This window comes from Equus przewalskii, chromosome 2, assembly GCF_037783145.1.
Source record: "Equus przewalskii isolate Varuska chromosome 2, EquPr2, whole genome shotgun sequence".
Taxonomy (NCBI): domain Eukaryota; kingdom Metazoa; phylum Chordata; class Mammalia; order Perissodactyla; family Equidae; genus Equus; species Equus przewalskii.
The window spans coordinates 39,631,450-39,752,794 of record NC_091832.1 but is presented as its reverse complement, the minus strand read 5'-3'; the positions used below and the strand labels follow the sequence as shown (position 1 = coordinate 39,752,794).

The 121,345-nt window shown below is 53.4% G+C and overlaps 3 protein-coding genes, 1 long non-coding RNA gene and 1 other non-coding gene across 16 annotated transcripts; 4 read left to right on the top strand and 1 right to left on the bottom strand.

Annotated features, from left to right (window-relative positions):
* The first annotated feature begins 16,292 nt into the window (after positions 1 to 16,292).
* LOC139080868 (uncharacterized) lies at positions 16,293 to 27,503 on the top strand. Its single transcript, XR_011535694.1, has 3 exons — positions 16,293 to 16,654; positions 16,795 to 16,965; positions 27,207 to 27,503. It is a non-coding gene; the product is annotated as an uncharacterized lncRNA (long non-coding RNA).
* A 13,086-nt stretch (positions 27,504 to 40,589) lies between these two features.
* LOC139082105 (U5 spliceosomal RNA) lies at positions 40,590 to 40,706 on the top strand. The gene has a single exon (XR_011537835.1). It is a non-coding gene; the product is annotated as a U5 spliceosomal RNA (small nuclear RNA).
* Positions 40,707 to 45,866: 5,160 nt separating this feature from the next.
* On the bottom strand, positions 45,867 to 52,164 carry KIAA2013 (KIAA2013 ortholog). Its single transcript, XM_008522039.2, has 3 exons — positions 50,960 to 52,164; positions 47,920 to 48,773; positions 45,867 to 46,536 (listed from the first exon to the last, which is right to left on the bottom strand). The coding sequence occupies exons 1-3, from the start codon at positions 51,990 to 51,992 to the stop codon at positions 46,519 to 46,521; spliced, it is 1,905 nt and encodes a 634-aa protein (XP_008520261.2). The 5' UTR covers positions 51,993 to 52,164; the 3' UTR covers positions 45,867 to 46,518.
* A 4,925-nt stretch (positions 52,165 to 57,089) lies between these two features.
* Positions 57,090 to 83,702, top strand: PLOD1 (procollagen-lysine,2-oxoglutarate 5-dioxygenase 1). 4 transcript variants are annotated; one of them, XM_070603353.1, is made up of 20 exons: positions 57,205 to 57,475; positions 58,970 to 59,017; positions 64,468 to 64,559; positions 65,402 to 65,535; positions 66,271 to 66,434; positions 67,454 to 67,566; positions 68,917 to 68,980; positions 70,394 to 70,491; positions 71,350 to 71,451; positions 72,015 to 72,146; positions 73,681 to 73,802; positions 75,075 to 75,179; positions 75,613 to 75,738; positions 76,046 to 76,187; positions 77,031 to 77,144; positions 77,824 to 77,889; positions 78,514 to 78,618; positions 80,093 to 80,239; positions 81,029 to 81,154; positions 82,811 to 83,702. In XM_070603353.1, the coding sequence occupies exons 1-20, from the start codon at positions 57,400 to 57,402 to the stop codon at positions 82,964 to 82,966; spliced, it is 2,232 nt and encodes a 743-aa protein (XP_070459454.1). In that variant the 5' UTR covers positions 57,205 to 57,399; the 3' UTR covers positions 82,967 to 83,702. The 4 variants fall into 4 exon arrangements, 2 of the variants coding, with proteins under 2 accessions (XP_070459458.1, XP_070459454.1); XR_011535692.1 differs by having other exon boundaries at positions 57,298 to 57,475; positions 80,872 to 81,154; XR_011535693.1 differs by lacking the exon at positions 58,970 to 59,017 and having other exon boundaries at positions 57,090 to 57,475; positions 80,872 to 81,154.
* Positions 83,703 to 86,607: 2,905 nt separating this feature from the next.
* On the top strand, positions 86,608 to 115,182 carry MFN2 (mitofusin 2). Of its 9 annotated transcripts, none has more exons than XM_070603313.1 (20): positions 86,608 to 86,741; positions 87,726 to 88,068; positions 89,288 to 89,427; positions 93,868 to 94,046; positions 97,739 to 97,874; positions 100,692 to 100,854; positions 101,483 to 101,607; positions 102,319 to 102,427; positions 102,990 to 103,097; positions 104,429 to 104,582; positions 104,818 to 104,885; positions 105,023 to 105,144; positions 106,554 to 106,680; positions 107,081 to 107,185; positions 107,458 to 107,560; positions 107,957 to 108,177; positions 108,819 to 108,974; positions 110,396 to 110,592; positions 111,455 to 111,589; positions 113,069 to 115,182. In XM_070603313.1, the coding sequence occupies exons 4-20, from the start codon at positions 93,872 to 93,874 to the stop codon at positions 113,136 to 113,138; spliced, it is 2,274 nt and encodes a 757-aa protein (XP_070459414.1). In that variant the 5' UTR covers positions 86,608 to 86,741; positions 87,726 to 88,068; positions 89,288 to 89,427; positions 93,868 to 93,871; the 3' UTR covers positions 113,139 to 115,182. The 9 variants fall into 9 exon arrangements, with proteins under 9 accessions (XP_070459414.1, XP_070459404.1, XP_070459431.1 ...); XM_070603330.1 differs by lacking the exon at positions 86,608 to 86,741 and adding an exon at positions 87,441 to 87,488 and having other exon boundaries at positions 89,292 to 89,427; XM_070603319.1 differs by lacking the exon at positions 86,608 to 86,741 and adding an exon at positions 87,456 to 87,488.
* The last annotated feature ends 6,163 nt before the right edge of the window (positions 115,183 to 121,345 follow it).

Sequence of the window (121,345 nt, the reverse complement as noted above, 5' to 3'; positions counted from 1 at the left end):
TCCAATGTCACCTGATTAAAAGCCTGGGTGTGACAAGGAACTTCTGGAATGCCGACCCCGCTTCCATCCCTTAAAGGGTAGAACTGATTTGGCAGGAATTTTGAGAGGCAAGGCCTAGGGATGAAGTCATCCAGGAATGCCTTCTATCGAATCTCCTCCAGGTGCCAACACCTTCTCTCCCCCACCAAGCCAACGCAGACGGAAGAAGCAAGGATGACTGGGAGATGGTTATCCATCTGGTGGGACACAACAGATGTGAAGAGTACTCTCCCCTTATCTGATCATCCAGGATCTAATTCCCATTAGCAGACGGTCTGGACCTCCCATCTGTGATTACAAATGAAGCTCCAAAAAAAAAAAATGGCCCTGGGGAGAGACACAGCAGATTAAATAAAGTGTCCACGACCAATGTCACCACTCCTTCCAGATAACGTGCTAACAAGCAGCAGGATGAGGGAGCAGGGTTGTCCAGGAAGGGAGATAAGTTTATCACATAAATGGAAAAGGGGAAGCAAGGGGCAGAAGCTGTGACCTCTAAGCCAATGTTAACTTAAAAAAATAGCATCTGCCAGATATGGAGTGAGAAAGTGTTCTCATCCCTCATTTTTCAGATGAGGAAACTGAGCTTAGTCTGCTCTCTTAAGGTCACACAACTGACAAGTCTGGATTCCAACCCAGGCAGTCTGTTTTCAAACCTGAAACTTCTGATCATTGCCAGAGTGATTGCCAGGTGTTTCTACTAAAAGAACTTTAGATTAATCATCTCTGAAGTTACAGGGAGCTGTGCTGTGAGGGATGTGCAAGTCTGGTGGCTGTGTGTGCAAGAGGAAGGGTGTCAAGTATGGCTGGAATGAGCATTTTGCAGATGCAGATCGGGGAGGGGTAAGGGCTGTGTAAAGATGCCAGTCCTGGGAAGATTCTCGAAGCTGGGGCAGTGTGTGTGTGAGTGTGCGCATGTGCATGAAGGAGATTGTGATCTCACTGGGGAAAGAGGTAAGTGCTAAGCCCTCTGACAGAGCCTCCACCTGCCCCCAGCAGGGGGAATTGTGGGAGTAGACTTTAGGGAAGATGCAAGACTGAATACCTCCTCCAGGGCCTTCTGTCCAGGGAAGGACAATATATCATCAATCAGCTCCTGTGCCAGATTATTCCCACAAACATTTACTGAGTGCCTACTGTCTGCCATGCACTTTCCACTTCTATTAAATGGAGCTAATCATACCGTCTATGCCACAGCATTACCACCCAAGGATTAAATGAGATGATATATGTAGTCGGCTGAATAATAGCCCCTCAAAGATGTCCGTATCCTAGTCCCCAGGACCTACGAGTATGATACTTTACATGGTAAAAAGGGCTTTGCAGGTGTGATTAAGTTAAGGATCTGGAAGTGGGGACATTAGCCTGGCTTACCCAGGAGGACCTCATGTAGCCACAAGGGTCCTTATAAGAGAGAGGCAGGAGGGTCAAGGATAGAGAGAGAAACGGAAGGACGGAAACAGGGGTCAGAGAGGAGAGAAGATGCGACCCTGCTGGCATCGTCTAAGAGGAAGGAAGAGGCCACGAGCCAAGGACTGTCATTGGTCTCTAGAAGCTGGAAAAGGCAAAGAAGTGGCTTCTTCCCTAGAGACTCTGGAAGGAGCACAGGCCTCCTGCCAGCACCTTGATTTTAGCCCAATGGAACATACTTCTGCCTTCTCATCTCCAGAATTGTAGGAAAATTAATTTGTGTTATTTGAAGCCACTAAGTTTGTGACAATTTGTTTCAGTAGCAATACGAAACTAAAACAGTGTATGTAAAATGCGGGGCACAGTGCCTGGCTCTTAGTCAGTCCTCACGAAGGGTGGTGGTGGTCGCAGTCCTGGTTTTCTCTATGTCAAGCCCTAGGTGCTGGGTGCTGGGTGCTGGCTACAGAGAAAGAAAGAAGACTCTTAATTCATTCAACAAACCTTCGTTGAAGGCCTGGGGTCTCAGTGGGCTGGAGTCCAGATTGTGGAATCAGACTGCCTGGATTCGACCCCACCTCCACATTTACCACTTATGTGGCCTCGGGCGGTTACTTCCTCTCTCTTCACGTGGTTTCGGGTCTAGCTCACAGGGTTGCTGTGAGGATGAAACGGGACTGTGCAGGTAAAACTAAGCTTTCTGCTAGGAGGTGGGAAGACACAATGGACACGATGAATCCTGCCCTTGAGGAGCGTACAGTGCAGGAGAAAGATAGACGCGATTGCAGGCCCCCCAGGATGACGTGATCACCAACATGGTAGTGAGTTCTGGGTGCTCTGTTATTTATGACTGAGTGGCTTAAACAACAAGGATTTATTTCTCACAGTTCTGCAGATTTGGTGTCTGGGGAGGGCCCACTTCCTGGTTTATAAGTGGCCATCTTCTCACTGTGTCCTCACATGGTAGAAGGGACAAGGGAGCTCTCTGGGTCTCTTTTATGAGGGCACTAATCCCATTCATGGGGGCTCTGCCTTCATGACTTAATCACCTCCCAAAGGCCCACCTCCAAAAACCATCACATTGCAGGAATGGGTTTCAACATAGGGATCTTGACGGGACACAAGCATTCGGTCTATAGCCCCTGGGCTCTTGGCAGAAGGAAGAAAATGCAGGAAAGGAAAAGTTGGGGGCAGTTGGGTCCAGTCAGGAAGCACGGCTCGGCCACAGATGTGCCGAGCTCCCCCATCCTGCTCTAATCTCCAGTCCAGTCCTGGGCAGCCATGGGGCAGCATGAGAGCACTGGGCACGTGGGGAAAGGGGAAGGAGGAAGCAGAGAGCACTGTGCAGGCAGTCAGCAGGTGGTGGGTGCACTGACTCCCTGTGTGGCTTTGTGCAAGTCATATTTCTGCTCTGGAACTCCGTTTCTCCTCGTGTAGAATGAAGAAATCAGACCAGGATTTCTCCTAGGCTCGAACGCCCTGCTGTAGTCAGCCGCCCCTAGTTCATGGTTAGGTCTGCTTGCCAGCTGCCAGCCCCTCATAGTGCCTCATCTTCTGTGACCCTTAGGCCTCCTCCAAAAGGCAGACACCATCTGCAGAGGGGCCATCAGACCCTTCACAGCTGTGGCAGGCATCGCATGCACGTGCACGCATGTGTGTGTGTGTCAGGGGTGCTTTGGAAACCAGCCTGAGTGTGTCGATATTCTCTGCTTTTGAAGTGAATCTCTAGACTGACGTTAACAAAGGGAGGTCGGAGCTTGGCAGCCTGGAAGGAAATCGCTATTAGCTCTTCCCACCCCATGTCCAGCCTCCCCAGCAATATCTGGAGCATCTGAGTGTGGCGGAGGGGCTGCCCCTGTGTTGTGGGGTAATAGTCTCCTCTGTCTGTCTGTCTGCCTGTCTGCCTGTCTGTCTGTCTGTCTGTCTCTCGATCTCTCTCCCTCTCTCTCACCCTCCCTCCCATTGCCGTAACTTCATAAGGAAAAGGAGCTCTGAGAGCAGTGCCGCATGAGATGTTCTCTTCCTGGAAGAATGGTCAGCCTTCATAAGGCTACAGACACTTTATAGAACACTCTCTCTTTTCCTTCTGAGGTACATTGGTGGCCTTGAGGGGACACAATTGATCTGATCTTACCATGGTCCTTATTAATATGTATAAGCCAAATGAACTAACGGGCTGACGTTTAAAAAAGGAACTCTGAAAGGGTCACCTTATCTTTCCCACACCCCCGGAAAGGACTGGACTCATATTGTCCCCGTAGCTGATGTCCCGGTGACATCACTGGGGCCCCTGGATCCAGCAGTGCCTGAAGTCAATCTACTTTGGATTTTTCACTTATGTGAGCCAATAAATCTGCCCCCCCCCTTTTTCGCTTTGACCAATTTAAGTTAGATTTCTGTCACTTCCATGCCAAAGATTCCTAACTGACACAGTTCCCAGAAGAACCTGCATGCCTTTTTCTTAGAAACGTTTCTTGAGGCCAAGACATCTCAGCCCTTGGTAACAGTCCAAGGTCTAGAGCCTTTGCAGACAAAAGAACTGAATGCTGTCTAATTTCACTCTCTCCTCTTGCAATGAGAGTTAATCCCCCGTGGTCAGACGGGAAGCAGAAAACGTGCCTGATAACTTTCCAAAAAGCTGTTGGAGCCGGAGAGAGAATTAGAAGCAGGATTTTCTTCAAATCCAAACAGCAGGCATGGATCAGGAGGTGGGAGAGATGCAGGAGGAAGGAGGAGAGACACCCCAGAATCCACACCCTGCAGGGCTCTCTCCTGGGACGGTAGGGAGAGATGGAGGAATTAGAAGGTCCAAAGCCAGCCTTCAAGATGCTTATCATCTAATTAGGCAGCCAGCCCTGCCCCGTCGCCAGGCTGAAGGGGGCTCCTTAAGAAGCAGGGCTAAGGACACGCAGGTCAGGCCCCACAGCCAGTCAGGCATTTGTGTAGCCTGTGACTGCCATACCAGAGACACCATGAGAAAGTGGTCCCTCCGCCCCTGGAGGAGGTTCCTTCCCGAGGTCCTCCTGGTCCAGGAATCTCACCTCCTTCCTGCCGGAGAAGAGGCCAAGGCACATCTCAGCTCAGAGCCCAGAGCCTGGAAATGGGGGTGACAATCGTTCTCTGATGCTGCCAGTGCAGGAGGGAGATGGAGTCTGAGCCCAGCGTCCCATGGTGGGTAGGGGCCAGACCTCAGGGGAAGCCGCTCTTAATCTCCATGGGTCGGGGGGCACCGGCTTGACCCATCATAAGTCTGGTTTAGATGGTTCGGGGCCACCAGCTAAAGGTCTGGTTTGCGCTCCAGTGGAAACAGAACTACGTAGGGGAGCCCTAGGAGAGATGCTCCATGGCCCACACTGGGTGATTCGGCGAAAGCAGCTGACCTCGCAGGGAGGAGCTAACCTGGAAGGCTTGCCCCCCACCGCCTCCTCAGCTGGGAGAGTCTGTTCCCATGGGCTGGGATGCCCTAATTAAACATCTCCTCCTACCCGGATTGGCCCAGAGACAGAGAGAATTAACGAGCATGCACCTGGAGCCAGGCCCTGTGCTCAGGGATCTTCTAGGAGAGCATTTCACGAGGGCACATCTATGATGAGTAAGCTGGGGCTGAGAAACTAAAAGAATCAATCCTTGCTTGTCTGAAATTCAAATTTAACTGGATGTCCTATATTTTTATGTGCTAAATCTGGGCCCCCAGATGCGGAGGGGAAGGTAAGGATTGCCCGCGCTTCTCCCTCATAGAGGGGTCTTTTGTCCGAAGGTACCTGGAGGCAGGATCCAGGGCGAGGGGCATTTCCCAACTTGCATTAGCATCCTCCTTCCACGTTGCTGGGCTCAGGTTCTCACCGCCCGCCTTTGCTGCGCCAGACCCCGCTGCCTGCCTTCAAGGGCGCTGACACTGCGCGTCTGACCACCTTGGGCCGCCCCGGGCGGCGACAGCCCGACACTTGGCCGAGAGAGAGGGGCGTACCAGCAGCGAGGCGGCACAGACCTCCTGCCCAGCAGCCAGTTACTGAACGGATGCAGCTGCAGCCGCGCAGGCCCGCTCCCTCCCCGACTTGGGGTCGTCATCGCTCCGCAGGCCCCCCGCACCCACGTCTGCTCCCCCCAACACCATCCCTCCTCCGGTGTCAGGGAAAAGAGCACAGCCTGCCTCCGTCACTGAGCTCCCTGCTCCGTGAAAGCTGCATCCGCTCCCGAGGCTCAGTCTCCCCGCCCAAGCCCAAGGGATGGGTGAGATTTCCAGCACCAACCCTCCCTGAAAGTTGCCAGCTACCAGCTGTGCCTCCTCAGGCAAGTTACCGAACCTCTCTGTGCCGCTGTTCCCCCGTAAGTAAAATGGGAACAATACGGTCTTTTGTGAGGATTACAGGAATTAACCCTCGTCCAGCGCTTGGGACAGCGCCTGACAGGGACTGAGCTCTCAGAAATCTTGGCGGCTTAGAGCCTTCTTAGACTCAGGGACTTGGAACCTCCATCCTATCCTTGTGGGAGGGTCTGTGGAATCTTTCTCTGGAGATCTGTCGCTTTAGGACTTGACTCTTCACCACCAGACACTTGTTAAACGAACTGTGTGCAGAGTGTGGCTGGCCCTTGTCCCTGGGTGGCCCCTTTGGCATGCCGGCGTCCTCTGAAAGTCTTGTAGTCAAGCAGCTTAATTTCTGCTTCGCGCTTGGTGGCCTTTCTCTTCCGGCGTCAGGTCCGGGCAGAGTTTGCTCTTCCGCAGACTCTCAGCTCACGGGCGATGGAGCACTGCCCTGGGCAGTCACCTTCTTGGCTGGGAATCGGTTCCACTCCCACTGGGCAGAGGAAACATCAGCGGGTGAGAGCTGAATAAAGAGGGGTGGGTGGGATGAAGTCTAGGCGCCTGCCTCCCTTAACCCCACCCCAGGTTTTTAGGGATGGATGGAAGAGCCCTGAGAGGCACATAGGGTGCGAATTTCACCCGGGGTTGACTTTGCTGTTTTAGCAGCAGAATATTTACGTCACAACACTAACCCACAGCCCCACGGGTAAGAAGGATAAGCACAGGGCTGCTCTGCTTGGACCAGCCTCGGACCCCCTGGGTTTCCCTTCCTTCTCCCTGTCTCCCCAGGGCGTTTCAGCCCTCATCCTGGAAAACACGGCCTCTGGTCCTCTGCCTTTTTACAGATTGGAAAACAGAGGCCTGAGGAGATAAGGGTCCCTGTCCAGGGCCACACAGGAAGTCAGTGTTTCAATTGATTCAACTGTGAGTTGGGTATAAGGTGGGTATCTGGGTATAGGGTCGTTGTAGGGTCTGGGTGGACGAGAGCATACAAAGGACATCACACAGGGTGACACCCACACCCCTAGTGACTGAAGGCTTTCTAGGGGCCAGACGCTTTTTACTTTTAACTACTGTAGAATCATACTACACGTGGTCTTTTGTGTCTGGCTTCTTTCACTCAGCATAATGTTTTCAAGGTTCATCTGTGTTGTAGTGTGGATCAGCACTTTATCCTTTTCATGGCTAAGTAATATTCCATTGTGTGCATATGCTATATTTGTTTACGGAAAAGTCCCAAGAATAATTCAGAGAACTCCCATATACCCGTCACTCAGATAAAACCATTTTTGGCATATTTGTTTTCTCTTGGCTTAGTCAGAATATGACACATAAAGCACAGGCAACTGAAGAAAAAAATAGATGAGTTAGACTTCATCAAAATTAAAACTTTTGTGCATCAAATGACACTATGAAGAAAATGAAAATGCAACTCATATTTGAAAATACTTGCAAATCATATATCTGTTGTGTCCAGAATATTTAAAGAACTCTTACAGTTGAACAATAAAAACACAAATAGCCCAACTTTAAAAATGGGCACAGGATTTGAACAGACATTTCTCCAGAGAAGATATACAATTGGCCAATAAGCATGAAAAGATGCTCGACGTCATTAGTCATTAGGGACATGCAAATCAAAACCACAATGAGATACCACTCTATACGCTAAGATGGCTATAATTTTAAAAAAAAGGAAAATAAGTGTTGGAGAGGATGTGGAGAAATTGGGGTCCTCTGACACTGCTAACGAGAATAGGAATTGGTGGGGCTGCTGAGGAAAGCACTTTGGCAGTTCCTCAAAACATTTAGCACAGAATTACCATGTGACTCAGTGAGCCCACTCCTAAGTATATATCCAGGAAAGATGAAAATATGGGTCCATGCAAAAACTTGTCCACAAATGCTCATAGCAGCATTATTTATTATAGCTAAAAAGTGGACACAACTCACATGTGCATCAGCTGATGAACGAATAAACAAAATATGGCATATGCACACAATGGAATAGTACTTAGCCATGAAAAGGATAAAGTGCTGATCCACGCTACAACACAGATGAACCTTGAAAACATTATGCTGAGTGAAAGAAGCCAGACACAAAAGACCACGTGTTGTATGATTCTATTTATGCGAAACGTTCAGAATAGGCAAAGCCAAGGAGACAGAAGGCCGATTAGTGGTTGCCAGAGGCTGGAGGGAAAGGAGGAACGGGGAATGGCTGCTCATAGGTACAGAGCTGCTTTTGGGGGTGATAAAAATGCTCTGGAATCAGTCATGATGGTTGCACAACCCTGTGAATATACTAAAAGTATGGTTAAAACACGGGAGATGAATTATGTCAATAAAAAAATTGGACAACATTCCTTAATTTTCTATGTTCTGCAACAATGGAGGGTGGGAATACCTTGGCTTTACAGCTGTGGGAGGATTTCCCCATGAAACTATCTGAGACTGGATTTTTGTTTGTTTCCTTTTGGGTTTTTTTTTTTTGCAGGCATAGTTTGTGGAAAACTTTTTCTGCCTCTTCTACAGAAATAGGTCTATTTAAATTTTCATTTTATCTCAGTTGCAGTTAATTTTGGAAAGCTGTATTTCCCTAAGAATTCATCTGTTTGGTCTAGGTTTTCACATTAAGGTGCATAGAGGTCTACAAAGTAGTCTTTTGATATTTTAAACTTCCTCTCCTTCCACAGGTGTAATTCTTCCATCTGTACCCCCGCCTTTGTTCTAGATGCTTAGCAGCCTCCCTGGCCTCTACCCTACGTGCTGGTAGCATCCCCTCGCCCAAATTGCGACAACCAAAAAAGCCTCCAGATATTGCCAGATACCCCCTGGGGGCAAAAATGCACCTGACTGAGAACCACTGTTTTAAATATTGTACTCAGGATAGATGCCCGCGAGTGAGCTTGACCAAATTAAAGGCTTTGAGCGTGTCCGCGGACCTCCATGCTGATGAGCAGCCGGCCCTCCGGCAGGACTGTGGCAGTTCAGTCTTTGTCATGAGGGTTAGGCGAATGGAGTCAGGGATGCTCATGGAAGTTGTGGGGATGCCTGTGAAAAAGTGGATCTTACACACAGCACAGTGAGTGCCTTCCACGGTGGCTTGCACGCCTCCTGGGGCGCCATCCACGCTGCAGTCGCTGGGAAGGGCTGTGCAGAGCACGTCTCCAGGCAGACAGTGTTCGTTCAGACTATGCTGTGAACACAGCTGCCTCTATGTCAGTGGGGGTCCCTGCGAAGAATAAGCGCATGGTGGCTGAGATCCTGCAGACACTCTGGGAATGGAGTAGGGGAGGCAGGGAAGGAGCAGAGAACAGAGAGAGGGCGCAGGAGCGGGGAGCCAGCCAGGCCTAGAGGGCCACACTCATGAATGGCTTGGAGTGGGGGGCACACGTGGGGACGAGCTCATGAATGGCCGTCCCAGAATGTTCACATGAGGGATATTAATAGAGCTGTTAGAGGACAGTCTGTGCTTGGCGAGGGTCAGCACAGAAGCTGGGCTGAGTGCTTGCGAAGCAAGCCCTGTGACAGGCCCACCACAGGAAGTGGGGATGGCCTGGCAAGGCTCCGAAGGCCACTGGCCAGCTCTTCTCCCCTGACGTTACTGCCCAGTGAAGGTGGCCATCCCCCGCGGGCTCAGAGGTCGAGCTGCATCCTCCTGGACATGGGGGACCTGGGGCCGTTCTCCCTCATTTAAAAGGCTGTGTGGGACAATGTGAGGAACTGGGACAGTAGCGGGGGTGTGACAGGAAAATCAGAAAGGGGCATTGTCCCAAGTGTACTGGTGTCCCCTCAAATCCACATCCACCCAGAACACCACAATGTGACCTTAGTTGGAAGTATTGTCTTTGCAGATGTAATTAGTTGAGATGAAGTCATACTGGAGTAGAGTGGGCCCTAAATCCAATGGGACTGGAGTCCTTATAGGGAGAGCAAAGACGCAGGTACAGACAGACACACGGGAGGAAAGGCACATAAAAACGGAGGCAGAGGTTGGAGCGATGTGTCAACAAGCCGAGGAACTCCAAGGATTGCTGGCAGCCACCGGAAGCTGGAAGAGGCAAGAAAGGATCCTCCCCCCGGAGCCTTCAGACGGAGCACGGCCCTGCCAGCACCTTGATCTCAGACTCCCAGCCGCCACCCCCAGTGTGGTGCTTCATTACGGCAGCCGCAGGAAAGAACACAGGCATCCTGTGTTTGCGAAGCGTCTTTGGCCTGGGCCTCTCACGTCCTAAGGTCTATGCCTCAGGTCTCTGGGGAACTGAGACCTTAATGGGGCAACACTGTGCAGCAAGGCAGAGATTGGGGTCCTGGAGTCAGCTCGCCTGGGTTCAGATGTCAGTCCCCCTCTTACTAGCTGTGGCAGATGAATCTCCAAGGACGGCCACAAGATCTCCCACCCAATACTCTTCCTACAACGGGGCTTTGACTCTCCTCCCATCAAAAAGTGGGTCCACATTCCCTCCTCTTGAATCTGGACGGGTTTGTGACTATGGCAGAAGTAACACTCTGTGGGTTCTCAGGCTAAGTCATAAAGGCCGAAGAAGTTTGTGCTCCTCACCAGAACACTTGTGTCAGAGCACTGGGCCGCCGCGGAAGGAGGCCGACAGCCCTGAGGCCGCCATGCTGCGAGGAAGCCCAAACTAGCCACCTGGAGAAGCCCTGAGGCCACAGGAAGGGAGAGAAATGTCTGGCCAGCCCCCTGCAGCGGCACAGAAGACCCTGAGCCAGAAACCCCACAGACCGTCCCAAGCTTCCTGCCCACGGAAATCACGAGACAGAATAAAGTGATCACTGTTGTTGTTTTCAGCCGCTAAGTTTTGGGCTGATTTGTTGCACAGCAGCTGATCACTGAATGCCAGCTGTGTACCTTGGGCAAGCTACTGTGGCCTCTCAATGCCTCACCTGTAATAACCGCACCCACCAGGGGGAGAAAGACTAGATGAAATGATATATGTAAGGCATTTATCACAGGGCCTGGCGCAAGTAAGCGCTCCATCCAAATTAGCAATCATGCCCATTATTACGCTATATAACTATACAAGAGATAGTTAGTGTGCATAACTCCCACCAAGAAATCAGTTGCACCCATTTTGGGGGCCAGGAAAACTGATCCACCAGCCCCAGTCACGCCTTCAGAGATTGCAGCCCCTGTGGACACCCTGACAGTGATCGCCTGCGAAACGACACGCTGCCCCAGGATCACGCAGCTGAACCCCTCCCAGGCTCCTGATCCACAGGGGCAGAGCTGGGAGAGATGCAGTCAACACGAGCCTGAAGATGTGGGGACGGACTCTCCCCAGAGCCACCCGAGGGAGCGTGGCCTCCGACCTGTCAGCCCAGTCATGCTGATTTTGGACCTCTGGCCTCCAGAAGTGGGGGAGTTCTGTTGTTGAAGGCAGTAAGTTTGTGGTAATTTGTTCCAGTAGTTGAGGGACACTAACAGCGAGGGGAGGAGGAAACCCACAGAAACAGGTCCGGGAGGAATTTCGCTCCTGGTGTGTTCCCTTTCTCACCCACCCCCTCCCTTCTCCCGCTAATGCACACCCCAGCACTCCCCACCCCCTTTAAAATAATTTAACCTGTTGCGGTAAACAGGCATCAACTTTGAAACTAAACACATTTTTAAATCTTTGAAGGAAAGAAGAGCGGGAAAAAAGCAAGCCCACGCTCATCTCCGTCTCTCTCTCCTCTCCCCGCCAGCCTCTCCTCTTCCCAGCAACACGCCTCCGCCGGCGGTGGGCACCCGCAGGCCCTGGGCCCAGCTCTGCTGTCAGCACCCAGGCCAGCGGGATGGTTGCAAACTCTGTCACTCTCACGGCTGATAAAGCCCCACGACCTGCTCGTCTGGAGCCTGGGCCTCTGGTCCTGATAAGTTGGGCCTGTCAGCACCGTGTCCACACCTGCTCCTGGCCTGGCCTCCCCGAGCCCACCCCTGCTCTGGGCTTCCGGCTGCCTGTTTTCAGCCAAGCCCTGGCCACCGTGCCTAGGCCAGGCCACAGTCACCTTGAGATGACCCCAGGGAGCCAGGCCTGCAGCCTCAGGATTGGGGAGGGCAGTTCATTCAGGACTTGGGGTAGGTCCACCGTGACAGAGACTGCTGTTCAGGCCCCTATTTCCAGATTCATCCATGGAGGCAGCATCCTAGCCCTTCCTACAGCAGCCAGCTAGACCAGGGGTGTGATCTTGACCCCTGGGAGACATTTGGCAACGCCCAACACATTACTGGTTGTCACAACTAGGGAGCAGGGGGAGGCCAGGAACCGCCAAATATCCTACACTGCACAGGGCAGCCCCCCAACAAAGAAGCATCTGGCCCCAAATGGCAACAGGGCTGAGGCTGAGAAACCTCGAGCTGGACAACACAGGAGCAAGCCTGAAGGTGAGGCCTCCAAACGCACCACCCGCAGATGAAAAGCCAAGTCTAAGCACTCCTGGGGGCCTGGGCGTGGACCAGAGGCCACCCTCAGCTCCACATGGCTCGGGAAAGGCCAGACCATGCCAGCATCTCCCCAGGCCAGCTCCCCAGGGGCCCAGCCAGGCCCTTCCCTTCCCTCAGGGATCAAATGCAGGTACTTCTTGATGCTGCAGCCCCTTGGCCAAGGTCATCCCAGGAATGACACGGAAATAAGAGCTACTGTCTTCCCCGTGCCAACCATGAGCCAGGCACCATGCCAAGTGTTGTTGTTCCTCTCGGTGTTTGCATACACACCTCGGGGAGGAGGGGATTGTCACCAAGCCCATTTTACAGCCAAGAAAACTGGGGCTCAGCGCTGTTAACTGACTTACCCAAGGTCACCATTATGGTCGTGTGGAAGCCCCAGACCCCAGGACCTCAGAATTACCTTATTTGGAAATAGGGTCTTCACAGAGCTAATCAAATTTAAATGAGGTCATTAGGGTGGGTCCTAATCCAAGATGATTGTCATCCTTATAAAAATGGGAAATTGGGACACAGAGACATGCACACATATGAACATAAAGCCAGTAGTGAGGGTGATGCTTGTACAAACCAAGGAGCCCCAAAGACAGCCAGTAGACAGCCAGCAGCTGGGGGAGACGCAGCAGGTGCTCCCTCACATCCTCAGAAGAAACCGACCCTGCTGACACCTTGATCTTGGACTTCCCGTCTCCAGACTGGGAGACGGGGAGTCCTGCTGTTCGAGCCCCCCAGTCTGTGGTCCTGTAAGAGCCCAGCAAGCTCACACAGCCGCCCAGCCCCTGGGGTGGGCTCCAGGTGGAGCTCAGCCCTTCCCGCTCCAGGCAGCCTCTGCCCACACTTCTGTCATTCCTTCTGGGGCAGGAGTCCTAACACTCAACAGGTCGCTTCAAGTAAGGACTCAGCTTCCAGAAGCTTCATTTGTTGCTGCTCATAAGACCTAAAATAATGCTGCTAAATAACACACTTAATCCGTATAGGCAAGCACCATCCCAGGCTGTGCAGTGCAGTGCTTTTACCGTAACGAATAATTTGGCTGAGCCACACAGATAGTTAGTGAGTCATTAGGAGTAGAACCTGGACCCTGGAGGTCCGAATGACAGACTTGGGTTCAAAGCCCGTTTCTACCACCCACCAGTTGTGTGACTTTAGGCGAATCACTCAGGATCTTCCAGCCTCGGGTTCCCCGGGCTGTAAAATGGGTGGAACACGAGTGTCTACCTCACAGGTTCTCAGGAAGTTAAGTGACATGATGCCTATAAACTGCTCAGCACAATTCTTGGCACACTCTATCCCCTCAATAACTAGCTGTTATGATTATTACTCTTATTATGACTCCATCTTCTGGTCCCAGGAAGATTGATGGGGGGGCGGCTAACGACGATCGTTGACTTTCATCTCTGGGGGCCCCCTGTGCTGTTTTCCAGCCCTGCCATGTTTCTCAGATCTGGAGCTAAGAAGACCTGGGAGATTCAGGAGAGGGGTGCCGGGGCCCGCCCCCCACGCTTTATTCACACGGTTCCCGGAGGAAGTCACATGGGTGATCACACGCCGAGCATGAAGTGCTGTCAGCAGCTCCGCCACGTTCCGGGAATTCTTCAACCCCGTGCCGGCCCAAGGGGAGTGTGCGCGTGTGCAAGCGTGATGAGAGCCTGAGCTGCCATCACACAGGACGTCTTTGCCCAGTGCAGAATAACCGAGGTCCCGCACGAGGCACTGAGGTCCTCCCATCCCAATCCCTGCAGGCACCGCCAGCCGAGCCTGGGGCCACTTCCACCAACACACCAGCATCTGTTCCCGGTAGGAGAGCTGGAGAACCTCTCAGGGAAGGGAGAGCGGCCCAGGACGGGCGCCCCTAAGAGCTCCTCCGGGCCCTCCTGCTTCTGAGAGACAGGCTGGGTCTTCCCCAACTCCCTGGGGCTCAGCAAGCGTCAGTAACACCAACCACGAGCCTGACACTCTGCTGGGCAGAGGGGACCCCAAAATGTCCCTGCCCTCAAGGAATTTGTCGTGAAGAAGGAGGGAAAAACCAATGCATTTTTTTTGTTGTATTTTGCTTTGCTATGTTATTCATTACAAAGGCCAGATCTCACAAAGTTTTCTCCCAAAACCCAGAAATCAGTGATCAAAAAGTAACAGAAGAGAAAGCCTTGAGCCACATCATAAAAACGTGCACGTGCAGGCTAGGGGGAGGGGGTGGCAGGTGACCAGCCTTTGGTTTTCTTTAATTTTATTTTTTGAGAAAGAGTAACACATGCTCACGGTAATGAAAAGGAAATTGAACTTCTGGAAAGGGCGTGCCCATGCGGACCACATCCCTCAGGCTGCTCCCCTCCCAACATGCACCCATCCACTTCTGACATCTCCTTCCACGGACACCTCATCCACACACAAGTGCATCCATGTCTGTGCCTGATAATGCGTCCAGTATTTTGCGTCTCTCTCCTTTTTCACTTGAATTACCAAGCTATTCAAGTACTAAATCAAATTACCTTGGTGACAATTCTATATGAACACATATAGACCAAATAGCGTAATCATGTAACATAAAGTCTGAGCATGAAATGAGGGTGATGGTAAAAACCAGGCAGCGGACATAAGCCAGGACTCCCGAGACACACGTATCTTAGAAAGAGCCGGGAGCGACCCAGCTAAAGCCAAGTTGAATATAGCTCAACAACTGAACCACATTTTCTGAGTGTTTCTCGTGTCTCCTAAGTGTGCGACAGGAGGCCTGGGGATAGGAGACGCCTTGGGCCTGGCTCTGAGCCCCCACAGGCTCTGAGCCATCAGTCCTCACATCCCAGCGACTCCCAGGGAGACAGTCTGGGGTTCGGAGGGAACCAAGCTCACCAGGCTTTGGGGAAGACACACACATCATTTCCCTCAGGGCTTCCCTCTACTTGTTTCGAGAATTCCGGCAGCCTCCTAGTCTTTCAAAGTCTCCAGGAATCCCAGCTACAGAGAAAGCACAGGAATGGGAGCCCACTAGGGCTGGCCAGTAAGCGACGAGTCCCCTTGTGGGTCAGCACTGTGGACAAGGGCCCCAGGCCCTTTCTAGCTGCGCCCTCCACGTCCCCGTCCTGCCTCCTGTAGTGGTCTAATCCTTGTTTGCCCAGGCAGCCCATTTACAGAGGGGCACAGCCACCAGCCCGGATTTCTAGACCCCATTGCCCAAGCATGACCAGGGCAGTGCCCTGTTGGGTTACACCTCAGGTCACTCAACACGTGTTTTTGAGTACCTACTATGTGCCAAACCCTGGAGGTAGAATGGCGAGTGGCCAGCGGCAGTGTACACAAAGCTCCCATCCTAATGGGGACCACACATACAGGTGACGAGTGGTAGCAAAGGGTCCTACGGACACAGGGAGAAGGAGAATTGGCCTGAGGTTGGCCTGGGCAGGCCATTCTGAGGAAGTGACGTTGACGCTGAGTGAGTGGGGCTCAGCTGAGCAAGGAGGAGAGGGCAGCAGGTGGGCAGGCCTTGGCCAAAGAAATTGGCATGTTGGAGAACAGTGTGTGGCTGGAGCATGGGCAGAGAGGCAGTCAGGCTGGACCTTGGGGGGACTTCTGGGCTGGGACAGCTGGCCCCTCACTGGCTCACACTCGCAGCCCGGCCCCGGGAGCTCCAGGATCCAAGATGGCCACTGCTTCTGAGCATCCCCCTCCTTTTGGGCGCACACCCCGGAATGAGGCAGAAAGCACAGGAGACAAAGGGACAGTCAAAAAAGGCCAAATGCAGCGGGAAGGTCAGGCGGCACCGGGAATGGGCAGCTCCGGCCCTCGCCTTCCCGCTTGCCTGGCGCAGGCAGGAAGGGCTGGAACCAGCTCCAGAATTTCATGGGCGGGGCCGGTGGGGAGAGGGGCCCATGACCACCAGCCACTGGGCAGTCCCATTGGTCCTGCAGGCTGACCTCACTGCCCAGGCCCGCGGGAGCCCGTCCTGGGGCCACATTCCACGCTGAAGAGCCCCTCTCCAGGCCTTGGTTGGCGCCAATGTCTTTTTAGGAACGAAAGGTCTAATTTTAGTGTCCCGGCCTTCGACACCTTCTCAAAATAGCTCCCTGTTTTCCCTCTTGTCCCTGCCCCTTCCTTGGAGAAGGTGAACCCCCTGCGTCCCCATGATCCGAACTGGTGAGCACAGGCCCACATCCTTGTATGGGTTTCGGTGGAGGGACCCGTGTCCCTGCCGCGTGTTCCGTGTGACCAGACCCAGAGGACTCAGCTCGGGAGAGGGCAGCGCATGGCCCACCAGGCCGGGGTCCCATAGCAACAGCAGCCGCCGGAGCTCATCCTGCCTCCCCCATGTCGTCTGCCAGCTCAGGGCGGCACATACGCCTGTGACTCTCATCCAGGTCCCCACCCCACTGGACATCCGGCCCACCTAAGCCCAGCCTCTACTATAGGAATCCTGGGTCGGCTGACACCGTGCCCCAGGGCAGCCGCTGTGTTCCATTTTGCAGGTTCTGTCTCATTGTGGTATTGATAATAACAATTGCTAGGCTTCTCTGAGCATTGACCATGGTGCCAGGAGCTTCTCGCGCACAACTTCATTTACTCCTCGCAGGCATCCTCTGAGATGAGAACTTTATTGTTCCCCCAGGTTGTGGAGTCACCAAGGGGTGGAACTGGGATGTGAACTCAGGAAATTTGACCCGCAGCCTCTGCTTCGCTGTCCGCATGGGGTTGCCCACGATCCTCATGCAGCCCTCTCTCCACGGCCTCTGTCCAGTCCCTTCTTTGGAGTACTCCATTTCAGATTCTTCTAGACCTCGTAAGTACGCAGGCCAGAGGGGTTGTCCCACTTGCCTGAGGTTACACAGAACCCTAGTGTTGGATGAAGACACCCAGCTCCAAAGTCCTAGGATGTAGGTGGCATTCCTGGAAGGAGGGTGTGGCTCCCGTGAGAAGTGATGTGTCTGAGACAGTCGTGTGTTGTCCTACACCCAGACAAAGAAGGTGATCCCAGGAAACAGCCGGGCATGTACATCCCGGCCTGGAAAGGCTTGGCCAGCAGCCCTTTCCCTCACCGGCCCTGTGCTCAGCGGCAGAAAACCTTTCTAAAGGGGCCACCAGCAGGCCCAGTGATCGGTGGCTGGGAAGCAGATTCAGGAGGCACCCAGGGACACTGCCCATCGGGACTCATAGTCCTGCTGGGAGATGGACATGTCACAAAGGGGAAAAGGTAGAGCGGGCCCTCCCGGGCCTCCTCCTGCTGTAATCAGAGCCCAAACCCCACATCCAGGGGCTCCCCAGAGGGATTGTGCGTGGCGGGAGCTCCCTCCTGGGGCCCTGGGGCCTGGCTCCTGTGATGGTCTCCTGGCCTACAACCCGGGAGTCGGATCACGCTGCCCACGCTCGTCGGTGCCAGGGTTGGGGGAGGGAAGGTACAGACAGGGTGGATGGGACCTGGCAGTGCACTCAGTCAGACGGCCCGGGAAGAGCATCGGGGTCTCGGGCAGCTCCTCCAAGGCCCCAAACTGTCTAGGTTCATCCGAGCCTTTGGCTGTCAGGACAGGAAAATGCAATTTATCATCGGAGTGGATAAAGAGCCACTCTTCTGAAAGGAGCCGGAGACCGGCCACCTTCCTGGTCGCTGCCACCGCCAGAGTCGGTGCTTGGTGGCAGGAGGGTGGGCACAGGCGCCAGGCTAGAGGGAGCAGCGGAAGAAGAGGGGGACTTTTCCACGGCCGGAAGGGGTGCCAAGCCTTGAAATGACCAGAGGGACTGAAGCTAACACTGCACTTCCCATGTGGGTGACACAGGGGCTGCAAACTCAACCCCTCAGAGGCGCCAGGTAAGTAGTGCAAGGGGCGAAGCAACCAGGTGACAAACAGCATCTGACCTTGGGCCCAGGTATGGGGACGTCGCAGGGCATGCGGAGGGCTGTGGGGACCTGGGGACCTTGTCTGAAGGGAGCAGCTCAGCGGGTCTGAGTGCCGTCTGGGGGCAACGTACCGGTATTGTCAGATGCACAAGTCAATTCGAAATCTTCTGCAGAAGTCTGATTTTTTATTCTTGGTCAAAATTTTTAAAATATTTCTTTTACTGTTAAAAATTTTTAGCAAAACGCGTCTGCAGGAGGTACCCAGCTGTGGAGAGGGCTAGGGGACAGCATCTGCTGTGAGATGATGCTTTTCTTTTTTACAAAGCACGTTGTCTTGTAGAATTGTCACCCTGACCCTGTGAGCAGACTAGGCAGGTCTGCTGTGTTCATCCTACAGATTAGGAAAACTGAGGCCCAGATGCGTGGAGTACTTTGCAAGTGTCACACAGCAGAGGCAGAGAAGGGACTTCAACTCAGGTCCCTCTGATTCCGAAGGGGTGCTCCTTCCGCTCAGCCACGGCGAGGCTGTGTGGTGAGGGAAGGGGTGGGGCTGCCTGCAGGAATGGGAGCCACTGTCTGCAGTTTTGCACCGGGAGAGCCAACCCCACCCTGGTACCCGAACTCCCAGCTCCCTGCTCTCAGCACCCTGAGAAAAGCTAAGGGTGGAGATAAGGTTGCTGAGGTGCTGATGGGGCATGTGACGTGAAGATTTTTGCAGCTCCCGAGACAGCCCCCACCCTCCGCAGGCCTGGCTGGTGGAATGCCAAAAAGAAAGGTCAGGTGATGGCCAGGGCGTCGCTGATGGACAGATTCCAGTGTCAATCTCAGGAGCCCCAGGCTGAGACCTGCCCTACCTCCAAGGCCCCCTCCCCAGCCGAGGGCTTCCTGTGTCTCACCTGTCGGGCTCCTCACCCTCCAGAAGGTCCTCGAATCACTGGGGCTTGCCTGCCCCTCGGGAGTCCACAGCCCTGAGATCGGAGATCCCCGGCGGGGGAAGGGCAGCCGAGATGCCTCCAGGACAGGAGCGAACTGGGCTGCCGAGGACCCTCCCTTTGAGACTATCCAGCATTCCTCGTGCCCTAAAGGAGACCCAAGGGAAGCCACTTAGGACCAAAGACACCCCTCCGCCACCAGTTCAACCCACCAATGCAGGAGGCTCCAGCCTCTGAACGCCCAGGACACACACACACCTTGGAAGCACCTGCTTAGTGCCTCCCCTGACTTAACTCTGGGGCCTGCTGCCCACCCCTCCCCTGGCTTAATGGCTGCTTCTGGGGTGCGGGTCCTGTCTCGGGTCCAGTCGCTTTCCCCGCTGGAGGCTCCGGCCAGCCCGGGATGTTCTGCCAGCCCTGCTCAGAAACTGATGCCCCAACCACCCACCTGTTTGCCGGTTGGGCCGTCTAGACCCGGCCTTTCCAACGGAACTAAACTGAAGCCCCCTCCCACCACCAGGACTGGGTTTTGTTGTTTGTTTAAAATCTCAGATCTTTTATATGTTTTAACTTATGAATATTATGATGTCTGCCTTGCCAGCCTTTTTCTAGAAAACCAATTATTTCTGAAGTCAAGTGGAACTTTCCCTGCAGCCCTGTTGTGAAAGATGCAGGAGACACTGGAAAATCGGGCAATGTCCCCGAGTGCCCCGCGGGGCGGACACCAGTGTGGCTGTTACTGGGCTGGAGGAAGGAGTTTCTGGGTCTTTCCTTGCCCCGTCCCCTCAGTTCTGTCTTACCAGGAGCCCAATTCTGTTCTTACTCAGGGAATGGTACAGAGGGCGTCAGAAATACAGGCCCACGCTGGGCTCTGGCTGCTGACAGGCCGCCCACACCAGGCCTGGGGAGGGGGAGGGAACCAACACTTGCGGGCCACCTATTACGACTTGGTGCTTTTACATGCTGACTCATTGAACCCTGACGCTAACCTGGGCATTAGGCATCATTACCCCATTTTACTGGTGAGCCAACAGGCTCAGAGAGATGAAGCAACTTGCCCAAGGTCACATAGCCCTCAATAGGCAGAGCTGGGATTTGAACTGAGGTCTGTGTCACTGTAAGATCTATGCCCTTTTCAGTGCACCAGGCACGACTCTCAGGGAAGACAGAGTAAGGTTGGCTCTGATCACTATGCAGCTGATCCCAGACAGGAGGGGGACAGGCGCTCCTTCACAGTCTAGGAGTGCCAACACAGGGACCAGGATCTCCTGCAAGAGTTCCCTTGCCTCGCCTGCTGGCCTCAGGCTGAGCCGCTGCTCTGTATTCTCAGTCTGGCCAGCGAGGAGAGAGCCGGCAGTGTCACCCAGGTGAAGAGAGAGCCTTCACTGCCACCTGCTGGACACACAGCAGGAGCATTTCCAGTGGACCCTGCATCCCCAAAGTCATCCCCGGCCACAGGAAAGGGTGGGGGTGAGACAACGGAGGGCAGGGGCACAGGCCAGGCTGCCTCTCAGGAGGTTAGCTCCTAAACTTGACCCTACAAAAGGCGTGGGTATTCTTCCTGCCAGAACCTTAGAAAGTTGCAGCTGGAAGGCTCAAAGCAGGACGGATGGATGGATGGATGGATGGATAGATGGACGGATGGATGACAGGATGGATGGGTGGATGGATGGATGGATGGATGGGTGGATGGATGGATGGATGGATGGATGGATGACAGGATGGATGACAGGATGGATGGATGGATGGATGGATGGATGGATGGATGACAGGATGGATGGGTGGATGGATGGATGGATGGATGGATGACAGGATGAATGGACAAATGGATGAAGGCGTGTCTGCTGCCAAGAGCCAGGCTGGGAGGAAGGCTGGCTAATTGCTGTAGCGTGGAACAAGGCAATTTTCTGCACAATGCCCCGGCTGTTTGAGTTCAGAGAGAACGATCAGAGAGGCCAGCTGCGGCCTCATGTCATCTCTATTTCTGATCAGCCCAAAATTTTCACAACAATCATGACCATCAGGAGCCTGTGGCCGCTGCCACTATACACCTCCCCTATGTTCCCTCTCCCAGCCTAACGACCCACCCGCCTGCGCTGAGGAGGAACCCTGGAGAAGTGGGCAGCTCAGCTGGAGGGAGGAAAAGAGGAGCAGATCTGGTGCTGTGCCCCACAGCTAACATCTATTGAGTGTGTCCTTTCTGCCAAATCTTATGCCCAGGACACTACACTCAGGCTCTCGTTGAGTCTGACTGATCAGTGAGGGTGGGAGGGAGGCCTCCACTCAGAGGGGAACATCAGCGTCCACAGCCCTCAGTCCAGATAGCGGTCCCCAGGACCCAGTCCTGCTGACCACCTTCTGCTGAGTAGGCCACAAAGGGAGAAGCATCATGGAGTAGTTAAGCCGGCAGCCCTGGGGCCAGACTGCCTGTCCTGGACATCACCCATCAGCAGTGTGATCTTGAGCAAGTTACTTAACCTCTCTGAGCCCCACTTTCTGCATCTGTGATATAGAGATCGTGATAGCACCTACCCAGTGCGCCTGGTCTTCCAGCTGGCACAGCGCCAATTCTGACTGGCAACAGTGCCATATGGTTGTTACATTGTGTTCTTTTATTATAAAAAATGTCAAACATCATAAAAGTTGAGAAAACAGTATAAGAACCCCCATAAATCCGTCATCATCATTTTGCCATATTTGTTTCACCCAATCTTTTTCTTTCATTAAAGCGTTACACACACAGAAAATGTTCTTATTGATAGAAACAGGCACAAAGCGTACAGCTTGATGGATTTTTACAGTGAACCAGACAGATCAAGGTACAGAACATTCTCAGCCCCCCAAAACCTCCCTCATACCCCCCACGTTCCCACCAAGGGTAACCACCGTTCTGACTTCTATCATCGGTGATAAGTTTTGCCTGTTCGGGCAATTTATAAGATGGAGTCACTCAGTACGTACTCTTTTGTACCCTTCTTGTTCTTGAGATCAAGTTTGTAAGATTCATCCACATAGTCGTGTGTGTACGTGTGTGTGTGTGTGCTGTGGTTCTGCCTTCCTCGTTGCTGTTTATATGTATGAATGAGCCACAATTCGTCCACTGTAATGTTGGTGGACGTTTGGGTTGTTATCTGTTATAATTCTGCCGTGGAAATTCTTGTCCATGTGTTTTGGTACATATATACACATACTTATTTTTCTGGTTATGCACCTAGGAGTGGAATTGCTGGATCATAGGGTGTGTGCGTGTTCAGCTTCAGTAGATGCTTCCACAGAGGGTTTCAAAGAGGTTGCATCAATTGACACTCTCACCTGCCGCGTATGAGAGTTCCAGTCGCTCCACATTCTCACCAACACCTGGCATTGTCATTTTTAAATATTTTATCCACTCTGGTGGGTGCATAATGGTATCTCATTGTGGTCTTAGTTTGCACATCCCTGACGACTAATAATACTGACCACTTTTCATATGCTTATCAGCCATTCGCATCTCCTCTTTTGTGAAATGCCTTTCAAGTTTTGCCCAGTTTTCTAGTAGATTGCCATTTTCTTATTGATTGGTAGTTCTTTATACATTCTGGATAGAAATCCTTTGTCCCATATATGTATTGCAAATATCTTTTCCCACTTGGCGACTTACATTTTAACTTTCTTAATGGTGTCTTAGCAGATCTTAATTTTAATGTAACCCCATTCATTAGTCTTTCCCTTTATGGAAAAGTGTTTTTAGACTCCTATTTAAGAAATCCCTCAAGATCAGAAATACTCTCTTGGTTTATCTTTTAGAAGAGGTGTTGCTTAATCTTTCACATTTGGGTCTATGATCTACTCGGAATTGGTCTGCATATATGGTGTAAGGTGTCAAGGTTCTTTTTCTCCATTTGGATATCCAGTTGAGACAGCACCATCTACTTAAAAATGCTGTAGTTGACTAACACGTGTGGTTGTTGTTCACCAGGTGACTATAAATGCATGCCTCTACTTCTGGACTTTCTACTTTTTTCCATTTGTCTATTTATCTATCCTTGCACCCAAACCACACTGTTTTAATTACTGTAGGTTGTGGTGAGCTTTAACATAAACAGCTTTACTTTAGCCAATGCCACACATCTTCACCAACATTTGCAGAACTCAACCTTTTTAATTTTAGCTCTTCTAGAGAGTGGTCTTTTGTTGTGGTTTTAGTTTCCATTTTCCTGCTGAGAAATTATGTTAAGCACTTTTTATGTGCTTATTGGGCATTCATATATCTTCTTTTGGGAAGTGTCCATTCAGGTTTTTGCCCATTTTTTCTTGGGTTCTCTTTTTATTAATGGATTTGTAGGATTTGCTTGTATATTCTGCGTACAAGTCCTTTTGCCAGATGTGTATATTGTGAATATTATCTCCCAGTCTGTAGCTTGTTTTTCATTTTTTTGCTTTCATTTACGTTGACTTAATGAGCAGTTTTTACTGTTGCTGGAATGCAAATTATCAATTTTCTATTATATGTAATGCTTTTTGCTGTTCTCTGTAATTAAATTTTGTCTCCTGCAAGCTTACAAAGATACTCTCTTATGTTTTCTTTTAGAAGCTTTATGATTATAGCTTTTATGTTTAGGTTTATGATCCATTTTTATCCCTGCTTTGGGGTTAATTTGCTCTTCTTTTTCTAGCTTCTTAAGGTAGAAACTCAGAATATTTATTTTTAAATCTTTCATTTAAAACTGCAGACTTCCTTCTAAGGACTACTTTAGCTGAATCTTACAATTTTTGATGCATTCGTTTTTTATTATCATTGAGTTTAAAATAGCTCCTAATTTCTCTTTTGATTTCTCCTTTGGACCATGGATTATTTAGAAGAGTGTTGTTTAATTATCAAGCATATAGGGCTTTTCTAGACGACTCATTTTTTTTTATTTCTAATTCAACTCTTTTCTGGTCAAACAACATATTCTGTAAGATTTTTGTGTTTTCCCTTTAGTCTGTCCGTTTTTGCTTCATTGCATTTTGAAAGTCCATTATTAGGCGAATAATCACGTAGGATTGGTATGTCTTTCCAATGAAATCTCCCTTTCATCATTATGAAATGTCCTTATTTACCCCTGGTAACATTCCTTGTCTTAAAGCCTATATGGTTTGATATTAACATAACCACACAAATTTTATAATGATTGCTAGGATGTGGTATATGATTTTCTATTCTTACTGCCAACCTATTTGTGTCTTTATATTAAAATGTGTGGCTTGTAGCAGCACATGGTTGAGTCTTGTTGTTTTGACCCTACTGGATAACCTCTGGCCTTTAATTAGAAGATTTCGTTCATTTACATTTAGTGTAATTATTGATACGGTTGGGTGTGTCTATCATCTTCCTATTTTCTATTTATTCTTCTTCCTCTTTGTTACTCCTTTCCTGACTTCTTTTAGGCTAACTGAATAACTTTATATTCCATTTTGTTGCCTTTATTCATTTTTTAGCTATGCCTTTTTATACTGCTCTAGAGATTATAATATACACTGTTAAGTTTCCAGACCTAGGATTAATATTTTACCACTTCAGGTAAAAGGTAAATACATTAAGACAGCATAATTCCATTTAACCTCCTTCTTGGTGCTATGAATGTTATATATTTCACTTCCACCTAGGTTACAAACTCCCAAATACGAAATAATTATTTGTGCTTTAAACAGTTACCTGTTAAAAACATTAAGAAAATAAAAGTTAGTTTTACTTTTAGCCATGCATTTACCCTTTCTGGTGCCTTCCATGCCCTCATGGACATCAGTTTCCCCCTTTGCATCATTTCCTTTCAAATTAAAGTACTTCCTTCAGCATATCTGGTCATGCAGTTCTGCTGAAGACAGATTTTCTCAACTCTTCTTTCTGTCTGAAATAGTCTTTATTTCACTCTCATATTTGAAGGCTATCTTAGCTGAATACAGAATTCTGCATTAACAGTTTTTTCCCCCAGCACCTTAAAGGCGGTCATTCCACTGTCTTCTAGCCTCTGTTGTTTCTGATGAGAAGACTGTCAGTCTATATTCAAAGTTCCCCACTTGCCTCCAAAATGGCTTCTTATCACTCGTTAGTTCAAATCAAGATCCAAAAAGGATCCTCACATTGCGTTTGGTAATTATGGTTGTTTAGTCCCTTTTAATCTGAACAGCTCTTGCTCCCTGACACCTTGTGTGTGCGTCTATGCACATGTGTGTGTGATTGATTTTTGAAGGACTGGGTCAGTTGTCCTAAGGAATGTCCCTCATCCTAAATTTGTCTGATTTTTTCCCTCATGGTAGGTACTTCTCCCTCTAAACTTAACTTGTGCCAATATCCTCTAAACTTCCTGTAAACTAGACACTGATCTGCAAGACTGATTAGATTCCAGTTTGTCGATTTTGTATTTTATATTGTTTGACATGAAATGTAGTGAACGACAGCTCTCCATCTACCTCATAGGGTTGTCAGGGGAGCAAAGGATCACAAAGCATTCCTCAGCACCTGGCTTACAGCAAGGACACCTAAACGCTAGCTAGTGTCATTATCATCACCCAGTTATGCCAGAGATGACAAATTGGCAGTCCGATCTTGTTTTTCAGTTTTAAATTAATTCTCAACACTTAAAAATCTGGAAATTTTATATAAGATTCTAGATCCCTGGCTTCTCTGGCAGCCCTGGGTCCCTCTTTCTGCATGGTCTCAACCAGCTGCAGGGAGCTGCCAATGATTCCCGCAGGGGGATCCACTCGCTCCAGTTCAGTCTTTGTCCTCTCAGGTCACATGGGTTTGTACCTCCTGCTCTAGGCTCACTTTGTGTCTTGTCTGAAGAGCAGGGACTTTTCTGAGGTCCTCTTCCTGTAGCTTCAGATCTTTAGAGAGGCTGTGACTGCCACTGCTGAGAGGAGTCCATATCAACTCAACCAGTATTCTCTGAGTCCTTTACCCAATCAACTAAGGCAACAAAGGCCATTCTCAACAACCATTCTGTCACATCCCAGGGCTCTCCAAAGGGTTCCATGGTTACTATCAAGGACCAGGTGAACCAACACCTGGGAAGAAATTTTGACCCCATCAGTGAAGAATTTAGTCTCTGTGGTGAGAAATGGACAAAGCTACTGGTTGGCCAACGGTGGGGAAGTAGGAAGGACTTGCCATGGTTCACACAATTCATACTTGTCTATAAGGCAAAACCAAGACGCCAGTGTACACTCATTTCCCTACCAACATTGTTTCTCAAGAGGAAGGGCCACATATCAAAACTCAAACATTTGTGGACGAAAAAGTCCATCCCCAGAGTAGGCAAGAGGTACTACTTGGGCAATAACTCAAGCCTGATAATATTAATTAGTATTGAAGAAAAGTCATAGTGAATTAGTGTCAAGCTTAGCTGACTTGATCCAACAGGTCATGAGATTTGAAAGAGGAGATATTTTAAAATATGAGGACATTATCTCTATTTCTGAGAAAATAAACCGCTAACAGACAGTAGACTCATACGTTGGAAAAACATTTTTTGAGCACTTATTGTGAGCTCTATTAGAACAGGCACTGTTCTAGGCGCTTGGGACGTATCAGCAAACAAACCAACCTAAAATCCCTGCCTTGGCATAGCTCACACTCTAGGGAGTAAAATCTAGGAGCTGTCCCATTACGGAAATTAACTCTGTGCAGACGCTCAACGCTGATCCTGATGTTCTGAAAATACTGCATTGGAATTAACCACAAGAATCATATTAAATCCCATTGTTTATGGAATTCCACACCAGGCAGACACAATAACGGACTCTAGTGACTCAGGGGGGCTCAGGACACACCGAATCCCTTAGTCACACAGGGGAGACACATTACCCTAAGATTAAACAGGAGATGTTGCCACAGAGACACAGGGAACTCCAGGAGCTCATTCCAGGCAGACCACATCCGGTCCAGGAAGGAGGTGGGCATGAAAGTCAGAGACGCGCTGGGATAGAGTCGTATGTAGGCTGCTTGTAACTCTCACTTGGCACAAGGGGATGAGCAAGCGAACTCACACGGACACATTTGTGCCTGAGGTCAGGATTCCTGCGGGACACGCAAATAAGGCAATCACAGAATCGACCTGAAGCGGACAGGTACCTAGAGACTCTCCATCTCTCACAGCCGTAGCCACCACGTTTTTCTTGTCCACCATCCATTTTAACAAGTATGCTTCACTTTTCCTTCCAGGAGACCTCCCCCCCCCCACTCCTGTCTCTACGGTTTGGGTGATGCTAACCACTCTGACACCTTCTTTCCAGGAAGGAAACACCTTCTTTCCAGGCCAGGCCACAGAGATGGAACTTTTGCTGAGACGCCTGGGCAAGAGACAGCCTCTGTCCACTGGGATGAAATGGGATCAAAGGCTCTCAGGAAGCCATTTTCCTCCCTCATGGAGTAAGCCACATGCACAGGAAGCCCTCACAATGGAAGCGTATCCAGGGGACGGAGAGATGCAGAATCCTAATGACAGCACTTGAACCCCTGGATCCAGCTATACCTGAACCCATGTAACACTTCTCATTAACATGAGCCAATAAATCCCCCATTATGCTTAAGCCCAGCTTGAACTGGGTTTCCACTACTATTTGGTAGAACCATGGTACCTATAAATGGTGCCCACCTTCTCCTCCCCACTTTCTTCTCCAAGCCCAGGGTCAGAGTATGTCTTGTAGTGACATTGGCACCCTCTCCACTCTAATGTCCAAAGGAGCTTCCCTTCCTCCCACTCTCTGCCCCTTTCTTGGTGGCAGTTGCTTCCAGCCCCTCTCCCTCCTGATCCCCCTGCCTCCTCTCCTTACCCGCTGACCAGGGGCTGGGTGGGCCTGAGGGGCTTGAATCTGGGCTTGGGCTGGCCTCCAGTGACATGAGGCTGTCATCCTGGACGCCATAATGGTTGTTCCCAAGGAGCCAGTACGTTTTCATCTTCCCTATGCCCTGAGAGGGGGGACCAAGGCCACACTGACCGACTCATTGACTGCCCATTCCGTCAGCTTCTGGGAGGAGAAGCATCGGACTGCTTCCTGGGGGCAAGACCACGTCTCCCACCCCCTGGGCTACCTCATGGATCAGAACAGGGCAGACGCTCAGGAAACATTCATGGAACCAATGAATGACCCACAGCGGCCTCTCAGAGGTCCTCACCAAGCACAGGAAGGGATGGCATGGATGATCCAGGGCCACAAATGATCCCAGAGTCTTCTAGATTCGTCTGGGTAACCTGTTACTATGTGTGCAGCCAACTGTCCATCCCAACTGTTCTTGTCTTGTGTTATTAATCCAACCTAGTTTTCTGGGCTGCCCTGACTGGGTTTTGTAGGCACATAGGCTGAGCCAACCAGGGTGATGACAAGAGAAGGAATCATGGCTGAGAAAGAGAAATGCAGCCCCCGACCTTCGGGAGCTGACTGGGCACTCACAGCTGGGCCCTGGTGCTCTCCTGTTGAACATAATGTCACGGAACATCAGTGTCAGACAAGGCCACTCTGTGACCACGTGGCTCAACACCAAAAAGATCCCCCGTAATCATGTCTGAACACAGACAAAGCAGGAATATTGTCCAAGCCGCAAATACAAACATCCCCTCTCCCAGCTCATGAGTGACTGCTATTTCTTCACCAGTTATAGCTTTGGCCTCGCTTCGGTCTCCCTCCCTACAGAGAAAACGTGTTGAGATACGGAATCATTGAATCGTCCCTGCTCTCTGACAGCACCCAACCCAGAGCAAAGCCCCACTTCCTTAGACTTTCCCCCAAATCACCCAAGTTAAGCCTGAGTCCTCTAAGTCTTTTCTACACTCTCCTACTGAAACGCCCCTGTCCCCATGGGGTGCTTTCTCATCCTCTGCAGCGAGGAGGAAACCCAGCCTGTTCAACCCGGCTGTGCCCCTGGTGGTGCCGGCTGGAGGGCGTTGATAGAAATGGAGGTTCCACTGGGATCCCACGACGTACTCCGCAGGTTACAGAGGACTGTGGAACAGCAGAGCGAGGCGACAGCTTGACAACTCCCTTCTGAAAAAGAATTAGCTCCAACCCCTGGGGTAAGAAAACCAAGGAAGAAGTCAAAGTATGAGGGTGTACCCTTCAAATGACCCCCAAATGCTTCTAGAACCTTCCAGCAGAATTCTCTATCAAAGATGAGGACCCCACAGTCAACGTAGGTCTTGCTTTTTGCCCACAGCAAACCCTCACCTTGACCTTGATTTCCCCTTGAAATGCAATCTCACAGGCACCGTCTTTCGTGCAGGTGTGGCTTGTGGTTGAGCTGATGCTCCACGCCAAACACGGTTCATGAAAAAGACCACCTCAGCTGCAGTGCCAAGGAAGGCTTCCTGGAGGAGGAGGCATTGAGCTGAGCTTCAGGGGAAGGGTGGAATTTAAATATGAGAGAGGCACAGGAGGGGCATTATGAGAGGGGAGAGCAGAGGGAGCAGGCAGGACCTGGAGCAGGCTGGTTTGGGGAAGGGCACACGGTGCCACACATTCGCAGCTAAGAGGCCGGATGGAGGAGAAGGCTGGGGTTTGCCGGGTGCGCATGTGGAAGCCCCCGGGGGCAAAAGGGGTCTCAGGAGAGATTTTTCTGGCAGTAGCGGCAGCGCAGATCAGAATAGGCAGAGCAGGTGAGAAGGCGGATGGAGACTGCCTGCTTGTGTTTAAGTTCTGTCTCCCCGGAGAGGAAGACAGGGCCACGCGGCTTAGGGCGGGGGGGAGCGCTGGGGGGCAAGCGAGTGGTGGGTGGGAGTGGGCAGGTCAAGCCAGAGAACGACCCCGGGAGCCGTGGGCACCCGGGCCGTGGACTGAGGGTCTGCTCTGCGTGAGACTCTGCTGGGAGCTTTGGACGACTTTTCTCGTCTAATCTCAACATCAGACCTGTGGATCGGGCATTTTTATCCCAGAAGAGCAGACTGCGGCTCAGAGGAGAAATAAACTTCCCGGGGGTCCATAGCACGTGACTTAAAGTGGTTCTTCCACCGCTGAAATCTAAGGACCGCAGGAGCAGCCGGAGGCGGGGAGGAGCGAGGCGCGGCGGCTGCGGGGCAGGTGCGGGGCAGGTGCGGACCCGCGGGAAGGAGGCAGGGCCGCGCGGCCCGAGCCGGGATGTGAGGCGGGCCGGCTGGGGTCCGAGCGAAGGGCCCCAGACCTCCGAGCACCTCGGGGAGTGTTGGCACCAATGTCTCTTACACTGTCAGGAAAGCCGCCTGCCAGCGTTCCACACCTTGCGCCCCAGGCCCTCGCCCTCCGCCCCACGGGTGTGGATGCCCGCCGTCAGCTCCAGCCTCTCGCGTGGCCTGTGGGACACGGCGGCCACCAGGTCCAGGTCCTGGTCCAGGTCCTGGTGATCTTGTCAGCATGTCTTTCCCGGGTTTGCTCAGGCACCCCGCTCACCGACGTGTACGCATCCCCGATGGTCTCCACCTGCGAGAGGACAGGGCAGGCAGGAGGTCCTGCTGAGGCTTTGGTCCCCAGCCCAGCCCGGGCCCCAGGCCCCGCCTTCAGCCCAGCCTCCGAACCGAGCTTCAGCCCCACCCAGTCCCCTAGCCCGGCCCCTGACCCGCGCTCAGGCTCAGGCCCCGCCCTCAGGCCCACAGGTTGTTGAGCGTCTGCACCAGCTGCAGCGGTGTGCAGGCGGCCCACGACGTCAGAGAAGATGGTCACGGGGGCGGGGGGTGGGGGGGGGGACGGGAGACAGGAGGCTGTACACGACCTCACAGGCCCGACCCCCTTCACAAATGGGGAGCCTGAGGCCCAACGAGGAGCAGGAAAGTTTGCCCTAGGCCGCCCTGCAAATTATAGGCAGGCCTGGGACTGGAAACTGTGGGTCCAGACTCCCATTCCAGTGCTCCACTGGATTGGGCTGCGGCTGGAGAGCCCAAGAGGAGCGACTTTGTCCATCGTGCCCCCCAGGGACTTAGGGACAGAAGAAGCAGAAGTGAAACCTTTTAGATTATTTTTAAGTTTTATGTGAATGTGGAGGAGTTTCAGCTTTGATTCACCTGTGCCATTCTCTACAGCAGGGATTCATGGGAAAGTCAGGATCCCACACGGGAGCCAGCAGGGGTTATGGGCCCGGGAATCTATCCACGGTGGTGGCTCTGGCCAGGTTATATATTTTCATCTGCAAACCCCAAATGATAGCATTTATCACATTGAGATGTGACAATATAGGGAAAGGATATGTGTAAAGCCCTTGGCGCATGGGAGGGGCTCAGTAAATGGGAATCATTAGATTGTGAATGAGGCAGTATAGTGTTATGGTTAGGGGCATGGACTCTGGAGACAGACTCCTGGGTTCAAAACCAGGCTCTGCCACTTACCAGCTGTGGGCCGTCAGTGCTCTGTGCCTCAGTGTCCTCATTTGTAAAGTGAGGATGGTAGTGATAATGCCAAACTCCTAGGGTTGTTTAAAGGAGTTAAGACAACTTGACAGCTAACATTGATGTGGTAATTCCAGTATTAGCTCTTTTTTTTTTTTTTTTGAGGAAGATTAGTCCTGAGCTAACATCTGCTGTCAATCCTCCTCTTTTTGCTGAGGAAGGCTGGCCCTGAGCTAATATCCATGCCCATCTTCCTCCACTTTATATGTGGGACGCCTACCACAGCATGGCTTTTGCCAAGCGGTGCCATGTCTGCACCCGGGATCCGGGCCGGCGAACCCGGGACCACCGAGAAGCAGATCGTGCAAACTTAACCGCTGCGCCACTGGGCCAGCCCCCCCGGTATTAGATCTTATTCCCTCTTGAAGCATCTTCTGAGAAACGCAGAGGAATTCTCTTATTCATCGCTAAACCAAATATAAATAGGAAAGTAAATCTACTGTAGTCAGATGTGCCCTCGCCAGCAAAGGCGACATGATTTAAATTCCCCGAGGTTTTTGTTTTGCCCACTCTGACCAGTGGATGATGGAGAGTTAACCGGGTTAGTAGGTGGGAGTTGGAGGGGGGGCGGGGAATGGGGACGCAGAGGAGGTGAAGGAAACCGCCTTCTCCGGGATGCCCAGTCGGCTAAGCTCAAGTAGGAGAAGCGCAGCGGGGCGCCCGACCGAGCGCGAGAGCGGAGGAAGGAGCGCGCCCGCCAGCCCGGGGCGCCCACACCCGGCTGCGCAACGTTCAGGCCAGAGACTTGAGTTACGCCGGCGATTTAGGGGCCGCCTGGGGCGAGGGCTGCATCTAACTACCTGCAGCTGGCCTGTGGGAGGGCGGACTGAGGGGGTGTCCTGGTCCAGGTTCCGGCTCGGAGCGCTGTGGGGCGAAGGAAGCTCGGGAGAGCGTGGAAGCTGGTCGGGGATGCGCTTGGAAAGGGGACGTCTCTGGAGAGGACCGGGCGTTTGGTGGCTCAGGGACTCTGTCCTCTCACCTGCTCTGGCCTCGGCTTCCCCTTATGGTGCCCCTGCTGTCCCCTCGGCTCTTCCCTTCTTTCCCCGCCCCTCCCCTGCGGGCAGTGGAGCCCCTCGCTTCTGTCTAGGCTGGGCCAAGCGTGGTGGGGGAACCAGGTCCTCTCCTGCCCCGACTCCAGACCTAAAACCCTTCCCGGCTGTCGGCTGTCGGCTGGCCCGGGAAGCATGAGGATGTGCCTTGATCCGAGGGTGGCCCCTGTCCGAGGTGCTGGACGCGGCACCCACGACTGGACCGGCCAAGGTCTCAGCTCTGGGCTCCCTGAGGCCCTCCCCCACCCCGACACCATCTCCCCAGGAAGGCCCCCATGTAGGATTTGTTTCAAGGGCTCAGACCAGCACTGAGCTCACAGCTCTTCTCTCAGTTCGTCCTTGGCTGATCAAACCTGCTTTCTGTTCCCTAAAATTGTTGCTATTGCTTTCTGGGTTCCTCTCTGAGCAGACAACACGGGCTGGCCCACTGATCGTTATTCACACCTTTGACTTATGCTCTACGCTGCCCCCCAACTCTGCCCCTCACTGTCTTTGGGGAGACATAAGTTTTTTCAACCTCAAGCAGCCTTCTTTTTCTGATTATAGAAATAATTCTTGTTTATCATTGAGAATAAATTGTTTATCACCGTTAATATTTCAATATTTACTCTCAAGCCTTTTATATGCACATACATCTTTTTTCCTACCTAATCAGAATATCTTTATACTTTTATATCTTTCTTTTTTACTTAATTAATTGTAAACGTATTCATATGTCATTATACAGTCTTTGGAGGAAAAAGAATTTTTTTTATTGCTTTTTCTCCCCAAATCCCCCCAGTACATAGTTGTATATTTTAGTTGTGGGTCCTTGTAGTTGTGGCATGTGGGACAGCCTGATGAGCAGTGCCATGTCCGCGCCCAGGATCCTAACTGGCGAAACCCTGGGCCACTGAAGCGGAGCGCATGAACTTAATCACTTGGCCACGGGGCCAGCCCCTGGAGAAAAATATTTTAATGGCTTCAAAATATTCCATTTCATTGAGTTACCACAATTTAGTTAGTTGTCTATTGCTAGATGTTCATATAGTTTCCAATTTTTACTTTCCTTATAAAAAGTTCACTTTTTGCACACAAATATTTTTCTACGTATCTATTTCCTTAGAATATACTCCCAAATGTGAAATTGTTGACTGGAAGTATATGAACTTTTAAAATACTCTTTTAAGGCTCTAGTCATTTGTAGATTGTACTCATTTTTATTTCTACCTGCAGTATCTGAGTTCCTGTTTCCCTAGACCATGGCCATCTCTGAGTATTATAATTTTTTAAGGGGTATTTGTTGATTTAAAGGATGAGATGTGGCATTTCAGAGTTGCTTATATGTGGATTCCTCTAAATACTGGTAAGGCAAAACGTGTTTGCACATGTTTATCAAACAAGCATATTTCTTCTGGAAATCATTCTTCTCTATGGTCAATTATTTTCTATTGCAGCTTTAGTTTTTATCTTATTAATTTGTAAGTGCTTTTTATAGAGTACAGTATTAACCCCTTGGTATATTTATTGCAAGTTTGTTTCTAGTTTGATTTTCACATTTTTGCTTTATTATTTTTAACATACAGAATTTAAAAATGTCACACAACCAGAGGCACTCACAGCTAGGACATACAGCTATGTACTGGGGGGCTTTGGGGAGAAGAATAAAAATAAAAATTTAAAAATATCAAATATGGGGGCTGGCCCCGTGGCTGAGTGGTTAACTTCGCGCGCTCCGCTGCAGGCGGCCCAGTGTTTCGTTGGCTCGAGTCCTGGACGCGGACATGGCGCTGCTCATCGGGCCACACCGGGGCAGCGTCCCACGTGCCACAACTAGAGGGACCCACAGCGAAGAATACACAACTGTGAACCGGGGGGCTTTGGGGAGAAAGAGGAAAAAATAAAATCTTTAAAAATATATATATATCAAATATGTTTATACATCCTTTTGGCTTAGAATGTTCTCTCAAGATCAGATATTTGTCTGTATTTTCTTATATGTTCGTGTGCATTTACATAGGCATGGAATTTACGTATTTAACTCCTGAATCTTTTGGGGGTTTTTATTTTGTGTTTGGTTCAGGGAAAACTAGAACTTAATGTTTGTCAAAACTGTTAAATAGTTGCCCCAGTTTGTTCACTGAGCAAACCGTCCATTCCCCACAGACTTTTGATGCCATATTTATTTTTAAAATCAAATTCTTATATATACCAGGGTCTGTTTTGGGTCTCTTTTTCTGAGGATTGTCATCTGTGATTTTTGTGCCAGTAGTGTGCTTTCCCAATAGCCCATTTTCTCAACCAGTTGTTGGCTGTGTGAGCTTGAGTGAGGTACTTCACATCTCTGTTCAAGTGCTTTTTCTGCAACTATTGATATGATGAAGTGATTTTCTTCTTTAGCTGTTGATGTGATGATGTATTGTTGATGTGATGGATTACATTAATTAATTTTTTAATATTGAACCATCCTTGCATACCTGGGATAAATCCCACTTGGTTGTGGTGTATAATTCTTTTTATATGTTAATGGATTCAATTTGCTAACATTTTCTTGAGGATTTTTGCATCTATGTTCATGAGAGATATTTGTCTGTAGTTTTCTTTTCTTGTAATGTCTTTGTCTGCTTTTAGTATTAGGATAATTCTAACCTCATAGAGTGAGTTAGGAAGAATTCTCTCTGCTTCTATCCTCTGAAGCAATCTCTGAAGGAGATTGTAGAGAATAAGTATAATTTGTTCCTTAAATGTTTGGTAGAAGTCACCAGTGAACTCATCTGGGCTTTGTGCTCTCTGTTTTGGAAGGTTATTAATTATTGATTGAATTTGTTTAATAGATATAGGCCTGTTCACATTGTGTATTTCTTCTTGTGTGAGTTTGGCAGATTGTGTCTTTCAACGAATAGATCCCCTTAATCTAGATTATTAAATTTGTGACCATACAGTTATTCATAATATTCCTTTATTATCCTTTTAATGTTAAGAACTACAGTGATGTCAAAATCCAACATTTGTTCATTATAAAAACTCTCAGGAGTTTTTATAATATAAAACTAGGAATATAATATAAAACTAGGAATGGAGGGGAACTTCCTCAACTTGATAAAGAACAGCAATTAAAAAAACAATAGCTAACATCACATTTAACGGTAAGACACAAAGCTTTCCCACTAAGATCAGGACCAAGGCAAGGATGTCCCCTCTCACCACTGCTTTTTAACATTGTGCTGCAAGTCTTGGCTAGTGCGATAAGACAATAAAAGGAAATAAAAGGTATATAGATTGTGAAGGAAGAAATAAAACTTTGCTCACAGATGACATGATTATCTATGTAGAAAACCCAAAAGAATTGACAAAAACAAACAAAGAAACAAAAAAACCTGGAACTGAAAAGCCTTTATAACAAGGTTGCAAGATACAAGGTTAATATGCAAAAGTCAATTGCTTTCCTATATACCAGCAATGAAAAAGTGGAATCTGAAATTAAAAACACATTACCATCAAGAGAATGAGGAGACAAGCCACAGACTGGGAGAAAACATTTGCAAAAGAGACATCTGATAAAGGACAAAGAAGTCTTAAAACACATGAGTAAGAAGACAGACAGCTCCACTGGCAACAAAAGCAAAAGTAGACAAGGAGAGCTGTATGGAACTAAAAAGTTTCTGCACAGCAAAGGAAACAGTCAATGGGGAAAAGGCAACTTACAAATGGGAGAAAATATTTGCAAACCATCTATCTGATAAGGGATCAGTATCCAAAATGTATAAGGAACTCTTAAGACTCAGTGGCAAAAAAAAAAGAGAAAAAGATCCAAAAATGGGCAAAGGACTTGAATAGACATTTCTCCAAAGACATACCAATGGCCAACAGGTACATGAAAGGGTGCTCAGCATCACTAATCATCAAGGAAATGCACATCAAAACCACAATGAGACGTCACTTCATACCTGTTAGGATGGCTATTATCAAAAAGACAAAAGATAAATGTTGGTGAGGAAAAATTGGAACCTTTGTACTCTGTTGATGGAAATGTAAAATGGTGCCACCACTGTGGAAAACGGGATGGAGGTTCCTTAAAAAATTAAAAAGCAGGACTCCCATATGATCCAGCAATCCCACTTCTGGATACTTAACCCCAAGAGTTGAAATCAAGAGACATGTGCCCTACCATGTTCATTGCAGCATTATTCACAATAGCCAAGATGTGGAAACAACACAAATGCCCATTGATGGATGAATAGATAAAGAAAATGTGGTATATCCATACAATGGGATATTAGTCAGTCTTAAAAAAGAAGGAAATCCTGGGGCTGGCCCCGTGGCCGAGTGGTTGTGTTCACGTGCTCCGCTGCAGGCAGCCCAGTGTTTCGTTGGTTCGAATCCTGGGCGCGGACACGGCACTACTCGTCAAGCCACGCTGGGGCGGCATCCCACATGCCACAACTAGAAGGACCCACAACGAAGAATATACAACTATGTACTGGGGGGCTTTGGGGAGAAAAAGGAAAAAAAATAAAAATCTTTAAAAAAAAAAAAGAAGGAAATCCTGCTAAATGTGACAACATGGCTGAACCTTGAGGACATTATGCTAAGGGAAATAAGTCAGTTACAGAAAAACGAATATTACATGAATCCTCTTATGTGAAGTATCTAATGTAGCCAAATTCATGGAAGCAGAGAGTAGAAGGGTGGTTTCCAGGGACTGGGGCAAGGGGGAAATTGAGAGCTGTTCAATGGGCATAAAATTTCAATTATGTGAGATGAACGAGTTCTGGAGACCTGCTGTACAACATTGTGCCTGTGGTTAACGATATTTTATTGTATACTTAAAAATTTTTTTTTTTTGAGGAAGATTAGCCCTGAGCTAACTACTGCCAGTCCTCCTCTTTTTGCTGAGGACGACTGGCCCTGAGCTAACATCCGTGCTCATCTTCCTCTACTTTATATGTGGGACGCCTACGACAGCATGGCGTGCCAAGCGGTGCCATGTCTGCACCCGGGATCCAAACCGGCGAACCCCAGGCTACTGAAGCAGAACGTGCGCACTTAACTGCTGCGCCACCAGGCCGGCCCCAATATATATCTTTTTGAGTCTGGCTTTTTTCACTTAGTATGATGTTTCCAAGATTCGTCCATGTTGTAGCATGTGTCAGAATCTCATTCCTTTTTTTTTTTTAAAGATCTTTCTCACCACCACCAACAACAAAAAAGATTGGCACCTGAGCTAACATCTGTTGCCAATTTTCTTCCTTTTTTCTTCTTCTTCTCCCCAAAGCCCCCCGGTACATAGCTGTGTATTTTTAGTTGTGGGTCCTTCTAGTTGTGGTATGTGGGATGCTGCCTCAGCATGGCCTGACGAGCAGTGCCACGTCCGTGCCCAGGATCCGAACCAGCAAAACCCTGGGCTGCCACAGCAGAGAGCAAGGACTTAACCATTCAGCCACGGGGCCGGTCCCAGAATCTCATTCCTTTTTAGGGCTGGATAATATTCCATTATACAGCTATACCACGTTGTGTTTCTCCATTGACTACCAATGGACATTTGGGTTGTTTCCACCTTTCAGGTCTTGCGAATAATGTCGCTGTGAACAATGTCACTGTGAACATTCAAGTACAGGTGTCTGTTGGAGTCCCTGTTCCCAGATCTCTGGGGCATACACTTAGGGGAGTAGCTGCTGGGTCATAAGATAATTCTGTGTTTAACTGTTTGAGGAGGCAACAAACGGTTTCAGACAGCGGCTCCGCCATTGACAGTCCCACCAACAGGGTGCAAGGTTCCAATTTCTCCGCATCCTTGCCAATACTTGCCATTTTTCTTTTTATTTTTATCATGATTATGATTATTCAGCCATCCTAGTAGGTGTGAAGTGGCCTAAGTTTGTTTTTAATAAAGCAATTTCTGACAGATTTTTTTCCAAAACAGAAATACAAAGTAAAGTTTTTTCCTTTGTTGTGGTTGATCATTACACTCCATAAGAGGAAAGGGTGATCGGGTCTGGGGTTCCCTTTCCGTCCCCTCCCTCCTTCACATGGGGAGATAAGAAGCCCACCTGTCGGTCCAGGGGGATGAGCCAGCGGGTGGGGAGGGAGATGGTGCCGCTGGGGGCCATGTGGGAGAGGCAGAGTCTCTGTGGGGTGGGGCACAAAACCCAGGTCGAGGGTCAGCCTTCCACCGGAGGAGGGCAGAAGCAGGGGCAGATGCCGGCAGGCTGGTAGATTTGGGGCGGGAAGGGCTTCTGCTCTCTCAGTGAAGTCCCTTGGGAGGGCCTGGCCTGAGAGCGAGTCAGGGAGCAGGAGCATCGAGGTAAGGGGAGAAAGTTTAAAAGGGACATCTTGGGAGTGGGAAATGGAGCCAATCAGAGAAATGCGAGAAAATGTTGAGGCCCTCCTCCGAGGTTTGCTCAATCCTCCCATTTTTCCAGCAGTTCAGCAGCTGGGGCAAAGGGCGGGGTCTTCCGAGCTGAGGAAGATGACGGGAAATCGAGGGAGAAGAAGGCGCAGCCGAGAGCGACAGCATGCGGGATGGCGCTCCACCAACCAGCATCACTGGAGTTGACGACCACGTGCAGCCCCCTCCCCCCCTCTCCCGCTTCATGGAGTTGGGGCCCTTCCTCTACCCGAAGTCAGCCGGCCCCACCCCATTTCCCATCCTACCCCTAGCTCTTGCGTGTTCCCCCCCTCCTGCATCTTCATGCTCTCCCCTGCACTGCTTCCCCCAGCGATGGTCAAACCCCTTTGACACTTTCCTCGTATCAAAGAAAGACAAGGCCTCCTATAACTTCACACGCCGCCCGGCTGGTATGTCTTGAGCCTCCCCTCGGCACCCCCACTCCTTCCCTCATCAACGCCCAGCAGTGGGGCTTCATCACCCCCGCTCCCTGGAAACCCCTCTGGCCAAGGTCAGCGACTTCCCTGCCAGGACAGCCACTGGCCTCTGCGGTCCCCGGCGTACGTGACCTCTCGTGGATGGTTAGCACCCTCCCTTCTCCTGCCCTTGATTTCAGCGTGGCCCCACTCCTGGTTTTCCTCCAGCCTCTCCGTCATCTTCCTAGGCTCCTTCACCTGCTTCTCTGGCTGCACCGCCCCCTGTATGCCCCCATCCCCTAAATATCTACCTAGCCTTTTTCTCTCCTCACTTCCCACCCTGTCCCAGGCCTTGCCCGCGCCCTGTGCCTCCTGGCCATCGTGTAGCTCTGCTGGCTTAAATGCTCAGCTTCCTAATTCACCTCCCCAAACCTTCTTGTCTCCTATAGTCGCCACATTTTCACCAGAATGGAGGTCCAACAGTGGTTCTTGGCCTAGCCTGCTTCAGAATCACCTGGAGGACTCGTTAAAACCCAGCTGCTGCCCCGCCCCCCGGCGTCCCCCGCAGGGTTTCAGCTCCAGTAGGTCTGGAGTGGGACCCAAGAATCTGCACCCCTAACTGGTACTCGGGTGATGCCAATCTACCAATCTGATCACCTTATTCTTTTAAACTCTTCAGTACCTCCTCAGCACCCTCGAGGGATGTCCAAGCTCTTGGCCGGACATTGAAGGCCATCTGACCGCTTACCCTGTCAGCCCTGTGCCTCCTGCCTTGGATGCCTCACGTCCTGCAATGCCGGTCCTGTAATCTGGACAGATGTCACAAGCATTCTGTTATCAGTGCGCATCACACACACCTGGCTTACCCACGGCATAGTGTGAGCCTTGAAGATGACATTTTAGGGATTTCTCTCTGATCCTGGAGCCGAGCACAGGGTTTAACGCGGTGCTCAATAAGTATGTGTTGAACGAATGAATGAAGATAATTATTTTCCAACTTTGTTTTTATTTTATTATTTTATTTTATTTAAGTCCAAAAGAAATTTTCACTTGGAGTGCGAATTATAAGACAGACTTTACCGGTTGGACCAGGCTCAGGTCTGTATTCTGCCAGTCTGGCCTCCACTCTGCCCCCTGGTGGTAGTCCCCATCCCAGCGGGAAAACGAGCGGACTATTTAAGGTATTTCCGGAAACCGCGGAGAGCGACGGCCGAGACCTCGTTTGCATACCCACAATGCATTGCACATAGGGCCATTTACGACATAAAGATGACTAGATTCTCCTTTTTGTTTCCAACTATTTTTTCCCAAAAATAAGCCTGTTCTCACAGAATTGTCTGTGGAAAAGAAAGAAGTCACCAGTTCTTTCGGGTAAATAGTCACCATTACAGTGTTAGGGGTAACAGTTACCCGAGGAATGTGTGCGGGGAAAAGAGGGTATACTCTAGTTTCTCTTCAAATCGCATAAATCTTTCGCCTTTTACTAAAGATTTCCGTGGAGAGGAACAATTCTGAGTTTTTAACCAATTTTTTGAAGCCTTGCTTTCAGCAAGGCTAATAACGGTGTTTAAAGATAGTCTAGTCTTGAGTATTCCCACCCTTCAATTCTGTGTTGTTCGTTTCTTTCATGTGTTTTTTTTCCTATTTTTTTTTTCTTTCTGCCTAATTGTCGCAGCTGTTTTCGCGACGATCTGAGGTTTATTTCTCGGTTTATTTCTTTGCGTTCGACCGCGTACGCGCTTCCGGTCCCTTCTCGCTCTCGCGGGCGCGCCCCGCAGGTCTCGCGCTTTCCCGGCGCTCGTGACGGCCGCCCCGGCGTCGCCGCTGCTCTCGCAACCCGTGGGCTCCCGGCGCCGAGCCAGCCCCGGGGGCGGAGTCGGTTTGCCGCCTGCCTACGGGTGGGAAGCGGCCGTGCGGACGACCCCCGGCCCGCTCCTGCCCGCGGCGCGCGGCTCTGCCCACCTCGGGCGCCGTGTGGGGCGAGCGCGTTGTCCTCCGGCCCGACGGAGAGCCGGGAGGGACAGGCCAGCTCGGAAGGGGCGCTCTGCGCACACCCGAGCCCGACCGGCTGAGCGACAGTGCAGTCGTCAGAAGAGGCAATTGCTCGCGGGTTTCCCCTCCTCCAGGAAGCTGTCCCCGACCCTCTGGTGGAGGTTAGAGGTGCTCCCACAGCCCCCATCACAGTCTAGCTGTCCAGTTTTTCTTTTCTTTTTTTGAGGAAGATCAGCCCTGAGCTAACATACGCTGCCAATCCTCCTCTTTTTGCTGAGGAAGACTGGCCTTGAGCTCACATCATGCCCATCTTCCTCTACTTTATATGTGGGACGCCTACCACAGCATGGCTTGCCAAGTGCTGCCCTGTCCGCACCCGGGATCCGAATGGGCGAACCCCAGGCTGCTGAGAAGTGGAACGTGTGCACTTAACCACTGCATCACGGGGCCAGCCCCTTGCGGTCCAGTTTCTTATCCCTCCGTCTCTCCTTTAGACTGTGCATTCCGTGAGGTCAGGCACTGTATCTGTGTTGTTCCCCCTTCCCAGCCAAAAAGATTGCTAAAGGGGATTTGGTCAATAGAGGGGCCGAGAACCCCACATCGGATAAATGGGCTCGGGGGTAGGTACAGTCCACCATGTGTCCTGTCCGTCCCTTCGGAGACTCCCCAGGCCTGTCCTGCCCGGAGAGACACCTGGATGAAAAAGCAACAACGTCCCTGCCCAGAAAAAATTGGTGCAGCTTCTAGGCGAATAGGTAAGCGGCTATGTCCAAAACGTGTCCCCATGACTGGGGCCGGTAGTGGGAGCATCTAGTTTGGAAGCTGGACAGACCTGGGAGCACATCCCAGACTCCACAAACTGTGTGACTTTGGCCTAGTGCCCCGTCATCTCGGAGGCCCCACTTTCCTCATCTGTAAAATGGGAATGAAACCTGGCAGGGAATACCGAAGACCTGCAATTTGCTGCCGAGCATCTACTCCCCCTCCTTCCTGATAAGAGCACCCCCAGTTTCCTTTGGGGGGCAACCCCTCTCCTGGTATTCTCTGTTCAGTGGTTTGAGGTTGGTTCCATGCCCAGCTCTGAGGACGTAGCCTGACTGACCTAACCTGACCAACATAGCCCTCGCACCTGACCACAGTGACTGGCTCAGGGATGGGCTGTCCCATCAGAGTGAACCTCGGCACTGTGGATAGGAGCACTGGGACTCAGACTCTGCTGGCCTGTTTAGGAGGGCATCAGGCTTGTGATAACTGTGGCCATTTTTTTACTACACGGGTAGCCAGTCTGAGGATGGAAGGTAATCTACAGGAAGCAGAGCTAAGAGATGAGTCCTACTGAAACACTTGAGTCCTTGATCAAGCCATTCCTGAAGCTCCCACTGGACTATACTGTTATGTGAACCAATACTTTTCCTTTTGTTTAAGCCAGTTATAATTAAGTTTTCTGTGACTTGCAACCTCAGAAGTTTCACTGAGACAGAAGGATTAAAGGACATAATGCCTACAAATGCAATTCAGCAAGCATTCTTTGAACATCTACCCTGTGCCAGGCATTGTGCTAGTCTCTGGCCATCCAGAGGTGACAAGACAGATAGAACCACTGCCTTCACAGAACTGAACCCGATGGGCAAGTGCCAAGCACAGAGCAGATGTTCATCAAATGTAACCTTTCCCCCTTTGTCACCCAAGGCCAGATGCATGGCCTGCTAGAAGATTCCCAATGAACATTTCCTGAACCAAATGATTTATCGGAGGCTTCCATTGGCCAAAGTCTACAACAGAGGCTCCCAGGACCCAGGAGTGTCACGGTAGGTGGCTTGCTCAGGGTGAGGCTGTGTGCTCGGCCAGCGCCCAGCAGCTGCTATGGTCCCACCCTCTCTGAACCTCCCTTCTGCGGGGACGACAGCTGTCCCACAGCAAGAGGGGTGATCCGCCCGATCGCCAGACCCCTAACCAGACGCAGAAGCTCAGACCGCTGCTGCTGCTCAGGGAGGGGTCCCTAAAGCAAGACCCAAAGTGCAGCTTGTCTTGTTCTTAAGGTTTTTACAGTCAGGCAGCCTTTCGAGACTCCGAGGAGAGCTGCAGAACCTCCTCTTGAGAAAGGAGGAAGTGCATTTCACATTCCAGGGCTTCACAGGTCCCTTGAAGCAGATTACCAACACAAGCCAGAAGAGCGTAAGGTTCCTTCTTCATCCAAGAGCCTATGAATCTCTGTGTTCTTGTCCGTTATCACCCCTGCAGACTTCCACTCCTCCACCCAGAGAACACGCCCGTCCCAGTGTGTTTGAGCTCCGATAAGAATATCATGGACTGGGGGCTCCTAAGCAACAGGAATATGTGTCTCACAGATCTGGGGGCTGGAGGTCCGAGATCGGGTGCCAGCATGGCGGGTTCTGGTGAGAGCCCCCTTCCAGGGTGCAGGCGCTATCTTCTCACTCTGTCCTCACGTGGCAGAAAAAGGACGGGGAAGCTCTGGGGGGTCTCCTTCCTTAGGGTACTGACCCCATTCAGGAGGGCTCCCCCGTCACGACCTAATCACCTCCCGAAGGCCCCACCTCCCAACACCATCACGGCGGGGTTTGGATTTCAACATACGAATCTGGGGGACACAAACGTCCAGTCATGACGATGCCTCTGGGAGACTCCAACCTCCTCTGGGAACGTCGTCCAGAGGCGCTGCGGGCCTGTGGTGGGTGCCTCCGACCCAGGCGGGAACTGGAGTGCAGATCCCAGGGACAGGAGTGGGAGACGGCGCTGGGCAAAGCGGAGGGAGGGACCACCAAACCCAGGCTGCCTTACGGACGCCTTCCCCACGTGGCAGTGGGGCCCTGATCCCTGGGGCCGTCTGAGGAATGGCAGAGAGTGGCTCTCAGAATTTTCCACCCCAGGGTCAGCCCAGGCGAGTATGGCCCGCTGGCTCCATCTCCCATGGGGAAAGGGCCGCCCGGAGCGGTGTTCTTCACCTGCTTCCAGGCTGCACGGGCGCTGAGCGTGAGCAGCTTCCTGAAGGGAAGAGCGAAGCTGAGGCAGATGCTGTCGGGGTCGTCCACCTGTGCCGAGCTGTGGCTGCACCCGCGGCAGGAGGAAAGGGTGGGCTGAGAGGCCACAGGTGGAGCCGAGGGGATGCGGTGTGGGTAGGCTTTCAGGGAGTTAATGCGTTTCCAAACCAACATTTCAGCTACTGGGAAGCGCGGGGTAGCATGCAATAAAATTTTCCATATCAGGTTTCTGCCCCCGAGAAAGCAACTTGACAAAGCCTCTTTGTGCGTCTAGCCAAGAGGCTAAGAAAGCTCCTCCCAGTGTGCCACTGGACTGCGAAGGACCCACTGGATGAGTGCCTGGCTGCTCCCAGCTGGCGCCCGCTGGCCTTTCCTCTCTGCGAGGGTGGCCGAATGGGAGGCACCGCAGAGGTTCACAGCGGACACTGCCAACGCCATCTCTGAGCAGAAGAGAAAACGCTTTATCCCCATCCCATCTCTCAGAAGCCATCAGAGGAAGGGTATGGGGAGAAAGGGAACCATGTAGGGGCTCAGAGAGGCTGAGCCTGAGTTTGCATTCCAGCCCGGCACTCGGCTGGCACTCAGTGGCACTCACTGGCTACGTGGCCTTGGACAAATTATTCACTGTCTGAGGTCGGTTCCTCATCTCTCAAATTGGGATCTTAACCCGCAGCAACCACCTCCCCCCAGAGGCCGGGTTCATGTAAGATACCTAATACTCGTGCTCACTTAAATGAGAGCTGTAATTCACGAGGACTAGTTTGTTGAAATTCTAGTCGTTCAGTGGGTATTTCCAGGGCACCAGGTACGTGGGTTCATTTTTACATTTATGGGAGTAGACACTGTGCCCGGTTCCAAGTTAAACAGAGTGGGGACTATGAAGTGTGGCTCTTGTTGTCAAGCACCTTCCAGGTTAATGCAGTGACTGGAGAGCATGTCACGCTGTAAACCACACCCAACTGCACCCCAAGAGGTTCCTGCTCCCCAAAATGGACAAGCCGGCCAATGGCTGGGAGGAGCAGGCATTTCCGAGCTCTGCGCCATCCAGGGCAGAAGCGGAAGGTGCACAGGACTGAAGTGGCTGGAAAGGCTGGGCCACTTGTAGCCGAGCTGGAGACACTTGTTTACTTCTTCTCCTGGCCATCTGTTTGGGCCACTCGGCTCCTTGGCAAGCAACCCAGGTTCTTGGTGAGTCATGCTGCTTAAAATGCTCATCTGGGACCCAGGGAAAGCAGCACAGCACTGAGGATGACGGCCGCCCCAGCTGGACTGCTGCGCCCAGCTCCGTCCCTTTTTGGTCCCAGGCCCAGCTCCCTTCTCCTCCCTACAAAGGCAGGGCTCAGAGCTCAGCTTCAGCGAACAGCCGGCAGAAAGCCTACTCAGGGCTTTTTCCTGTGGCCCGTCCTATGGCCAGCCAAACCCAGGCAGGCACATCTAGGCTATTCCGGGCAGGCAGGGGGAGACGGCACTGTGGCACAGAGGGGGCCAGGGGCATGCTCCTCACTCGGCCGGGCTACCCTGCGAACCCCCAGGTGAGCAGAAAGGGCGCCACTTCCACATCTTCTGAGTGGACTCCCCCGAAGAGGAGAAGCTGTGGGAAAGAATGACCATCCTCACAGCGGGGCCAGGGGTTTGGCCCTCCTGCTTCAGACACTGCCCAAGAGTCTGGTGACGGAGGGAGAAATGACATCTCCAGAGGTTTCAACCACACACAAACCGGTCATGGAAGTTTGAAAGAGATTTATTTAAAAACAGAACAAAAAAAAGCTTTGGTATTTCAAAACCCAACAATCGTCAATCCCTAGAAAGTTCAACACCTCCCGCAAAGCCCAGACGCACAAAAGCACAGTCTCCACAGGCTCACGACGAGAAAGAGAGGAAGTGCAAAGGATCCGGGGCCATGGCCTCTGAGCGCTGAGGTGGCACAGGTTGGAAGTCACCGCAAGACCCACTGTCTACGGTGGATGCAGAAGCCCTCCAGCAAAATCTCAACAGAAATAAATTAAAAATTCATTCCAGAAAGAACACATTAAATTAGAAAAGAACACAATTTCTCCTACACAAGAGTCTTTTCAAAAGAGGGTCTATTTCCTGGGACAGAAGAAAGGGGGAAAGTAGAAGGAGTGAGTTCAATTTCAAGTATTTTCCATATAGGTTCATTTTATTGAGTCAAAGCTTACAAAAAGTCCACTGGCCCCGGCCCTCCCGCTCCCCAGTGCAAACTCCTGAACATCCACACGCACTTCTGCATCACTGGTGTCCCCAACAAGGCACAAAAGGGTGGGTGCTTTCAAAGGACCCCTTGTTCGCGGCAGCAGGACCCTCAGTGCTGGGCGTCTTGTGCAAATGGTGGCTGAGAGCAGGACTGTTGGTTCACTCAGACACTGGGATCTTCCTGTTCAATTAACAGAACAAGTTGTTATGCTCGCCGCCAACGCTGTGGACAGCTCCAGAAACATGGGGGAAGCAGGTGGTGGAGACAACCCTGGCAGCACCCACCCAGGCTCGGATCCGGCCTTGCAGACAGCTCCTGGCCCAGGGACGTGCTAGCACTACTGTGGACTGAGTGGCCTGGGGACCTCCTCGGACTGACGCAGGGTGTTCCCTGGGCTCTGCTCTGGGGGGCCCAGATTGAGCACGAGTAAACTGAGGGACATGGGGCAGTACCCCATGGTGGCAGTTTGGCTTGTCCCCCAGATGAGGTGGGGAGCAGGGGTGGCTGGATGTGTGCCAGATTAAGAGCGGAGAAGCCCAGCAGCCAGCAGGGAAAAGCAGCCCGCCTGCTAACAGAGGCTGCAAAGCCCGTGTGGGCACACGGAGCGCCTGCTCCAGCCCCGCTGGTCAAGAGATGGCCAACTGGGACAGCTGCCTGCACGTTTCTTTCTGATCTGACTTTCCACTTGTCCTTCAAGCTTGAGGAGCCCAGACCTGCCTCCCGTCCTTCCCCCACTCCTTCAAGTCCACTGCTCCTTCCTTCTCCGAGTCCTGCCCTCCAGCCAGAAACTAGACACCAGAAGTCGCAAAGCCCTCTGGGGAGGTGAAGAGCCCTTTCTCCCGAGACTACAGGGAGCACAGACCCAGGGCTTAAATACAGCTCTCTCCTCGCCACGTCTACTGTCTGACAGAGGAGAGGGAGACAAGCCCAGCTCCTCTGCAGCGCTCTCTCCTGGGACCACCCACCACGGACTCCCCCTGGTCCTCCTCCTGGAGGTCCTGGCAGTGAGGAAGCACAGGAGACTGGGCAGCAGGCAGGGAAGGTGGCCTCCCCGAGACACCAGTTCTGATCCCCAAGACACATCCCAGATGGGAGTCCCACAGCGACCGTGATCAAAGTCACAGCTTCCTGGGGGCAAAGATGTTTCAGGAAACAGGAGGGGAAGAATCTCGCCCTGTGCTGACAAGATGACCCCCATGTGCCCCCAGTGAGGGACTGACCTGGGAACTGCAGTGAACAGACCCTCAGGGTGAGGGCGGCGGTCCCACCAGCGCTCTAGACAGAGGCTTCAGGGCCATCTAGGGGTTTGTGGCAGTTACTTTGAAGTGTGACCTTCACTGGGTTAGGGAGGGGACCGCCCGCGGCCGTGGGAGGCCAGCAAACCCATCCATTCACACCTGGATTTCCAGAGCTGCCCCTTCCTATGGCGTCCTCTCAGAACACACCCGCTCCTCTCTCTGTGCTCAGGGCTGGGAGCATCGCCACCCAGGCCTCACACGTCCCAGACTCAGGACAGAACACGCGGCCGGGCCCTCAGGCTCTGAAGACACAGGGGCTTCATACCTTGCTCCTGAAGAAGGGCTTGGCCCCGGGCCCACAGTACTCGTTGTAGATGAGCTTGAAGAGGAAGAGGTGGAAGAGGGTGATGAGGGAAGCCACGCTGAACCAGAAGAGGAAGGGAAGCCCGGGGTCCTGCTGGGCCATGTGCTCGTCGTGGGCCAAGATGGCCTTGAGATGCAGCGTGTGCCGCAGGTCCTGCAGGTGCATGAGGTCGGTGGAGATGTAGAGCAGGGGCGTGATGGGCTGCGTCACCATGACCGAGAAGACGTGGCCCTGGGGCGCCGAGGTCAGCTCCACGGGCTCGTCCAGGCAGCCCGCCTCACAGGCGTAGATCTTGATCGGCTGGCCGCGCGACTCCACGGACACGTGCAGGTATGGCTTGCCCTCAGTGTCCACAAGCACGGCCAGGTTGATGTGGTCATTCTTGTAGCGGATGCCGTGCAAGGCGTAGCTGTTGTGTAACACGTCAGGGTCGGCCTGGAACTGGAGGTGGTTCTCGGTGAACTGCAGCCCACCGAAGCTGAGCACCATGCCCTGCAGGATGCCTGGGGCGCCCACCTTCACCAGCCCCTTGCAGCCGCGCTTCTGCAGCGTCAGCTTCCACAGGTCACAGAGCTGCAGGATCTGCTGGACGGAGGACAGCCGGCCCGGCCAGAGGCTCTCGGCGTGCATGGTGGCGTGGCCACTGAAGCAGTGATCTTCGTAGTTGAGCGTCGACTCCATCTGCTCTCGCTCCCTGTGGCTCAGGTTGGGGCTGAGCAGCGGGGCTGGTGAGCAGGAGAGCATATAGTACAGCGTCAGGTTCACGGTCAGGCCAGATGGGGTGTGGGCATCCGTGATCTTCTTCATTTCCACTCCTGTAACACCATAAAGGCTGCACGTTAAGGAAGAAAGGCATGGCCGGGATGCTGAGATTATGAAACAGAGATCAAGAGCAGCAGAGACACAAAGTTTTTGTCCCTTGGGGTGAAACGGCAGTTTGTCTCCCTCGAGTATGGGCAAAAGTCATCTTGCCTGGCCTCCTCACCAGAGCCCTGTGGGCCCGAAACCTAAGATCCTGTTAAAAGGCAGTGGGGCCTCCTGCCAGAGCCCGGAAGAACACTGACCTAGCCAGGACCTGGTGCCAGGTGAAAAGTCCAGTTCCCCCACACCGGAACACTGTCACCAATGCCCTGGCCAGTCTTGGGCTGCCTCTCCTCTCTGTCATCTCTCTCCCAAGTTCTGTAGTGTTAAATAACACCTGGACACAGGATCTCCGAATCGGGATGAACTCTAGACTCAAACAGCTGACCACCCTCTTGGTGTCTCCACTGGCCATCTGACAGGCGTGTTGAACCTGACATGGTTTGAATTCTTCCAACCTCAAACCAACCCCTCCCCAGACACCTGCTCAAGCTCTCCCCCTAAGTTCACGAGTCACCTCAAGTTCTCACGCCCCACAGCCAGTCTGTGGAAAGTCTGGGTGGCTCCACTTCCAAAAGTATCAGAACCCATCCACTTCTGTCTCCATGCCCACAGCTCTGGTGCCAGCCGTCCTCCTCTCTGCCCCGGGCTCCTGCGAAAACCTCTTCTCCAGTTTCCGTGCTCCTCTCTGGCACCTGTAGCCTATGCTCTAACAGCAGCGGGATCTTCAGACATGTGCATCAGCTAGTGCCTCTGCCCTGCTTCCATCCCACTTAGAATCAAATTCCCCGTCCCCAACGAGGCCTACAAGGCCCTCAAGGATCTGGCACCACCACCCTCCCTGGCTGGCTACCACGGCCACACTGGCCACTCAGCCACACCCGCTCCTGCCTCAGGGCCTCTGCCTGGCTGCCTCCCTCCAGACCATCACATGGCTCGCTGCTTCTTGCTATTCAGGTCTCAGCTTCAGTGTTTCCTCCTCAGAGAGGCCTCCCTGACAACCGGGGCTAAATAGGGACCCCACCCCCACCCCTGTCACCCTCAATCACATTTTTTTTTTCCTTTTTCTCCCCAAAGTCCCCCAGTACATAGTTGTATATTTCAGTTGTGGGTCCCTCTAGTTCTGACATGTGGGATGCCGCCTCAGTGTGGCCTGATGAGCAGTGCCATGTCCGCGCCCAGGATCCGAACCGGCGAAACCCTGAGCTGCTGAAGCAGAGCGCGTGAACTTAACCACTTGGCCACGGGGCAGCCCCTCAATCATGTATTTTTAACTTTTCTCCAGGGGACTTTTTATTCTAAAAAGCTATCTTGCTTACTTATTCAAAATTTCACTCTCCTGATGTCTGTCTTCCTCCCATAGAGAATTTAAGCCAGCACCACGAGAACAGGAACTTTGTTCTGTCCACATGCACATCACTCATACGGAGTCCCTGGCAGAAGCATTCAACAAACACTTGTTGAAGGAATTAAGACTCTGAGCAACTAAATACAAGGACTCAGAAACCTAGAACCCTGGAAACCAAAATCCCCCTCATCTAGATTAGGGCTTCCTTTTCTCAGTCAGTCAGTAGGGGGAAAGAAGTTTTCATCAGACAGGAGCATTCCACCTGCTGAGGAAGAGATTCCACTCCCTCCCGGTGACAAAGCTGCAGCCACAAGTCAGGACACAGGGCAGCCTAGCAGGAGTCACGCCGTGAAGCCCACGCTCAGCACCAGCCAGCCTGTGGGGAACTGAGGAAAGAATCTGGGCACCGGCCAGGCCTCTGTCTGCCTGCTGGTTTATCTCCCACACACTGACCCGAAAAACCACTCTGCTCAAGCCAGGCCCCGCCTACAGAAACAAATAAGACCTGCCCTTTTCGCTCGTTCTTTCATTACAATCTCATAAAAGCCCTCTTTTGTAGGTGCTACTGTTATTACTGAATATGAGCCCAGGGAGATCAGGCGACTGTCCAAGGTCACCCACACTGAGTGGTGGAGCAGAGTCAGCCCCAGTCAAACGCCAAGCCCAAGTGTCAACCAACCCACTACTCCCCTTCAGGGTCACCTCTGCAGACTCTGGAGGGGCACCTCCGGGGTGGACCCTATTCACCCTGTGCAAAGTGTGGACTGTGGACAAGCACTGGCCAGGCCTCACCTGGGCTGAAGAGCTGAGCCCAGAGGCGCTGGTGGTCATGAAGTAGCTCGGCTGCCGGCATCTCCAAGAGCTCCAGCATTTCCTTCCGTGCCAAGTCCTGGAGCACCTTGAGCTCCTTGGCTGCTTTGCTTTTGAGCACCTGGGGGTTAACGGGGCCTGAGACATGCACCACCCACAGCACCGTCTCGTCCAGCTGCGTCTTGGGAGCCACTTGGAGCCGGTTCACTAACTTCTTGGCAGCTACCACCACCAGGTGCACCAGCCCCGTGGCAACGGGGGGAGACCGGCCCGAGTAGAGGAGGAACTGATGGTCTCCGACCTTCTCCAGGGTACTGGTGAAGGCCCTGGGGGGCGGGCCGGCAGTGGGCCCCACAGTCTGCAGCGCGGCCACGCGCTCCGTGGGGTTGTTGAGCTGGATGCGCTGCAGGTAGACGTGGGGTCGGCCCCGGTGCGCCAGAAAGTCCTCTTGCAGCAGCACGCAGTCGCGGCCGGATCCCGTGACAAGGCCGGAGGCTGAGGCGGGTCCGGCGACGGCGGCCGCAGGGCCGGGACCTGGGGTCCCGAGCTGCAGGCAACGCACCCGGCGCAGCAGCCCCTCCCGCAGCAATAGCACCGACTCTCCAGCTTCGGAAAGCGCGCTCAGCGGGCGCAGCTGCACGAAGGGCAAGAAGTCCGGCGCCACGGCGGGCTCCCGCTCCCCGGGGGTCACCCACAGCCGGTTGGCAGCCACGTCCAGGGCGAGGAGGCCGTTGGCCACCAGGGCCGGCACTCCAGGGCCCAGCGGTACAGCCTCGCCGCGCTCCCGCAGGCCGCGCCAGGCGCGGGTGGCCGCCTCCAGGCAGGCAGCGGGCTCGGCGGCGCCCGGCTCACCGCGGGCCCAGGGCAGCAGGTGCAGGCCGCCCGCCGCCCGCCGCGCCCCGGAGCCCGCGAGCCACAGCAGCAGCAGCAGGAGGCCGAGGAGGCCGAGCAGGCGGCGGGCCCAGCTGCTCGACAGCAGTCCCGGCAGTCCCTTCAGCCGCTGCTGCAGCCACATCGGGCCGCCAGGCGCGGGCGCGGCGAGGGGGCGGCCGCCGGGCCCGCCGCCCAGCCCACCGGCCCGGCCGCCCGCGCCTCACTCCCCGGCCCGGCCCGCAGCGACCACGCCGGCCTCCGTCGCAGCCGCCGCAGCAGCTGCCACCGCCGCTTCCTCCTCCCTCTTGGTTGCCCCCAGCCGTCAAACGACGCCGGCCGTCAAGCGCTGCCGAGTCTTTTGCGACAGATGGAAAAGGAGCGGGCGGGAAGCGAAGAGGGGGCGGGCCAGAGGGAAGGAGGCGGAGCCACGGCGAGGGAGGGACGGGATCTGGGGAGGGGCTGGGTCGCCTTCGGGACCTATAGAGTGAGGTGCGAGGGAGGCCGGGGATCTGGGGAGGACTGGAAGCGCCCAACTCACTCCTAGAGAAAACACCCGGCCAGCCAAACTGAACACGTGCTGGGCCCCGTTTGCTACTGATGGATTCAACAGCCCTAAGATTTTTAAAAAATAATAAAAAAACTTTTTTCTATAAAAATGATGATCCTCACTGCAAAAAACTTAGTACAGAAAAATACAAAAAAAAAAAAAGTAACCGCTATAAACCAGACTTCCTAGGATGTGTTTTGTTGACCTCTTTTTTATTTTATTTTTTTAATTATTCTCCCCAAAGCCCCCCAGTATATAGTTGTAGATTCTAGTTGTGAGTGCCTCTGGTTGTGCTGTGTGGGACGCTGCCTCATCGTGGCCTGATGAGCGGTGCCATGTCTGCGCCCAGGATCGGAACCAGAGAAACCTTGGCCTCTGAAGCACAGTGCGAGAACTTAACCACTCAGCCACAGGGCCAGCTCAGTGTTGACCACTCTTAACAGAGCTTTTTTGAGGAAGATTAGCCCTGAGCTAAAATCTGCTGCCAATCCTCCTCTTTTCGCTGAGGAAGACTGGCCCTGAGCTAACATCCGTGCCCATCTTCCTCTACTTTATATGTGGGACGCCTACCACAGCATGGCTTGCCAAGCGGTGCCATGTCCATACCTGGGATCCAAACCGGCAAACCCTAGGCCACCTAAGCGGAACGTGCCACTTAACCGCTGCGCCACCGGGCCAGCCCCAACCCTGAGTTTTAACTTCCTAAACAGCATAGGACACTAAAGTCTCATACTTTGAAAACGGCTTTAAATTGTGAATCATCAATGCAAAAGAGAAATTTTGCTTTTGTTTCTGGGGGGAGAATTCAACATGAGCCCAGGGGCGGACAATGGGGTGATTGTTTCTACTTTGGTTTCGGGACATTCCAAAGGCAGACAGTGGTTCCCAGTTGTTGAAAATTAAAACGGTCATTTGAGGTGGCTTCCTGTGGGCTGAGAGCAGACACAGATGTGTCTGTTAATTTCGAGGGCCAGCCCCTGTGAAAAGATGCCTGTCCAGGTGATCCTACTGTTTGCTTACATTTTTGTTTTTAAGGTTATTATCAAAACACAAACACAAAATTCTTAATTTCCATTGGGAATTTACAAACCCCACAAAATATGTTTGTGGATACACAGGAATCTATGAGCGACAATTAGAGAGAGAGGACCCACCCAACCCTTTCAGGGAGGCGGAAATATTTGGGAGGCACAGTGAGGGGAGAGCCAAGGACGGGACCAGGCTTGATCCCACCTGTGAAATGGGGATGATCAGAGAACCTGCCTCGCATGTTAATACAGGTAACGCACAAGGCACATGACACACAGTAAGTGCTCAGTTAGTGGAAACCCACAGAATTATTTTTGCTCTTACAAACTTTCATGTAACAGACGAATATCTTAGCCCACTTGCGTGAATATTTCTGTGAGGGTGATTCCTGGAAGCAGATTCCTAGGTCAAAGGGAAAACTCATTATTCATGCTCTTAACTTCCTTTTCAAATACCATTTTTTTTTTGCCATTTTCAAATACCCCAGGGGGAGGGGACTGACAGCCAAGGGTCAGCAACAGAGCCACAAGAAAGCCAGGGGGTCAAGAGTAAGGACCGCTTGAGTTTTGAATCTTGGCCTTACTCCTTGGTAGATGTCAACTGACTTCCCCGGCCTCAGTTTCTCCATCAATAAAATGGGGATCAGGGGCCAGCCTGGTGGCACAGCGGTTAAGTGCACACGTTGCGCTTCTTGGTGGCCCCAGGTTCGCCGGTTCAAACCATCCTATGGTAGGCGTCCCCCATATAAAGTAGAGGAAGGTGAGCATGGATGTTAGCTCAGGGCCAGTCTTCCTCAGCAAAAAGAGGAGGATTGGCAGTAGTCAGCTCAGGGCTAATCTTCCTCAAAAAATAAATAAAATAAATAAAATAAAATGGGGATCGTGAGACAGAATAGGATTGCTCTAAGAAGCACGTGATGCATTTAGCATAGTGCCTGGCTTAAAATAACCATTCACTATTTAATTGATTTTTACTAGGAAACAAGAAACACATGTACATGACACAAAATTCAAAATGTGCCCTAAAGATTGGAGATTGACAGTTAGGTCTTCCTCTCTCCTGGCCCCAGCCAGTCTGTTCCTTTCCCCAGATGCGACCTCTGCTACCATTCCTTGGGTACTTTTCCAGATATTCTATTCGCCTACAGATGTATAGACATATAGACATATATCTACATTTTCCCTTTCTCAGAAACTGTAGCATATGATGTACACTCGCGTCTTGCTTTTTTCACTTAAGGGAACGGCTTGGAAATTCTATTAGTAGTAGTAGAAGTGTTAGCATTAAAGGGGCCAAGTGCCAGTGGGACTAGCTGACGGGTGGAAAGAGGGAAGGGCTGAGCAGCACAGTGTGGCTGTCCACCTACCGAGGCCGTTGCTCTTCCTCCGGCCAAGAAAGGAAATGGATAAAAGAACAGGAAAGAGAGAAAAGCCTCCTGTGGCCCCGGACAACTGCCCTCCAGGCCAGCTGTCCTTTCTGCACCTTCCCAGGAAAGCAGAGTCCTGCGCCTTTAACTGTGCCCAACACGTGCTGCACGTACCAGGAGTAACATCTGGGCGGCAGCCACCACTGGTTAAAGGGACAGGCCCTCCTTTTGGATGAAGTTTGGACTGGGTTCAAGTTCCAGCAATTTAATGGAGGGAGGAGGAAATAGATACCAAAGGCGTGAAGGGCAGGCTTCCCCAGGGTGAATCTTTTCTCCAGGGGAGGACAGCAGCCTGCAAGATTGATTCCCCCTCTTGATTTGTAATTTGACTCTGGGGACTTGGGCCATGGGAACCCCACTTTTCAAGGATTTTTTCTGTCCACAGTATGTCACCATCGAGATTCTCCTTGGGCCCCATTGAATGGGGAGTTAGAGCCGTGCCTCCCCTCCTGTGGTCCCACATCAGCTGTGTGACATGGAGCAGGCTGCTTCACTTCTCTGAGCCCCAGTTTCCTCATTTCGAAAATGGGGGCCATATTACCTAACTTGAACCCTTGTTTTGAACATGGAATGAGACAGAGCTTTGAAAATTGAGCCAGCCCCCATATGCTCATTCTCCACCCCTCTGCTCATCCCTCCATTTCCTCCTGGAAGGATCTGGAATTTCAGTCTGCATCCTCCTGAATTCGAAAACATCCGGTGGATTCTGGCACCAAGTCCTGTCCCCAGCTGTATGTAGCAACTCCCTGCCCTGGTCCCAGTTGGGTGGCTGGGGCCTTGATTGCACTCAGGCCTCTTCCTTGTACTTGCCCTGTGACCTTGGACTTGATGCTGGGTCCCTCTGGGCCTCACTTCTACCATCTGTACAGTGAGTAAATCTCTGTATAATGAGACAGTTTCCCAGGTTCCCAGGGATTGAATCTATCTTCTAAAAATAACGTGCTGATTTTATTTGGTTTGTACAAATAGTATATATTCATTGTAAAAAATCCTAAAAGCAATGAAAAATATCAATTAGAAAATAAAAACTACCTGGCAATAATATATGTAAAAATATGTATATAATACTATAGTCCTACAACCTGGAAATGATCATTGTAACTATTTGGCTGTCATTTTCTTTTAGCATTGTCTCTTTAAGAATATATTTTTAGGGGCCGGCCTGGTGGCGCGGTGGTTAAGTACACACGTTCTGCTTCGGTGGCCTGGGGTTCTCCGGTTCAGATGCTGGGTGCGGACATTGCACTGCTTGGCAAGCCATGCTGTGGCAGGCGTCCCACATATAAAGTAGAGGAAGATGGGCATGGATGTTAGCTCAGGGCCAGTTTTCCTCAGCAAAAAGAGGAGGAGGATTGGCAGCAGATGTTAGCTCATGGCTAATCTTCCTGAGGAAAAAAAAAACAACAAAAAAAGAACATATTTTTACTGAGTGGGTCACACTGTATATACTGTTTTTTCCAGTTAACATTGCATCGGTGGTATATTTCCCTTGCCAAGCAGTCTTAGGGTTTCTCTTTCCCCAGCACCTATGCATGGCCTGCTCTATGTGGTTCATCCACGTGGTGACATTCCTCTTCCCTCTGCCCTTTGCCTCTGTGGGAGGACCCCTGACCACCCAGGTCGCACCTAGGCTCATTCCTCTCGAGCCTATTCCTCTAGAAAGAGGCTCCCTCACTCTGAGGGGCTCTCCCAAAGAAGGGAAGGGTTTTCCCATAGATGGATGCCCCTGGCTGATGTCTGCTCCAGGAGCCCCTGTTCTAGAGACCCTCGAGATGTTGGGCTTTGAGAAGACCCAAGGCTGTGAAGAGGCTCTTAACAGTTTCATTCATTCAACAACTGTGACCTCAGGTGCAAGACGGTCCTTGGCTCCGAGGTTCCGCTGGCCTCCCAGGGACATCCAGGCGGATGAAGTGATTCCCTTTTTGGGAGATGGTGAGGCGCTCTCTGCATTTCCAGCAGCCAGGAGGGTGTGGGCAGGAGTGTGGGTGCCTCCGAATACACTACTGCCCGCCGCTGCCCAATCTGGGCTCAGACCTCCCGCCTATGGGTTTGGGGAAGAACTAATGAAATCCTAAGGGCTGTTCTAAGTGGGCTACAGGTAACAATGTCATTAACCCGAGCAAGACCCGGTGACCAGATGCTCTTACAACCCCCACTTTTCAAGCGACGAAGCTGAGGCTCACGGTGATTGACACCCCCAGGCCTCGCGCGGAGCCTGGCGTACAGAAAGCGTTGCCTCGCCCCCTCGGCCCGCTCTGCCTGGTGGCGGGGAAGCCCCCTCGGGAAGCCGCGAGGAGGGCGGGCGGCGGGAGGACCCGGGAGCCGCAGGGCCAGGCGGAGGGAGCCGCCCCGCTCGGAGAGGCCTCGGTCCCGGCAAGTCTGCCGGAAAACCCTTCCCCCCGGGAGCGCGGCCGGGAGGGTCGAGAGGGGCGGGGCGACACCGCCCCCGGGGCGGGCTCAGTGCGTGGCAGCGGGACTGCCGGCCGCGTCGCAAAGTTTCCAGCCTGCCAGCGCCGCTGGCTGCCCGGACGTCCCCAGACCTCGGCCATGCGGCCTCTGCTGCTCCTGGCCCCGCTGGGCTGGCTGCTCCTGGCCGAAGCGAAGGGCGACGCCAAGCCGGAGGGTGAGGGCCTGGGGCCGGGGCCGGGGGCGGGAGCGGGAGCGGGCACGAGGACGGGAGGGGATCGGGGCGGGAGGGCTGGTCCAGGGGCTGCCTCCCTAAGGACCGGTCTGTACTGGAGGCCTGGGCTTCCGAGGAAGTCTGGGTTCCGGCTGCTTGACGCCGAGTCGCTGGTGACTTGGACAGATGACTTCCCCTCTTGGGGTTGCCGTTCCCACATTCGCGCAGCTGGGAGGGGAGGGGCAGCCCAAGTCCTGTTCAGCACCAAGAGGGTCAAATAATAAGAGCACTCATAATAATAACGGCAATGGCTACCGCTTGGGAAGCGCTTAGGAGGGGCCAGGCATCAGCGAAGCATGACCGCAACCCTGGGAAGTGCGTTCTTCCATTAAACCCATTTTTCGGCTGGGCAAGCTAAGGCTCCAGAGTTGATTCGTTTGCCCAAGTCACACAGTTTGTGGGCCTTGGAACCAGGATCGACACCAGGTGTGTCTGCTTCCAGAACCCAGCTCAGAACCACTAGGCCTCACAACCGTGGGGTGACCCGCTGCTGTGCGGGGTCAGGGGTGGAGGTGGCAGGGGTGGCTCCCATTGCAGAGCCCTCTGCACTTTCACCTGTGTCCTCTGTGGTCCGCTCTGCCCCTGCCAGGTGGGTCTTACTCTTTCCAGGTTGCACACGAGGAAACTGAGGCCCAGACAGGTTCAGTCACTGCCCAGGGTTGTCCAGCCATGGAGGGGTTGGTCCGAGGTCTGCTGGACTCCGGGTCTGGTGCTCCTGCTACATCTTCAAGGCAGATTGGATTTCAAAGTGTGCCCCGCTACCCTGATGGGTGCTTCTGTCCTCCCTAGCCCTCCCTGGGCCACCTCCAGGGCTGCCCGCCGAGCACCTGAGAGTCCCATGGAGGACATAGACTGTGGCAATCCTAGCAAAGCAGAGCTGAGCTGGCCACACCTCCCATGGCACCCTCTTCCCTCGGCCCACCCTCTGGGAGAACCTGGGGGCCCAAGGGGGCAGGGTGGCAGTATAACAGACCCTCGGGCCTGGAGAAGGGATGGGAACCCCCATTTCTGAGTACCTCCTGTGTGCTGGGTTGTGCCCAAGGCCACACACCTCCCACTGGTAACGCTGGTGGTGCTTAATCTTCATGAGGCTTGGTGTTCCAGCCTGCCAAATGGGGCACGAACCCCCACTCCTAGAGGTCTTACAAGGATCCGAGGGATGAGGCCTGTTGGCGAGGCTTCAGCTCGTTGCCTGGCTCATAAAGGCATTTCCTGGCCCAGTGCTGCCAGCTTCCCTGGAGTATCTCAGCAGGGCAGTAAGACAGGTCAAAAAATCCAGTGAGGGAGGTGCTGAGCCCTGGGCTGGGCTGGTGGTGTGTGCAAAGGGCCTGTGGGCTAGGTCCACTCCCTGGCCAGGAGCTGGGATCCCTGTAATAGCCTTTTCCCCTGGGCCTCTCTTTCCCCTGCTTCTGCTGATGTGGGCTGCCTCCACCCCAGACCATCCCACGAGAGAAACTCCAGCTGCCCATGACGAAGCCCACAGAGGTGAGTCAGGGAGGGACTAAGCTGATGACAAGGTTTCAGGTGCTCTGACTCCCAGCACGTAATGGGAGGGGGCCAAGCAGACACAAGGCAGCCCCTACGGAGGGTTCAGGATTCAAGATGTTGCTGAGATAATCCGGGTGAAGCACCCAGTAGACAGTAGATCGTTGACTGGGGCACAGGAGACAGCGGGTCCCAGGTGTGGGGCTAATGGCAGGCTCCCCGCAAGTTGAGGCCCTGTGCTGCTCTTGCTCCTTTCAGACCTTTTGATGAATGAGCAATCACTAGCTCCATTTTGCAGATGGGAAGACTGAGGCCCCGAAAAGTTGAACACCTGGTCTCAGGTTGCCACAGGTGGTTGGAGGTAGCATCATTGACTGGGAGTCAGACCCTCTGTTCCTTCCTATGATCCCCACTTCTGGATGGGGGAGCTATTGCCTGGAGACGCTGCCTGGGGGAACCTGCTCAACTCCCAGACCCTGCTGAGGTGGGACCCTCAGCCTGCTGGCTAGGAGGACAGAGTGGGATAGTAGTTTTTCCAGCAGGCCTTGCGCAAGCTGCCCACTGACTGGTGTCAGCTCCTCCCTTCCCCCGGCTGGGCCAGATGCCCAGTCCAGCACCAGGTGGCTGGGATGGGGCAGCTGCTGAGGAACATTCCACTGGGGCAGGCGCAGGGATAGGGGCACAGCGGGGCCTGAAGTGGGGCAGGGGATTTGCTATGGGGTCTTGGGGAGTCTGGAAGGTGGAGATACTCTCAGCAGCTTATCCGCCTCCGCACCTCAACACCTGTGAATTTGGCACATGGGGAGAAAGATGGAGTTTTCACTTTCAGGGAGCTCCCAATCTGAGGGGGGGACATGGAGCTCCTCACCTCAGTGGACGCCCAGTCTGGTGGGGGAGACACAACCCTCTGCTCCCAGAGAGCCCTGTGCCTGAGGAGGGAGGCATTGGCGTGTCCTGGGGGAGCCCCCAGACCAGTGTGGGGGATGGAAAAGGCTTCAACAGAACAACATCCAAATAAGCACGTTTCCATAGAGCTGAGGGGGCAGGCGAGTCCAGGGGCCCTGGTCCTTTCTCCCTCTTGCAGAGGCTTCTAGCTGATCCCCGCACTCTCCCTGGGCTCACACCTTTCCCTGCAGGCCATGGGATGGCCATGGGGAGGGAAGGACCAGCCGGAGCTGACGGTGCTGAAATCCGAGGCTCCAGGGATGTCAGCTGGGCTTGGGGGGGGGGGGGGCGGTGCCAGGTCCTGCTGTTCCACAGCAGGAAATGAAAGTGTCCCAGGAGTCAGGGAAGCCCAGCTGGATGTGTGTGTGTTGGGAGGGGGGCTCTGAGGAGACCCTAAAGCGGCAGAAATGAGGCCATACGCTGGGGTGGCAAGGCTGCCTCCTGGACACTGGGATCCACACCTGCCATTCTACTGGACTCCGTTTCTGGCTTCTGTTCCAGCCCCAGGTGGGCCTGGAGGATGGGGGAGGAGCTCCATTCATTCCCACGTCCCCAGAGAGCGGACTGGGTGTGTCATGACGATGCCTTGAGAGCCGAGGCCGCACACTGACCATTCACCCCCTTGCCCGGGCTGGCTCTGCTTGGGGCAGAGGGGACATCAGCCAGAGCACAGCCGACCCAGGCTTGAGTTCTCAGCCTTCTCTTAGGACCCTGGGGGGGTGTCCGCACTCCCTGCAAGCCCCCTAGCTCAGCCTCTTCGCATCATTCTTGCTCAGGAAGGCAGCTCCTCTCCATCCCCGACCCCCAGGGCAGCACCTGCCTCCACAGCCCCCTCTCTTCGGGGAGGCTCCCTATGACAAGAACCCGTTTGGCCACATGGCCAGGTACTGTGTTAGGCACGTGAAGGACGTTAGCTCATTTAATCCTCACAAGAGTGTCTTGAGGGAGGTAATGTTATTGTTGTTACTGCTCCCATTTTACAGATGGGGAAACAGAGGCACAGAGAGGCTCAGAATGCGAGTGCCCAGCAATCTGTCTGTGCCGCTCCCCTCTGCTGTCGCTCGTTATCTCTGTTGACCCTGGATCACAGGTTGTCCATCTGGGGAAACCACTGCTGGACTTTGGGCAGCGGGTCAGGAGGGCCGAGAGCCCTGCCCCCAGCCCGAGGGGGCCCTGCTGGATGGGACAAAGCAGGGAGCAGGGCCCTGGTGCTCGGAAACCACTTCCTCCACGTTGTCACCTGTGGCTTGCCCAGAGCTCTGGCCCGGCCTGGTGGGCTGAGGCGAGTCCTCACCGCGTGACTGGAGCTGAGTGCCCACGTTGGGAGGCCTGAGAGGAGGCGGCCGGGAGTCCCAGCGTTCCAGGGTGTCGGACAGGGGACCGTGAGGGTAGGAGCATGGGCCTGGGGAATTCCAGCTCGTTCCCTTCTCGCTTCGAGGTTCTGTGACCTTAGGCAGGTTAGTTCGCCTCTCTGTGCCTCAGTTTCCTCACCCGTAGAAGGGGGGATGGAGATGTCACCTGCAACGTGGGGTGTGGATACTTAAATGCGGTAGGAATGTAACATGCCTCGCGCAGCGCATGGCATCTAGTGAGGGCTCAGCCGGTGGCACCGCTTCTGGATCACCTTCCCACGGTGCTCCCGAGGCCAGGCAGTGTGCACCAGGCCCAAGTCACACTCAGTCCCAGCCACGGTGAGGGGAGGGAGACCAAGGAAGTAAAGCTGGGGGCCTGGCAAGGGGAGAGGAGCAGCTTTGTACTGTACATCGCCTGCCGGGCACACCGAGACTGCATGAGGACTGCCGAGGGATGCCCGGATAAGGGATGAGATTAAGGAGGCCTTCCTGGAGGAGGTGGACTGGGGCCTCTCTGGGGGAAGGAGCAAGTTTTGCAGGGAGGACAAAGGAATGGGGTGCAGGCTGGGTTCACTGAGGCTCTTTCGTGGGGGTGTTCAGAGATGATGCCAGGGTCCCTTGCAAGAGGGGCCTGCCTTGAGTTCCCTTGCTGTGAACCACTCCCAGGCCCCTGCTTTGGGGCCCAGAGTCAGGACCAGGGCATGGTTGGATTAGAGGTTTCCAAATGCGGCTGACGTCAGAATCACCTGGGAAGTAAAGATCCAGACCCCTGGGCCCATCTCAGACCCCTGTCCCGGGGCCCGGAGTCTGGATTTCACGGCCTCCCTTATGATGCTGATGTGCAGGCTGGTTTGGGGCCCCATGGACTGGGTGATCTCCTAAGATCCTCGGCCAGGGAGCGGTGCTGTGTGGGCCAAGGAACCCAGGATTGGATAAGGCTGCAGTGGGGCACGTGGCAGCAACCGGAACAACAGAGAAGAGACAGGCTGGGCGGGAGGAAGGTGGGGTGTGGGGAGAGTCCTCCCCCCCCCCCTCAGCTAGACGGATGGAGACAGACGGCCTGGCCGCTGGCCCAGGCTGGGCAGTGCGTGCAGAGGTTAAGAGATGGGACTCCGGGTCTCGGCATCTGTGTCCGATCCTGGCGCTGCCGCTTCCTAGCTCCCTTGGGCAAGTTACTCACCCCGTCTGAGCCTTGGTTCCTAGCTGTAAAGTGGGGGGTTAGTGTGTGTCAATTGCTGAGAACAGAGCCTGGCATGCTGATGGTGTTCAACAAAGGTGAGCCACCGTTTACTGTTGTTCAGAAGCAGTAGCTCGAGAAAGGGGCCTCGAGACACTCCCCCCGCCATTCCCCTGCCCGCTTCCCGCTGCCTGACTTCAGGAGCCCCATCCAATCCAGAATCCAGAATCCTACACGGACACACACGCTGGCATTTTCCATCATGAAATGTGACACTCTTCCTGTCCCCGGCAGCCCCTGTCTGTGACAAGAGGGCCTCAGAGCGGGCAGCTCTGGCTCTCCTCTTGGAGAGGGAGACGTAACCATCCTGGCAGGAGTTGGGGGAGCCCTTCCCCAAGTGTGAGCAGCGCCCCTCTTTCCCGCTCCCCAGGGTCCAGTGGTGAGGCCTCCCCTCTCCACACCTGCCTGGTGAATCCACCCTCCTCTGCTCCAGGTCCCTGGCCCACCCCCAGTGGATTCCTGCCAATCTCTGCTCGGCTGCCTGGCGCCAGCCCCCTGCTCTGAGGCCAGCAGCCTGCCCCTCTGCTCAGTTGGCTCTGCCAGGCCGGACCCCTTTGTTCTTTTAGCTCAGGCTTCTCCTGACATCCTCGGTGGGGGTGTGGGAGGGCCTTACCTGCCTGTGCTGGCCTGGCCCCAGGCTGGGTCTGTTCGCCCTAAAAAGTGCTCAATCCTGGATCCCAGGGAAGTAAAGCTCAACCAGTAAAACAGTGATGCAGAGCTGCAAAGTGGGGCCCTGCCTCTGAGGGCAGGAGAGAGGTCAGGAGAAATCTGAGAAGGCTTCATAGAGGTGGCGGCAGAGAGGAGGTGTCCCTGTCACTGGCCCTGGGACCTGGAGGAAGGTTAGTGAAAGGGCAGAGGGCGGGAGCCCTGGCAGGAGAGGGGAGCCCAGCAAGGTGGGACTCCTGCCTAGAGAAGGGCCTGCTCAGTGGAGGGAATGAGTATGTCGGCGGGCTGATGAGTGAGGGCCTTGAATGCCAAGAGCAAGGTGTTTGCCTCTCACTAATCAGCACCAGTAAAAGCTCTTAGCGTGTGCCAGCATCCCAGCAGGTATCTCCTTTAATTAGTCCAGCAGCCTTGGTAAGGAGTGACTGTTCTTATCCCTGTTTTATGAAGGGGAGACTGAAGCTCAGAAAGGTCAGGGACTTGCCTGAGATCACACAGCTGGTAAGGAGCAGAGCTAGGATCCCGACCAGGCAGGCCAGCTACAGAGCCTTCACTTCTCAAGAAGCACAGCCTCAAAGTGCGGCCTGGGAGGGGCTTCCCCACGGCTCCCAGAGATGCTGTCTGGGGAGTTGTTTCCAGCAGGTTCTGTTGCAGAGGTGAAGCCACGCTACCGAGCCCAAAAGAAGTCCCTTGTCAAAAAGGTGGGCAAAGGCTGGAATTTCAAGTCGTTTTCTGCTCCTCGCTGGCTCTCAATGGTTCTCACGCTGTTGGGAGAATCCAAGGCCGAGTGAGGCTCAGCAAGAAAGTCTGCTGGGATTGATGAGCAATGTCTGCCCTGAGTGCGGGCGTGGAAAGTGGTGGTGGTCTCTGGGCTACTGTCCGACATTGACCAGAGAGGTCCTCCTGGTGTTCAGCACTCAGAGTGAACCCTTCCCACCACCCTGTGCGAGCCCCCTAGATCCAGGGAGACCCAGTCCCCCAACGCAAGGTGCAGACACCTCTGCTCTGGATGCTTCCTGTTGTGTCCGTCAGTTGCCAGCTGGATGGAGCCCTGGAGGGGGATGGGGAGACCCAGCTTGTGTCCCAGCTCTGTCCTTAGCTGAGTGATCTTAGGTGCAGCCATCCCGCCCTGGGCCCTGGGCCCTTGTCTATAACGGGTTGATGCAAAGACACATCCTGCCGGGACTTGACGGGTCACCGGGACACCTCTCCTCATCCTCCATTCCCATTCACCACGCTGTCTCTGTCCCCAGACAACCTCTTAGTCCTCACGGTGGCCACGAAGGAGTCCGAGGGGTTCCGACGCTTCAAGCGCTCAGCCCAGTTCTTCAACTACAAGATCCAGGTGAGGCCCCCCCGGGGGGCGGGGGGCGGCCAGACACAGCTGACGGGCGGTGGGAGAGTTCAGGAGCTGGGTGTCCGCCCTTCCCAGACTGACTTGGGGCCACAGGGAAAGCTTCTGGAGCCTGAAGGATGAAGATGGGTTAGGAAAAGCGTGACGGGAAAGAACATAAGCAGAGTCCAGGAGGTGCTGGCGATGGAGAGTGTGGGAAAGTGAGGCTGGGGAGGCATGTGGTGGTCCTCACGTTAGTGTGCCTGCCACTCCCCTGGGGGGGTGTGGCTGGATTAGAGGGCAGGGCTGGGGAATCTGCATTTCCACACGTCCCCCCAGGGGATTTTGGAATGGAGATCTTGCCTGTCTAAACGCTGCTCTAAAGACATGGGCTAATACCCAGTTGGTGGCACAGGCTTGTTGTCCTCTGCATGCAGTCCATGGGGCTGGGCCCTGCAGGGAGACGATCCTCCATTCAGCTGGGTGTGCTGAGTGCCCCCTCGTGTCAGGCACTGTGGCAGGCACTGGGGATAGAGTGATGGACAAGACAGACCATGGCATTGGCTGGACAGCTTGCGGACTAGTGACATTAAGCCAGGAGAAAAGTGTATTAGCTCACATGAATGAAGGTTGAAGCAGAGGGTGGCTTCAGGCATAGCTGGATCTAGAGGTTCAGCAGCATGGTAAGGGCTTGCCTTTCCATCTCTAAGCCCGGTGGTGGAATGGTTTCCCCACGGGGGAGGGGAGGAGATGCTAGACAGACAGAAGCAGAGATGCCCACTGCCCGGTGGGGGGATTTGGCTGGCTAGCTAGTTCTTTCGCAGAAGCCCACATTAAGGGTGCTTTCTCTGCAGGCGCTGGGCCTGGGGGAGGACTGGGACGGGGACAAGGAGACGTCAGCGGGCGGCGGGCTGAAGGTTCGGCTGCTGAAGAAAGCTCTGGAGAAGCATGCAGACAAAGAGAACCTGGTCATTCTCTTCACAGACAGGTGGGTGCCTGGCGGCTTTCTGGGCGGGGCCCTCAGTGGGAAGATAGAAGAATATTCTAGAATGAGGCCCTCCCAGGACATCAGGGATAAGGGGTGGTCACTCTAGCTAAGGTTGCCCAGTGTTAGGGGTCTCTGGATGCCAGGAAAGACCCTCTGGTGCAGCCCATTCCCACTCTTGCTGGAAAGATGGGCAGAGGACCTGCCCAGGGGTGGCGAGCCATGCTTTAGCGGGAGAAGGGCACGGGTTATGGGGACCTCTCTCTGCCCATGGTGGGGGTGGGAACATGGCGGGCAGGGCCAGAAACGGTGGGGCAGATCCAGTCCCCAGATGGTGGGGGGAGGGGGATTTATGAGAGCCTTGATCCGAATCCCGTCCTGCCTGTGCTCTGCTCCCCTCCCCCCGCCCCATCTTGCCCCTGCCCTCCTCCGCCTGCCCCATCTTCCCCCGGCTCCCCTCCGCCCTGCCTCCTCTTCCCCCTGCTCTCCTCTCCCCTGCCCCATCTTCCCCCGCCCTGCCCCATCTTCTCTCTGCCTGGCTGTCCCCCTGCCCCCTCTATGCTGCCCCATCTTCCCTCTGACCCCCTCTGCCCTGCTCTGCTGTCCCCCGGCTTTCCTCCCCCTGCCTCATCTTCCCCCGGCTCCCCTCCGCCCTGCCCCATCTTCTGTCCACCTCGCTCTCCCCCCCGGCTCCCCTCTGCCCTGCCCTGTCTTCTCCTGGCTTGGCTCTGGCCACAGCTATGATGTGGTATTTGCCTCGGGGCCCCGAGAGCTCCTGAAGAAGTTCCGGCAGGCCAGGAGCCAGGTGGTCTTCTCGGCCGAGGAGCTCATCTACCCCGACCGCAGGCTGGAGGCCAAGTACCCGGTGGTGTCCGATGGCAAGAGGTTCCTGGGCTCTGGAGGTGAAGAGCGGGGCCGGAGTGTATGGTGGGCTCCAGCGGGTCCCTCCGCTGCCGTTGTGAGGATCCCCCTTGGTTGGCACCCCATGCGCATGTCTCACAGGTCCCCAACCCGGCCATCCTGAGTAGAACCCCTGACTCTTTACCACTAAGCCTGCTCCCCTGCAGTCTTCCTCATGTCATGAACAGCCACTGTCCCCTGGGGCAGGACTGGAGTCACCCTGGTTCCTCCCTTGCCCTCCCCCACCTCAGACTGCTGGTGAGTCACACCACTCCACCTGAGAGATCTCACATCCACACCCACTGCACCAGGCTCCTGGCCGCCTGCAGTGGTCTCGGAACTGCTCTGCCAGCCTCTACCCTCACCCCCTTCCAGTCCGTTCTCCGCCAGCAGCCAGATGGGAATCCACTCACATCTCTCAATGGCTCCCCGTTGCATGAGGAATAAAATCCATATTCTATTCTGGATTTGTCCGTCCAGCCCTGGAAGGGGGATCCACCCCTGGCAGCCACTTTTCCACTTTGGCCAGGAGAGTCAGCTCATCCAGATGGCCGGGAGTCTGCGTTCCAGCCAGGGAGCTGTGTGGGCTGTTCCCTGGAAGCCCCCATGCGCTGTGTGACCTTGACCTAGCCTCTGCCCTTCTCTGGGCCGAGTTTCCCAGATGACTGTAGAAAAGGAGCTCCAAGCCTTTCCCCCCCCAGCTCTGCTCTGCTGGGGCTCCTGGTCTAATCATTCATTTACCGCCTTGTGGTACCCAGCACCTGAGCTGATGCCGTTCGGTGGACACCATCGATCTTTCTCTCTGGGCTCAGTGGGAACTCATCACCAAGTGGCATTAACTGCCGGGCCGTTTCCGGTCTGTGGACATCACCTCCCCTCAATCTAGGAGGACTTCTGAGAGGAGGCAGGGCTTGTTGGTGAAGGAGTGGGAGGTGGGTGAGAGGGGAGGCTGGGAAGAGAGCCCTGGCTTAGAGGCTCAAAGCTGAGTGTCTGTCTCTTCCTGTCCCCTGCCAACCCCCAGGCTTCATCGGTTATGCCCCCAACCTCAGCAAACTGGTGGCCGAGTGGGAGGGCCAGGACAGCGACAGTGACCAGCTGTTTTATACCAAGATCTTCTTGGACCCAGAGAAGAGGGTAAGAGGCGGCAGGCGGGGCTGGAATGCTGGTCCCACGGGCCAGGCTGCACTGGGAGCCGCCGCCCTGAGGCCTGAACCCCCGGGTTGGGCCTGACACCCGTGTTTATCCATCCGTCGATTCACTCATTTATTCCGTGGATATTTGTTGAGAGCCTGCTGTGTTGAAGACACTGTCACGTGCAGGGCGGGGATGTGGCAGAAAACCAGACAGTTGGGTTCTCTGCCCTCAGGGACCCCCAAGTAGGGGAGACAGGGATTTATAACCTCGTGTCAGATGGTGGTGATGGTGATGAAAGGAACCGACAGGCTGAGTTGCCCCTTCCACCTGCCCTGGGGGGCTTCGGAGAGCCTGACAGGCTTCGGAGCCCATCTTGAAACAGGGATCATCGAGGGGAGTGGAGGTGGCAGAACCAGGCCAGTGTGGCCCCAGACCCAGCCAGTGTCCTCTGGGCAGGCAGGAAATCTGGGGAGTCCTTGGAGGCCAGGATTCCTGGATTCTGCCCTACTTACCCCCCCACCCCCATCCATGCTGTGCTGTGTGACCTAGGGTAAATCACTTCTCCTCTCTGGGCCTTGGTTTTTATCATCCACGAAATGATGAAATGAAGTGGTTGGACTCGTGCAGTGGAAACTATGAACTTGATGTTTTTGTTAATTCATTCCTTCCTCCTTCCCCTTTGCCTCCAGCGACATCACTTGCAGAAGCCCAGGTTCTAAAACAGAAAAGTGGAGCTCGTCTCTATGGAATAAGGGCCAAGCCTAGAGTGCCACTTGCCCTTCCTCAGCCTGGCCTAGGGTTCCACCAGACACAGTCAAATCTTGAAGAGACAGACAGCATTGTGCTGTGAACAGGAACGTCAGGGCCAGGCTACCTGGGTTCAAATGCCAGTTTAGTCAATTACTAGCTGTGTGACCTTGGGCAAGTTACCCAACCTCTTTATGCCTTGTTTTTTAATCTGTAAAATGCGATAACAGTAGTACTTTTTCATAGGGATGTTGTGCAGATTAATTTAATTTATATATATAAAATATTTAAAATAGTGATTGATTCACAGCAAGTGCTAGATGGGTGTTTGTTATTATCATGGTCCTTGTTATTGTGGAACCAGCTGTTTCCTTAAATTCCTTCTAGTTCTGAGAGTCCCTGGTTCTCTCTGAATGGAGCCACGAGACCAGTAGATCCCAGGGGCTTGGCCACTGGCCGACCTCCCCAGGGCTGCCAGCTGCCCTGATATGACAGGGCCGGCACGTGTCAGGAGGGGAACTGGCAGAGGTGGGAGGCAGGCTGGCCACACTGGCTGTGATGGAGCCATGTCCATGCTGCAGCCTGTTGCTCTCTTTCCTGCAGGAGCGGATCAACATCACCCTGGACCACCGCTGCCGTATCTTCCAGAACCTGGTTGGAGCCTTAGGTGAGCAGCCCTGTGGGGAGGGGATCCTGAGAGGGTGAGGTGAGGAGGAGACGAGGGGATTCCTGGCAGGGCCTGAGCCAAGGAGGAGAGCGGGCTGGTTCCTCTCTGGCCATGGTGCTGGGAGGTCCCCCGCCCCATCGCCTGGTCCCCTGGGACCTTTGGGATGTCCTGGGGCAGAGCTGTGTCTCTCTGGGAGTGGCGAAAGGAGGCCCACGAGGTCGGTCCACAGAGCTAGGGGCAGGGAGGCAGCCGCTCAGCCTGGCGGAGCTGGGGGATGCACACAGCAGGTGCACGACTCCTGCCCTGCATCCCTGGTCCTTAAGGTGAGCCTGCTTCTCCTCCTTGCCCTGCCGTCCCACCTGCCGGGTGCAGGCTTCCTGGGCTGGGGGTGGGGACGGAGCTGGCAGGGAGCTGATGGACGACTTGAGAAGTGAGAGGCTGCTTGGTTTTGAAACCACAAAAGCCCTTGGGCTGGCCCCAAGTCTGTGGCTGCTGATGACATTGCCGCTATCTTGGTGGGTGACCTCAGGCAAGTCACACATCCCCCTCGAGCCTCAGTTTTCCCATCTTAAGCAAAGAGAAGTTGGATTAGATCATTGCGTGGTGATTTTATGGGGTGAATGAACCCCTTTGAGAATCTGATAAAAGCTGTGGCCCCTCTCCCAGGAAGGTGCAGAAACCTCGCAGCCTTCTGCCTGTGGTTTCTGGGAGTTCGTGAACCGAGGTTAAGAAGCTGGATCCAGATCACCCCTTGGGTAGGCCAGGAGCTTGCACAGAGGGGCTCCCCTCGTATAACCACCCACCACAAAGGCCCCCCTCCTCAGCATCTTCTCAGGCCTCTGAGAAGATAAGGCCCCTGTGCATTTTATAACTGTCGGACAAGGCAGCTTCCGACCCGTTGTCTTGTGTGCAGACTAACCAGGTCGGAGCTCGGGCGGTAGGACGCGCTGCAGGTCTCTCTCGCCAGGACAGGATCTCTCCCTGCCCCGCCCAGGCCCTCCGGCTGGCTGGCTGTTCTCCCTGCTGGTCTGCACACCTGTCAGAGCAGGCCCCTCCCAGCACCTGGCCGCGGGGCTTCCTGAGCTGTGTCTGGAGCTGGGGTGTTTCAGGTCTTCACTTTCTCCCCTCCCCTGCTTCCGGCTCTAAGAAGTCGTCACAATAAAGAATAGGGGTTGCCGTGGATTCCATGCTCACGTGTACCGGGCGTGGTGCTGGGTGCCTGCTGGACACGGAATCCTCCCATTCTTACCCCCATTTTACAGAGGAGGAACTGAGGCTCAGAGAGGTGGAGTGACTAGCCCGGGGCCACCCCCTGCTCACTGCGGGAGAGCTAGGATTCGAGCCCAGCCCATCAGCCCCAGAGTTTGGTGCCTGGGCCTGATGCTGGACAGATCTGTGCTTTCTGACCCCCAGATGAGGTCGTGCTCAAGTTTGAAATGGGCCATGTGAGGGCGCGGAACCTGGCCTACGACACCCTCCCCGTCCTGATTCATGGCAACGGGCCCACCAAGGTAGGGAGGGGCCCCAGCCAGCAGGGAGAGAGGGAGGGACACCAGGGCCCCGATTCTGCTCTCACTGTGACCCCACAGCTTCTCCTGGGGTCAGGGCCAACCACCTGGGCCCCACTGTGAGCTTGCTGCCCCTGAGCTCATGTCTGAGTTCAGTGTGGCGTCTTCTTTCCTTACTGTGGTGGTCGGTGATGCCCTGTCCATCCATGCTGGACCACAAGACACATAGAGGGCCACTGTCCCCATCCAGGCCTGGGCTGAGCTGCCCCAAAGCATCCATACTTCATCACCCTAGGGCAGATGCATTTGTTCATTCAACAAACATTTATTGAGCATTTGCACAGGGCCTGAGGCGTAATCAGTCAGGAGCAGGACAGGCTGGTCCCCACGCTCCTGAAGCTACAGAAGGGGCTGCGGTGCTGGCCAGCCCTGGGGAACTGGCCCCCGGCTCACAGCACGTCTCTGAGTGTGGTGCTCAACCACCCGTGTCAGAATCGCGTGGACCGGGGAGGAAGCGGGGCTTGTTCAAAATGCACATTTCCTGGCCCCATCTAAGAGCTGCTGCTCAGTTGGACTCTCGGAGGGGGTGGGGCCCCGGAATCTGCATTTTACCAGCTCCCAGGAGATCCGGGGATGAAGAAGTGCTAGAGCACTGGGTCGGTCCTCCCTCAGAGCAGCTTCGGTCATCTCCAGGGAGACGAACCTGCTCTCCAAGACCCGCCCAAAATACCGGCACATTCCTGCCCCCTTAGGGTGGCAGAGGGCTGGGATGTGCCCCACTAGGGCCCAGAGAGATGTGACTCCATGGTTGTGGGTGGGTGGGCCTGGCCCAGCTCCTCTCAGACCCCTCATCTCCGACAGCTGCAGCTGAACTACCTGGGCAACTATATCCCTCGCTTCTGGACCTTCGAGACGGGCTGCACGGTGTGTGACGAGGGCCTGCGCAGCCTCAAGGGCATTGGGGTAAGGCTGCCGGACACGGGGCGCTCCGTCCCCTGGAGTGGGGGAGGGTGGGCGATTCTGGAAGAGACTGTGTTGTCTTCGGTGGGAGATAAAGGGGTCACCTCCCTGTTTGGGGTTCCTTCCTCCTCCTCACCCAGGCGCCTCCTCCTGGAAGCCTTCTCAGACTCCACATGGCTCCAACTTCCCCCAGGTGCCCAAGTTCCGGTTTCTTCTGCCTGGGCCTTCAGGCTTCCCTACAGCCCCCTCCCCATCCCATGAGCCTTACTCCTCATTCATGGCCCACTCCAAACCCCATGCCAGCCAAGCTCTCTGGACAGCATGCCATCTGTCACTCCAAGTTTGGGCTCATGCTGCTCCCCATCCCCAGCAAGGACATCCTCCTGCTGCTCCCCTGCCGGTCCCTGCCTCTGTCTACCTGCACATCCTGCTTGGCGCTCCCCAGGCCAGGCCCCTTTCCTGCTAGTCCACACGCCTCTGCCTCTGGCTCTTGATCCCTCGGGCCATCCTCGGGGCCCAGCAGGGGCTGCCATGGCCTGACTCCTGTGCCGCCCCTCCCCCTGCAGGATGAAGCTCTGCCTGTGGTCTTGGTCGGCGTGTTCATCGAGCAGCCCACGCCGTTCCTGTCCCTGTTCTTCCAGCGGCTTCTGCGCCTGCACTACCCCCGGAAACAGCTGCGGCTTTTTATTCATAACCATGTGAGTGGCAGGCACTTGTTGGGGTTGCTGTGTGGCTTGGGTCAAGGGTCCAGCCTCGTGAGGTGGCCTGAGTTCCTGAGGAACTGGCTGAACCAGGGCTGTCTGGGGCAAATGGAAGTGGGCAGTGGGCTGTGTCCCCAAATTCCTGTTGACTCTGGCTGGGTTTGAATTCCCATGCTACTGCTTATATTAGCTGGGTGATCTTGGGCATGTTACTCAGCCTCTCTGTGCTTCAGTTTTCTCATCAATTGAATAGGGATCCAACAGTACCAACCACACAGAATTGCTGCAGGGGTTAAACGAGTTGACGTGTGAAGTGCACAGAGGAGTGCCTGGTGCATAGGAGACACGTGGGAGGTGCTCTTAGCCATTGTCGTTATTGTTTCCCTCCCTGGCCCAATCAGTCCTTCCTAATTTGATCTGGTGATAGTCAGATTGGTTTCATTCCTTGAGGACCTTCTGGGGAATCGAGGAGGGCCTGGGACCACCGCTCCGTGGGGAGCAGGCCTGGAATCTGCATTCCTGGCTCCCTCCCTTTCCTGCCTCTCCCTCCCAGCCCCACAAAGTCCCACCTCTCAGCTTTTACTCATCCTGGTTTCCCCAGCTGGGATGCCAGAGGCACTCTCCGAATGCTGCCTGTGCTCAAGGCTCCTGGGCTTCCCGAACGTCTTCTCAGCTGCCCCATCTCAGCTCGTCCCTTTCTGAGACCTCTCAGCCCTGCGGTCTGCACCCCACCCCCACGCACCCACGGCCCACACTCGGCTCAGCTCTCTGTCTGTGTCACAGACATTCACTCAACTGTGCAACGTGCCGCATGGAAACAGGAAAAGGATGTAGGCTCTCCTGGGGGCCTCCAACTTCCCTGGAGATATCAAACAGCATGCTTATGAATTATCTGTAGAAAGAGAGGTGTCACAGGCCATGTCTGAGGACCTACTGTGTGCTCCGTCTGACTTGTTGACTCCTTACGGGGACTCTGTGTGGGAGGCATGATCACCGTCCCGTTTTACCAGGGAGGAGACTGAAGCCGAGACAGGTGAAGTGACTTGACCAAGGTCACACAGCTAATCATAGCAAGGCCGGCCTTTGCTCTAAACCGTGGGTTTGGTTCTAAAGACCCTGCTCTTTCTGCTTCCCCAGGCAAGGGGCCCTGGGTATGGACTGTTTGTCAAAGCACAGTCCAAGGATCACCTGGAGTGTTTTGTGACAGAGCAGATCCCTGGGCTACATCCCAGACCATCAGGATCAGTGACTCTGGATGTGGGACCTGCGGGTGGGGGATGCTCTCCTGGTGACAGAGGCTCTTAAGAGGCCTGTGGGCCTGGCCTCATCAGGGGAGGGTGGTCAAAGGATGGGCAGAGAAGGGCACTCCAAGCAGAAGGTCTGGCAGGGGTAAAGTTCTGGAGATGGGAAAGCAGATGGCCAGGGATGTGCCAGGAATGCAGGAGAGCAGCCTGCAGGGCAGAAGGTGCTGTGGTCCCTGGCTTGGATCTTCTGTCCTCGTCCTCATCCTCCCGTCCCCTCACCCCCGCAGGAGCAGCACCACAAGGCTCAGGTGGAGCAGTTCCTGGCAGAGCATGGCGGCGAGTACAAGTCTGTGAAACTGGTGGGCCCCGAGGTGCGGGTGGCAAACGCCGATGCCAGGAACATGGGCGCGTGAGTTGGGGGCCAGGGCACCGTGGTTCTCTGCTGACGGAGGTGGGCGGAGCAGCGCCAGGCTGGGAGACAAGAGTTCAGAAGGCTGTGTCGTCTCCAGCAAGTTCCTGCCCCTCTCTGGGCCTCAGCGTTACCATCTATCAAAAGGGGAAACAGTCTCTGTCCTGCCAACGTAGGGGCTCCTGGGTGGGGCTGAGCAGCGTCGTTTGGGTTCAGGAAGGAAATCAGAGAAGGAGGAAGGACTGGAGAGCCAGAAGTAGATAACTGCTGAGAATTTGAGGAACACTCTCTGATTTTTTTTCCTTTTTTCTCTTTTTTAAAGATTTTATTTTTCCTTTTTCTCCCCAAAGTCCCCCGGTACATAGTTGTGTATATTTTATTTGTGGGTCCTTCTAGTTGTGGCCTGTGGGATGCCACCTCATCGTGGCTTGGTGAGCGGTGCCACGTTCACACCTAGGATTGAACTGGCAAAACCCTGGGCCGCCAAAGCAGAGCGTGTGAACTTAACCACTCGGCCACGGGGCCAGCCCCTGATTTTTTTCCTTTTTTACTAAATCAAACAGATGAATAACTTGTGTTGACTGTGGAAGCATTGGACAGTCCAGATCGGAGGTTGGCAAACTTCCTCTAAAGGTCTAGATAGTAAATCGGTGTAAATCGGTTTTGTGGGCCTTGCCGCAGCTGCTCAACTCTGCTGTTGTAGCACGAATGAGCGTGGCTGGCCTCCAACAGCATTTTATTTATGGACACTGAAGTTTGAATTTCTTATGATTTTCGCATAATAAATTTTGATTTTTTTCCCCAAACATTTAAAAATGTAAAACCGTTCTTAGCTCAAGAGTAGTATGAAACCAGGCAGTGCGGTGGATTTGGGCCATGGACTGTGGTTTGCTGAGCCCTGGACCAGATAAACAGAAAGAACAGACGTTTTCAAGCTTTTGGTACAAGTTACCAAGCTGTCCTCCACAAAGGCAGAACCGGTTACCCGAGCCCTGGGCAGTGGGGGTCGGGCTCCCCAGGACCAGCGTTTTCAGGGCTCTTGACACCAGTTGCCAAGCTCTGGGCTTTCGTCTCAAGAGCTTGGTGGCCCAGGGTTTGGGTCTCAGAGACGGGAGGGACCTTCGAGGCTGCTGGTCCCAACCTGCACCCGGGCTGACCAGCTCTCTGAAGACCCTCGGCCGGTGCGTGGTGGTCGCAGATGTGGGCAGCGGTGAGAGTGCAGCCACAGGGTGGCTCCGGGATCCCACTCACCCAGCGTCCCCCACCCTGCAGGGACCTGTGCCGGCAGGACCGTGGCTGCACCTACTACTTCAGTGTGGATGCCGACGTGGCCCTGACCGAGCCCAAGACCCTGCGACTGCTGATTGAGCAGAACAAGTGAGGCTGGGGGTGGGCTGCTGCAGGTGGCAGAGAGACCCTCAGAGCCAGGGCTCCCAGCCCAGCGCTGCGCATGATCAGCCTGGGCATGGACTGCAGCCCCTCCCCTGCCTCCTTCCCTCCCCCCATCTCCTCGTCCTCCTCCTCCTCACCTGTTACCCTGGGCTTGCCCCAGCCTTGCAACGGTGTCTTGGTCTCAAATGTTCCCCACCCCACTGCTACCAGCCCCCAAACCGCCCCCTCCCACCCCTCTGTTCCTGGCTGCCCTGTGGGAGGGGGTAGGTGCTAGATAGGCCAGACCCCCGTCCAGGCCCTGCCCTGGGGAGGTGCCTGCAGGTGGAAAGGCCTCCCCCTCCCCTTCCCGGTTGCTGGTTAGATCTGCCCCACGCGCCCAGGGGGCAGAAGGACTCCCACTGAGGGCTCCCTTCCTCAGGAATGTCATCGCCCCGTTGATGACCCGCCACGGGAGGCTGTGGTCGAACTTCTGGGGGGCAATGAGTGCAGATGGCTACTACGCCCGCTCCGAGGACTACGTGGACATTGTGCAGGGGCGGCGTGTGTGAGTACCCCCAGCATGGGGGGCACTTTCGTTTGTCCTCCTGGCCTTGCAGCACCACCCTCCCCAGGATCCCTGCCCTTGTTGCCCTCAAATTCCTTCTGAACCTTGATCAAGGAAGACTGTAGTCAGACACCCAGAAGGACTTCCTGACAAGTATCCTGAGCCCATGTGGCCAGGGTAGGGGAATCAGAGCTGCACTCTTGTGCCCTCCCAGCCTGTGGCTTTCCCTTCCCCTGGCCCCTGACCCCCAGTTTGTGACCCCTTGCCACTGCCTGTGGCCCCCTCCATCTTCTTTTCTATCCCTCAGTGGCGTCTGGAACGTGCCCTACATCTCGAACATTTACCTGATCAAGGGCAGTGCCCTGCGGGCTGAGCTGCAGCAGACAGATCTGTTCCACCACAGCAAGCTGGATGCCGACATGGCCTTCTGTGCCAATATCCGGCAGCAGGTCAGCCTGGGCGGGGTGGTCAGAGGAGGCCCCATTGATGGGGAGCCTCAGGCCCTGGCGCTTCTGAGATTCCCACGGGGCTGCTCAAAGGCTGCCAGGGCCCCGTGGGCACACTTGGGGCATGAGAGCTGGTCCCTGTGGTCTGTGGGGATCATCGTAGCAGAGCTAGTTTTTTACCGTCTATTTTATTTATTTATTTATTTTTATTAGAAAAAGTTTTTTTTCTCCTCAAAGCCCTGATACATATTGCATATCCTAGTTGTAGGTCATTCTAGTTTTTCTGTATGAGACGCCCCCACAGCATGGCTTGATGAGTGGTGCTAGGTCCATGCCAGGATCCGAACCAGCGAACCCTGGGCTGCCAACGTGGAGCGTGCAGATTTAACCACTCAGCCATGGGGCCGGACCCTATTTTATTTACATTTCTGACAGAGCCTAAAGAAAACTAAACTTCCCACCTAAACATACTCCAAGTAACATGTCCAAGGGATACCCTTGCCCTCTCCCAGGGCTCCACCCAGGTTTTTTTGTGGCTATTTTTTAAATGTGACAGCAGGATGGTGTTTTTCCCTATGCCCAAAACCTCAGGATTAGAACAGCATCCTTTTCTTTTACACATTCATTCTTTCAGTCCTGTTCAGTCCTCCAGGAAGCCTTCCCTGATTGCGACTCCAGTGTCAGGCCTGGGTGGGCGCTGGGGAGGTGGGGTGACCTGCACTCGGTTCCCAGATCGTGTGGACTTGAACCTGGTGGGCAGAGGGGGCTGCAGGCGTGCCCCTTCCTGGTGAGGGGAGGGGAAGGGAGGGAAGGGGAGGGTCTCTTGCATATGCCTGCTCTCCCCAGGATGTGTTCATGTTCCTGACCAACCGGCACACCTTCGGCCACCTGCTCTCCCTGGACAGCTACCAGACCACCCACCTCCACAACGACCTCTGGGAGGTGTTTAGCAACCCCGAGGTGAGGCCCTGGGGGGCGGGCAGGGACCCCAGCGATCCTGCGGCTTGAGGTGCCTCCATCTCAGGGTCTGACAGTGGCTGGGACCCTGTGGGCCACCTGCCTCCCTCTGTCCCAGGGGGCTTATGGGCAGGATTTGGGTCCAGAGAGGAGGGCGTCTTGAGAGGCAGCCCCATCTAGTGGAGCAGGGACCAGGAGTCAGAGGCCTAGGTCTGTGGCCTGTCAGCTGTGACTTAGTTGAGCCTCTCAAGCTTTGGGGCCTCAGTTATCTTAGCTGTGAAATGGGTATACTATCCCAGCCTGACTCGCCTCTGAGGGTGCTGCGATGCTCAGAGGAGGAGAAAATTGTGACAGCGTTCCTAGACATTGCAAGCTTGTGGCTGAGCGGGCACATGCACATAAGTGCACGCAGACCGGTACACACATGCACACACGTGCGCACATGCACTGACTTGTGCAAGTACCAGCTCCTGTGGGCACACTTGTGCACTCAAACAACGCACATGCGCCCAGTGGGCGTGGATGCATGCAGGCTCCCCCGGGCACGCACACGTTCACTCACGTTGCACAGGGCCTGGGGGGAGGAGCCCGTCTTGGAGCATCCGTGGAGTTGAGCAAGGGGTGAGCCCCAGCTGGCCCAGGCCAGGCCTGAGGACCCCAGCCCGCTTCCCCCTCCCTACAGGACTGGAAGGAGAAGTACATCCATGAGAACTACACCAGGGCCCTGGCGGGGAAGCTGGTGGAGATGGTAAGGGCTGGGCGCCCTCTGGGACCAAAGCTACTGGATTTGCCCCCTGCACCTGCTGCAGGTGTGGAGGGTGGAGGAAGGAAATCTGCTGACCTGTGGGAGAGGGGAGGTGCCTTTCTGTACTCCGGCAGCGCTTGGGGTGAGAGAATGGGCCGAGGGATGCCCCCTCCTCCTGCTGGTGCTCTCCAGCTGGAGCCTGCCAGGTCCCAGGCTTCTTCCCTGGCCCAGGCAGGAAGAAGGCAAACATCCCCAAATGTGGTCTCGGCTGCGGGCCGTGGGCCAGGCGGAGAAGCGGGTGCTCCTCTGCTCCCCTGGAGCCTGGGACCTCTCCTCCCTTGACACGCATGTCCCTCTCCCGACCCTGGCACTGGGAGCTCTGTGACCTCGGCTGAGAAGGGCAGCTCTGGGCTCTGCTTCCTTCTCCCATCAGCAGCTCACTGAGCCCCTGCTCCATGGGGACACTCGTGGGGACGCTTGGAGGGCTCACACACCGGGGTGTGGGGCAAGGAATGGACCACACGAGGGGCCTTGTCTGTGGCGGGTTGTGCACAGGGCCGTGGGAGCAGAGGGAGGATGTGGTGGTGGCCCTGCGGACCCCTGTGGCTGAGTCCCGATCCTCCCCAGCCTTGCCCGGATGTCTACTGGTTCCCCATCTTCACGGAGACGGCCTGTGACGAGCTGGTGGAGGAGATGGAGCACTACGGCCAGTGGTCTCTGGGAGACAATAAGGTGGGCCAGACGCCGGGGCCGGGGCTGCTCGTGCCCGCCCTCTGGGCTCTTTTCCTGGCAAGCTGGCCAGCTTCTCTGGGACTCTTTAGATGGGGTGCTGGCAGGGTTGCCTGCAGGTACTTAGAGGTGGAGGGATTGAGAGATGGGATGGAGTGTTGGTCTCCAACTGCCATTCCTGCCGGGTGACTTTTTTTTTTTGAGGAAGATTATCCCTAAGCTAACATCTGCTGTCAATCCTCCTCTTATTATTATTATTTTTTTTTTTTTTTTGCTGAGGAAGACTGGCCCTGAGCTAACATTCATGCCCATCTTCCTCTACTTTATATGTGGGATGCCTACAACAGCATGGCTTGCCAAGCGGTGCCATGTCCGTACCCGGGATCTGAACCGGTAAACCCTGGGCTGCTGAAGCAGAATGTGCGCACTTAACTGCTGTGCCACTGGGCCGGCCTCTGCTGGGTGACTTTGAGCTGCCTTAATTTTAACTTGCTAGGCTCCCAATTCCTGGTTTGTTACTAGAATGATAGAGCTTCCTTCCCCAGATGGGGCGTGGAATGGGGGAGGAGTGAGCAAGTGTGGGCTGAGGGAGAATTAGGGAGTGACGTCAGTGCCAAGTTCACCAGATGGCAGAGGTGGGTGTTACGGTGGACGTGAGAGGCTGTGCATTCTCTGAAGGAGGAATCCTGTGTCTGCACTCATCTTGGAAAGTTCGGGAACCATTTTTAAAGGCACATGAGCCCCTGGGCCTGTGTGCCTCAGAGACCGGCTGACCTTTGAGCTGGCAGCTGGACTAACCTGTGGTTCTGGCTCCCTGCCTGATCCATGTGCTTTCTCCAGAACCCGGTGACTGGCGTAGCCCCTGCATTCGGGGGTCTGTTAGGCCTTGTGCTCCAGTGAGCGGGCCAGCCCTGGACTCCAGTGCCTCAGCTGACCTGGGGCCCTCCGCATTGGTTTTCTGTGCTGTGTAACAAATTACCACAAAACAACGGTGTAAAACAACACCCATTTAGTATCTCTGGGTTTCTGGGGGTCGGGAGTCCGGATGTGGTTTATCTGGGTCCTGTGCTCAGGGTCTCTCATGGCTGCAATCAAGGTGCCAGCCAGGTTGGGGTCTCCTTGACGCTCGGGGTCCTGTTCTAAGCTCGTGTGGCAGAATTCATCTCCTTGCATCTGTAGAAGTCAAGGCCATTTGCCTCTTCTGGGCCAGCAGGAGACTGAGTCTCTCTCTTCAGGACCCTCATTTGAAGGGCTCCCCCAGGATAATCCTCCTTTTGACTCAGCCAGACTCAACTGACTAGTTACCTTAATGCTATCTGCAAAACCCTTCACCTTTGCCCTGTAACCTCACCTCATCCCGTCACATTCACACGGCAAGGGGAGGGGATGGGACAGGGTCTGAACCCCAGGCAGTGGGAACCAGGGCAGGGGGCCATGTTAGCATTCTGCTTACTGCACTCTCCTTGGTCACTTCCAGGACAACCGCATCCAGGGTGGCTACGAAAATGTGCCGACCATCGACATCCACATGAACCAGATCAGCTTTGAGCGGGAGTGGCACAAGTTCCTGGTGGAGTACATCGCCCCCATGACAGAGAAGCTGTATCCAGGCTACTACACCAGGGTGGGCACGCCCGGGGTGCAGGCAGGGCGAGGGCAGGGGGTGGAGAGACTGCGGAGAGGAAACGGGGAAAGGAGAGAGAGGCATTCCCTGCTGGGGCCGAGGCCTGAATATTTTTGGTCTCCGGGCAGGAGTGAAGTCTCCCCTGGGGGCGGGGCCTCTGAAGGAAGAGTCTGGGGCAGGCGGAGGCCACTCTGCCCTGGCCTCTGACATCACCCCTTTGACTCTTCCCTCCATGTCCTCAGTGACGCGGATGCCAGCTCACCAAGCGAGCCCCCAGCCAGCTGGCCAGCATGCCCGCTCCTGCCCTCAGTTTCCCATTGGCTGCATCACTCACACATCTGTTGACTGCCTTGTTGGCTTTCACACTCCTTCTCTCACTCAGTCACTTCCTCGTTCACATGGTTTCCTCAAACACCTGCCTTGAGTGTGCCTGGGCCCTGCCTTCAAGGAACCAGCAGCCTAGATGGTTGCCAAAAAGGGTTGTGAGGACTAGATTCGTTCCTCCCCTGCTCTTGCTTCTCTCTTCTCCTTTCCTCCGCTTCCTCCCCTTCTTTCCCTTTCCTTCTCTTCCTTCTCCCCCTTCTGTCCTTCCCTCCCTCCCACGTTTTGATTGAGAGCCTTCCCTGTGCCAGGCAGTGTTCCAGGCACCGGAGAACACAGAGTAAACAAGCCTGCCCTCAGGGAGCCAACACTGCAGCCGACTGGACGAGGCCCCCTGTCCGCCCTGCCTTCCTGGCCTTGGGCGGCCCCTCTCTAATGCCCGTTCTGCTGTCCTCCTCCGTGACGCAGGCCCAGTTCGACCTGGCCTTTGTTGTCCGCTACAAGCCTGACGAGCAGCCCTCGCTGATGCCCCACCACGATGCCTCCACCTTCACTGTCAACATCGCCCTGAACCGGGTCGGGGTGGATTACGAGGTGCGCCGGGGGCGGGCAGGTGGCAGGGCTGCCTGGTGAGCAGCCAACGGGGTGGTGGAGGCAGAGGGGCCCAGGGTACGTCCATGCCAGAGCACCAGAGAGAAAGGGTGCTGGCAGTGGGGAAGGCTTCCTGGAAGGGGTGGTTCAGAGAACAAGTTGGCAGGAGGCAGGGGCCTTTGGACATGACAGAGAGCACAGGCCCAGGAGGCGCGGGCCTGGGTCCTGCCTCCGCCCTTACCAGCTCTCTGGCCTCAGGCACGTTTCTTAGCCTCTCGGTTTCCTCCTCTTAGATGGGAAAACTTAGAGTTCCCTCTGTAACCTTGTGAGAATTAAATGAGCTCATCCAGGTACTGGCTTACAGGGACCCACCGTAAGTGCTTGAGGAATGATGGCTGTTAGTAAGCAGGAGTTTAGGGTTCTCATCATTCTTGGAAGTAAGAGGGCTGCTTTGGGAATGGCGGGGTGGACGAGGTGAGTCCAGGGTGGGCCAAGGCTTGTGGCTGGAGGGGAGAGCTGGGGAAACCAGAAAGTCAGGAGAGCAGGGAGGGAGCAGTTCTGGGGGCCTCGGTGCCCCAAGTGAGGCCTCTAGGCGTGATCCTTTAGGGAGCCAGCCATTCGTTCATTCATTCACTTCTTAAACTACTATTTTCTGAGGTTTGTGGGCCTCGGTCCTGGGCCAGGCTCTGTGAAGGACACCCATAAAAACAGCTGTCATTGTTTGAGAGTTTACAGCGTGCCGGGAGTTCTCATAGGAAACAGTTTCGACCCCCCAGGGACAGACGTTAGTAATATCTAAAGAGTTTTCGGTTGTCACAACTATGGGAGTGTTACTGGCATCTAGTGCATAGAGGCCAGGGGTGCCGGGACAGCCCCCCATAAGAAAGAGTTATCTGGCCCGTGGTGGTGATGGCTGTACGGCAGTCTGAATGTACTTATCCCAATGAACTGTGCGCTTAAAAATGGTTATGATGGTAAAGTTTATGTTACGTGGATTTTACCACAATGTAAAAAAAGAGGGGCCGGTCTGGTGGTGCAGTGGTTAAGTTCGCATGTTCTGCTTTGGCAGCCCGGGGTTCTCCGGTTCGGATCCCGGGTGCGGACATGGCACCACTTGTCAAGCCATGCTGTGATAGGCGTCCCACATATAAAGTAGAGGAAGATGGGCACGGATGTTAGCTCAGGGCCAGTCTTCCTCAACAAAAAGAGGAGGATTGGCAGCAGATGTTAGCTCAGGGCTAATCTTCCTCAAGAAATAAAATAAAATAAAATAAAATAAAAGAACTTTCTGGCCCAGAATATCCAGAGTGCTAAGGTTGAGAAGCCCTAAGCTCTTACTTGTATCATCTCATTTAATTCTCACAATCTGGTGCCCATTTTCCAGAAAGGGAAACTGAGGCTGAGGTTGCTCACAAAGTTGGTAAAAGGTGTAGCTGACATTGCCCAGGGCTGCCTGACTCCAAGGCCAGCGCTCTTGACCCCTGGGTCTTTGCTGGGTGTCTTCCCTAGGCAGCTTATAGCTGTCACTCCACAAGGCACAAGGGCTGCTTGGCTGGGGTGGCTCAGATGGGAGAATGGGGGGTACTAGGGGAAGGGCCCAGCTTCCTCTTGGGGAAACTGACGCTTCCTGTTGGGAAACTGACACTTCCTGTCTCCCAGGGCGGGGGCTGTCGGTTCCTGCGTTACAACTGCTCCATCCGAGCCCCACGGAAGGGCTGGACCCTCATGCACCCCGGACGACTCACGCACTACCACGAGGGACTCCCCACCACCAAGGGCACCCGCTACATCGCGGTCTCCTTCGTCGATCCCTAATCGGCCAAGCCTGGCCACTTCGGACCTTTTCCTCGTTGCCAACAACCACTGCCCAGCAGCCTCTGGGGCCTTGGGGTCCCAGGGAACCTGGTCCAGCCTCCGGGCTCTTGACCTCCCATTGCTTTCGGAGCCGCCATTGGAGAGACTGGGCCGCAGGCCAGAGGCAGAGCACACCTCCTTGGCTGGGGCTTTCCTGGTGTTCTGCTCCCCACCCCGGGAGATGGGGTCCACGCTCACTGCCTTGTAACAGCTCATCCTCTCCCACCTGTTCTCCTGAAAAGCCCGGTCCCTCTTCCTCTGCCTCTTCCATGGGCCCAGACCTGAGCAGAACCGGGCTTACCCAGCTGCCCAGAGAGACTCTAGGGGCCAGAAGCCATGCCCCAGAGCTCCCAGGCGGGGCTGCCACCCGGGAACTTCTGCTTCAAGCTTCAGGGTAGACACAGAGACCTGGATGAGACTCAAGTCCCCTCCCTGATCCTGGGCCTGCTGAAGCCCCTTCCTCCATGGCTCCTGTCATGAGAGCAAAACATCGTCGCCTGGAGACGGTGACTCGGAAAGCCTCCTGGGAGACAGGAAAGGCATCGATGCCACAGCTCCATCCTCTACTTGACCCTTGCTGGCGGGAGGGGAGTGATATGTCCACACACTGCACTGCGTCATCCTGTTCCGGATGCCTCCGGAGAGAGGGACGGACAGTCAGAAACAAGGGAGTTTCTATTAAAGGCCATCCAAACCACTGCGTGGGAGATGCTTGGGTGGGCATATAGGCGCGTGTCGGGGCCATGTCTGCAGGGAGAGGCTGTAAGAGCACATGGTTGGCAAGAAAGGGTGTGTCAGCAGACCTGGTGACTTGTGTCACACGTGATCTCCGTGGTATCTGTATATTCCGTAAATCCTTACTGTGAGCAGGCTCTGGCTGCCTGGGGTATCTTCCTATCTCAAGGTCTGCATAAGGGGTCACCTCCTCTCTGAAGCCTTTGCTGACCCCCCTTCCTGTGAACATGAACATCAGAGAACAGAGACCTCTGGTGCCCCCGCCATACCCTGGACAGACTCTTATAGCACGTCAGGGCATTTATTACTAATAAGAGCTCACATCTCTCCATCCTTTGCTGTAGGCTGGGCATTGTTCATGTCAGGCACTCAGCACACAGCCCTCTGGGATGGGGGCTATTATGTCCTTTTTATAGATGAGGAAACGGGCTCAGAGAGGCCAACCAGTTGGCCTAAGGTGAAGCAACAAATAAGTGGTAGGGACTGGGATTTGAATATGATTTCCGCAGGAAGCTGGTCTCGGCCCCCCAGGCACCCTATAGTCAGCAGTAGGGACAGAAAGGACCAGTGTGATACATGCACAATGGCTGTAAGAACTGCTGTGGGGAGCAGGAGGGGCCAGCCGGCTTGTGTAACACAAGCTTCTCAGTGGAGGGTGACTTTGCCTTCCGGGGACATTTGACAATGTCTGAAGGCATTTCTGGTTGTCACAACCAGGGGGTGAGGGGTGGAATACTATTAGTACTAGTGAGTAGACACCAGGGATGCTCCTAAACATCCTACAAGGCACATGACCCACCTCCCCTCCCCCAACAGAGAACTACCCAGCCCCCAATATCAGTGGTGCCAAGACCAAGCAGCCTGGTAGCAGATGCTGTTTACGGTGGGCCCTGGAGGGAGCTGGTTTCTAGTAGGCAGATAGACTCTCCGGGGCAGGTGCCTGGAGCCAGCAGGGCGCAGACAGGTGGGATCAGAGCAGGTTGGCTGGTGTGGGTGGGGTGGAGGGGTCAGATTGTAAAAGCCCGTTTTCTCAGGCTAAGCAGAGTGGGACTTCATTTAATTGGAGTCCTTCAGGGGTTTTACAATTGCATTCTAAAGAAAATTTTAAGTTTTTGATTTTTAAATTGGCCCACAGTAAACTCTGAACAGCACAAATCTTAACCCCTTTCCCATCGCTCACCCCTGGCTGCCCAGTTCTCCCCAGAAGCAATCATACCTCATCTGTTTCCTGGGTGTCCTTTCTGAGCTGATCTGTGCACACACAAGCGTGTCTGTGTCTTAGGGTTGTTTGTAACTGTTACCTTTTTCTGATTACAAATGCAATTCCCATCCACCGTGAAAAAGCCCATCAAAATAGAAATAGGTCATGTAGAAAAAATGGTGTCCTGCAGTTGTACCCCAGCCCTGCTCTGCACCCTCCGCAATAACACCATCAGCTGACTGAGGGAGTCTGGTCACTCACTGAGGGCTCGAAGCTGTGTGTCAGAGAAACCCCGGGTGCTGGGTGGAGGGCCAGACTAGAAGGCCGGGAGTGGATTGGCAGGCTCCTGCAGCAGTCCAGGCAAGTGGCCAGGGCCCGGGCCAGAACTTGCAGGAGCAAATGGACAGCACAGATGTTCAGGAGGGAGAACTTCCAGGCCTCCACCTGATCTGGGCAAGATTCTGCCAAAGAAGGGAAAGGAAATGGAACTCGCTTCCTGCCCTGAGAGAATTGACGGTCCCCTTCCTTCGGGAGGTTAGGGAGCTTGGAGGAGGCAGTGAGTAACAGGCTCTGGTGTGTGCCACGTCCCAGAGGCCTGGCCATACCCTGAGGCAGCGTCTGGGTGCATCCTACAGTCTGGAGTCTGACTCTCAGGACACAAGGCTACTAGTTCCCTCGGCAGTCCAGGCAGGTCCCCTCTGTCTGACCAACCTCTCTAGGAACTGATAAGCTGGCCGGCCCATGGGTATTGACTTGCCTCTTGAGGTATTTGTGGCAAGATTCTACCATGGTTATAGAGCAATGCTGTCTGGTAGAAATATAATGTGACTCTAGAGAAAAACTATCGTTTTCCTTTACACTCCACACAATATTCCACTTCTGGTCACCAAATGTGTGGGTTTTTTCCCATACCACGCAATTCAATTCTCAGTGACACTGAAAGTGTTTCCTACAAATTTAGCTCAATTCTGACACGATCTACCTGGAGACATCGTCAGACCCCACAGGTAAGAGCTCAGTCTTACAAGACTGTCCCTCCCCCCACCTTAAACACCAATCGCCAGTCCAGATTGTCACCTATGCTTCTGACTGACCAGTTATAAATTGGAGATTCCCACAGCCCCTTCCTCTGGTTCCACTGGTTTACTAGAGTGGCTCACGGAATTCAGGAAAACAGTTTACTTACTGGATTATCAGCTCATTGTAAAAGGATACAATTTAGGAACGGCTGGATGGAAGAGATGTAGAGGGCAGGGTATGTGGGAAGGGGCGAGGGGCTTCCATGCTCTCTCTGGGCCTGCCACCTTCACTGAATTTCTACATGTTCACCAGCCAGGAAGCTCTCAGGGATGGTTACAGAGGTTTCATTATGTAGGCATGATGGATTAAATCATCGGCCATTGTGATCAAGTCAATCTCCAGCCCCTTTCCCCTCCCAGGAGGCTGAGGAGGTGGTGAAGGTGAAAGTTCCAACCCTCCAATCACACTGTTGATTCCCTTGGCAACCAGCCCCCATCCTTAGTTGCTTTAAAAAGTTACCTTATTAACATAAACTCAGGTGTGGTTGAAAGGGGCTTGTTACAAATAACAAAGGCACTCCTTTTGTTACAGGCAAGGGCTCACTGCCTGATACTCATAAAAGCCAATACCATGGCACCAGATCTTGAGAAAAGAAAGAGCTTTATTGCAAGGTCGACCAGCAGGGAGAGAGGAGGCAAAGCTCTCAAATCTGTCTCCCGGATCCGAGGTTCAGGGAGAAATTTAAGGAGTTAGGGGATACGAAGCTGCAGCTGGGGCCATGTAAGCTGATTGGCTAGTCTTGAATCAGTCATCAAGTTACTTGGGCTGCTGGAAGCCAGATCTTCTTTATTGAAGGACTTCTTGCTTCCAGCAACAACATTTCTGAAGATTCTTGGTTCTGGGGTCATCCTGGGGCTATGGGTTCCCACCTGGCGCATGTGCAGTGCTGTCCCTATTATTGAGCTAGGTTTGATTAATCAACAATCTGTTTTAAGGAAGCAAAACTAGTTTAAGCTGGTCAACGTTTTATGTGCTGTTTCACATTCACAGGAACAGTGAATGAAGACCAAATATGTATTTATTATAAGCCACAGTATCTCAGCGAGCCGCTTACGTAATTTTAGATTTTTTCAGAAGCCACATTTTAAACAGTAAAAAGAAACAGGTGAACTTAATTTTAGGTAATATTTTTTATTTAACTCAATTTATCCACTTTAACACAATCAATACAAAAATATTAATGAGATAGTTTACATTCTTTTTTCTTACTGTCTTACAGCACATCTCAGTGAGCACGAGCCAAGTTTCCGGGGCTCCGTAGCCACGCAGGGCTGGGGGCTGCCTACAGGAGAGGCCAGCCTTGGAGCCCCCCCTGCTGTGGCTGACCATCAGGAGACCTGTTTATTGCTGTCTCCTAGTGCCTGGCACATAATGAGACCTAGTGATCTGCCACATGTGAGCTGGGGTAATCTCCCCTCTGAGCCTCCCGGGACTGTTGTGAAGGTTAAATAAAATGATGTATGCTAGGTACCCTGCTCACTGACCGTTGTTGCTGTTCTTACTTCCTCAAAGTCAATTGAAGGGCAGCAGGCCCCAGCTTGCTTCCTGGCTTCCTCTTGAAAGCTCTCCTCTAAAACTGCAAAACGCAACCTTGGATACCAGAGCTGGCGGGGCTTTGGAGTCAGGTTCTGGGGCAACAAACGAAGGAGCAGGAACCTCTAATCCACGCCCTTATTTTTTTTTTTTTTTTTTGCCCCTTGACAGCTCGATGCTCCGCCCAGCCCAGCCCTGACGGGAGGCCGGCGGAACTACAGCCCCCATGATGCAGTGGGAGCCCCCGAGGTTACGTCATCGGCTTGGGACGCCACGGCGGTAAACGAACGCAATGAGACGCCCTTTAGGCGATAAGCCAGCAGACCTTTGACCCATTAGTAGCAGTAGGGTCGAACTAGCTGAGCTCCGAGTCCACCGACTCACCCGGGCCACAGCGGCACACCTGCGGCGGCTGGAGGCGTGTGTCCTCCCTCCCCCTCCCGCCTCTCCCCAGGGTGGCGCTCCCTGGTGACGTCGGGGGTATGATGGCCGCGGCGAGGCCGGGAAGGTGAAGGTGAGAGGGCGAACGCTCCGGGGTGGTGGGGACAGGCCCGGCCCGGCCCAGCCCCACGAGTCCCGAGCAGCCCGGCGTGTGCCGGTGGCACGCTGGGGCCTCGCGGGCTCGAGATCCGGGCAGGCGGGCGTGCCCACGCACCGGTCTCGTCGCCCGGCCCTCCGCGGCCCTGAGAGGAGGGGGCGGGACGCGGGAATCGGGCCTGGGAGTGGGGTCCCCTGAGGCTCCTGGTCGCCCCCGCCTTCCCCGTCTCCCCGGCCACATTCCACCCCTGCTTTTCCCGTTTCTCATCGCGTCCTCCGTATTTGCCAGCATTCACTCCGCACATCATAGATGCCCACGTTCACCACCATAGCGCTCTGCGCTGACCTCCCCCACTTTGGGCACTTACTGCTCTCGTACTTACTGTTCTTATCTGTTTGCTAGTTTGACTTCGCACCGGGCAGTAAGCCCCTTGAGGGCAGGGACTGTTTTTATCCATTCCTAACTGAAGCGCTTAGCGCACAGAGACAGCACACAGAAAATACCGAATAATTAGCTGTTTGGATGGGTGAAGCCTGAACTGCCCATCCCCCTCTGTTGTAATCCTTCGTTGCCCTATTTCTTTAATTTCTCCACGCACTTTCTCTCCTCCCAGAAAGGGCTCTGATATCGCTCCTTCCCACCCCCAGGGGTGAAGTAAGGCAGCTTCACGTAATTGAAAACAAGTGAGCTTTGCAGTCACAGAGAGGTGGTATCTCAGTTGCCAGCCTGGCCGCTTAACTGGCAGTTGATCAGTCTTTTAAGTATTCCAAGCCTGTGCACCATAGAATTGAGAAATAAGTAAGATACTGTCTACAGCATCTGGCACACATAGGCTTTCAATAATTTCCACTTCTCTTCCTCATCCCCACCCTCCGTCTCTAGTCCTCAGTTCCACAGTCCCCAAGCCCAGTCCTTGTCCTGGTTCTGCTCCCTCCTCTTGCCCCTCTGGATGTGTCTTTACCCCTGCCACTCACCAGCACATGGCTGAACATGTGTTCATGCACACCCAGGGTTGGCTCCACAGCCGTGTGTTGTTTTTCTCCCCAGGGCACTTCCTCACGTACCACCCCAGTACCTCAGTGACTAAGCTTCCCTCAGGGATGAGTTTGTTTGGCTTTTACACCTGATTAGACATGTTTGGCACACCAGTTTTTTTGCTGCTTGTTGATGTGTCCCCTTTTTTTTCCTCCATAAGTCAGAATTGGTGGAGTGAACACAATTAGTAGCCAACTTCAAGCTGAGACGGGACAGAGGAGAACTCAAATTCTTTTCGGCTTTTTGATTCCGGCCATGTCCATGATGCCACCCCTGTGAAGATTTCTCACCATCCAAAAAGTAAGTGGTGGCTGTGACATCTGGTGCCCTGGATCTGGGTTGAGTGAAAAGGGATGTGCTCTGCTGGCCATCCAATGGCAAGTCTCTTGGATGGGGTCATCTTTGCACAGAGCTGGAGTTTTCCAGACTGTGTTGGAAAAAAACCTGTGTCTCTTTTCTGCTTCCGTGGAGGATTTCGCAGTTGCTGAGGGCCTGTTTAAAGGTTGACAGTTCAGAAAGTGGTGGGATCTCTGGGCTCCCTGAAGAATTCATCTCTTATCTCCCTCATTTGTTCTCTGCTGTGCTGGCTCCTCCCTTCCCCCCTCTGCCCAGCAGAAGTTGGCTCCTTATCACAGCTCTACTAAGTTTGCTCTGCCCCTTTATCCTGTATACTCTTTTGTTTCAATTTCTCAGCTTCTCCTCTGTTCCAGTTGTGCCAGCAGACAATCCGTGGATCCATTTTATTTTCCCTGCTAGGAGTTGCTGTGCGTAAAACTGGGTAAGGAGGTGGTGTGGATCAGGGACTGTGCTTGGGATCCAAATACACCTTGCAGTGAATTTTGCTACTGCTCTCCCTACTCCCAAGACACCTAATCCTCCTCCACTAATAGCCTAGGTTGAGGCAAAGCTTTTGATCACCTTGGAGTGCTGATAGCAGTTTCCATTTAGAATTGGGTTTGCTTCTGGTCTTAGGTTAATGTCTGTTAATACTGCGCCCCTAGCACTTTTTTGGGGTGGGAGTGGGAGACTACCAGGATGAATGAGGCTTTTCCTAAAGTGTGATCCTCAGGATTTTAAAAAATGTTACATTTTGTCAGGTAAATTTGCAAAATGGTGCATTAAATACATTTAAACTAGTGTCTTTACAACAGGTCTTCCTTCCCCCCCAAAAGTCTTTACTTTGCTCATGTGCTCCACTGGAGGGGGAACATAGCATATAGTGTTTTACAAATTGATTCTACAGTGGAACCCTTTTTACATGGAACATTGGCTGTGCTAGAGTACTGGTGACCACACTTTGGAAATACTGCCGTAAACTCTCTGAAACCATAACTTCAAGAGCGGTTTGTGGCAGTCAGAAGCTACAACTCAAAGCATGCTGCTTAGTGTATGGCTGATATTGGAGCTGGGCTCTGGCCCCATGTGCCTGCGGTGAGCCTTGCAGTGAAATAAGGATATCAGAGCTTTCCAGAGGAGGAGCAGGAACCAGCTGCTTCCCGCCACTCTGTAGGGAGGAAGCCAGCCGGTGAAGCCTGGAGATAGTGGGGCCTCTGTCCTGGCTTGTGTGCGTGTATTTTGCAACTTTGGTCCATTTGTGCACATATGTACATCCAGCTTGCTCTTTAGAAGGATTAAATCCTGGAATCTGAAAAGTTTTTTCAACTCTCTTGACTTACTGAGCTCCAAATACTAAGAAACAGACGCTTAGCCAAAAGTTGCTTTTTAAGAGAAAACTAGGTTTGTGTATTCCCAGGATGGCAGGGTAAGAAAGTCCTCTCCTTAGGGGCATTCACTGAGTCAAACCATGTCTCACAGTTGTGGAGGGGGAAAGCAGAAATGGAAATAGGTCACTGCTCTGTGTCAGACACTAGCTTTCTAGAAGCTCATAGACTAGATGGGGAGATAAAGTGTGATAAAAAACCCCACAAGTCTGGAATGCTTGCATGTCCTCTATGGAGACGTCAGGGAAGGCTTCACAGGGGGGCTGACACTAGCGTTGGGTCCAGGAGGACAGTAGGAGTACGCCAAATGGGTGAAAAGAAAGAAGATTCCAGACTGAGAGCAGCATGTGCAACACAAACACTGACTCTCAGCTTGGGAATTGACAGAGCCAGAGAAATCAGACAGAGCTCAGAGGGGTTGGCGCTAGGTTCCAGGTGAGAGGTTTGGGGCATGCAGCTGCCGGGTGGGGAATGGTGAGAGCAGGTCGGCTCCTGGACCGGCTGAACTCCGAGCAGACCTCATGACCTTGACCCACTCAGTTTTTACTAGCGTGCATGCCTTCGATTCTTGCACTTACTGAACACTAACGCTTTTGGTTTCGTTTCCTTTGGGCTTGCAAACAATGACCAGAACTTGAAAGCACTTGCGTCTGAAAGCTCGGCTGATCTCAGGGAACTTGCTGCCTGCGAGCAAGTCATTTCTGGGGCCGGGCGCTGCTGCTCCTCACCCCTGAGCACACCTGTTGACTTGATCCACATGCCGGGGTAGAGGAGCTGTGGCTGTGTTGGTGGAGTTGCCTCTGCCCTTCCCCGAAGGCTGGGTGTCCGTGGGGAGAGTCTTCATCTTGCTGGTTTACTGTTGTTGCTTTATAACATGTAAAGCTACCTTTGAGCTTGTACTGTGTCATCTTCTCAGTCTGTGTGGTATCACCTCGTTGTACACATGAAGAATCTCAGGCTCTGAGGTTAAATAACTTGCTCAAGTTTATACAGCCCAGAAATAGTACAATGACAATTTGATCCCAGTGCTGTCTGATTCCAGAATCTATCGTCTATAACGCTCCTTCACGCCTCATCCCAGGCCCCTTTTCTTCTCCTTTCGGTGGCTCTCCTCTTCTGCTTATGCCCATCCCCTATCTCTCGAAGGGTCTTACCTGCTGGGCCACGGTAAGCCGGATTTCAGTGCCCTCTCCTTCTCTTCTTTGGAGGAGCCGGCAGTATTTTCTTCCCAGTTCCCCTTCTCAGAGCTCTGCTGTCTTTCTCATTTAAGCCCTTGACATGTGGCCTCTGCGCTAAGAAAATCTCTCACGGCTGTGGCGTTTCATAGAGGAAGGCAGAAATGGACATCTGTCACTTCTCCCTCCCATCTCCCTAGAAATTATTAACATCACAAAATAATACATAGGTTTAGGCAAAACCTGTGGGTTCCCATTTCCCCGTGAGTCTGTCTGTCTTTCTGCCCACTCTTTGAGATGGTTAGTTCCTAGGGGCCACTTCAGTTACGACGCACTGTTTCCAGCTGTTCTTCCTGCTTCTCAGGAACTTGCTCAATACCCTTGGGTACCCTTTGGAAGTCTCTCCTGCATGTTCGCTTATGAGCAGTGCCTTCTCCGTTCCCAGACAGAGCGAGTGCTAGGTCTGGTGGACAGCTGGGATTAGGCTGTCTGGGGAGGGAGTGGCTGACAGAAATTTGCAGGGTACTGGAGAGGACAGAGCAAGGCCCACACAGCTGTGCACGCTCCCCCTCCTCCTCGGGGGTGCTTTCTTTCTTCTGACGTCCCGGGACCTGGCGGCTCTGCTGCAGAGATGGTTCTGTGCGTGGTGGGAACTCTGAGGAGCATGCACTCTTGGGACCAGGGGTTCCCAGCCGCCTCTGGGTGCCACCTTCTCTGGTCTGTCTGCCTCTTTTGACTTTGACCAAAGATCTCTAGTACTTTGGACTTAAAGCTCACAGCCCCTGACGAGCTGTTGTTATGTGAGAAAAGTAGGCTACAAAGATGTGTGGGATTGAGAGCAAGAGAGCTACCCACGCAAAAACAGACTGGGATGATAAACAGACGTCACAGTGCTTATCACAGAGTGGTGGGGGGCTATGGATTTATTTTTTCTTTTAGTTTCCACATTTTTTACAGTGCACACATTTATAATGCAAGAGACAAATTTTTTTTTAAATTTTTTTTTGAGGAAGATTAGCCCTGAGCTAACTACTGCCAGTCCTCCTCTTTTTGCTGAGGAAGACCGGCCCTGAGCTAACATCCGTGCCCATCTTCCTCTACTTTATATGTGGGATGCCTACCACAGCATGGCTTGCCAAGCGGTGCCATGTCTGCACCCGGGATCTGAACCAGCGAACCCAGGGCCTCCGAAGCAGAACACGTGCGCTTAACCGCTGCACCACCAGGCCGGCCCCAAGACAAATGTTTTTAAATAAATTGTAGAAGTAGACATCTTTGATTTGAGGATCACCCTTCCTTGTCCACCCGTCCCCCAAAATAAAAACAAAAAAAACAAAATCTGTTAGGAATTAGGGCTACTGGGCACTGAATAGCGGAGTGGCCAGGGGCAGGTGGTGGGAGTCACTGACCTTGAGCGTCAGTCTGCTTTCAGTATTCAGTGCTTTTTCTCAGGTGGGTGATGTTAGGAAACGAGATTTCTGTCACGCTTTTCTCTCTAAGATTCAGGAGGGCTTCTCTGTGTCACCTCGTGATTCCTGCGTGTCTGAGTGGAAGGCAGGGCCTGTCACTGTTCAGCAGGCGAGGAGCGGCCGGTGCTAGGCCTAAACTCGGCATAGCGTCGGAGACCTCACCCTGAGACAGGGAGACTGGTGCAAGTGTCCTGAGAGGTCCCTTCTTCCTCTTGAGATGCTGGTTCTCCTCTCTCTGTCCCTGATCTAGTCTGGAGGGTCCTGTCTTCTTGATGGACAGAGCTGGTCCCATCACCCCGCTGCTCCCTGCCCTACCCCAGCAGAGCCTCCCGAGCTGGGTGCTCCTGGGTGCACTCACGGTATCTTCTCTTGCAGCGCAATGTCCGTGCTCTTCCCTCGATGCAACTCCATCGTCACAGTCAAGAAGGATAAGAGACACATGGCTGAGGTGAATGCATCCCCGCTCAAGCACTTTGTCACTGCCAAGAAGAAGATCAATGGCATTTTTGAGCAGCTGGGAGCCTACATCCAGGAGAGCGCCACCTTCCTCGAAGGTAAGATAGGCAACCTGCTCAGCCAGGCCCACTCCTACCAGTTTCCATATTTCCGTGCAGGATTTGGGGTGAGGAGGTCCAGCCCTGCCCTTGGTCTGCCAGATGGGTTGTCACCTTCAGCAGTGCTCTGCTCTCGGAATCACATGGAATTGGGCTCCAGGGCGATTAGGCCAGGAAAATGAGGAACCTGCCATTTAAGAATTCCTTATAATCTGTTTCATTTAATCACAAGGGATGGGTGAATCTTATCCCGATTAGACGATAAGCAGGTTGAGCCTTGGAGATTGTAAGTGACACATCAGGGCTCTACCCAGATGTCTCTGAGTCCAAAGCCCAGGTGTTTTCCTTGGCCTGGTTCTGGCCACCATTAATACCAGGCACTGTCTGGGTGTTGATTGTCCCTGACCCGGGTGTCCTTTCTCTCTGATATTTTTAGATGACAGGATTACAGATAGGAAACTTGCGTCACCAGCCCCTTTTCCACTAGTTACTAATTTGAGCCCAACCTCTGGGCCCTGCCCTGTCAGCAGGGAAGGATTGGTTCCTGGGGCCCCACTCAGTATGGTGCCGCTGACTTTCTCAGGCTTCCTTTCTAGAGGGTGCACCTTGGCTCCAGGTCCTGCGATTGTTAGTGAAGACCCAGTAGCTGAGTCTTCACTTGGTTTCCTCATTTTTGAAAGAGGGGCTTAGGTAAGACAAGGGGTTTTCAAATTCTAGTCTGTAGAACCCTAGGAGTTCAGTGGAAATGCCCCAGGGACACGCTTCTCTCCGCTCAAGTGGCTGGGCTTCTGGTGGTGTACACGTCGGGCTGCTACTTAAGGTTCTCTTTAAAGAAAGGGAATGTGTCCAGCACTGTGGTCTGAATGTTTGCGTCCCCCCAAATTCACATGTTGGAATTCTCAGGTCCAGTGTGATGGTGTTAGGAGGCGGGGCCTTTGGGAGGTGATTAGGTCATGAGGGTGGAGCCCTCATGAATGAGATTAGTGTTCTTATAAAACAGACCCCACAGAGCTCCCTAGCCCCCTTCAGCCATGTGAGGAAACAATGAGAAGTCTGCAAGCTGGAAGAGGGCCCTCACCCAATCAGGCAGGCACTGTGATCTGAGACTTGCAGCCACGAGAAGTGTGAGCAGTACCTTTCTGTTGTGTGTAAGCCACTCATTCTGTGGTATTTTGTTACAGCAGCCCGAACAGACTGAGACGAAGAGTGGGCTCTTTATGCCTTGCCCTTAGCATGGTGCTTGATGCAAGAGAATTTGTTCCCTAAATATTTTTTAAATTTAAAAATCTGGATGGGGGCCGGCCCTGTGGCCTAGTAGATAAGTTCTCATGCTCTGCTTCGATGGCCCAGGGTTTCGCTAGTTCAAATCCTGGGTGCAGACATGGCACCGCTCATCAAGCCATGCTGAGGTGGCATCCCACATGCCACAACTAGAAGGACCCACAACTAAAAATATATAACTGTGTATCTGGGGGCTTTGGGGAGAAAAAGGAAAAATAAAATCTTTAAAAAAAAAAAAAACAAATCTGGATGTTAAAGTTGTACGATTGGTGGTTGACGTTAGTCTACTTCGTTGCCCATTTATTTAGCAGTAGCTGTGGTGCGCCTGGTTCTGTGCATGCAGAGATGGCGCAGACTAGGCCACTGTCCTCCCAGAGCCCACACTAACTCTCTGTGATGTTCTGAGTCACTTACTCAGATGGTGCTATGGGTGAATTCATGTTTAATGAAGGTGTTTATGTGATGGCCTCAGGAATGGGTGTTTTGACTTCTCTTTTTTATGAAAGTAGTATGAGGTCTCTCTTATTGCTGGACTGGAAGGGAAAGAGCTAGAGTGATCCTGAGATGTGTTGGGGATTGCGCTGGCTGGGGGAGAGGATGGTTACTGCCTTGGGAGTGTTGTCTTAAGGGCAGGTAATGAGAGCTTGCCTGTCTACTGGCTGTTTCTTTTAAATGTAGCTACAGGCTCCCAGCTTCCTTTGCGGTGCATTCCGAAGGCCATGCCCACATAAGGGAGGAATGTTGGTGGGTGGGGTGTGTGTGACCAGCGGATGTGGGGAGGCCTTGTTGGTTTGATCACTTCCTTTCATGGCACCAGCTGCAGGGGAAGCTCACTGGGCAGTCACTGGAATGCCACTGATGCTCCAGATGCTGTGGGAGTGCTCGGTGCTGGGGCCTGTCAGCCCAGTGGTTCACTAGTGTCTTAGTCTGTTTGGGCTGTTGTGACAGAAATACCATAGACTGGGTGCCTTATAAACAACAGAAATTTATTTCTCACAGTTCTGGAGGCTGGAAAGTGCAGGGTCAAGGCACCAGCAGATTCGATGTCTGGTGATGGCCGGCTCCCTGGACTGATGTCTTTTCTCTGTAACATCACATGCAATCACATGGCAGAAGGGGCTGGCTAGCTCTCTGGGATCCCTTTTATAAGAGCACTAATCCCAGTCGTGAGGGCTCCACCGTCATGACCTAAGCACCTCCCAAAGGCCTCACCTCCATATACCATCACATCATCACACCATGTACCATCACATGGGGGGACATAAACATAACTAGATGAGATGGGGGCAGGATCTTGCTCAGTAGCTCCCCTCTGTCGTAATTTGTTTTCCATCTGCCTGTGAAGGGCGCTGGGAAAAAGCAGTGCAGTGATCCCATTGTCTATTCGCTTAGCAAGCTTTGTGCACCTGCTGAGCACTGGGTGCTGGCATTGGACAGCTGGGCCCTCACGTGGTGGATGATGCAGACAGGTGAGCTAGGCAGTTACACTATGGTGAGGTCAGTGCTAAGATAGCAGAAGTATAGGGTGCTGTGGGAGCACAAACAAGGGGACCTGACTGAGGTTGGGGGGAGTCAGGGAAGGCTTCCTGGGGGCTGTGCAGTCCAAGCTAGACCTTTGGCTGAATGGAATGGGCCAGAGCACCCAAAGGTAGTGCATCAGTTCTTTGAGTGGGGAGGGGAGGTTCAGGGCAGGATTGAGCAAAGCCCAGAGTAATGGTGAGGCAGCATGGCGGTGTGGGGATGTGGTGAGGTGGCATGGGAGGCAGCGGGGTGGCAAGAGACCCAGTGGGAGCAGTAGGCGGGGCCAGGTCAGGAACAGCCCTGGGAAGGTGCACAGGGTGCTTATGAGCCCGGACTCTGGAACCAGGCTGCCTGCTGCCGATGCCGGCTCTGCTGTTTACTAACGCTGTTCGTGGTAAATGACAAGGATTATATAAGGCCGTGTTTGAAAAGTGATCAGAACAGTGCCTGGTATGTAGTGAGAACTTTGTAAGTATTTTAGTAAAAAACATATAAGTAAATGATGGCAGTTAACATTCAAGAACTCATGTGTCCCAGCCACCATTCTTAGCACTGTTTGTTTTAGTTCATTTAATCCTTGCAGCATCACTCGAGGTGGGTACTGTTGTTATCTCCATTTCAAGGGTGAGGAAACTAAGGTGCAGAAAGCTTCGTTAGCCTGAGGTCACAAAGCTGGGAAGAGGCAGGCACCAGCACTCCCTGTACGGGAACCCAGGCAGTTGCTCCCAAGTCTGTTCTTACCGGCTGCGCGACAGGCCCCTCAGTGGGGAGTCTGAACCTTCAGCGCGGCCATAGCAGGGGGCCCCCGTGGTGGATTCTGTCCCCTCCGGACTTGTGACTGTGGAACTCCTTTGACCATGTGGTGCCCCTTTTTCAATCTCCACCTCCAGACACCTACAGGAATGCGGAATTGGATCCCGTTACGACAGAAGAACAGGTCCTGGATGTCAAAGGTTACCTGTCCAAAGTCAGGGGCATCAGCGAGGTGCTGGCCCGGCGGCACATGAAAGTGGCTTTTTTTGGCCGGTGAGTCCTTGGAGCCCTCACACCTTCTTTCTTCCCGGCTGGGAGGGAGTGCTTTGTACAGGATCACGGTCTGAGCCCCAAGGCAGGGCGCAGCTGGCCTGCCTCAGAGTTCATTGCTCTGCTTCTTTGTTGTTCTAATTTTTAACTGTGGTAAAATACACGTAACAGAAAATTTACCGTTGTTAACCATTCTTAAGGGTGCAGTTCAGGAGTCCTAAATACATTCGCGTTGTCGTGCAGCCATTGCCACCATCCGTCTGCAGGACTTCTTCACCTTGCAGAACTGACACTCTACCTGTTAAACACCACTCTTGTTCCCTTCTCCCCCCGGCAGCCACCATTCTATTTCTGTCTCTGTGGATCTGACTGCCCTAGGGACCTTGTATGAGTGGAATCATACGGCATTTGTCCTTCTGTGACTGGCTTATTTCACTTAGCATCACGTCCTCAAGGTTCATCCATGTTGTAGTGTGTATCAGAATCCTCTTCCTTTTTAAGGCTGAATGGTATTCCTTTCTGTGTAGATACTGTGTCTTGTTTATCCATGCATCCATGATTGACACTTGGGTTGCTTCCACTTTTTGGCTATTAGGAATAATGCTGCTGTGAACATGGGTATAAAAATATCTGTTCAAGACCCTACTTTCAGTTCTTTGGGATATATGCTCAGAAGTGGAAATGCTGGATCATATGGTAATTTTATTTTTAGTTTTGTGAGGAACCACCGTATCGTTTTCCATATCTACGGTACCATTTTATATTCCCATCAGCAGTGTACAGGGTTCCAATTTCTCCACACCCTCCCAACACTTGTTTTCTGTTTCTTTGGTAGTAGCCGTCCTAGTGGGTATGAAGTGGTATCTCATTGTAGTTTTGGTTTGCTTTTCCCTAATGATTAGTGACGAGCATCTTCTCATGTGCTTATTGACCATTCTTACATCTTTGGAGAAATGTCTCTTCAAGTCTTTTGCCCATTTCTAAATTAAGTTGTTGTTGTTGACTTGTGGGAATTCTTTATGTATTCTGGATATTAATCCCTTATCAGACACATGATTTGTAAATATTTTCTCTCATTCTGTGGGTTGCCTTTTCACTCTGTTGACTGTGTCCTTTGCACAGAGGTTTTTTATTTTGATATAGTCCATTTTGTCTTTATACTTTTGGTGTCACACCCAAGAAATTGCCATATCCAATGTCACAAGGCTTTTCCCCTATGTTTTTTCCTAAGATTTATAGTTTTAGCCATCAGATCTCCTTAGTCCACTTTGAGGTCTAGTAGGCATCTCTGGAGTGTTTTCCACATCAGTAAGCAGTTCTCAGTGGACACTGACTGTGTGACCTACAGATTGAACTCAATTCTGCACTGTCTAGCTAGAGGTAGTGTCAGACCCCACACTGCCACAAGCGTGCCCCCACTTCAGACGCCATTTGGAAACCTGTGCTTCTGACCAACTGACCCTAAATCACAGATTCCCGTGACCCCCCCTCAAGTTGGATTGATTTGCTGGAGTGGCTCCCAAAGCTCAGGGAAGCATTTACTGACGTTGACCAGTGTATGATAAGGGATGTGATAAGGGATGTGATAAAGGATACACAAACAGCCAGATGAAGAGGTATGCAGGGTGAGGTCTGGGAGGGTCCTGAGTGCAGGACCTTCTGTCCCCGCTGGGACTGGGAATGCACCACCCTCCAGGCATGTGCGTGAAGCTCATCAAATCTCATTGTTTAGAAGTTCTTATGGAGCTTAATCCACAGCCCCCTTCTGCCTTTTCCCAGAGGTTGGAGGTGGAGCTGAAAGTTCCAGGCCAGTAATCACTTGGTCTTTCTGGTGACCAGCCCTTCCTGAGACTGTCTTGGGGCCTCACCTTGAGCCACCTCAGCAGCGTAAACAAGTGTGCTCAAGATGGGCTCCTTATAAATGACAACAGACACTCCCATCACTCAGGAAATGCCAGGAGTTTTAGGAGCTCTGTGCCAGAAACTGGGGACAAAGACCAAATGTGTTTCTTATTATACTACAGCACCTTTAAAAAAATTAAAATCCGGTAGAGGGGAAAAAGGCCTGTGGACAGGTTGGGTGCTGTGCACACTGTGGTAGCCTGAGGAGTAGGCACTCTGCTTTGAGTCCCACCCTTAGTGATCTGTGACCTCAGGTGTGGCTCTCAGCTCCTCTGGCTGTCCTTTCTTCGTCCTTGCCTCAGAGGTGTGGCCCCCATCTTGGTGAGTCAACTGAGTAGAGCTGTTTTTCGAGAACCGGGATACAGAAAGGGGCAGGAGGGCGACAGTAATCTCTCCGGTAGCCAGCAGTGACCAGCTGGTTCTGGTCTGGTGAGGAGGAGCATGACGGAAGAAGAGCAGCAGTACAGGCCTTTTGTGCAAAACCCAGGACATTGGGGTCATTTGGGGTCATTCAGCTGAGGTCCCATAGACTGAGGATGACACCCCTGGGGGTGAGGCAGTGGTTTCAAGTAGAGGAGGGGGTTATCCTTTGGAGACAGGTGGTCTCCACAGCGATGCTGGGAGGCTTGCGGTCGGGCCGGGCTTACCTGAGGACAGGTTAAGTGTCTGCATGCTGGCGCTGCACTGTGTGAGCCCCTTATAGGTTCCTTTGCAGTGATGAACCGGGAGCACATCACAGTCACGGGCCAGTGGTGTTTGTCCATCCATTTTCATGAACTCAGAGTGTCCACTCTGCCTGTCCGGGCACTGGTGTCACTGCAGAGAACAAGCCTTTGGACTTCCAGGCTGGTTACTTTGTTGGGAAAGCCTAAAACTCGGATGTTGGTAGCTTCACTGACAGCCGGTATTTTCTCATAGGACGAGCAATGGGAAGAGCACCGTGATCAATGCCATGCTCTGGGACAAAGTTCTGCCCTCTGGGATTGGTCACACCACCAATTGCTTCTTGCGGGTAGAGGGCACAGATGGCCACGAGGCCTTCCTCCTCACGGAGGGCTCGGAGGAGAAGAAGAGCGTCAAGGTGAGGGCGCTGTGGCAGGACCATGCCCGTGTAGCCTTCTGGCCCAGCTTTCAGCTGTCTGGGTCGGGTCCATTATGACGGGACCGACGGGAGAGGGCAGTGCCCCTGCAGTGGGGTACAGGAAGCCCTGTTCTAGCCCAGCGAGAGCTTCAGGGAGGGTCTGAAACAATCTGGAGTCTTCACTTCTTTGCGTGTGCCAAGCAGGCCATCTGACTTCTCTTGGCAATGAAGAGAGTATGTGCCTCGTTCTTTTTTGAGGTGTTGCCAGAGAGTGATTCGTGCATTTGCTCTGTGATTCTGACATGTCAGCTAGGGGCTTGCACATTTTGATTTTTCTGAGAGCCAGTTGCATTATTGTTTGGGGCCATATGCTCATTTTGGTTCATAAAGAATTAAGGGAGAACACCCTGGGCTTTAGGATGACATCCAAGAAAGAAGCTTAAAGGAGGAGCGAAGAATAGTTGGTTCTTATTTACAGCTCCCACCCAGCTCTTGACTTTTTATATGTGAAATGAAAGAAAAAGGAGTAGCACACTGGGCAGCAGTCTCAGGCCACTGTGCCGTGGCCCAGTCTCCTGGCTGGTGGCTCTCCTTCAGCCGTGATCTTTCTTTCCCTCCTCCCCATCAGACTGTGAACCAGCTGGCGCACGCCCTCCACCAGGACGAGCAGCTGCACGCTGGCAGTCTGGTGAGTGTGATGTGGCCCAACTCCAAGTGCCCACTGCTGAAGGATGACCTCGTGCTGATGGACAGGTAAGAGGGAGGGTGCCTCCCTCAGAGGTCCAGATTGGGCGGGCACCAGGTTTCCGTTTCTGGATCATCCAGACCAGGGTCCCCGAGGCCCTGTGGTTGCTCTGATTAAGTGTTACTTCCTTTCAGTCTGGCTCAACCAAATCCTCCTGCCTCTTGGGTTTCCTCCAGGGTCTGTACTCTACCCATGGGCATCAGTGCCCTGAAGATGTCCCAGTGATGGTCTGAGGACACTGTGGAGGGGTAGGAGGGATGCTCGAAAGTGGGAAGGTTCTCAGCCTCAGTCCAGTGTTAGTCTGTGTGTTAGGGGTGGGAGCCTGTGGTGGGGGGCTCTGTGGGGTACGGGTTAGATTTTACTTCTCTTGAAGGAGCACTTTGCCCTGCTTTGTGGACAAGTTATACCAAGAAATACAGTACTGCAGTGCTTCCTGGGCTCACATAAATACAAAACTTCACCTTAATTGTGTATCCTCAAAGTAAAATGACAAATCATTATGTTTTTATAAAAGTGGTAGATGGATGTGGCAAAAAACTCATTTTCACGCAATGTGGAAGCTTATGAAATGAAAACTAAGATTTCCTCCAATAAGGACCAGGCCTGATTTCTGTCCCATCTCTAGCTTTCCTCCCTTGCCTGGCCGCCTCAGGTCTGTCAGAGCAGGAAAGCTAGGGCCCGTGCTCTGTGTGTCTGATGATGGTTTGCCTGTCACCTAGCCCTGGCATCGATGTCACCACAGAGCTGGACAGCTGGATTGACAAGTTTTGCCTGGACGCTGATGTGTTTGTGCTGGTGGCCAACTCGGAGTCCACCCTGATGCAGACGGTAACCCCTCCTCCGCCTTTCCCCACACTCCTGGGGCCCTGGCCGGCGCCGCCCCGCCTGCGCTGAGGCCTCTCCCCGCACTCCTGGGGCCCTGGCCGGCGCCGCCCCGCCTGCGCTGAGGCCTCTCCCCGCACTCCTGGGGCCCTGGCCGGCGCCGCCCCGCCTGCGCTGAGGCCCCTCCCCGCGCTCCTGGGGCCCTGGCCGGCGCCGCCCCGCCTGCGCTGAGGCCCCTCCCCGCGCTCCTGGGGCCCTGGCCGGCGCCGCCCCGCCTGCGCTGAGGCCCCTCCCCGCGCTCCTGGGGCCCTGGCCGGCGCCGCCCCGCCTGCGCTGAGGCCCCTCCCCGCACTCCTGGGGCCCTGGCCGGCGCCGCCCCGCCTGCGCTGAGGCCCCTCCCCGCACTCCTGGGGCCCTGGCCGGCGCCGCCCCGCCTGCGCTGAGGCCTCTCCCCGCACTCCTGGGGCCCTGGCCGGCGCCGCCCCGCCTGCGCTGAGGCCCCTCCCCGCGCTCCTGGGGCCCTGGCCGGCGCCGCCCCGCCTGCGCTGAGGCCCCTCCCCTTGTCCAGGAAAAGCAGTTCTTCCACAAGGTGAGCGAGCGCCTGTCCCGCCCAAACATCTTCATCCTGAACAACCGCTGGGATGCGTCCGCCTCAGAGCCCGAGTACATGGAGGAGGTTGGTGCCGCTTCATTCAGGGGTTTGGGGAATGGCACCCCTGTGAGTGGCGTCCTCCTGCGGCCGCTTCCTGCGCTCCCAGGCCATGTGAGGTCTATGACTTCCCTGAATGAATTTTATCGCCAAAGATTTCCCGAGTGTTCCCTGGGGTCTGTGGTGTCTTCTGGTGGCTTTACAAACTCTCTTCACTTCTCCCATTCACTTTCCCAGAGCCCTCTGCTCTTTGAGAGGCTTTCTTCCAGGTCTGAAAAGCATCCCCACCACAGTAGCTGCACCCTGTGTGGGGCCAGTGCTCACTTTGGTTCATGAAGAACTAGGCAGGGGCCGGCCCCATGGCCAAGTGGTTAAGTTTGTGCACTCCGCTTCAAATCCTGGGCACGGACATGGCACCGCTCATCAGGCCACGCTGAGGCAGCATCCCACGTGCCATAACTAGAAGGACACACAACTAAAAATACACAACTATGTACCGGGGGCTTTGGGGAGAAAAAGAAAAAATAAAATCTTAAAAAAAAAAAAAAAGAACTAGTCATTATAGAACAGGCTTGGCTTTCAGAAGACATCCAGGAAAGAAGCTTAAAAGAGGAGCAGAGAATAGTTTGTTCTTACTGACAACTCACAATTTTTAACTTTTTCTGTATGAAATGAAAGAAAAAGGAGTAAATGATTGGTACTATTGGATGGTAAAGTGTACAGTCGGCAGGCTCACACTGAGCAGTGTAACTTTGGTAGATTCTTAACTGTTCTGGAAATTCGATTTCCTCACCTGTGAGATGGGTGTAATAGATAGAGTTGTTGAGAGGATGAACTCTGTTAGAATTGAGAAAAGCGCCTGGCATATGGCAGCTGTCCACAACAGGCTGTTACCATTTGTAAGTTCTAACGGTAGAACCTGGGGCTTCAGAGCTAAAGGATTGTCTGGTGGCCCCGCTCATTTTATAAATGAGTTCCTGGGAGGATGGGCTTGTTAGTGTAGAGCCCAGGTTTAGGTTTCTTTCCTTCTGGGGCAGCAAAGTGAGACATTATATAGGCTCTAACAAGAGGCAGTTTGGGGCATGTTTAAGCATTTCTGCTTGCATATGCATAAAGTATCTTTGCCGGGCTCTACCCCAAGAAACCCCCATGACATTGATTCTGGGGAGCTTGGTGGATAGAGAACAGAGATGGTGGGTGATGGTTTGCTCTCTGTGTGTGTTTACACCTTGTGAATACTGAACCCTGTGGATGTATCACCTGTCTTTTAGAAAAGAGGCAGTTGGGGGCTGTGGGCTCCATCAGGAGGGCCCCCCCACATCCCACCTAGCCACGTGCCCCCATCTGCTTGGTTCCAGGTGCGGCGGCAGCACATGGAGCGTTGTACCGGCTTCCTGGTGGATGAGCTGGGCGTAGTGGATCGAGGCCAGGCTGGAGACCGCATCTTCTTTGTGTCTGCCAAGGAGGTGCTCAATGCCAGGATCCAGAAGGCCCAGGGCATGCCAGAAGGAGGTGATGATGGAACGGACTTCTTTCTTGTCCCTGATTTGAGACGTTTGGTCTCATGCTAAGTCACCTGGTAGAAAGTAGTTCTGGGATTGAGATGATGAGAAGAGCCTTGAGTGAGAAGCTCTTTGCTTCCCAGCCAGTGTTTGGCCAAGTGCCCAGTCGGCTCGGTTTTGGGGGATCTCACCATTTTCCTTCACTGCCAAGTTATTTCCAGACTAATGCTGTGCAATTCTCCTAGGGGGCGCTCTTGCAGAAGGCTTTCAAGTGAGGATGTTCGAGTTTCAGAATTTTGAGAGGAGGTTTGAAGTGAGTCCTTTGATTATGATATCTGGTGATTCTGTGCTCCCCAGCTGTCACTGGCCGTGTCCCTGGCAGTGAGCCTGGCCCTTGGCTGGGGTCCCCTGGTGGCCTTTGCCTCCCTCAGTGCCTCTTGTCTGTTCCAGGAGTGCATCTCCCAGTCTGCGGTGAAGACCAAGTTTGAGCAGCACACGGTTCGGGCCAAGCAGATTGCAGAGGCAGTCCGCCTCATCATGGACTCTCTGCACATCGCGGCGCAGGAGCAGCGGTAAGAACCCGAGACTGTGGGCAGGTGGAGGGGAGCGCTGGGCAGTGATAGCCTTGCCCCTGCCTGGGATGTGCCCAGGGTCAGAGCCCCCCTGGCAGAGCTGGGTCTCTGAGTTCCCACCAGGCCACGTTAGATCCACGTGGAGCCACTGGTGAGGAGGGCCATTGGCTGGCTGTCCCACCTGGCCTGTGCAGGGTGGTTCCCTGAAAAGCCACCCGCACAAGCCCGCGTTGGAGGCCTCAGCCCAGTGCTGCACTGCAGCCATTCTCAGAGCATAAAGTGGAACACATTTTTTAAAAATAACTGTTTTTGGAGAAATTAAACTGTAGGAAAATACGGAGAATAATGTAAAAACGCCTTGCTTCTACCACACAGAATTGACAGTTTTTGCTCTATATTTAAGTTAAAAAAAGACAGAAAAAAATGTTAAAGACCCTTTGATTCTTCAGCTTCTGTCCCAGTGGCACTCTGCGCCCTCCTCAGAGGCAGCTGTGATCATGAATGTGGCGTGTAGTCCTGTCACCCATTTTAAAAAGGACTTAAATCCTGAAGACTTACCTGCACGTTGTAGCTTTGTGCGTGCTTTGACTGTGCCGCTCCGGCACCGCACTGCGCGTGCTCCTGCGCCTGGCTTTCCTTTCCCCTCGGCATCATCTTTGCCCTTTTTCCTCGTTGATACATGTAGTTGGAGTTTATGACTGTTAACTGCTATGGAGGATTCCATTATATTCCTGGATATATTCCGTATATATACTCTGTAAATATTTCTCCTTTTCCCACTGATTTTAGATTTCATTTTTTTGCTATTGCAAACCCTGCTGCAGGGGACACCAGTTTCCGTGTCCCCTTGTGCACATTTGTCAGAGTCTTTCTGGGATTGATTCCTGGAGGTGGCACTGTTCGTCTTAGAGGAAATGCGCTTTCAGTTTTGCCCATTTCACTCTGTTGCTTTCTGAAACATCTGAGCCATTCGTGGTCCCACCGCCGGATGTGTGGCGCTCCTTCCCCGGCCCTCGCCACTGCTGCAGACTCACTGAGCCTCGCCAGGATGCTGCACAGAGTAGTGGCTCTTCCTTGCTCCATTTTCCTGATTACTAGTAAGGTTGAGCTTTTTCCCCTACATTAATTGGCAGAGCTTGTTCTAAACCCCCCGAAAGTACCCTCTGCCTCTGTCACCACCACATCTTCCAAATGGAAGACCTAAGGGCGAGCGGTTGGCACCACCTCTCCCCCAACCTGGGACGGGGAAGGGCACACCTCTGGGCATATGTGAGAAGCTGCCAAGACCCCCTGGGTTCGCCACGGCCAGGATCACAGCTGGGGCCCACGCAGGCTTTCTGGCGTCCCCTCTTGCTCCTCTGCTTAGTCCGTGGGGACCTGGGTCTTGTAACCAGCGCCCTTTCTCTCAGGGTTTACTGCCTGGAAATGCGCGAGGAGCGGCAGGAGCGGCTGAGGTTTATTGACAAACAGCTGGAGCTCTTGGCGCAGGACTACAAGCTGCGGATCAAGCAGATTACGGAGGAAGTCGAGCGGCAGGTGAGAAGCGGAAGGAAGCACTTGGGGAGATTGGTACTCAGAGTCGAGTCCAGCGTGATGCAAAAGTGAAAAGCAGACACCCTCGTCGGGGCGCTTCTCAGCCTCCGGGAAAGTAGCGGGGGCCCTGATGTGAGAATGGAGCCTCCCTTGGGTTCCTTGTTCCTTTGTGTGACCCTGGGCAAGTCACCCTCTGGACCTCCTTCTCCACGTCGTAGATCAGAGTTTGGTCCCAGTCTCTGATGTCCCTTCTGCCTCAGAAGCTTTAACTCCACAGATCAGCTGAGGAGACTCTGGGTTGAGGGGAAGGCTACACCGTCTGTTGGAGTCTCTCAGACTCTCCTGGTGCTGCAAAACTGAACCACATTATTGGTGCTTAACCGCGTGCTTCCTTCTGCTGTAGGTGTCCACGGCGATGGCCGAGGAGATCAGGCGCCTCTCTGTGCTTGTGGACGAGTACCAGATGGATTTCCACCCTTCTCCAGTAGTCCTCAAAGTTTATAAGAATGTGAGTTGTTAAGCAGCAGGTGCCCTGGGCAGGGGCCCCTCTTAATCGCTTTTGGCTCCTGGATGGAATCACCGAGCAGACAGCGATTCAGCCCCCACTGGTCTGTGTCAGGGCCCCTCAGCCAGGGAGACGAGACCCAGGTTTCACGCAGCCTTCCGCAGTCCCCTGGTGGGCGGGGCTGACCAGCCTCAGATTTCCTTGTCCGTTGGCTTTCCAGAAGGAACTCCCAACGGGGCGTGCTGCTTCCCTTAACTTCTCTCTTCTGGTTGCAGGAACTGCACCGCCATATAGAGGAAGGACTGGGCCGAAATATGTCCGACCGCTGCTCCACGGCCATCACCAGCTCCCTGCAGACCATGCAGCAGGAGATGATAGGTCAGTGGCACAGGGGACTCGGGACTTGAGGCTCTGGGCTGCCCAAATGGTGAGTTGACTCAATGCCCTCAGGTTCTGGGTATGTGTTGTGAGTTCATCCCACGCGTAGACTCCAGGAGCCGTGTTGTTACCACGTGGGACTATCGTAGGCTGAGTTTGGCCTGCTCCTTAAATCCACATGAGGCTTAAATGTCAGCAGGTCTGGAGCCTCGTCTGCATACCCCTGGGGAGAGCTGGCCTGCCTGCCCTGAGTGAGGCACTCGCAGCCCCACAGGCCCGCTCGTCCAGGCCTGGTTTCGGGGCAGAACCATCTGCATCCTTGGTGGTGGCTGACTTGGCACTGGTCTGGCGTGGGGCTGAGCTGATGTGCTTTCTCCTTGTTTTTGTTCCTGACAGATGGTTTGAAACCCCTCCTTCCTGTGTCTGTGCGGAGTCAGATAGACATGCTGGTCCCCCGGCAATGCTTCTCCCTCAGCTATGACCTGAACTGTGACAAGCTGTGTGCTGACTTTCAGGAGGACATCGAGTTCCATTTTTCCCTTGGGTGGACCATGCTGGTGAACAGGTTCCTGGGCCCCAAGAACAGCCGCCGGGCCTTGATGGGCTACAATGACCAGGCAAGCAGAGTCCCTCCCCCTTGGGCCTCGCGGGAGGTCAGTCTGCTCCCCGCCTCCGCACACATGAACCACTCGGAAAGGGGTTCCCTGAGGCCGACAGCCGTGGCATGTGTGCCGCCACATGGCACACCACAGTCGAGGTTTTTGCCTTTTCCTGGGCACTAATATTTGTGAAATCACAAATAATAGCTATATTACTTTCCAATATATGTTAAAGTAAATATTAAATATTATTATATTTAATCTATATTTATCTCTATATATTAAATATAGATGACATATATATCCATATAGCACCCTTTTAAAATTCAGATTTTAAAACACCCGACTCTGTGCCGCTTGAGTTATTGTATGTACGACTCTTGGCGCACTTGGTGAACTGTGCTGAAGCGTTCCAGGATGGCCACTGCTCATATTTTGTAGCATCCCACGATGCTTACCATTGGGCTGGCACGTCTGTTATGAAGCTTAAATCCTTCTCTGCTACTTGCAAAACTCAATTTCCCTCATTTTGCTTTTGGAAATTGAAGAGCTGTTCTCTGTGTTCCCATTCCAGGACTCCTAGCCTCGAGGGTCACTTGAGGCTTGTATAAGAGACTTGGCACATTCTTCTTAACCCTTCCCCTCATTTCTTTCTTCAGGTGCAGCGTCCTGTCCCTCTGACGCCGGTCAACCCCAGCATGCCCCCCCTGCCACAGGGCTCCCTCACCCAAGAAGAGCTCATGGTTTCCATGGTCACTGGCCTGGCCTCCCTGACGTCCAGGACCTCCATGGGCATTCTCGTGGTTGGAGGAGTGGTCAGTGACAAACCCTGCTCGGGAAGTGGGCGGGGGGGGGTGAAGGGCAGGCGAGTGGGGACTGAAGGGCACACTTCTGGTGGTGGTCCCTGCGTTGGCCCAGCACTCCTCAGCGCGCACAGCGTTTCCACATCCATCTCTTCACTGTGGTCTCATGGGGAGCTTTGCAGCCTTAGCCCTTGAACATATATTGATTGACTTATGTAAGTCCCACTCAACTAACATGATGTTGAGAGCACTGTTCCCATTTTACAGATGAGGAAAATGTAGGTTTGGTTTGCCAAAGACACAGCTGGGATTTGAACTCTGGCCCCGTCTGACTCTAAGGCCGTGTTCTTTTCCCTGTAGGGCCTGTACTACATGATGGATAGGGAAGTGACCTGAGAAATTGATAAACCTGGGTTCTAGAGAGCTGGGCTTGACCAGGAGTTTCTCATTTGTAGGTGAGGAAACTGAGAGCAAAACGTACAGGGGTTTAAGACGAAAGAGCCAGGGGGGCCTTGAACCCTCGTCTCTCCATCTCCTGGTTTTGTGGCCCTTTCCTCCCACCCCAAGGCCTGAGGTCGCAGGCTGCCTTCTTGATAATGAGGTGCTCCCCACATCCTGACTCAAGACACCCTGCAGCCGGAGTCATTTAGGCCTCGGATTCTCTCGAGGATGTGGGCACGTTCTCTATCATGGATGCTTGAGTTGTGCCGTGGTGGCAGAACGTGACTGTAACAGACTGTGAGGAATTGCGTTCTCCGCTTGTGCGACTAGGGGGGCACAGAGCCGAGGCCCCTCTCCCTGCGTGTTTGCAGGTGGGTCATGCTCTGGTTCATTTTTCATAGATGGTGACCTGGCAGAGGGTAATTACTGGAGACGCTGACACTCGGTGGTTATGTAGCCCTTTTACAATATCTCAGTTTACCCAAACAACCCTGTGAATTGGGTGGAGACCATTATGCCCATTTTGTAAGGAAGCAGGTGTACAGAAACTTGCCGAAGGTCACACAGCCAGGATGGCAGGCAGCACTGGCGCCTCGATTTCCAGCTCTGAGTCCCGTGCTCTGAGTATGACCACACTGCCCTGAACCACAGTATTCCACCCCAGACCAAAAGAAGCCATCTGCTGAGGAGTGCTGTGCGGAATCCTGCTTGTTGTCAGTGTCAGCAGCACGGGTGTTGCTTTAAGAATTCTGTGTGCCTGGATCTGTGCTTCTGGTCCTCGCCCCATCATGGAGCCAGCACTAAGTTTCCCTCATTTCCAAACTCGAGACAGTCCCTGCCCTTCTGGCCTCAGTGGGATCAAAGGTGTTCTGAGTAGAAACACAATGGCTCCTTGGCTGGGGATCTCAGGCCGGTCCTGGCAGCAACAGGCTGAAGGGATGAGCACTGGGATGGCAGAGAGGCTGTGCTGGCTGACCGCTGTGCCTCTGCAGGTGTGGAAGGCCGTGGGCTGGCGGCTCATTGCCCTCTCCTTTGGGCTCTATGGCCTCCTCTATGTCTACGAGCGTCTGACCTGGACCACCAAGGCCAAGGAGAGGGCCTTCAAGCGCCAGTTTGTGGAGTACGCCAGTGAGAAGCTTCAGCTCATCATCAGCTACACCGGCTCCAACTGCAGCCACCAAGTCCAGCAGTGAGTGTCCCCATTAACCCAAGGGGCCAGCGTTGGCTCCTGGGGTTCAGGACTTCCCTGGAGGTTCCCTCCTTACCTGGCCTGGAAGCCATTGGGCCTTGAGCATCGTCTGACCCTGCTCTTCAGCTGTGTAGTGCCAGCTTGAGGCCAGGGTTGGGGAGAGGCGTCTCTCCAGAGACACCTATGTCCTCTGCTGGAACCAAGTAGGCCTCTGCTCTCCCAGGGAAGGAAGACATGAGACATGGGAAGACAAGGGACATTACGTGTAGGATTTTTTAAAGGTTGCCCTGCAGGGTTTGGGTGTGGCTATAGCTTTGAAATTCTAAACCACAGCCCCTTCTTCATGGCACGGCTTGGGTCAGGTGGGAGTGGATCCGTGATCTGGGTGGTGTGGGGTGAATGGCAGCTCCCTGCCTTCTGCTGCTGTGGCAGGCTCTTTGCTAGGCATTTTGCTCCTAATTTTTCTTTTTCTTCTCCAACCCTTTGAGGTAGACGTGTTTTTATGGGCATCTCCTTTCTCAAAATGAGGGCATGGAAACTTGAGGAGTAGTCACTTGTCCCCTGTCACTCAGCTGATGAGCAGCAGAGCCAGGATCTGAATCTTGGTCTCTTATGCCCAAGCCAGTGCACACTGTTCTGTGCTCCTGGTTCTCACACTCTGGTGTTGCTGAGTATGTGTGGTGGTTGTGATGTCTGTGGTCTCAGCAAGGGTAGAGAAGATTCTGCCAAACCAGGACTGGCACAGGGCCGAGCCACCAGCAGGGGACAGATGGGCTGCGACTGCCCTGCTCTGGGTTGGATTTAGCCACCGATGGTGTTCTGCAAAACAGCTGCATGGTTGGTCCGACTCTCTCCCACTCAGGGAACTGTCTGGGACCTTTGCTCATCTGTGCCAGCAAGTCGATGTCACCCGGGAGAACCTGGAGCAGGAAATTGCCGCCATGAACAAGAAAATTGAGGTTCTTGACTCGCTTCAGAGCAAAGCAAAGCTGCTCAGGTGAGGCTGGCCTGGGCGGCGGGGGCGCTGGGCTCTGGGGTGCGGCCCAGGCATGGTGGGAGCTCAGTTGCTTGTCTGTGTCTTGGGCACGGACACCAATCTCTCTGGTGGGGATTTAGCTCACTCTTGTGGTAGGTGTTTGCCAAGCACCCGCTGGATACCAGGTGTAGTGCCAGCATTGGAGGTTCAACGAAATGGTCACTGCCCTCAGGGCGCTCGCATCAGGGGCGTGGTGGCAGCAGAGGACCAGGCAGAGCGGTGCTGTGAGGTCGCAGCTCACACACCTCCTTCATCGCAGTGTCTTGGGCCCTTGACACAAGATGTTCCTCTCAACCCTCAGCATCCCTTCAGGGTCATATCATCACCTCCGTTTTATAAAAAGGAAAGTTGGGGCCTGCAGAAGTTGAGTAGCTTGTCTGGAATCCCACAGTAGATGGTCGAGCCAGGACTAGAAGAATCCAGGTGCGCTCAGCCCCGGCGCCCTCTGACACTCTGCACACTGGTTGTCCTTTGTTGTCTACCGTGTGCCGGGGACACTGGCTAGACCTACCATACACGTCTTACTCCATTTCTCTCTGAGCTCAGAGAAAGAGGCATACCAGCGTTTTTGCCCACAGGGAAGCTGGTTAGGCAGCAAGTGACTGCCAGAGGCCAGATTGGAGCCCAGATCTGCCTGGGTCCCTGTTGAAACTCCGAGTTTGCAGGAGAGAGTACCGTCTTGGAGCTGGGTGTCCTGTTCCTGGTCCAGGCGCTCCTGTTCTGGGAAATCACTGAGCTTTCCTGTGTCTCCTTGTTTTCATCTGTGGAGTGGAGTAAGATTTCATGACGCAGCCACCCAGCAGAGTGTAAAAGTCCTCGGCCCACTCAGCTGAGATAACATCAGTACACGGGGACCCTGTGCTTCCTGCCCCCGCCCCTGACGTCAGCACCAAAGGGGAGCTGCGTCCGAGGGCAGCTGCTCCAGCCCCTCAGCTGAGGAGTGGACTTTCCCTTCCCTTCCTTTCCCTGGCTGCAGATCTGCCCTCCTTCCCACCTTCCTGGGACAGCCATTTTCTAGGGCCTTACACACGGCTCCTCTCCTGGGAAATCTCGGGTTGGAGGGGTGTCCGTGCTCCTCGTCAGCCACAGGGACGGGGTGAATCTGAAAAGGGCCGAGTGTCAGCAGCCCAACCCCTTGCTTGACAGGCAGGAAAACTGGTCTGACAGTTCAGAGGCTTGTCCGTGGTCCCAGGGTGAAGCAGAAACCGGGCTGGAGGGTCAGAAAAGCCTGCCTTTCAGCTCCACCACTGATTAATCTAGTGTGACTGGAGGAAGTTATTTAAGCTCTCAGGGCCTTGTTTTCCTCCTCTGTAAAATGGGGGTTATCAGGGGAGTAAGTGAGACCACACGTCCAGTATTCTTAGCACAGTGCTTGGCGTAATAATGCGAACGTTACCTATTATCAGCTGTTACCATCACACAATAACCGTTTCTCTGCAGGAATAAAGCGGGCTGGTTGGACAGCGAACTCAACATGTTCACGCACCAGTACCTGCAGCCCAGCAGATAGTGGGCGGCCAGGAGCGGAGCCTGCGGGGAGAGGGGCGCGGCCGCCGGTGCGCGGGGCCTCCCACCAGCGCCCCGTGCAGTTCCTGTCGGTTGCCGCCACTGTGAGAATTGAAAGCACCCACTGTCTCATACTGTTTTGAGCCCTTAAACGCTAGTTATTTTCCCCTCCTTTCCCTGATGTTGAAGGAGGATTTTCTGGCTCATACCCCTAAAGGAGACTTTTTTTAAACAATGACTATGGACAGCATGGTACCAGGGAGTTAAGTCGAGTCTTTTCCCTACCTTGTCAGGCTCGCTTGATTGAGAATCATCTGGTTGCTTGATAAGGTCGTGGGATCTGCCAGCATTGCCGAATGCCTGACTGGAGCCTTTAAGGGTATCAGGCAGACCCCTCCTCCTCTGGCCAACACTAACGCCCACCCATGCACACCTGCCCTCCTTGCCCCCAGCATGCCCTCGAGAAAGGCCTCCTTAGGGCGTGGTTGGATTTTCTTCTGGATTGCACCAGAGGTAGTCCCAGAAAGGCTGAGTCCATCCCAGAAGGACTTGTGGCTTGTGTATCAGTTTTCTTCAGCTTTCCTGCTTCATCCTGTTTACAGAGCCTTCCCGACATGTCTTTGTGGTAGGGCTCAGGATGCCTCGGGTTCTCGGCTGAGGCAGGTCCTATGCCACAAAGGGTAGGAGAGATGGTACAGAGGTAACTGCAGTAGTGAGAATAGCTTAGGGGAGATGGTGTGTGGAGGGGCGGGTGGCCCTTACTGTGACAAAGAGGGACTTGTCTCCCTTCTCTTCATTGTGTCCCTTGTTCTCGTTTTGGTCCTTGGCCTATGTAGTCTGGTTTTATTATTAGTGAAAGATGGTTTGGTCCAGATTGATAAAGGACGTGGTAGAAGGAAAGATGGTGGCAGGCTGAGGGGAGGGGGCCGAGATGGCTGGAGAATGTGGAGTCAACACAGAACAGGGTCCTCCGTTTGACCTCGCTCTGTGAGGGGCTCGTGGTGGCTGAGAGCTGTCATCCCACTAGCTCGATTGCATCCCTGTTATATCCCTTAAGAGACGTGCCCCCACTCCTCACCCCCGCCTTGGCCCCAGCTGCCCTTGGCCACCAGTCCCCTGGATTAAGGCTCCTGTGCCAGTGATGCTGCAGTTGGCAGGGAGACAGTGTGGGCAGCCCCGTATCTGTCCTCTCACCCACCCCGGTCCCCAGAGCCTCGAGCTGACACTCATTTGGCCTTATGTTGACTTTGAGAAGTGTTTCCCGTTGTTGAGTTTGGGGGTTGTTACTGGTTGAAGTGGGGGCAAGTTTCTGTCTCCTAGGCGTTGACTGTCTGGGACAAGCAGCCTTTGGGTAACAGATTTTGCAGAGCAGGTCAGAGAACTTCCTAGAAACAAGCAGCACCTCTCTCCCAGAAAGAGGTGGGGCTCAGACCGAGAGGCGGGGCTTGTCCTACTCTTGAATCCACCGCCCTTCGGCTTCGGGGAAATGAGTTGGTGGCCTCTACTCACTGGTGGGTGGCCACGCAGGTGGCGTCCTCTCCAGGCGTCTGCTTGTCCTTCACACCATCTGCCCCGTTGTGTGAAACAAAGTGATGGACTTTGCCAAGGTCGCTGTGTGGTGGGAGGATGTTCTGAGCGTTTGCCAGGCCTGGATGGTAGTCATCTCACACAGCGTGTCAGGAGAAATAAGCATTACATAATTCCAATGAATTTTGTGCTTTTTGGGGGAAAAATTATTTAGAATATAAACATATGAATTTTTTAAATGTAGCCCCTGGGCAATGAATGGAGTTTTGTGCTCCTTTACAATAAGTAAGGGTAAATTTATAACTCTGAGGGAGAGACCATTTCTGAAAGAAGTTAGGCAAAAAGCACTTTAATTTAATGCTGCTAATTTTGTTCTCTGTTTTTATGTTCATCTGCTGGAGTGCAAGACGTGCTTGACACAGTTTTTTCTCCGATGTATTTAAGGTGATATATTTGCCTGAATTACTCCTGTATCATTGCTGATAATATTGGAAACTAAAATAAAACCTAATTGGAAAGCCTTTGTAGGATCTCCTCAATTTATTCTTCTTATGCGGACTTTCTTTGACAGACCAAGTCTGCAGGCTGTATTTTGCAATGACCTTCACTTTGTTTAGGGGAAGTTTCCACTGTCATCTGCCTGTGGGTTTCTCTTACTCTTGGAAGGAATCTGATACTCTTAGAAGAACAAAAGGCGTAACTGATCTTTAAGGACCAGGAAATCTAGAGTGATTTCTCTACAGATTTCACTATAACTCTAAACCATTCATTTTTCACTTAAAAAGTAATGACTCAGACTGGTCCACCCTAGTTTGCTTTCTGAGAACTTGGTTGTGACCTTTTCTTTCTTTCTCTTTTTTTCAAGGGCCCTGCCTGCAGTTGTGACTAGTCAGTTTCCCTGGCCCGGGACTCTGGTGCCGCCACTGCTGGCGCCGTTTGTCCATTTCAGAGGCCTCTGCTTCTTGCTGGATGGCAACCTCATCCGTCCCCTTTCCCAGGCCACAAATGTGGAGCGTCATCCTGGACTCCACTGTCACGTGCTGCATCTAACCTGTCAGTTTCTGTCTTCAAAATATATCTAGACCCTGACGGCTTTCTGCCTCCATCATAGCCTCGGCTCCGATCAAGGTTACTGCCCCTGGCTCAGCCCCTTGTCCCACCCTTGCCCTCTTGTGCTTGTTTCAAGGCAGCAGCCAGAGTGACCTTGATATAGGTTTGAAATAGTACTCAGCTCACGTACTTCTGTGCTCAAAGCACTGCCCTTCCCACCCAGAATCGAGACCCAAGTCCTGGCAGTGGCCTTTCAGGGTCTGCACTGCCCCTAACTGCCCCTCACTCTCTGGCTCCCTCTGCTTTGGCCACACTGGTCCCTTGCTATTCCTTAAAACTGCTAAACACACTCCTCCTTAAGTCTTTGTCCTGGCTGACCCTCTGCCTTTTCTTCAGGTGTCGCCACAGCTAACTAACCTCCCAAGTCTGCTGAAGTGTCTGGGTCTGCGCAGAGCACCCTATGTGAAAACCCTCTGCTTCCCTACTCCCTGGGGCTTCTGAGTACGCTCACCCTGCAACATCCACCCCAGACGTGTTTTCCTCTCAGTCGTCCTCTGACCATGATGATGTTTATTCTGGGGCTCCACCTGCTGGACCACAGGCTCTGAAAGGGCTGGAGTTTTTGTCTGTTCTGTTTGTTGACACGTGCCCGGCATCTAGACCAGTGCCTGGCACAGAATCAGAAGCCAATAAGTACTTGCTGAGTTAACGAATCCTGTCCTGATAACACAGTCCACACGTTTATCAGCCCTCTAGCGTTGGGGGAGAGAACTAACAAACGCTACTAGAAACTTCCCATGGGCAGACATGGCACTGGGGCTTTCAGAGGTTCAAATCTCAGCGTGGGTTGGAGCCCAAGTCCTAATTTCCCCAAACCTGGTGGCTTTCAAACTTACCCGTTTAACCTTGACCCACAATTAGAAATCTGTCGTGATCCAGTCCACACACGTATGTATGTGTAAGTGAAACCAAAAATTTTAAATGGACCATTACCGTTTTTCTGCAACACACAAGTATTTTCTCGTTAAGGAGCTATTTGCAACCCACTAAACTGTTCACCAGCTCCTCCTGGGCGATGAGCCGTAGTGTGAAGAAGGGCGATACCCCCTCTTGCCTGCTCAATATCCCCAGGGCTCTATTCCCAGTCAAGGCCAGACTTGTTCCTGTGGTTTCTCAGCCTACCTCATCCACCCACTGAGGGTTCTGGGGAATCCAGCAGGCTGGGACTTTTGGCTTCCAGTAACAGAGTCCCCATTTAATCACCAAGAGTGTAAAGCCAGGAATGTACGGCTCTGTTCCAAGCGCCGAGCGCTCCTGGGTGTCAGCTAAGTTCACTCTGTCCTCCAGGACAGGGTTTCTGTCTGAGTCAGACTTGGGCCTGGCATTAGAAAAGCTGACTTACTGAGAGCTTGGCATGCGTCAGACATTTCTATGCATGAGCCCAAATCCTCTCAAAAACTCAGTGATCTGTTTTCCTCTCTGTACAAATGAGGAAGTTCATTAATTCAGCAAAATATAAGAGGGCCTACTATGTGCTACTAAGCACAGTTCTAAGCATTGGAGATACAGCAGCAAATAAGGTGGATGTAAGTCCCTGCCATTATGGAGCTTGTATGCTAGCGGGGGAAGGCAGACAACAGGCAAAACCAATTGAGTAGAAGAGTGTGTGTCACCAGGTAAGGCCTATGGGGGAGAATGAGGCCAAGGGTCAGGGAGACCTCACTGAGAAGATAACATTTGAATGAAGCCCTGTGGATATCTGGGGCAAGGCATTCTAGGCAGTGGGAACAGCATGTGCAAAGGCACTGAGGTGAAAGCATGCCCAATATCTTCAAGGAACAAAATGAGATAGTGTGGCTGGAGCGGAGGGAGGGAGATGGAGAGTAGTGGGACATAAGGTGTGAAAAGGAACTGGGGGCGGATTGGGATCTTGCAGGCCACTTTGTTGGAGAGCTTTGAGCTGAGGAGTGACAAGAGCTGACTTACATCTCACTGGGGTCCCAGGCTGCTGTGTGGAGAGTAGACAACAGAGAGTAAGGATGGAAGTAGGGAGAGAGTCAGGAGGCAAGTACAACCTTCTAGGGAAGAGGGGTGATGCCTTGGACCCGGGGTTGTGATGGAGGTGGTGAAAAGGGGTCAGGTTCTGGAGACCTTTGGAAGGTAGATGCCACATGCCGACAGACCGGCTGAGTCGTGGGTGGCTCCAGGGTTTTGTCCTGGGCACATGGTGCGATGGGGGAAGCTGCTGTGGAGCAGGTTTGGGGGAGATGAGTTCCACTCTGGGCCTGTTCAATGCAAGGTCGCTCTTGGTAGTTGGTTATGTGAACTGGGGGCTCAGGTGGAGTCTGGCCAGGGGATAACCAGTGGAGGGCAGCACGTGGATGGTGCCCTGGCCGGGGCTCCCCGGAAAGCAGCCTAAGGCAGAGGCCTTGTGTGCCCTCATTTTACCTGCAGAACAACCTCAGAAAGGAGCAACGAGGCAGAGAGAGAGAGAAGTTGGAGGCAGGCGTAGCCTGCAGGGGGCTGCAGGGTGGAGTCGGCCACCGCTCACTGTGGCTGCAGAATCAACAGACTGTGCCCCTTAGAAGCCACGGAGAGGAGTCTCAGCACCATTTCTCGGTGAGAGAGGGGCAAGAATTTGTCCCGTCTCCCTCTTCCCGTTGGTTGAGCATTCGCCTCGGGGGGACTGACTCTGCATTTCCAGGTTGCACACAGATGCCAGGGTGCCAAGTTGGGGCCCATGGTCGACGGTGGAGGTGATGGAGTGGGGGGTGTTGTGCAGGCAGGTTGCACTTGCATCAGATCACTCGGCCCCGGCAGAGCTGGAAGAAATGGCGAGTGGGGCCCGGAGGGTCTGGAGGGGAACAGAAGGCTTGTGTGAAGCAGCCCACCCCTCCCACCACTCAGAGCTGCTCTCGCCTTTCCCTCCGCTTCCCCCAGAGGGGAGGGCTCAGTCCAATGGAGCAGAGCGCCCTTCAGGGTGGTGACCTGCAGTCTCTGTCTCAGAGGATTAGTGGCCCAGGCCGCAGGCCCTGCTGCTGGAGCCAGTCCCTCATCCACCCCCATTCTAGGTTCTCCTTATCTAGGTCCGGTGCTGCGGCTGCTCTGGTTGTTTCCTGGTGGGATGATCCAGACCTTCATCTCTCTGTCCGAGCCCTTGGTTGTCGTCCCCTGGTTGGGCTGTGATGGCCACAGTTGCCACTTACTGTTATCAGTGGGTGTGGAGACACCCATGAGGGTTCTCACAAACCCTGTCCCCTGCGCAGCAGCAGCCCTGACCCCTCAAGGGGATTGGAAGCTGTTGCCCCCGGCAGTGTGGCAACTCTCTTTGCCTGCTGGTCCACCAGCAGATGGGGCCCAAAGACTAGGTGATGGTCACATCTTCCAGGTTTGCTGGGACCCTGGGACTCTATTGTGTCCCCTGGCAGAAGCTTCCCGCCCCGAGGCACTGGAACCTCCAACCTGGCAGAGAGACAGGAAGCACAAATTCCGCAAGTGGGTCACTAGAAGCAATGGGAAGAGGGGCCCCTGCTCCACCCTCTGCTTCCTGTACCCATGCGTTCCAGCCGTAGGGGACGTGGCAGCAGATGGTCAGCTTCCTGGAGAGCAGAAGTGTAGGGTGTGGTCCCTGAGCTCAGCCTTTAGCCCACCATGCCACTTGGGTGCTGGGGTCCCTGGTAAGATCAAGGGATCTTTTCCTCAGATGCCCGTTGTCCCGGCTGTTTTGCCAAAAACTGGGTCCGTTGGTGTGAGGCACTGTGGTGTGGCATGCCATGTTACTACATCAGGCGATCTAAAGCGCTCAGATGGTGGTGTCAGTAAGGCCCCGTCGGTGGGTCAGGTGAGCCCATCACTGGAGGAGTGTCGGGTTCAGTAAGTACCAATCGCTCCTCTCCAGGGGGGGAGAGGGTCTGATGGAAGGGACCTGCCACCAGTAGCTGGCCAGTCTCTTGGAGGTGGCATATTGAGGCTCAGCTTCAGTCCTGCTATTGGCTGACCAGACGTTCATGAGTCTTCAGCAGAGGAGCCCAGGCCGCTTCACGCCATCATCCTGGCTGCTCAGTCCTCGAGCCAGTTGCACCCACACTAGGGGGCTGACATCTACCGGCCATGTCATCTGTTCCAGCTGGTTGTCGACGTCTCCCCCGCAGTGGGCATTCTCCGACGGACTTGAAACATGAGACACAGAGACTTATTCCCTTGTGCCCCCTTCCATTGTTTATCGTTGGTTCATCTTCCTGCCTTTCCCCCATTCCCCTTGGCCCCAGTCTTCCAAACTTTTTCTTCTTGGCTCCTGACCGCCAGCCAAGTCACTTGCCAACACCCAAGAGATTGTGTGTGTCTTCCTCAGACCGTCCATCCCTCCTTGGGAATGGGTGACTGAGTGGACAGCTCACAGCGCTGTCTACTGGGAGCACTGAGCTTCATCCTTGCCCTTCAGGGCCACCCCTGAGAGGGTGTCATGACACAAGAGTGACAGCAGTCCATTTCCAGCTAGTGCACACAAGGTCTTGTTTGTTTGTCTACTTGCTTCACACCTTTTACAGCTTTATTGAGATATAATTTATATACAACGAGCCACGTGTTTAAAGTGTACAGTTTGCTAAGTTCGGAAATGTGTGCATCTGTGAAACCATCACCACATTCAAGACAGTGAGCGTGTCCATCAAGCTCCAAAGTTTCCTCATACCCCTTCGTCGTCCCTCTCTCCCACCCCATCTCCAAGCAGTCACTGAGCTTTCTGTCACTACAGCTTCCAGTCCTAGACCACAACGGCATTTCAGTCAAGGACAGACCACATGTACAACGGTGCTCCCAGAAGATTAGGACCATGTAGCCTTGGTGTGTACTAGGCTATACCATCTAGGTTCATGTAAGTGCTGTAGAGGAGGAAGAAATTGTCCTCTACCCTTCTAGGCTCTTCCGGCTGGTCGAAGAATTAAATTGACGTGAGACAGATTAGCAGGAGAAAATCAAACAAAAGTTTAATAACACTTAGACATGGGAGAAACCCAGGAAAACCGGGTAGCTCACCAAAACGGCCAAAGCCCTCGCCTTAAATACCATCCTCAGCTAAAGACAAAAGAACATGTTGGGCTGGGGAGAGGCAGGGACTTTAAAGGGAAGGAAGGCAACTCAGGTAAGTGAAAAGGAGCAAATGTTTGGAAAACAAGTGTTTGTTTAGCCGCACAGAAACAGAAGAACACAGGGGAGCCCAACAAACAGGCTTTTCTAGGTCTCTTCCTGTCCACTAGCTAGTTCATATGACGCTAAGGTGATTTTTGTTTTCGTTTTTTTGTGAGGAAGATTGTTGCTGAGCTAACATCTGTGCCAGTCCTCCTCTATTTTGTGTGTGGGATTCCTCCACAGCACGGCTTGATGAGTGGTGTGTAGGTCCACGCCCAGGATTTGAACCAGGGAACCCTAGGCTGCTGAAGCACGAAGTGTGTGAACTTAACCACTACACCACCAGGCCGGCCCCATGAGGTGGTTTTTTTGTCTGAATTCTTTTTATTTATTATTATTATTTTTTTTTTTTTTTGAGGAAGATTAGCCCTGAGCTAACATCTGCTGCCAATCCTCCTCTTTTTGCTGAGGAAGACTGGCCCTCAGCTAACAACTGTGCCCATCTTC

Excerpts from the sequence above, each read along its gene's own strand:
- KIAA2013 (XM_008522039.2), bottom strand. The coding sequence starts at position 51,992 with ATGTGGCTGCAGCAGCGGCTGAAGGGACTGCCGGGACTGCTGTCGAGC. Across the intron at positions 48,774-50,959 it reads GGCTCAGCTCTTCAGCCCAG|GAGTGGAAATGAAGAAGATC; the intron begins GTGAGGCCTGGC and ends ATGGTGTTACAG.
- PLOD1 (XM_070603353.1), top strand. The coding sequence starts at position 57,400 with ATGCGGCCTCTGCTGCTCCTGGCCCCGCTGGGCTGGCTGCTCCTGGCC. Across the intron at positions 73,803-75,074 it reads GATGCCAGGAACATGGGCGC|GGACCTGTGCCGGCAGGACC; the intron begins GTGAGTTGGGGG and ends CCCACCCTGCAG. Across the intron at positions 75,739-76,045 it reads ATTGTGCAGGGGCGGCGTGT|TGGCGTCTGGAACGTGCCCT; the intron begins GTGAGTACCCCC and ends TCTATCCCTCAG.
- MFN2 (XM_070603313.1), top strand. The coding sequence starts at position 93,872 with ATGTCCGTGCTCTTCCCTCGATGCAACTCCATCGTCACAGTCAAGAAG. Across the intron at positions 107,561-107,956 it reads CATGCAGCAGGAGATGATAG|ATGGTTTGAAACCCCTCCTT; the intron begins GTCAGTGGCACA and ends TGTTCCTGACAG. Across the intron at positions 110,593-111,454 it reads TGCAGCCACCAAGTCCAGCA|GGAACTGTCTGGGACCTTTG; the intron begins GTGAGTGTCCCC and ends TCTCCCACTCAG.